At 35.8% G+C, this 144,179-nt stretch overlaps 8 protein-coding genes and 3 long non-coding RNA genes across 13 annotated transcripts in view; 4 read left to right on the forward strand and 7 right to left on the reverse strand.

Annotated features, from left to right (window-relative positions):
* Nucleotides 1-2,389: 2,389 nt before the first annotated feature.
* Nucleotides 2,390-33,756, reverse strand: LOC137940995 (uncharacterized). Of its 2 annotated transcripts, none has more exons than XM_068786191.1 (11): nt 33,674-33,756; nt 33,521-33,591; nt 33,388-33,439; nt 32,322-32,428; nt 32,074-32,119; nt 6,760-6,894; nt 6,114-6,203; nt 5,876-5,989; nt 5,706-5,789; nt 5,547-5,611; nt 2,390-3,383 (listed from the first exon to the last, which is right to left on the reverse strand). In XM_068786191.1, the coding sequence occupies exons 1-11, from the start codon at nt 33,728-33,730 to the stop codon at nt 3,197-3,199; spliced, it is 1,008 nt and encodes a 335-aa protein (XP_068642292.1). In that variant the 5' UTR covers nt 33,731-33,756; the 3' UTR covers nt 2,390-3,196. The 2 variants fall into 2 exon arrangements, with proteins under 2 accessions (XP_068642292.1, XP_068642284.1); XM_068786183.1 differs by having other exon boundaries at nt 33,388-33,442.
* A 2,522-nt stretch (nt 33,757-36,278) lies between these two features.
* LOC137942838 (uncharacterized) lies at nt 36,279-37,456 on the forward strand. The gene is made up of 5 exons (XM_068788571.1): nt 36,279-36,389; nt 36,656-36,832; nt 36,980-37,083; nt 37,146-37,216; nt 37,305-37,456. Exons 1-5 carry the CDS (start codon nt 36,279-36,281, stop codon nt 37,454-37,456), a joined length of 615 nt encoding a protein of 204 aa, XP_068644672.1.
* A 22,976-nt stretch (nt 37,457-60,432) lies between these two features.
* On the reverse strand, nt 60,433-64,009 carry LOC137942792 (uncharacterized). Of its 2 annotated transcripts, XR_011110599.1 has the most exons (4): nt 63,743-64,009; nt 61,169-61,314; nt 60,945-61,057; nt 60,433-60,746 (listed from the first exon to the last, which is right to left on the reverse strand). It is a non-coding gene; the product is annotated as an uncharacterized lncRNA (long non-coding RNA). The 2 variants fall into 2 exon arrangements; XR_011110598.1 differs by lacking the exon at nt 60,433-60,746 and having other exon boundaries at nt 60,831-61,057.
* Nucleotides 64,010-68,601: 4,592 nt separating this feature from the next.
* On the reverse strand, nt 68,602-72,108 carry LOC137942800 (uncharacterized). The gene is made up of 4 exons (XR_011110600.1): nt 71,832-72,108; nt 69,267-69,413; nt 69,043-69,155; nt 68,602-68,844 (listed from the first exon to the last, which is right to left on the reverse strand). It is a non-coding gene; the product is annotated as an uncharacterized lncRNA (long non-coding RNA).
* Nucleotides 72,109-77,716: 5,608 nt separating this feature from the next.
* Nucleotides 77,717-78,964, forward strand: LOC137941009 (metallothionein-like protein type 2). Its single transcript, XM_068786203.1, has 2 exons — nt 77,717-77,846; nt 78,552-78,964. The coding sequence occupies exons 1-2, from the start codon at nt 77,782-77,784 to the stop codon at nt 78,724-78,726; spliced, it is 240 nt and encodes a 79-aa protein (XP_068642304.1). The 5' UTR covers nt 77,717-77,781; the 3' UTR covers nt 78,727-78,964.
* Nucleotides 78,965-89,893: 10,929 nt separating this feature from the next.
* LOC137941021 (uncharacterized) lies at nt 89,894-91,645 on the forward strand. The gene is made up of 3 exons (XR_011110352.1): nt 89,894-90,117; nt 91,066-91,188; nt 91,357-91,645. It is a non-coding gene; the product is annotated as an uncharacterized lncRNA (long non-coding RNA).
* A 1,164-nt stretch (nt 91,646-92,809) lies between these two features.
* On the reverse strand, nt 92,810-96,565 carry LOC137941013 (kinesin-like protein KIN-10C). The gene is made up of 16 exons (XM_068786217.1): nt 96,245-96,565; nt 95,998-96,163; nt 95,692-95,892; nt 95,422-95,611; nt 95,109-95,314; nt 94,709-95,016; nt 94,594-94,636; nt 94,452-94,505; nt 94,239-94,367; nt 94,099-94,156; nt 93,732-94,024; nt 93,592-93,638; nt 93,468-93,489; nt 93,302-93,370; nt 93,176-93,214; nt 92,810-93,082 (listed from the first exon to the last, which is right to left on the reverse strand). The coding sequence occupies exons 1-16, from the start codon at nt 96,475-96,477 to the stop codon at nt 93,038-93,040; spliced, it is 2,103 nt and encodes a 700-aa protein (XP_068642318.1). The 5' UTR covers nt 96,478-96,565; the 3' UTR covers nt 92,810-93,037.
* Nucleotides 96,566-107,909: 11,344 nt separating this feature from the next.
* Nucleotides 107,910-110,817, reverse strand: LOC137941026 (outer envelope pore protein 16, chloroplastic). Its single transcript, XM_068786237.1, has 6 exons — nt 110,574-110,817; nt 110,365-110,416; nt 109,806-109,837; nt 108,950-108,983; nt 108,543-108,610; nt 107,910-108,257 (listed from the first exon to the last, which is right to left on the reverse strand). Exons 1-6 carry the CDS (start codon nt 110,685-110,687, stop codon nt 108,117-108,119), a joined length of 441 nt encoding a protein of 146 aa, XP_068642338.1. The 5' UTR covers nt 110,688-110,817; the 3' UTR covers nt 107,910-108,116.
* A 673-nt stretch (nt 110,818-111,490) lies between these two features.
* On the reverse strand, nt 111,491-123,708 carry LOC137941034 (protein TRIGALACTOSYLDIACYLGLYCEROL 2, chloroplastic). Its single transcript, XM_068786250.1, has 5 exons — nt 122,861-123,708; nt 112,709-113,038; nt 112,420-112,535; nt 112,115-112,205; nt 111,491-111,998 (listed from the first exon to the last, which is right to left on the reverse strand). The coding sequence occupies exons 1-5, from the start codon at nt 123,371-123,373 to the stop codon at nt 111,906-111,908; spliced, it is 1,143 nt and encodes a 380-aa protein (XP_068642351.1). The 5' UTR covers nt 123,374-123,708; the 3' UTR covers nt 111,491-111,905.
* A 12,431-nt stretch (nt 123,709-136,139) lies between these two features.
* Nucleotides 136,140-137,039, forward strand: LOC137942840 (uncharacterized). Its single transcript, XM_068788573.1, has 3 exons — nt 136,140-136,145; nt 136,394-136,702; nt 136,791-137,039. The coding sequence occupies exons 1-3, from the start codon at nt 136,140-136,142 to the stop codon at nt 137,037-137,039; spliced, it is 564 nt and encodes a 187-aa protein (XP_068644674.1).
* Nucleotides 137,040-141,285: 4,246 nt separating this feature from the next.
* Nucleotides 141,286-144,179, reverse strand: part of LOC137934631 (CAX-interacting protein 4) — a 3,225-nt gene continuing 331 nt past the window's right edge. Inside the window, exons 2-5 of the mRNA XM_068779084.1 lie at nt 143,777-143,910; nt 143,539-143,666; nt 142,683-143,199; nt 141,286-142,007 (exon numbers count right to left, since the gene is read on the reverse strand). Coding sequence (XP_068635185.1) covers nt 141,618-142,007; nt 142,683-143,198 — 906 coding nt within the window. The 5' untranslated portion in view covers nt 143,199; nt 143,539-143,666; nt 143,777-143,910 and the 3' untranslated portion in view covers nt 141,286-141,617. The remainder of the gene's footprint in view (nt 142,008-142,682; nt 143,200-143,538; nt 143,667-143,776; nt 143,911-144,179) is intronic.

Genomic DNA, 144,179 nt, shown 5'->3' on the forward strand with positions numbered 1-144,179 from the left:
TTGTAGGTTTAGAGTGTCGATCACAAAATGCATCCACCAATAACCTATAAAATACTATTTTTTTTAGATATTAACAAGAAAGCAGTTATTGGTAATGGCTTACATAAAATTTACACATTTGGATGGTATTCATCTATCGCTCTAATTAGCACTCTACTATCAACATTTTCATTTGTGCCTCGTATGATTTAATCTTGCTGATTGTATGAATTCATGTTGGTATATCCAATAATGTTGGCATTATAACATCTCATACTATTGCTATAAACTTAACACCCACTTCTAATTGCCAATTTATTTTATTAGATCTTAGGGTTTAAAACCAACCTACATAATGCAAATTGTGGGAGATCTATTTTTTCTAACGTTTATCTATTATATCATAGTACTTTTTGTACTTTTGAAAGAAGTTTGATTCAAGAGTTAGTTTAGTATGATGAATAACATCATGTACAAATCCCAAATGACGATATATTCTCATTATAAAAAAAAAAATAGGTACTTCTACTAAAGTTGACAATATCAAAATCACCTTCTCGACTTTTTTCAAAAACTCATCGTCGAATACTATATGCCCAACTTTTTTACCTTTCTTTGTTATAACCTTGTTTCCAAATTAGACAAATTCTTAATTTTGAAGCAAACAATGTTTTTAAATCAGATATGCATAAAAGGCATGCATATAAAGTTTCTTTAATATATATTACTTGAATATTAACTAAATTATTTAAAAATTATTATTGGCATATACTTTCAAGATGCAAGATTCTTAAGTATGATAAAATAAGTGGTGAATTTGATAATGCCAAGATAAATTATTTCTTTTCATTCTATTTGTTCTCGCATAATATCTAGAAATTATTCATGATTATAAATGATAGTAATAATTTTGCTACACTTTGCGATTGCCTTATGAGGACCTTTCAATTTGTAAATGTCTTTAATTACAATATTGATACAATGTGTGACACTTGATCTCAAGTATATGATCTGTCATTTCTCTTGCAACACTTGTCAGGCAATTTGTAATTTGATGCATTGTCTATAATTACATATATAATATTATCTTTATCGACTTCTACAACAACCTCATCCATCAATTGAAACAAGCATTTTGTTTCTTTCACTTTTCCTTGAGCATCGACCAATTTAATAAATAATGTTCCTTCGTTTGAATTGATGAGGAGGTTGATTAAACTTCTTCTAGTTGGACTAGTCCAACCATCACATATCAATGTGGATCCCCGCAACTAACCTCAATACCAAAATATCATGGCATGAAACAAATATAGTCAAAGCAATTGGGTTATAGCATTCTTCCTAACCTCAAACATTTCAAAGATATATTACTTAGAAGAAAATTCAAACATCAAATGAGGGGACAAATAATTTTTTGCATGTTTTTTACGTGATGTACAAATAAATAGCTATAGAAACACCATTAAGTTGCATTGTTGATGACACCTAATTCAATATAACTTCTACTAATTGGCGACTACTCTTTCCACCAAGCGACAACTCTTGCCACCTAAACAATGAAGTTGTGACTTAATTGCCACAATAGTTTCCCCTAGCTTCAACGAAGTCACTGTCTAGTAAAAATTGCAATGTAAGTTGACAACATGTTATAAATAGTTCATTTAAGAACTAATGATTTAATTAGTTATAATTTTTTTATTAATTTTTTAATATATAGCATGAGGATTGATCCAATAAGAAAAGTCATTTAGTGTGAAGCATACAACACACAATCTCAGACATTCGATCATAATCAACGATAATCTCAGCCGTCCGATCAACAGTTATCTCGGCCATTTCACATGTTTCTCACCAAATGGTTTTTGGTATTAAATCAACCACGTATATATCACTATCATATAATTTCATCTTACACAACTTCACACTACTGTTGTTAAAACCGAAATGGCTGCCAAACCGGATGGATAGCTGAATTGATCAAGTTCACCCAAAAAGAGGTGTCATTCAAAAAATAAAAAACAAAATGAATACCACCTTAAAGTTATGATTTATAAAACAATGTTTGATATTTTAAAACGATACACTGGTGTAGCTGATTAGTCAAGCATTTTCTTTATGTTTTGACAGGATCAACCTGGTCTGGCTGATTCTGACTTTTTTTTTTGTTTTTTTTGTTTTTTTTGTTTTTGTCAAGAACAGTTCTTGGTTATTTTAGAACCAGATAGGACTCCAGTTCCGGTTCAACCCAATTGAACTGGGCGGACTCCGGTTCCAACAGTGCATAACATGAATTAATTAACTCATGCAACTAAGTTCCCAGTTAGATAGCATATAGTACATATATAGAGCACTTCATTAACATTAAAACAACCATGTCGTTGTGAAGCAGAGATTCAAAGCCGAACCCGATTAGTAGGACCAGATCTGACTACATTACACGGATAAACAAAGAAGAGAATAAAGGAAACAGGGAGGGTTGCTTGTCGGTGTCAAAATGTAGTGGTTCCTAGTAAATTCTTGCCAATACAGCCACAAATAGAGAAGATACCAATCTTGTAGTCGAATAGGAAAATATAGGGGGATAGATGTTATTTTGGCAAAGAAAAGAGACTATGGAGGTAGAAAAGGCGTCTAAACACACTTCTTTCCCACTGCTTCCCAGCTGCAATAAACGACGAGAACACCAGTCCAAAAACATGCAGAAACACTTGATCTTCTACATCGGGGAAGAGGTTTGGCTGCAGAAGGTATCATCCCACCATGGGTTTGGGCCATTACACACATCAACCGGATCACATTGCTTTACTTTTTAAGAGGAGACAACCATATAATTTTCACTTCATTTAACCCAGTGATTATCATTAGATTAGACATCATGTTATAGACACTTGGTAAAATCATATTGTTCTGTGTCCTATGTTGAAATGAAATGTGGTAGCTACATGTCTTTGTGACTAAGATAAGACAACACAAATGGGTTCCTCGTACCTTTCTTCTCAGATACAAGTTCTGCAAGTGTTTACTCTGCTGTAAGTTGGACCTGATCTTCATAAATTAGCCTTCATGAGGACAACCACCCTGTTGACAAAGCAGGTTGGTTCTCCGGGTGATCATCGAAAACAATCTGTTCCTACTTTTTTCACTGCTGTATTTTTCCTTGCTGGAGGTAATGAAAGTGGATACTTTCTTACTATATATGAACATAAAACAAACCTACTCATGTATAAATTTTCCATAAACCTAATCCATATCCTAAACGAATAAGAACGAGCTCAAAAAGCATGTGCAAGATGCTAGTTAAACGCACTTTTGACCCAGGGATCTCAGACCAATTAACAGACACCTCAACCGTGGTGATATCAAGTTTTTTGCATAGATACACCAATTCAACATCGAAGCACCACCTGCGTAAAATTAACATGCTTGAGTTAAATTCAAAAGTGGCTCATCCAGCAAGATCAACCAGATAAGTTGGATATTAATTGTTAATAAAGCTGTCACCTAAAGATCAAGTAAATTAGTCTAATGAATATGAATAATTACTCCTATGAAATTTTGGGTGCATGACTCGATAACAAACAAATGACTTCAATGTGTAACCTTGCCTTACTAAAAAGAAATTAAACATGTATATACTCTTTAACTTCTTTTCAGCATTCAGAGAAGGCATCACTAAAGGTTCATACTTAAATATGATCACAGGATCACTGATGTTACAGGTGCCTCAGAATATCATTTGACAAATAGCTGAAATGAAATGACCAATGTCTTATCCCAGGCAAGATTTACCAGAATGGTACGAGGTACAGTATCAGCCAATATGGTCGATTAGCCCTTCTTTATGAGTTTGCAGCAGCCAATATGTGCAAAAATAAACCAAAATTTTAATTTCAGACAAGACTGGAATCCCCAGTATTAGAGAATGCAAGTTTGAACTTTGAAGATAGAGCCCATCACTTCTAAAATCTACAGTCCCCCTCTTAGATTCTTGGTTAATCTTTCTAGCAGTAGAAAAATGGCCCAAAATAATGTGTGATGAACGAAACAAAAGGGGTTGCCAACAGTCAGTAACCCTGTAAATTATGTGGAGACTGAAAAATATCTGCTAACCATGTCTTATTGCACTGTACATTCAGTTTCACTAATTGGGAGGGCAATTCTCAACAAGGTTCGGTTCAACACCAGTTCTCCACCTGTCTTCTAGATTCATCTAGCACTTACTGCATGGCCCTTGCAAGTGACTGGGGAGAGGAACTCTCTATTGAAGTTTGACGTAGATGCTGTTCCATCGTGTATGTGGATTGAATGTCACAAGCAAATTTCTCAACCAGTTTCAAGTTTAGTGGGAAGTGTCACTGAGTTAATTTTGTACAACATCCTCATGTGAACGGCTCAAATGCATGCCACCGCTTCCCACCTCAATTATGCATAAGCACCAGAGAACTGCCATTGCCTTAAAAGAACACCCTCCCTCAGTTTCCCCTTTAGATCTCACCCACTGAATGGTTGGCTGAACCTCAATTTCAGTGGTAAATCTTTTGCCAATCTGGATCCAGCTGGCGTATGAGGCATCATAAGAGACTATTTGGGCTCCATCCACCTCTCTTTCTCAAATCCAGCAGTTTTTTGTGGCTCCTTAAGAGGCATAGAGCTTTCTTGCCTCTTAACAAGAGTTAGTCTTCTTCACTCAAAAAAAATAAATACAAGTTTGTCTTCACCCCAAAATTTCTGTCTTTCAATAATTAAAGGAGATTCACAAAGTTTGCATGATTCCTCATGAAAATGGGGTAAAAGTTCCACAAAGTATTGTTACCAAAGTTAGACCATCATATGGAGACATCTTCGATCAGCAAATTCTTTTTTAGACCTGTTAACCGTAGATGATGCTTCTAGGCAACTTGTTGTTCAGGAATGTCTTCCCTTGTAACCTTAGGGCTGGGTTTCTCCTCCCTCCTTTGTATGCTTACTCATTAACTAGTGAAGCTCGTCTCTATTTTTTTTAAAAATGGCTCCACAAAAAGGTAGCCATGTAGATGAAACGCTGTGCATACTGGATTTTTAATCAAATAGAGAAAAACACAAAAAATAGTAACCAAAAAAAGAAGTAATATAAGAGCCTGCAATTCAGGCACTAGAAATTTCTGAAAATTGAGGGCGAAGCTGCATAGCCCAGTGGCATCTTCTCGCATCATGAAGACCCAAAAGGACCAAAAAAAAACCAGAGCCTTTCACATCCATTAAAATTTTCTTAATGAGAAAAAAATATACAATTTTGCAGCTAGTATAAATATGACAGAAGGATGAACTTTGAGGTGCGATATAAACTTGATTATGTTTAGAGATTTTCATGTGCTATTAAAAAAAATCATGGCAAGACATACCAATGGAAATAAGCTTTTTTTCTTTTCTTTTGAATGTCAAATAAGCATTATGTCATATCTTCATTCTACATTCAAATTAAGAATTTTCAAGCAATAAACTGGTTGAGTTGTCACAGGAATCCATAGCAAGAATGATAGCTGTAACGTTAGGAAGGTTAATGACAGTATTCATTTTATCATAAATACCTTTTCAAGCGAAGATTTGTGAAAAGCTTCTGAGCCGCAGCCCTAGTAAACATCTTAAAACCACACTGAAATGCACAGAACCAATCATGAGTGAGTGAGTGAGAGAGAGAGAGAGACAGAGACAGAGACAGAGACAGAGAGGCAACATACTAAAGTTACCTGAGTATCACGAATGCCTGGCCCTGCAGTCAAAAGAACTACAAGATGGAACCCCTTCATAAGTAAATTCCGGTACCATTTGCGCTGAAACATTGAATGCAAGACATTTTTTTAACAACAATAGTGAATCAGAAACATCTACAGGGGTAGATAAAACCAGTGTATCATACTGTTGCAAGTGCCTGCTTCTCAAGATGAGCACGAGAACCAAAAGCTACAATTGCAACATCAGATATAGTAGGTGTTGCAGCTGACACCTGAGGTTCCTTTCTGGCCATTCTAATCTGACAGAAACAAACACAGAAAATTGATTATTTGCTCCTTTGTGCAGAGAAGAAACAATAAACAAGGTCATATTAGCAACAACAAAAAAAAAAAAAAAAAAACTAAATCTCAAATGTGAGAGACCTGAGATTCAAGCTTCTCAAGATCTGTAACCTTTGTTGCTCCATCAGCATCCAGCATTAACAGTAGTTCACCACGTGAGCAGAGCATCCCCTGTTTTACAATGCTTTCACATAATTAAAGAGTATCAATCAGGGGCTGTCTATCATGAATTTGTTTTTGGATTAACATGATCTCCGGGCAATACTGTTTCAAAGTATCACAATATCATAATAAAGTCCAAATAACAGGGCAACCTTATAGTCCAGTAATGTGGAAGCTCCACCAGGGTTTAAAAATCAAGGATATGATATGCAAGCTCAACGCTTAGATCTCCAGATCAGTGTTTTTATGGTCACACAGTCCTGTTTGACATCCATTTAATTGTTTTATCTGTCGAAAAGGATACAACTAGACCTTTATACTGTCAATTTGATACTTGGATTGTATGATTGATCAACTTTTTAGACATAAATCAATTAAGATAGAACCCCTTCCATACAAATAAATGCTTCCTTCACACATTATGTTACCAGAAGTTGTCAGTAAGAATAAATAACAGTCTGAATGTCAGTCTTCCAATTAGATCCCAGCAGGATCCCAGATAACTGATTGGAAGCTGAAAATCAATGCAGCAGAGTAGACTTGTATCATGTTCAGAGCAACTTACTTTTCTAATAGCTTCTCCCTTTCCCTGATTTTTTCCAAGAAGAATAACCCTTACAACATCAATGGTGTGCTTCCTCACAAAGTCAAAAGCTATTTTTTGGGTCCCATCTGTGCTCCCATCATCAACAATCAGCACCTGTTCATTACTAACCAATTACTTGAGAAAAATCAAAGAATCAAAGAAGGGAATATTGAAGAACTGTGTACAAAATGCACTCAGTTTAAATGGAAAATTTTAACTACACTTAATGGCAGAAAATGGAAATATTACAAGAACTTATCATAGCCATCGAAATAGAACTCATCCCACAAAACTCAATGCTTAGAAAAATCTGTGGTTATTAGTAGGGAAAAAGGTTTTCTAACTTTAGCTAGTCATTTTTTTATTGATCAAGACCAACTTGAACCTAGCATCAGAACAAAGCGTTCATTCTAATCAGTCAAATTCATGGCCTACTACGTTTTCTGAAAAACTATCCGAAGTCAGGAATCTGAATCCGACCCGTCGAATAATGTTCAGATCTGAAAACTTGTTAGAAAGTGAAACTAAAAAATTAAGAAAACTGAGGAATCTCATACCAAGAAGAATCGAATGCCGAAACTAATAATAAAGCAAAATAAATTTGAATAAATTAAAAGCAAAAATAAAAATAAAAAAGAGAAGAAATTTCAAAGAAGATAGGGTGAAATCCTGAGAGTATAGAGAGGGAAACTGATGCAGATGGGTCCTTGTCTGTCCATCTAAACGTTATGCAAAGATCAAGAGATCAAAAACTGAGATATGAAACTGAGACCCATTTCCTTCTCCAGTCAATCTCTCTTTTCTTTTAAAAGGATGTTTTCATATCATCTGAATTAATCAATGAATTATAACAACATCAGATCTTTCTACAACATGCAATTCAATTCAAAAGACAAAGAGGAAACTTAAAAAGGGAAACATGACTTTACTTGGTTTGATGAAGATGAAAAACATTGACAAGCCAAAGATTTAGAAGAGCACTCAACCGATGATCACTGATAAATCAGGGAGAAAGAGAAGAAGAGATGCATGGCAACAAGAGAAAGCGAGAGAGGAAGAGGGATTCAAGAGATAAGAGTGAAGAGAGTGACGATGCACCAATGCAAATTCAGAACAGAAAACAAGAAAAGCAGATGCCTTAACCACCTAAATGATAGGGGAATAATAAATTTAAGTGGCCACAAGTATTTTACATACACCAATGGATACATCCAACAGTTAAGGCTTGAGATAAAGATTCGGATATTTATCGAATCTGGAGCACTTGACTCCAGTTCTGTCTGGAAACAAGTCGAATATCTTATCTGATATCTGATTAATTTCCGTCAGATCCCATTTTTTATTAATATCCGAACCTTCAAATGTGGACTCGGATCGGAATAGGATAATATCTGCATCCATTTACAGGCAAGAGAAGGGGTGGGCTAGCTGGGGGTGGCTATTGGATCCACCTAAATTAATGTCAAGAAAGATCTAGTGTATATTAGTTGGGTAAATCCTGACTTCGGCTCATCATTTTGAGATGGGCCTAGACCCACCAGCGTCAACAAACCCAACAATGTATATTTCTATTGGTGCAATAATTTCAAAAATTTCCCTTACTTCCATTATCCAATTGCACGCATGCAATTGAGTCCTCTCTTCAACAGTCAATTCCCCTTCCAATTCCAGTAAGTGAGGTCCTAAGTACAAGTACGGACATAGACAGAAAAACCATTATTCATTACAAGTTAATTAGTGAAGGGAAAAGAAGAGTTTGGTTCTCGAACATGATGGTCCTCCAGCATCATTTCCTTCAATTGGAGATCCTATTCTATTTGATCTTGACTCACCCATTGCACTTGCAATATGTTCTTCTACTCATCATCCTTTGACTAAATATTTTTGTTTTGATCTCTCTGTCTCTCTCATACAATCCTTGGCTTCTTCTCTATCTCAAATGAAAAAAGTAAGAAGAAAGAAGGTTGAAGAGAGAATGACAGGGAGAGATAGTGGAGAAGAGAAAAATGAGAAAGAAACTGAGATGGGGGGCCTTGATGTCCCTCAACTTCTATTTATAGGTTAGGGTTGAGAGGGTAAAGTACAATTTAAAACATTCCCCCTACTTTAAATGAAAACCCTAATTTTTATCTCCTATTATGCGTGTCCCCTTTACATGAAATTTAGTCCATATATTTTATCCACATTAGCTCACTGACAATGTGAGCTATTACTCAATATTCAGCTTCCACACTAGACCAAACAACAACATTCTGCTTTTTACTTTTCTAGCTAACTAGATTTCCTCCTAGAAATACACAGTATCCAATGGTTGATTTTCTGTCAAGCTTGGAGCTTACGTAGTCAGCATCAAAGAAAACTTCAATCCTCAAGTGATTATTATGTTTGAAAAGAAGACCTTTGGGTAAATCTTACATGGATGCTCCATGAACTGGCTCACTACTTTAACTGCAAATGAAATATCTGGTCTAGTAACTGTAGCATAGATGAGTTTGCCTACTAGCCTTTGATGCATTGTTTTATCTTTCAGTTCTAAACTTTGATCATCATGAGGATCCAAGTCCTACCTCTATAGGTTTATCCGTAGGTTTAGCCCCTAGAAGACCATAATCTTGAAGCATATTAGTAATATATTTCCTCTGAGTCAGTATTGCTCCTTCCTTGCTTCTCGCTACCTCAATACCTAGAAAATATTTCAACTGACCCAAATCCTTAGTCTAAAAGCGATTCACCAAATGGATTTAATTGTTTAAATACTTGACTTGTCACTCCTAAATAAGATGATATCATCGACATATACCAACAACATAATAATTCCAAATGGTCGTTTCAGAATAAATAATGAGTGATCACAATGGCTTCTAAGAAATATCATGGATTTAAACACTTGACTAAAATTTTCAAACCAAGCTCGCGGTCTCTATTTTAAGCCATAAAGAGCCTTCTTTAGTTGACATACCTCATGTGTCTACCCCTGAGCAACATACCTTGGAAGTTACTCCATATAGACTCCTTCCTTGAGGTCACCATATAAGAAGGCCTTTTTAATATCTAGTTGGAATAGAGACCAACTTTGATAGACTGCAACAGAAATAAGTATACAAACAGAGGACAGGCGAGCAATCGGAGAAAAAGTCTAAAAAATATCCACCCCAAATGTTTGCGTATACCCTTTGGCAAGATGAGCCTTATACCATTCAACATATTTAATAGTATAGACCCATCAACACTCAACTACAACAACACCTGGAGGTAAGTCACATAGATCCCAAGTCCCTTTATCAGTTAATGTTTCCATCTCAACATCCATGACATTCTTCCAATGAGGTTGCAACAAGGCCTCCTACACTGAAAAAGGAATGGTGCAAGTGGAGATGGACAAAGCAAACTTACGATAGTTATCAAACAAAGAATCAAAGGAGGCAAAATGAAATAAAGGATGACAAGTACCTTGACGAACACCTTTCCGAAGGGCAATAGGAAGGTGCAGATCACTTACCTCAGGATCACAAGATGATGATGAATCATGGTCGGATGTGAGGAGGGGGTTTGGATCAGAATGAGATGGTTGTTGTCGGCGTTGGTATACCTGTAGCGGTTTTCAGTAGGAGCATCTCATGAGGCTAGAGCACATTCATCAACTGGAAGAGGAATAACCGGACTAGGTACAGAGGGCTCAAGTGGAATTGACTTAGATTCAAAAGTTGAAAAAAAGAAACATCCTCAAAGAAGGTAGCATCAGCAGAAACAAATGTTTTTTTCATAAATGGATAGTAACATTTGTACCATTTCTGTGTTTGAGAATACCCCAAAAAGACACACTTGATAGATCGTGACGAACTTATCCTTTGACTGATCAAATACATGTGCAAAGTATACACACCCAAAGACCCGAGGTGACACTGGAAACAAAGATGTAGTAAGTAAAACAACCTGAATAGGAATCTTGCCATCAAGAGCAGAAGACAACATTCTATTTATCAGAAACCTATAGTAAGAACAACATCACCCCAATAAGTCTTATGTACATTCATGTGAATCAGTATAATGCAAGCTACCTCAAGCAAATGACAATTCTTGTGTTTAACAACTCCATTTTGTTGTGGAGTGAACACACGAGAAGTTTGATATGATTCCTTATGACTGACAGAAAGAGCCAAATTTATGATTCATAAACTCAAGATCATTGTCTGTACGCAAGATATGGATAGAAGTTGCAAACAGATTTTTTATTTCATTATAAAATAGCTGAAATACATCAAAAGCTTCAGATTTTTCTTGCGTGAGATAAATCCAAGTACATCTACTAAAACCATCAATAAAGGAAGTAAAATACCTATGACCAAACTAACTAGTTATAGGACAAGGACCCCAGACATCTGAGTGGACTAAAAAGTTTACTTGTCTTATGAGATAAAACAGGAAATGAGCACCGGTGATGATTGCTCAGTTAACATGACTTGCATTAAAAAGTAATACTAGAAGGAAGATTTGGAACTACTTCAATCAGTTTTGTTGGAGATGGATGATCAATTCTAAGATGCCATTGAATAGGTGAATCAGCTATGTGTAGTGCATGTAAATTACTGTTTAGGTTGTGGCTGTCCAAATAGTATAGTCCCCCCTCTCTCAAGAGCAGAACCAATCACCTTCCTCATCAGAGATCCTAAAAGACACACTGAGTAGGGTAAAAAATTAGAGAATAACTCATAGACTTAGCCACCTAACTGACAGACAACAGATTTAAAGGAAATTTGGGAACTAACAGTGCAGATTGAGGGGAAAGAAAAGGTGTAGGGGTAGCATTTCCCATTGCCTGTACTAGTGAAAGTAACCCATTAGCAAGATTAACGTACTTAATGAGAACAAACTCTTTTAAATCAGAAAATAGTTAGGACATACCTGACATGTATTTTGTGGTACCGGAATCAAGAACCCAAGATGGAAAATAAGACACTGAGAGTGTAGTCATACCTGTAGAAGGAATCATATGTGCCAAGGATGCAAAAGGAATAGATAGTCGTGACATACGTTGGAAAATCTGTTACTGATGCTGTGATATTTTTTGTTGTTGTTGGATCAATTTATGTAATTCATCTAGAGCACCAGGTGGGTTTGTAGTTTCAGACCCTAGTGTTGTACCTTCACATGTAATAGCATTTTCCCATTGTTATGGTCTTGGGTTAAGTACTTATGTCTTCCGCTCTTGACAGGCAGGTATTTTGGGTAGTATTGGCTAGGTGCTTAACATTTGGTATTAGAGTTAGCGCTACGCCGCGGGTTCGATTCCCGTGTGCTGCAAGCGGCGTGTGGAGGTGTAGCCATGGGCAGAGGGGACGACCAGAGTGTGTTCCCGTACCATGGGTCATTGCTATAAGCGGAAGGGGCGACCAGAGTGTGTTCCCGCACCATGGGTCATTGCTATAAGCAGAAGGGGCGACCTGAGTGTGTTCCCGCACCTTAGGGTCGTCGCTAGAGTGGGCCGTCTCCAGTGTAGGCAGCCGTGGGCGTCGGCCTCGTGACGGTTATGGTCCTGGGTCAAGTACCTATGTCTTCCGCTCCTGACAGGTCGGTCTTTTGGGTAGTATTGGCTAGGTGCTTAACACCCATGCATGCCAACATTTATCTGAGTAATGATTGGTGCGTCCATAGTGAATACACTTGCACTGCCTCGGCCTCGGCCAGAATTATCTCTACCTCTGCCTCTACCAGTCCATGTGCATCCCTTAGACGTATCAATAGAATCAGATATTGTAGCTGATGCATTAAGGGCAGTAGCTTCACCCACTTTAGTATTTTTTCCAGCTCTAGGCACAACAGTCTTTTTCAGCTCTCTATACCCTATTAAAGGTAGTAATAGGGGTGGCATCGAACCGAGCTGGTTCGCAAACAGCTCAAAAAATCCCGAACTTGAACTTGTTTGAGATGAGGTTAGGGCTCGTTTAAGTAAACGAGTCGAGCTCCAGCGAACCGCGGTTCGGTTCGGCGACTCGTTACTTAACGAGCAATTTCGGGCCAAGCCCTAAAATTTTTCGGCTTTTTGTCTTCCTGTCCTCTCTTCGACTTTGTTCTGTCTTCAGGCTTCGATTTCAGGGAGTAGCGAACCAGGGATTCGACATGTGTCTTCCCTCTTCGGCGTCTTCGTTCTTTGGCGTCTTTGTATTCCTCAGTGGAGGGGATGTAGTAGAAGCTGGGTTATGCGATGGACGGTGAACTGGTGGGAGACGAAGAGATTTGCGAAGGGCTGGGTTGGCGATGGTAAAAGATTTGTCAAGATTTTGGAAGCATGTCAGTCCGTTTGAGACATCAGCGTAGTGGAGATACCGTCCTCGGTTCAGGACTTCATAGTTGATGATGACTAATGGGCGTAACGAAGGAGCTTTGCTCGTGCGTTCTTGGCTCTACAGGTTTAAAATTTGTGGAGGAAATTTCTGTTTGCTGGGTGTGCCAACATCGATTACAACGGCGGCTGGCGCAGGGCTGGAGGTTGAAGACGATCTCTAGGGTTTGAACTGAATTGATTCGGGTTCGTCTGGTTGACTTGGAAATCCTAAGAAAAACAACATAAATTTTATTGTTAGTGTGTGGGATTTGAACCCACGACCTCAACTTAAAATTTAAGAAAATGACCTCTAATCCATCTCACCTTGAGTGATATCTTTGGATACATTTAATAAATATTTGAATAACTAGAAAATCAGTATACTTGTTTTTTATGCCATTTCTCATTTATTTCATATGAATTAAATAATTTTACATGCAAATATGAATTTATAAATGCATATTGATGAAAATTTTAATTTAGGCTTTTATGCATACTTAATTTTCTATACATATTTTTGGTTGACATAAATATAAGGAATTAATAATTGGCATAAATTTTAGTCAATTATCTTGATGTCATATTTTTGTTTACATTTGACTAATTGAGTAATAGCCATAACATTCTTAATTATGAAAATGTTTAGTGACATTAAACTTAGTCACAAAAATTTAATGACATAAAAAATTGTGATTAATTATGGAGATATAATTATTTAACCCCACAGTGTAAATGTTTAAGTGATTAATCAGGATGAGATAGAAATACTAAAAAAAAAAAAATTCTAGTTGCCCATAGGCCTAGAAAATTTCTTGATAAACAAATTTTGATCCCATCATAAAGTGATATAAATCGTTTATGTGTTATAATCTAAGCCCACATGAAAGATTATAATGACATATTGATTTATTTGTTTGAATTTATTTACATGGATAAATATTCAATATTTGACTTCATTGCATGTTTTAGTATGGTTCTTGTTTATTTTGCAGTTGTTCAAACTTTATTTGTTCTAAATTTTGATTCCTCCTATATTATTCCTCTGAATGAAGACAATTAAACTGATTGGAAGGAGAAAATTCTCCTGTCATTGAGGTGCATAGACAATTTTAAGCAGGGTTAATGTATAAAGGTTATGCCCAATTTTAGGTAAAGGTCATACCCAATTTTAGGTAGAAGTCATGCCCAATTTTAGGTAGAGGTCATGCCCAATTTTATGTAAAATGTATGCATAATTTTATATACGATTTATTTGACATGTATTTTATACAAAGTTTTAAATGTAGGTTTGAGCTTAAACTCAGCTCGAGCTCGAGCTCGGTTAAAATTATTGGGCTCAAGCTTGATTATAATTTTAGGCTCGAGGCTAGGCTCGGCTCGAGCTCGAGTTCGAAATATTTAAATCAAGTCTAGGTCAAACATAGGCAGGTTCGGGCTCGACTCGATTCAATGTCACCCCTAGGCAGTAGAGAGGTTAAGTATTTCATCAGAGGCCAAAATTTGGGCCTTTATTCTGTCAAATTCATAACCCAATCCATCTAGAAATTTTGCCACATGGAGTTGAGTCTGCTATTTTCGGAGTTCCCTTTCATCCGTAGTAAAAGGATGAAAGACTATAATTTCCTGCTAGATATTCAAAAAAGAACTGTAGTAGTCTGTCACAGTTCTATTACCCCTTTTCAAGCCAAAAAATTCTGTATATAATTCATAAAACCCTGGAAAGATTGCTCTCTTGTCCATAAAGAGCTTCTAAAGCAGCTACATAGCCTTGGCAGTTTCAATGTTCATAACTTGGCTCCTGATATTAGATTCTATGTTGTTGACAAGCCAAGTCATCAATTAATTGTCTCCATCCTCCCAATCATCATCCTGAGGAACACGAGGGTGAACTCTAATAAATTTTAACTTTTTCCTACCATTCAAGTACATTCTAATAGATTTGGACCAAGTAATATAATTATTACCATTCAATCTATCAAAGGTGATAGAGATAATACCTTTACCATCATGATTATATGGCTCCTTTGCTGAAGTGTAAACCTCACCAAAGTTAGCCATTTCAGATATAATAGATCAAATAAACCTTAGAAAAAATTCCAAATCAACTAGCTCAAGTGGGCTTGACAACGTAAAAACCACAATTAGGGGTAGATATAAGATGTGCACAGATCAAACAATCCAAAAAATCCAACAAGGGGATCAAATTCAGAAGATTAAGTGCACTGGAACTTGCATTGGGCTGAAGTTAGCAAGTGCGCAGATGACGTCAACAGCCATAGTTCTGGAATTGTAGCGCACACCTCTAGATCAGCATAAAAAAACCTCTTTTGGCAGTTTAGAACATCAGAATCAGTTCTTAAAACAGTATAACCAAGAACCCTAGGATTATGGTAGAGAGAAAAGGAGAAAAAATTGGATTTCTACTAACCAGTAGCCAAAAACAGGAAAAAGATACTTCCTTTATGTAGGCGTCTGATGAAAGAGGAGAAAAAACTCACAAAGATCCTTCCCAGATGTGATCTACTGCTCTGATACCATGAAAAAAGTAAGAGGTTGAAGAGAGAGAATGAGAGGGAGAGAAAGTGGATAAAAGAAAAATTGAGAAAGAAACTGAGATGGGGGGCTTGGACGTCCCCTAGCTTCTATTTATAGCTTAGTGTTGAGTGGATTTAGAACAATTTACAATATTGCCCATACTTTAAGGGGGGGGGGGGGGGGGGGGGGGGGGGGGGTTAGCGCACCTTTGGTTCAACTTCAACTTCAAATTCAAATTCAAATTCAAGTGAATAATCTAATTCAACTTCAAGTGAAAGTTGGGTGTTAATGTGGACGAGTTCAAGTGCACTAGAAAACAGGTTCTAGCGTTAGTACCCCAAAATGAAAAATATAACTAAAACAAGAGAACAAGTAACTTGTTATAATATACTTAAATAGAACATATATACCTACACAAAATTAACCAAAACAAACATGATTACTACACTAATAAGTAATTTAATGTAGAATTAAAATAAATTAATATACTAATTAATATTAATTAATGATTGCAGTTTATCGTACATTAATACAATAATTACATGTGACAATTAACTGTGCACTGATTAATTATAAAAAAAAAGTATAAAATAACAGAAACAAATATAATAAATAAATTAATTTATTTATTAATAACATAAGATATACTTTAACATAAAAAAGAATAATTAAACAAAAATAATTGATCAAATGCTAACTTTAACAATATTTTAATTACCACTCTTAAATCACTAATTTAATACAGTAATAAAAAATGAATATAATAAATATATTATTTTATCAATAACACAAGATATATTTTTACGTATTATTAATTAATAATATATTTCCAATAAATTTAAAACCATTGGTTTAATTAATTATAAAAATGGGATAATTGAATCAAAATAATTGATCAAATGTTTACTTTAACAATATTTTAATTACCACTATTAAATCAATAATTTAATACAGTAATTAAAATATGATTATAATGAATAATAAAAATATTATTTTATTAATAACACAAGATGGATTTTTTACGTAGTATTAATTAATAATATATTTCCACAAAATTAAAAATGATTAGTTTAATTAATTATAAAAATGGGATAATTATTTTGCTTTTGTAAGCAGCTGTCTTCCTCCTATCAGTCAAAGAAGAAAAAGAAACAGAAGGAAACTGATCGAGATATGGTTTCATTGTCTTTACATGTCCACCCAATAAATTCAAGATGAAACTGTCATCAAAGGGAGGATGGCCAATAAACGGTTAAGAATAAGAATGAAGCTTCAGCCATTACGAGTACAAGAATGTCTTAAACTAATTGACCAATTTTAACAGTGCAATAAAACAAGACAACTCCATAAAATAACAATATGCGAAGAATTTTCAGTAAATCAATATCGAAAGAGAAGTGTGAAGCTTCTGCTGATACCAGATCCGGATCTGCCCAAGAAGATCTACTAGTTTCTGCTGATACTATCCAGGAAAAAGGAATAAGGTTTTGCCTAGATGTACCCTCTCCTTTTGCAGAACTTTGTCAACAATACAAACAAGAAGAAAAAGTTTGTAAAACAAAGAAAAATCAAGGAAAGTGAGTCAATAATCATCTTCAAAGCTTACTCAATCAAATCACGGAAAAAGCATGCCACAGTGAGACCATAACGGAGGGTGGTGGGGAGATATCGCTCGATCCATTCCGTTCCCTTTGCCAGTCGAAAGTAGACGCAGAATCTCCCGCATGATTTGCAAAGAGAGGGAGAGAGAGACGAGAAGGGAGAAGGAGAAGCAGGAGAGGGAGAAGGGAGAGGGAGGCCGAGAGGGAGACGATGCCGAGAGGGAGAAGAGATCGGTAGAGAGGGAAAAAAATTTCAGGAGGAAGAGGTCGCGAGAAGCAGCGACCCGACGGCTTCAACCGGACAAATCAGGATTTTGGGCGGAATCCTGATTCAGCCGCTTAAGCCTTGGGCGATGTCAAGTGCATTACATGCTTCATTCACTTGGACCCGGCGGCTTCAACCGGACAAATCAGGATTTTGGGCGGAATCCTGATTCAGCCACTTAAGCCTTGGGCGATGTCAAGTGCATTACATGCTTCATTCACTTGGACCCAGCGGAGTGCACCACTAATGGGTTCAAGTCAATGAAGCATGTAATCACATGAACTTCAAGTTCATGATGACTAACCCCCCTTAAGTGAAAAACCTAATTCTCTATATCTCCTATTCTACGTGTCACCTTTACATGAAATTTGGTCCATAGTCATAGTTTGACATGTAGAATAAAATTATATCAAGAAATATAAATAACAATAAGGTAAAATAACCAAAATGCCCCTGTTATTGTTTTTCAACATCAAATATCTCTCCTATTCTATGTAGAAGACATTGAGGTGTCCAAAGAGGAAACAAGCAGGCAATGCAGGCATTAGTATCGAGACAAACATGGCAATTGTGCGATCCCCTTCTTGGCACAAACATTGTTGCACATAGATGTGTGTACAATGTTTAGCATAACCGAGGCAAAATAGTTGATGGTACAAGGCCCAAATGGTTTCCAAGAGATACACTCAAACATATAAGATTGAATATTTTGACACCTTTTCTCCTGTAGCTCAGTTAGCTTCACTTCAAATTCTTATCTTTGTTGCCATAAATTAAGAATGGCCCCACTTCTGCTTGATGCAAATAAAGCTTTCCTCTTTGGTAATCTTAATGAGGAGATTTATATGAAGCAACCTCCAAAATATGTTGCTCAAGAAGAGACTAGGAAAGTTTTAAAATAAAAAAAGACAATATATTTTCTTAAAAAAGGTCATATATGAACAAAGTCTGAGAGCATGGTTCGAGAAACTCAGTAAAGAGGTTATGGTTGTTATGTTCATGCATAGTCAGTCCGACCACTCAATTTTTGTCCTTAGGAGAGAGACGAGAGCAGTTGTTTTGATTGTCTACGCAGATGATATCGTTAGCATTAGAAAGTGATTTGCAAGGGGTTCATGAAGTTTAGAACCACATAAAGGTGGATTTTCAAACTGAAGGCTTTAGGGGTAGTTTCTAAACAATAGAAATAGCAAAAAAAAAAACATAAACTTAGACTTACTTTGTCCCAAAGGAAATACATCACTAATTTACTTCAAGAGAAGGGGTTACTTGGGTCTAAACCTGTTAAGACACCTTTGTAGAGCAATTTGGGTCGTCATAATGAAATAGTCCTTTTTTTGAGAGCATAGTCATGTGTAAAGTGAAGAAATCAGCATTGAAAGTTAATTGAAAATCTATCTATGATATAATGACAAGACCTAATATCTCTTATGTTGTTATTGTAGTCAGTCAGTTTATGAAAAAGTCAAAGAAGATACACATGGAGCTTGTGTACAGAATTTTGTGATACTTGAAAGGAGATCTGGGAAAGAATTTTAGAAAAAAACTCTATAGGAACCCTGAGATAATGCAGGATCCAAGTTAGAAAGTCCACCAATTGATGTTGCACATTTGCTAGGGTTACTTAGTTACGTGGAAGAGCAAAAAACAAAATTTAGTAGCTATTTGGATTGCAAAAGCTGAGTATAGGGCCATAGTTCACAATCCGTGCAAGTTCATGTGGGTGAAATCCCTTATGGTTGAGTTAAAGTTCATTGTTAAAGAGCCAATGAGCATGGGATGTGACAATCAGACAGCCATAGATTCATAGCTAGCAATCCAGTGCTCCATGAAAGAATCAAATACACAGGAGTGGATTATCATTTCATTCAAGAAGCAATAATGAGTGGTAAAATTATGACTCCATATATCAAGCGTAGGGATCAAATTGGAGGTTTCTTCACAAAGGCCTTTTGAAAGAAAGAGCTTCTTTTATCAAGCTATGCTATTTGATATGTACACTCTAGCTAGCGTATGGAATAGTATAAATCAAGGATATTATTGTCATTAAATTCATGAGTAGAATGGTCACCATCCTCTCTCACTCTCACATAAACTATTCAGAGTTTTATCATAAACTACAATTTATTTTGTTTCATGGAGAGAGGGGATTTATGTCTTATTGTTATAGAAAAAAAAAAATTGAGGGGTCAATCCTAAACCCTGATAGTCGGCCATTCTCTAGTGCGTCAAGTCTCTTTCTTCCAATGCTCTTCTTTTGCTTCTTCTTTCTCTCTCTTACCAGCCTAAATTTATAACGCTACAATCCAAACCCTCTAAAGAACATATAACCATCTTTAATTGCCTTGAAAGTACACTGGTTGTTACACAGCATGCCCTTCTAATCAAGGTTATTACACTAGTTGTTCTTTCCCTAGTAGGTCAAGCCACTAAAGTTCCTAGGTATAGCTTTGAGTAAAATCTCTTATAGCAAAGAATGCACCCTTAGGTACCTTAGTATGTCAAGTAATATCTCAGTCACTCAGCGCACTCGAGAGATGAGACAATGTTGGGAGGAGCGCATCGGCGCTTGAGGCTGGGGTCGCATCGCAGCTCTCCTTGTCTACAAGGGAGCTGGAGGGTGATCCTCAATGACATACCCAGCCCAGAACCTCAGCCGATGAGGAGAATACAGTTGCGGCGACTCAACAAAGGCATGACAACCTCGGCAAAATGGCAGTATGGGCTCTAGAGCATGGCAAGAGGAAGAAATACAAAGAGGAAAGAAAAACGACAAGCATGGGACTCATTGTGGGTTTGTGGCGACTCAGAGATTACACTAGAATTGAGTTCATGCATGGGACTCAGAGATTTCATCATGGCTCGTGTTTACCTACCAGATATTTTCGGTTTCTCTTCCTGTTGGAAAGTGTTGTGAGACGCTATCTTAACCATCAGAGAGAAATTTGCTGAGGTACCACCGTCAAAAACCTTAAAATCCCCTGTCCCCTCCAAAAACGACTTTCATCACTTCCTCTCCCCCCCCCCCCCCCCCCCCCTCGGTCCAAAAACCAGCCAAAAAAGTCTAAACCCTAAGCCACTAAATCAAACAAACTCCTTTGCCCCACCCCCCTAGAAAATCCCGCATCCCACTGCTCAGAACCCTACCATACACTTACCCTCTGACACTTTCTTGACGAGAAAGAAGACGCTGAACGCAGCCTTCATCATGGCCAAAAAATCCGACTATTGGAATAGTACAAATTTTGCACCATGGATCCACGATACTTTCCAACTTGATTACTTGCCCAAAATAGCTTGGCTGGAGTCTCAGAAATGGCTGGTTTTTTTCTCAAATCAAGGGAGGAGGTGGATGATGCCTTGGAAACAAGAAAATGGGTGCAAGAAGAAGAGATGTTTGTATCAAAGTGGGAGGAGACCCCATTGTGCCGACCTCTCGGACAATGGGTCTCGGTCAGAGCCTTGCCAATCGAGCTTTGGTCGGAGGAGGTGCTAAACAGTATTTTCAGCTCCTTCAGAATTCTGATACTGTGGGCGGAAACCACATTGGAGAGAACAAAGTTGGACGTAGCGATGGCTTTTGTCGCCCCAACCTCCCGTTGGACTGAACCTTTTTTCTTGGAATTAATCTTCAATGAAGAGTTTGTATGGATAGAGGTGTCTTTCGGGGAAATTTGTATCTTGAGGTCGTCAGAGTGTCGTCGGACTCGAAGGGGATGCTCCTCTCCTGAGTTCAAGACCTTACCTCCCCGCCGAATCAACACAAAATCCATTCAACACGATCCCTCTTGCTTAGGTGAGTCTACATCACTTCTGAGTTCTGATTCAAACTCAAATTCGAATTCGAATTTTCTGGAGAGCTTTTTGAGATCTGCCTCCTCTGGCATGGTCCCGGTTTACGAGGCTATCCCGTCAGCTTTTTCAAATTTAAATCCCGAATCCCAAAAAGGAAAAGCTAGATACATGTCAGATTCCCCATCCTTCCCTTCTTTCCCCATCTCCAACGCTGAATCACCTCGCCCATCAGCACCAAATTTTCAAATTTCGAATTTGAATTTTCTGGAGAGTTTTCTGAGATCTGCCTCCTCTGTCGCGGTCCCGGTTAACGAGGCTATCCCATCAGCTGTCTCAAATTTAAATCTCAAGTCCCAAAAAGAAGAAAAAGCTGGTTACACGTCAGATTCCATCCCTTATTCACTGATCTCCAACGCTGAATAATCTCGCACATTAGCACCAAATTTTCAAATTTCGTCAGGATTCTCTTCCAGCCCCTTGTCAAAAACACCTTCCCACCCTGCTTTCCCAAACCCTGAAAATGTGCATTCCCCTACGTTTGCTTCCCTTTTTCCAAATTTCCAAAAAATCCCCAAACCCGTCACAAATCTTTTGTCCAACCCTTTTTTTCCAGAAAAGCCCTTACACGAACAGTTGTACCTCCACCTTTTCCCCCTCGTCCCAAGAAACCCTTCCGCAAAGCTCAAGATCTTGGGATACTCAGTTGATGTACGTTGGACACAAGCGCATTGATTGCCTCGAGATGACAAATGACAGTCTTAATCTCGAGACAAGTTCCCCAACCACGCTTCAAAGAAGCCCAACCATTATCACAACAGCTAGCTCTCGTGGTTCGATACCTTGAGCACCGAGAATACCGGGAATCATCTTGTTGACGGAGTCCTCTTCCCCTCAAGCTCTATATCTTTCAGGGAATGGAATGTTCAACTTCCAGGAGATGCTCACGATGGTTCCTGCTTCCATCTTACTCCTGTTGAGCAAGATTCCCCCCATCTAAGAACAGAAAGGTCGTCGCCCCCTGCCTCACCTCCTCGCACAAACATGGAGCCCGGACATCTTGATCACCCAGACACAGAATCCACACCCAAAATCTCCCCTCCTCTACACCTAGCCTCCCCCCTGTCCTAGCTACATATCAAAGACGAAGACGGCGTCAGGAAAATGATATTCCTCAGGGTGAATCCAGTTTGGCTAATCTTCGATTCCCTGAGAGATATAACAGCACTCAACCTTCCCCTCCCCCAAAGGACATATCGACTCGTCTAGTGGAGGAACTCCAAGTTGAACGTCATAGATATGATGATGAGACATGGCAACAGATGATGAATTTGGCGTGCCTTATAGGCGTTGTCTATAGGGGTCAATTGCATGGAGACAACACTGCGTCAGGAGTCCAAAAACGAGGTAACAAATGATTTTGTTATCTTGGAATGTTAAGAGGAATTGGCATTGTACGGAAGCGTGACATGATATCTAGCTTCCTCTCTCAATTTAAGCCCTCCATAGTAATCTTTCAAGAGATAAAATGTCAGGAAATGACTGATGTCATAGCCAAGGAGCTCTGGTCGTGCCCTTTGATAAAGTGACTGGCGGTAAACGCCATTGGTCACTCAGGAGGTATCTTTGTAGCATGGGACTCAACGAATTTTGACTCTCTTAATGTTACTGAGGGTTGTTTCTCATTTGGTGTCCAACTCTGAGATCACTCCTCTAGCAGAATATGGTGTGTGGGTGGAGTATATGGTCCAACCAGATATTGGGAGCGAAACCTTTTTTGGGAAGAGCTCAGTGAGCTTCACCTGACATGGAGTTACCCCTTGCTATTTGCGGGTGATTTTAATGCTATCTAATACTGTAATAAGAAGAAGCCTCCGCCAACCCGCATATCTGCCTCAATACAAGGTTTCTTGGACTTCATTGGCGGATATGGGTTGGATGGGATATCTCTTTCCGGAAAGAACTATACCTAATCTAACAGCCAGCAGCAACCAATCCTCTCAAAATTGGACCATTTTCTGGCCTGTCCTGACTAGTTGCAACTTTTCGGGAACATCACTGGAAGAGTTCTCAATAAGGTTGGATCTGATCAGTGGCCTATCATGCTGACCACCGCTTTTGAAAAATGGGGGCCCTCTCCTTTTTCGTTTTGAAAACTCATGGTTGGTTGAGAAAAATTTTGAAGCTCTTATTGATGGATGGTGGATTGAGGGTCCAAGCTTTGGAAGAAGGGAGCGGACCTTCCCTCTAAAGTTGTGATTCATAAAAGGAAAAATAAAGGAATGGGCCGCAAGACGTCGTACCTCTTTGGGTGTCGAGAAGGCTTCTCTCCTTTCTCAGATCGCTGCCTTGGACCTGGTGGAGGAACAAAGATACTTAACTTCTGCTGAGTTCTCTTCCCGAGTTTCTCTAAATTCTAATCTCAATATCATCCTGCATCAAGAGAAGATCCATTGGAAGCAAAGAACCATATTTAAATGGTAGAAGGAGTGCGATGCAAATACTAAATTTTTTCATGCCGTTGCACTAGCAAAGCAGAGATCCAACCAAATTACCTCATTATGTATTAATAATGAGATAACGTCGTGTCAGACCTCGATCACTAATGTGTTGATTAAGTTTTTCACAAATTTATATTCGAAGGAGTGTCCAAACTGGCTGAAGTTTCAACACATCAGCTTCTCTCGTTTGTCTCCAACAACAGCCTCATTGTTAGAATCTTCCTTCTCTACTGGAGAAATTGAGTGTGTCGTTTTAGGCATGGAAAGTGATAGGGTCCCTGGCCCTGATGGCTTCAATGGAGATTTTTTTAAAAGATTTTGGTCCCGACTCAAGGAGGATATCATTGCAATGATCCATGGCTTCTTCAGGAATGGCATCACCTTCCACAGCATTGGCGCATCTTTTATCACTTTGGTTCCGAAGAAAGCTAGTGCTGAGAAACCAAAAGACTTCCGATCAATCAGTCTTGTTACGAGTGCCTACAAAATCATTGCTAGAATTTTGGCTCATGGTTTAAAAGTTTTGGCTCATGGCAGCACATGAGCTTATTGATCACTTCCGCCATAACAAGGACCCGAGAATCGCCCTAAAGCTTGATCTGGAAAAAACTTTCAACAAAGTAAATTGGATCCTGCTTGATGAGATAATGGAAAAAATGGGTTTCAGGAAAAAAAAGAGATTTTGGATCAGAAGTTGCTTGGGCTCGGCCTCCGACTCTCTCATCCTCAATGGCTTGGTCTCTAGGTATTTCAAAGGGACTAGGGGGATTAGACAAGGTGATCCGCTATCTCCGCCTTTACTCAACATGGTAACAAAATTCTTCTCCTCTATGTTTTATTCGGCTGTTAATCTTGGATTGCTCCCCCCTACTAGCCCCCAACAGGCTTTTAATATCCACATCCTTTAGTATGCGGATGATACCATCATATTTGGAATCGGTAATATAGAAGGAGCTAGAAGGATCAAAGCGGTATTGGGCCTTTTTGAATTAACCTCTGGGCAGAAAGTTAATTGGGGGAAAACATCACTCATGGGATTCAACGTCGGTCCTGAGCTCCTTGCGGAGATGGCAAATATATTTTGCTATACAACAACTAGCCTCCCAACAACTTACCGTGGCCTTCCCCTATTCAATGGCCGCATAACCCAAAGTTTATGGAATCCGGTGGTTGAAAAGATTGAGTCCAGTTAGCAATTTGGAAGGGGCATTTACTCAGCAAAGCTGGAAGGCTTATCCTTCTTAAGTCTAGCATTGCGGGCATCCCGAATTATGCACTATCCTTTATGCCTTGCCCCTCTTCCGTATGTAAAATCATGGATAAGTTAAAAAGAAGGTTTCTCTAGAGGGGATCAAGCGATGTTTTTAAATATCACCTGGTCAGATAGGATGAAATTTGTCTGCCAAAGAGCTTGGGAGGTCTGGGGATTCAAAAATCAAAGGAAATGAACCAAGCTCTGCTCCTAAAATGGATATGGAAGATCAACACAATATCTTCCAATCTTTGGAAGGAAATGGTTCTTGTCAAGCTCGGTTGGAATTCTCCATGGGGGATTTCAGGTGGTAATCGGAGAGGCTTATCCTCAATATAGAGTTCACTTTACTCACTTCTTCCAAAATTTTCCTCCGCCAGTAGATTCTTAGTTGGAAATGGTAGATTCCTCAAATTTTGGGATGATTGGTGGTCGGGGCAGGAACCGTTACGGATCTCGTTCAGGAATCTATTCCTCCTCTCTACACAAAGAGAGATATCAGTAGCTAATACTTTTGAGGGGGGTGGTTTGAGCCTACATCTCAGAAGGGGTCTCTCAGACACAGAGGCTTTGGAAGCAAGCCGCTTGATGGATTCTTTAAATTTTGTTAGATTTAGAGCTTCGGAGGAGAACAAGCTCATTTGGTGGCCTGACAAAAGTGGCACCTTCTCGGTATCATCTGCATACAAATACATTAATGGTTGGGATTCGACTCAAAGGGAGCATGAGATATACTTTGTATGGGGTTTCGATGCACCACCAAAGATAAAATTCTTCATATGGAGCACTTGCCAAAGTACGATTCTCACGGCAGACATGCTTAGAAGAAGGGGTCACCCATCTATCGACCCCCTCTGCCCGTTTTGCAACACAGAGGTTGAAACTACAAGTCACATCTTGCTACAGTGCTCCTTCATGTGGAATGTGTGGACTTCCATTCTCTACAAGTTGGGGCTGCAATTCTATATGTTAGCTGATCTAATCTCCTACAGCAACTCGCTCATGGGCTATCCCTTTCCTGGTCTCAGAAAAGTGATGATCTCCGCCCGTGCTAGTTTCGTTCTATGGGGGCTTTGGAATGAACGCAACCGAAGGCGTTTCGATGCAAAAAGTGAATCAGCGGTAAGAGTCGCGGACCGGGTGTCGGGCCAAATCTCCGCTTAGCTTCTGACCAAGAAGCACTTTTCTCCTTCATGGATACCTCTATTAGTGAAAACTTGAGCAATTTGGCAAAGATGCACATTGGGATCAAGGTCCAAGTCATGAAGGAATGGACTCCTCCTGAACCTGGTTACCTAAAGTTGAATTTTGATGGCTCCTCTCGATAATCCTGGGATTGCTAGTTTTGGGAGAGTTATTTCAGATCCATCCAACAATCAGTGTTTCTCATATGCCAGCCCATTAGGTATTTTTTATTCAACATCGGCTGAGCTCCATGGCCTCCTCAATGGGCTTCGCGTTTTCAGAGACAATTGAGTGGTCCCCTTCACATTGAAGGGGACTCGAAGGTGGTCATTGGTTGGTGTGAGTGTGCATCCCCTCCCCTGTGGTGCCATTGGGACATCTTTCGGGAGATTTTAGAAATTGTCTCACTATTCTCTTGTATTTGGTCTCACATCCCGAGATCTACAAATTCGGCAACAAATGTGTTTGCCAAGCAAGGAACGACCCTACAATCTCTTGTTATTAGAGATTTGCTCCCTCTTCCTTTGTAATTTTTCTCTTGTTAATATAAATACATCTTTTTTCAAAAAAAAAAAAAACTAAGAACACACCCCCCTCCCCCTACTTCTTTATATTTCCTTTGCCTTTGGATTCAATAAAATTGCTTCCCCGCTTCTCTCTATTTGCGTTGCCTTTGGGCTCAATAAAATCGCTTTCATGTATCATCCAAGATATTTTTCCAAACGGAATTTACAAATTATTTTATAGAAGAAGGAACTAGCTGTTATCCATCAGTTGTTGGCTTGTGTCATTCAGAACTCAAGAAGCCATTATCACTGTTTAGGATTATTTTAATGAATTATCCTCTATGGTTTCTCTTTTGAACTCAACCTAAAAGGCCCTTCTAGTCTCAATACAGTTCGCTGCTCTCTTGCTCACCTAGTTAGCACTTGCATCTACTTCCAAGTTTTTTCTTTTTAACAATCTTCTTGATTTTAGTGGACTCAAGCAACAAATGGCACTTCAAGTGCATCTGAATAGAAGAATTTTTCTGTCTCTTCCATAAGACAAAAGTATGGACCCCATTGAGTTGCTTCACTTCCAAAATCTCAACTAAGGAGAACATTTAAAACTCAAGGTCATGTTTTCTAAAGCCAACATGATATGAGGTCATTTTAAGATAACAATTTATATACAATAAAGTTGTGTTGGGATTTGCAATCACCTAAATAACCAACCCAGTAATGTTCACATGGAGATTTCTAAGGTGAGGTCTTGGTTCAAGTCTCATTAAGGGGTAAGAAAGGTGTGTGCGTGTGCAACATTCAAAAAAAAAAAAAAAACTGATGTTCACATGGGAGTTATTAAAGGTAGGTTTTATATCTGGCACAACCGCATGGTTCCTGATTACAGGTTTCAGTCCCACCATGATCACCAATTTATATCTACGTATTTTCTAAGAGATACCACTCATTTAGAGAGGAAATAAAACCCATGAAATGCAGGAGAAAAGGGGTTCATACTTGCCTATTCACAATGCAATGGATATCAAGTGATGGTTTTTTTATAAATTACTGCATGCTTTCAAGACTTATGAAAAATCATTGATCTAACGTCGACTTAACGACTTGTTGAAGAAGCCATATCTAAGAGTCTAAAGCAGTCTCATGTAGCGCATTTCTAGGAAGCTTCAGGAAGTTTGAGGTGAATCTCATGCAAGACAAGAGGATGTTTCCTACTTGGGTTTTGTCTCTTTTTGTTTAATTTAGCAAGTTATATTTGGGTGTAATTGGATGATTGAGAAAGTTAAGCTACATTGTAATTAGGTAACTTCTTTTTATCAATATAAGGTTGTCTAGAAGAGGAAGAACACACAACAGATGTTCTTTCTCTTTTCCTCTCATTGTGTCCAAACGTGCTCTATCTTCTCTCCTTTCTCTCTCACACACTTTCCTCTTCCTTAGGCATGCCCACGTAACGAAATTTAATATGGGATCAGAGTGGGTAAGGTTCTGACACGGAGAAGGAAAATAAGATGGAGAAGAAGAAGAAGGGGAAGAAAATGAAGAAAAAAGAGAAGCTTTCTGTTTTTCTTAAAGTTTTTTTTTCTTTTTGGAGAAGAAGAAGAGGAAGAAAAAAAAAAAAGAAGATGAAGAAAAAAAGTGAAGTTTTTTGCTTTTCCCTTTAGTTTTTTTCTTTCCTAGCACCTGTTTTTTCCTTGGAGTTTGCATAATCATACACTTTTCATATTGCAAATCATATATTGATTAGAAAAAATTTTGAGGCTATTTTCTAATGCAAAAAGAATTTTGGCAATTGAAGTTTCTACAAAAAATTGACATTTGAAGTAGCAAAGGTCAAGCGGCTACAAAAACTTCAATATGCAAAATTATTTATATCATAAAAAACGAGAATTTATAAAGAGAATTATATGTCAAAAGAAAACTTTGTAAGTCTATTTTCTAACCCAACAAACGGTTTTTCAATCTGATTTTTACAGAGAAAGATATTGACATCAGAAGAATCAAAGGTCATGCAGGAAGCCTATTGCATGCGAAAAATCCATATTTTATGTTCGATTTTTTTCTTCTTTTTTGAGTTGCTATACTTGTTTTTCCCTAGTCTCCTATTTGTTTTCAAACTCTAGTGCAAGTCTCTACTAACATGAGTCTTTTTTACAAGAGTTTCTTTTTCAAAGTTTCGTAATAATATTTGGAGTTTAAGTTGCTTTTGTTTCAAAAAATATTCTTGTTCTAATACTTGCAGCAAAATGCAAGCTACTTGTCTTTGAATACTGCTTGAATCTCAAGTTTCCTTCCTTGCACGTGAGTTTCCCTTTTCAAATGAATTTTCCTTTAAGAAAATCTCTCATATTCCAGATGCGCAAGTCTGAACTTTTTTGGAGTCCTTTACATGGATTTATCTACCACACGTTTTTTTTTTCTAATTGAACCACTTTCTAATTGTTGCAGCACCAAGTTGTTTCCTCCTTAGGACATCTCCCTACACATGTTAGAGTGTTGTTCTCATTAGTTCAATTATGTGTCGTACTCTGCTTTTGGGTTGGTTGTTGATCTGTTTTGCACATTATCATTTTTTATCTCTTATGTCTACGTTATACTTCTTGTTCAATCTTATGAAAATTCCCTACTTCCTAGTTAAGTTTAGTCAATTTTGTGTTTCACATGATCGTCCAATAACTGAACAATTGTGTAAGTTTTTTGCTCCCACTTAATGTTACTTTGGAAAAAAAAAAATCAAATGCCATGAAAGAAATTTGGCTCTTCTATATTCTTTATCCCTCATTTATGTCAAGATAAGTCATTTTCATTAATCTATTGATTTGATAAGCGCCTCCTTATTTTTATTTTTTTTGGAGAACCACTTTATTACTAAAATCTTTAGATTCAGAAACTTAGCTTGGAAGTATGAGAGTTGTTGTATTATGTTCCTCGTCATTTCAGAAATTTCTAAATTTAGATAGTTGGTGTAGAAGTATGAGTGCTGCTATTTTTTACTTGTATCTTCAATTTATCATTATTTTTATCACTTCAATGCAATGCCTATAGACCCACTACCTGCAAAGAATAGGAGTGCGTCCAACATCTAACTTTGAGTCAAGTATTTTTACTTTCACCCAAGTACTGATTTTTTTTAGCTAACCTTAAAAAATGAGTAGTCACTTTTTTATGCTTTAAAATTGAGTTTTTTTCCTCATTTGAAATTGAGTATGAGTTTTTTTTTTCAGACTTTGACCATTTTTTACTTGCATATGAGGATTTGTCATTTGGCTAGGAGTATTTTTTATTCACCCGTATTTGTTTTGTTCTACTTGGGTCGTTGTGTCTTTTACCATGACGAAGTTTTTATGGGACCAATAATGAAGAATTCCCAAGTTGTGGGAAAAAGTATCCTATCAAGGGAGAGTGTTGAAGATTGAAGAAGGAAGAATTGAAGATTAAAGACCAGATAAATTTACCAATATGCTAAAAATTGTTTATTTACAAGTTGAAGTTAAAACTCTAGTTTGAGGGAAAGTGTTGGAGAAGCCATATCAAAGAGTTCTCATGCATAACATTCCTCATAAACTTCAAAAAGTATAAGGTGAATCCATACTAGACAAGTCTCACAAGATAAGCAAGCTCAAAGGAAAAAGCTGATATAAAAGAGAATGTTTCCTTGTTTTTGTCTCTTTATGTTCAATTTAGCAAGTTATATTTGGGTATAAATGAGTTATTGAAAAAAGTTAAATTAGATTGTAATTAGGTAACTTCTTTTTATTAATATATGGCTGTCTAGAGAAGGAAGAACCTACAACATATTCTTTCTCTCCTCCTCTCATTGTATCCAAACATGCTCTTCTCTCACTTTTCTCTCTTTTTTTTTTTTTTTTTGAAAAAGATGTGTATATATATAGACAATAAAATACAGAAATTACAAAGAGGAAAGCATCTCATTGACAACCAGGGATTGTAGGGTAGCTCCGTTTTTAGCCAGTGCATCGGCTGCCGAATTTTCGGATCTCGGAATGTGAGACCAAATACAAGATAACAATGAGAAAATTTCAATAATCTCCCAAAAAATGTTCCAATGACGCCACGGGGGAGGGGAGCACACTCGCACCATCCAATGACCACCTTTGAGTCCCCTTCGATATGGAGGGGACCGGAGCACTTATCTCGGAAAACGTGGAGCCCATTGAGGAAACCGTGAAGCTCTGCCGACGTAGAGTCTGTGATTCCTAAAGGGCCGGCATATGAGTAAAGTTGGTTACCTAGGTGGTCCGAGATAACCCCGCCGAATCCTGAGAGTTCGGGGTTACCCAGAGAAGAACCATCAAAGTTCAACTTAAGGTAACCAAGATCAAGAGGGGTTCATTCCTGCATAGTCCGGGCATTTGTCTTCTAGTGCAACCTAGCCCAATTAAACCAGTTATCACGGATAGGAGTCCCCACAAATGAGGAGAAAGACTTCTTCGTCAGGAGCAAAGAGGAAATATGCCCTACCACTCGGTCCGCCACCTCTCTCTCACATTCTCCTCTCCTAAGCCCTTTTAATGAAATTTAAAATGACTAAACTAGTGCCGAGAGGAAGAAGGAAATTTGATGGTAAAGAGGCCTGTCTTTTCACTTTAGTTGCATGTTTATCTTCCAATGGTAGATCAACTAATCAGAATACATTGGAAATCCTAAAGATGGTAAAGAGGATGTTTATCAACTGCAAAAATTAAAAGGGCATAATTTATAACATTACTTGAGTGCAATTATGAATGAAATGATCAGCTGTCAACACAGGAAATTATAATTCGCATAGTAACTTAAATGGAGCTGACTCGTAGCCCAAGGCTTCAAAAGTCAGTAAAAATCTGCAACATCTAAGTAAAGTAGGTATTGAAGAAACAATATCTTAACAATATCTTTTTGGCCCTTTTCTTGGCATGGTAACTTAATGACCCTTCATTCAGATCTACTCTTTATTAGCAACTTCCAGTTCCAAGAAAAATGTCCACATCCATCTTTTGGAGATATGAAGACAAAAGTCTATATGAGACCATGTTCCATTCAAACAATGTCCATTCAACTTTAAATGGAATTAGTCAAAAAGAAGGAAGCACACAACCTTCCAAGCAAATTAAAAGAACAGAATTTTCAGTTTTGAAAAACAATATTAACAGAAGAGACTATAAAACAACTAATTAGAAACCACAAAAACTTCAGTCCATTTTCTCCATAAGAGACAGTTTCCGATGCAAAAGGCCTTGTTAAGTGAATCAAATGGCAAGTGGTAAGGCCACTAGTAAGCACTAATTATTTTTATCTTGGGCTTTGTTTTTGGATGAGGTAATTAAATTAGAAGTATACCTCGTAAGTAAAAGACTTGTCTGATGCTGCACGTTGCTGGAGATAGCTACACAGGAACAATCCAAAGTTACTAATAGAATAACAAGTCTATTATTTTTGTTCATTTTTTTTAATGGTGTAACTAGCCCATTGTTGACCATGCCAAAAATATTTGGGGCAAACCTCAGTTTGTCTCTTCTAAGAAACAGAACTTGTGCAGAAAAATTTAAGGAAGCAGTATTCACCATACCAATTGTGCAGCAACTTACTTCATAGCCTCTGCAAAAGCTCCAGGGAGCCGGTGTTCTTCATTGAATGCCGGAATTATCAAAGACATATACTTCTCTGAAGGATCATAGAGAGAAGTACAAGCAACCTGGCATAAATAATTGAAATGTTATCTGCACATTCTTGTACCTTTTCCCAGCAATCAAAATTTATCTATCAATATCAGTTCTGATGATGACTTTGGAATTAGTGGCTGAAATCATCTAGGAGAAATAATTCATGTTTCACCAGCATGTATATTTATATTTTCTCCAAACGACACATAATATATCATAGCCAGTATCAATGTTAACATGCTTTCACACCAAGAAATCATGAATGATCTACAATCCCAATACCATTTAAGGTTCTTTACTTAAGAAATGATAGTGGGCAAACAACTGATATGAAGTTTAAGGAATTAATAGGGCTCATGCAAATGGCCTTAAGTTGGTTATATTAAAGGATTAGATTTGACTAAGTTTTGCACTACTCTGCAAGTCAAACTAAACTATATCTAAATTTCATTTGAAGATACTTTTAACTCAGAAATCAATGCAAAGTAACCGACAGATCACCCATCTGACATAGTCAGTTAGCAAGAAAGAGATCTTAGGAGAAATTTTGTTAAAAAAAAGGGTAAGCAATAATCTATGTAAGCAATGCTCTAGGTCATAATAGGGGAATGTATGATTGCAATTCCAAAGGAAACCAGAAAATAAACCCATCCATCTGCATTTTGTCCTACCTACTAAAAGTTGATTTATAGCGACACCATGATGCTCCAAGAGATAAAAATATGTAGAAAGATCGCAGGCATCAGTGAGTCATTCTCAGAGGAATGTTTTAAGAGTTTGACCATCACAGTAAATTTGTTTAATTTATTTTAGTTATTATTTCTGAGTCTTAACGAACCCCTGTTCTGTCTTCCCATTCATCCAATGCTACCACAACCAAGTTCGATATCACCACAGTTATCTATAGCCCCTCATTTATATGGCCTTGGACCAACAACCAATAGGAATTAACAACAAACCAGTCAAATCTATAAACTGCAACAAAACTCACACGTTTCAACGAATTGGGATCTTCGAAGACTGCTCCGGTCCCCGCATTCGTACTGCTGCAAAACACAATATTAGATTTTCCATTAAAATAAAGAATATCATCGAAAACAACAGGTTACCAATGAGGTGATTACGAATGGTAGCGATCGGTTTTCCTGATAAACTCGATGAAGAAAACGGCGATGCCGAAGATCAAAACAAAGGCCTGAAAAAGGATGGAAAATGTGTGAGAGACAACAAGAGATGGTAGCGCTTCGCTAAAGTAAGACTTGGGAAAAAAGTAGCACCAGTGCCCATAGGACGGGCGGGAGAGGAAAATCGGCGAACGTCCATGGGGAGCCCATCCTCGAACCAGCTGTGAAACTCCGACGTCCAGGAGTCTTATTTATTTTCAATTCATGTGTCCTCAATAAGTTTATATGAAAACTCAATTGTTGCAACCAGCCCGTCTAGCTCGGTCTGAAGGGCAGAAGTCTCTTGACCTTGCGTTCGCGGGTTCGAAATCCGAAGTGGGCTTTAGGAGGGTGTTAGTGTGCGCACGGGTAATCCAAAGTGTAAGTGATTACAGTGTCACTAAGTCAAGTGGGTGAATCAAGATTCCCACGGAAATCCTGGTTCATCCACTTTACCTTGCGGCTCAGCTCCCACTTGCCCTCTCACTCTCTACATTCCCCTCTCTTGCCTCTAGTTTTCTATTTCCCCCTCTCTCGATTATTGCTATCTGTTTCTCCCTAAATCCTACTGATACTCCTCATTGGACTTTGATTTCCTTTGATTTCTACTATTCGGCTTCAATTCCCCCATTTGACTTCCGTTTTCCCAAAATTTTAGAATGTAACCCTAAATCCTAATCTTTTTTAGGTTTAATTTACTGTTGTATATTATTTTATTTTATTTCTGTGTGATTTATTCGTATTGATTGTTTAATTGCTATATAATTTTTGGATTTAGGGTTAGGTTTATGGTATTTAGGGTATAATTTCGGGTTTAGGGTTAATGGTTTATTAGGGTGTAATTTCTGGAATTAGGGTTAGGGTTAATAGAAATTATGGTTTAGCTATTTCAGGTTTGGGGTTTTCAAGGGGTTAGAGTTTAGGGTTTAGGGTTTAATTTCAGGTTTGGGGCTTTGAGTTTATAGGGTTTAGGGTTTAGGGTTTAAGGTTTAAGGTTTAGTGTTTAGGGTTTAGGGTTTAGGGTTTATGGTAAGATTTGTGGGTTTAGGGTTATTGAAAATAATTATTATGTGTTTAGGGCTTTTAAGGGTTTAATTTCATACCATGTTCATACTTGTGAAGTTTAGGGTTTTGATTATATATGGTTGGAGCTTAGAAGAAGACAGCATGTGCTATGGATGAAGCTTGTAGGCAGTCATATGACATTTGGTGCTTCGAAAAAAATAGCAAGATGTTCGATCTCTTGATTCAATATGGGTAACAAGTTGCCCAATGGTGTTTGAAAACACGAGTTTTTTTGAACTATGTCAATAAGTTCAATGAAGACGCAATCAATAAAAAACGTGTTAGTAGCTAAAAATTTGAACAAGAATGTGAAAGAAAACATATTAAACAGTAATGAGTTGTCTCACTGCTAGTAAGTTCGGTTGGGATGCAACCATACAGCGAGTTACTATAAGTTATTTTTTGCATTACTAAGCATTATTCCAAGACTTTAAAAGAGTTTTGTTTTCTAGTAGAAGCACAGAGACACTTACAAATATAGACATGAAGGATGTCCGTTGTACGACAAATTGTCTTTGGTTGTGGTAAACTCCATAGCCATGGGGATAGTAAGTCAAACATGTGTAGAGATGGGTGATGACCTCCTTCGTGGGTCAGAAATGACACTGATCAACAAAATCGACAATGTCGATGTAGTTAGGGAGATTATTTCGCCATTCCTTAGCAGTAATGAGTCAACACCTGAGCAGTCTCGAAGAGGTAACCTATCACCTTCAACTCGCCGTAGAAAGAGATCCCAAATGTTCATTAATGACACTGGCATATTCATTGATACTATGAATTGTATTTCTAAATCATTTATGGAGGTCTTCAAACCTAAGATGTTAATACCAAACTACCATGGTACAAAACCCTCCTGGAAATCTCGAACCTGTTGAGAGAGTTGAAATATCACGCTCCTCAATGGTTGGACATGCCAAATAAGACTTTGGATGAATATGGATGTGGTGAATATGGGTGTGAATGAATATGGTTGTGTAGGGTTGTGAATGAAGAGAGAATGTGTGAATGAATATGGTTGTGTGGATGAATATGGATGTGGATAAATATGGATGTGAATGAAGATACGACGTGTGAATGAATACAGTTGTGTAGATGAATATGGTTGTGTAGGATTGTGAATGAAGATCAGATGTGTGAATGAATATGGTTGTGTGGATGAATATGGATGTGGTGAATATGGATGTGGATGAATATGGTTGTTTAGGCTTGTGAATAAAGACAGGATGTGTGAATATGGATGCAAATGGATGTGGATGAGTATGTTTCATAGGGGTTAGGGAATTGATTGAAGATATGATGTGATTGAAGATAGGTTATAATTAAATATAGGTTGTAATTGAAGATAGTGGTGTGTTTGTGGTTGTGTAGAGGTGTGATTGAAGATAGGGGTGTGTTTGTGTTTTTGTCTTTTAGGTTGATATAGGTCATGGTTTTGTCGTTGTGATTGTGTTTGCAAGTATCCATGGATAATATTACAGACAAACAAAATATTGTTATTATGTTTGCATTCACCACAATTATGTTCATAATGACAAGATACTATTTATTCCATTGCAATAAACATGTACCACGTTCTACTGGGATTGGTGGTCCATTATATTTACAAAAGGCATTAGAAAAATCACCTGTTAAATTTTAGAAAATTTACAAGATGAATCAAATTGTTTTTCACAAATTGGTTGACATATCAAAGAGTAGAGGATTCTTATCAACCACAAAGACCATCTCAGTGGAAGAACAACTTGCATATTTTCTCCTCACTGTTGGTCAACAACAACCGTACAGTGTCACATCATAGATATTTGACAGATCAAATTGGACCATAAGTAAATACTTCAATAAGGTGTTGGATGTTGTTGTTGAACTTCACTCTAATTACATCAAACGGCCTTCGAAACTCACTCACTCGAAGATTTTAAACAATCCCATGTTTTATCCATACTTTAAGGTAGCATCGTTTGCCCTATGATAAATAATTTTAGATTCATATTAAATTTGTGTTTGTATTAATTAAAACGGTAACATTAGGATTGTATTGGGGCCATTGATGGAACTCATATCAAAGCGAACATCCCACTTGAGCAACAACGAAGATTTTGGAACAGAAAGGGTTTTCTCTCACAAAATGTGATGGCGACATGTACATTTGACATGCAATTCACTTATGTACTTGCTGGATGGGAGGGATCAGCAGCTGATTTACGTGTATTGAAGTCAGCATTGACTCGACAAGATAAACTCTAGGTACCTGAAGGTAAATCATTTATTTTTATGCAATATTTATTTTATCTATTATTATCTTCAATTAATTTATGTGAAATATATCTTCTATTGTAGGTAAATATTATTTAGTCGATGCTTTATGCAAATCTTCCAGGATTTTTGGCTCCATATCGAGGCACTCGTTATCATTTGCAAGAATTTGGAGATAATGTTCCTAGAAATGATAAAGAATTGTTCAACTGAATGCACTTATCTTTGAGGAATACTATTGAACGTACTTTTGGTGCTTTAAAAGCTCGATTTCAAATATTGAAAACGCTTCTCCATTTACTTTTGAGATCCAGACAAAAATTGTAATTGCTTATTGTATATTACATAATTATATACGTACAAAGGAATCATGGACATATTTGAAACGAAAGAGGATGATTCGGTTGATGAGCTTGGCGGATAGGCATAAATAATGATCAAGATAGCAATGATAGTGATGGTCTTGTGGAAGATGATAGCCAAATAAAAAATATTTGGAGGGAGCGTGCATTACAACCCGTAGGAGCATCACATTACCGAGATACCTTAGCTACTCATATGTGGAATGATTATTGATTGTTGTATCTTACTGCTTTTGAACATGTATGTTGTCTTTCACATGTACTAACTTGATGTTTTTTATATTAAAGGCACAAACATGTTGTTATCTAAATGTTTGCTTTTATATTACGAATTGTGGACTTTTACAAGTAATTCGGTTTATTATCAAGCAATTTTGTTTAATTATTTTATTCTTTTATAATTATTTAAACTAATGATTTTTATTTTTTGAAATATATTATTAATTTATACAACGTAAAAATCTATCTTATGTTATTAATAAAATAATATCTTTATTTATCTACTATACTAATTATTTTAATACTAAATTAATTCAGTGATTTAAGAGTGGTAATTAAAATATTGTTAAACTATGCATACAATCAAGTATTTTTGTTTAATTATTCAAAATTTAAATATTTAAACTAATATTTTTAATTTTGTAGAAATATATTATTAATTTATACTACATAAAAATCTATCTTAAGTTATTAATAGAATAATATATACATTATATTAATTATTTTTATTACTATATTAAATTAGTGGTTTAAGAGTGGTAATTAAAATATTTTTAAAGTAAGCATTTGATCAAGTATTTTTGTTTAATTATTATATTTTTATAATTAACTAAACTTACATTTTTTAATTTTGGCGAAATATATTATTAATTTTTTTTACAACATTAAATTTGTTATTTAAGAGTGGTAATTAAAATATTGTTAAACGAAACATTTGATCAAGTAATTTTATTTATTTTTCTATTTTTCAAATTATTTAAACTAATAATTTTTAATTTTTTGGAAAGATTTTTATTTTATACTATGTAAAAATCTATCTTATGTTATTAATAAAATAGTATATGTATTTATTTATTATATTAATTATTTTTATTACTATATTAAATTAGTTATTTCAGAGATGTATTTAAAATATTATTAAACGAAGCATTTGATCAAGTATTTTTGTTTAATTATTCTATTTTTCACATTATTTAAACTAATCGTTTTCATTTTTTGAATTTTTTATAATTTATAATATGCAAAAATCTTTCTTATGTTATTAATCAAATGATATATGTATTTATTTATTATATTAATTATTTTTATTACTATATTAAATTAGTGGTCTAAGAGTGGTAATTAAAATATTATGAAAGTAAGCATTTGATCATGTATTTTAGTTTAATTATTCTATTTTTTATAATTAATTAAACTTATGATTTTTAATTTTGTGGAAATCTATTATTAGTTTATACTACATCAAAATATATCTTATGCTATTAATAAAATAATATATTTATTTATTATTTTAATTTTTTATTACTTTATTAAGTTAGTTATTTAAGAATGGTAATTAAAAAATTGTTAAAAGAAACTTTTGATCAAGTATTTTTGTTTTATTATTCTATTTTTCAAATTATTTAAACTAATCATTTTTATTTTTTTGGAAATATTTTTAATTTATGCTATGTAAAAATCTATCTTATGTTATTAATAAAATAATATATGTATTTATTTTTTATTTAATTTTTTTATATTAAATTAGTTATTTTATAGTGGTAATTAAAATATTATTAAACGAAGCATTTGATCAAGTATTTTTGTTTAATTATTCTATTTTTAAATTATGTAAACTAATCATTTTCATTTTTTTGGAAATATTATTAATTTATACAATGTAAAAATCTATCTTATGTTATTAATCAAATGACATGTGTATTTATTTATTATATTAATTATTTTTATTACTATATTAAATTAGTGGTTTAAGAGTGGTAATTAAAATATTGTTAAAGTGAGCTTTTGATCTAGTATTTTTTTTAATTGTTATATTTTTTCAATTATGTAAACTTACATTTTTTATTTTTGTTGAAATATATTATTAATTTATACTACATAAAAATATATCTTATATTATTAATAAAATAATATTTTTATTTATTTTTTAATTTTTTATTAGTATATTATTTAAGTTATTTAATTGTGGTAATTAAAATATTATTAAATGAAGCATTTGATCAAGTATTTTTGTTTAATTATTCTATTTTTCAAATTATTTAAACTTTTCATTTTTTTTTGGAAATATTTTAAATTTATACTTTGTAAAAATCTATCTTATGTTATTAATAAAATAATATATGTACTTATTTATTATATTAAATAATTTTTTACTATATTAAATTAATTATTTTAAAGTGGTAATTAAAATATTATTAAACGAAGCATTTGATCAAGTATTTTTGTTTAATTATTCTATTTTTCAAATTATTTAAACTAATCATTTTATTTTTTTGAAATTATTATTAATTTATACAATGTAATAATTTATCTTATGTTATAAATAAAATGATATATGTTTTTATTTATTATATTAATTATTTTTATTACGATATTAAATTAGAGTTTTAAGAGTGGTAGTTAAAATATTATAAAAGTAAGCATTTGATCATGTATTTTTTTTGTATTATTCTATTTTTTATAATTAATTAAACTTATGATTTTTAATTTTTATTAAATATATTATTAATTTATACAATTTAAAAATACATCTTATGTTATTAATAAAAAATATATTTATTTATTATATTCTTTACTGTTATTTTTTTCTTTTTATTTATCTTTTTTAATAATTAATTAGGAAACCAATTAGTTTTTACATGTAATTATTGAATTAATTTTAGACTAAATTGTAATCTATCTTAAATTATTAATGAAATATCTTATCTAATTAATTAGTATATTAATATATTTTAATACTACATTAAATTACTTATTAGGGTAGTAACCATGTTTGTTTAAGTTAATTATCTATTTAGGTATATTATAAAAAGTAACTTATTCTCTTTAGTACACTACAACATTATTCATTTTGGGCACTGCCACATGAAAGTGTTTTCCAGTGCACTTTACATCTATGACACTAACACCAACAAATGATTCACTTTCACTTACACTAGGTAAGTGCACTAACCCCCCTTACTAAAATGTTCTTTTTTCTTCTTAGCATTGACACTTATCCATTAACTTGAGTTTTTTTTTTTCTTCAAGAGATTTATAGAGTACCCAATTGTTGGTAGATGGGCTCCAACCCACACGACCAAGGAAGGCCAACATATCTAGGAGTATTATAAGATGGGCCACACGACCAAGAAATGCCTACAAGATGGGCCCAAACAGATAAGAAGTAGGACCCACCATGAGCTGACATCATTATCACATAAGTTGGAAGATCAAGGACTCACAAAAGCATCTTTATCTTATGGTCACATCCTAGAAGAGTTCTACTTAGAGTTATGTTTGTCTTTTATCTATATCGAGTTATTTAATTATGTTAGGAATTATCTTTAAGTGTTAGAGTTTGAGTGTAATTGGGACAAAGGTAGTTTTATTGTAATTGGACTTTATTATATTCCTTTATTATAAATAGAGGTTCATGTCATTTGTTAATAATAAGTCAATGAAGTATTTATCTTTTCCATAAATTCAACATGGTATCAGAGCAGGTTCTGTGAGTTGACTTGGTCAACCCATAGAGATAATGAAATTTTTTTCTCTAAACCCTAAACCCTAAGTCTAGGTTTGTAGTTATTTTTTTCAGTCCCTACACTCGTGGTTTGCTTTGCATTTTTTACCTCTATACTAAGATTTTAATATTACAAATTATATATTGATGGAAAGATATTTGAGTCTATTTTCCAAGGAAAAATGATTTTTTCCAATCAAAGTTATCTACAGAGAGATATCGATATTTGAACGAGAAAAGTCAAATTACAAAAAGGTTCAAACAGCAGCAGAAAGCTTCAGATTCCGAGGTATTTTATGATATCAAGAACTAGAATTTATATGGAGAAAATATATATCAAAAAAAATATCTGTAAGTATATTCTTTTAACTATTCAACCAATTTTTTATCTGAGTTATCTACAAAGAGAAATCGATATTGGAAATAGCAAAGGTCAGATTGAAAAAAAAGGTTTTAGCAATAGCAGCAAACTTCAACTTCCGAGGTATTTTTTGCTATCAAGAAAGAAACTTTATGTGGAGAATTATATATCAAAAGAAATATATGTAAGCCTATTTTCTTACCTATTCAATCAATTCTCAGTATGATTTTTTTTATAAGGAGATATTTATCTTGGAATAGTCAATGGTCATTCTAGAAAAAAAGGGAGAAAGAGTACTTAGTTTGGCTAGATGATAGAGACCGAAATCTATCAGATTATTTATCTACTGATAATTATATTTTATGAAGAGATGTTACACTTGGATGAAGGTATTTAAGTCTAGTTTTAGAAGGAGAAAATTTCATATCAATCTGATCTATATTTAAAGATATATTCGCATTGCAAAAATCAAAGGTCATGCTGGTATTCTGTTGTATTGAAAAATCCGAATTTATGCCAATTATTTTGCATCACTTTTTGAGTTGATATATCAAGAAAATATCTCACTTCTACCTGGTTTGAGGCCTTATTTATACATCTCTGTTATTTGGGCTTATTTCTATGTCTATGATATTTGGTTCAAGTTGGGATCACTGCCATTACTTCCCGGCTTGAGGGGGAGAAGTAGAAAAAGTATAAGAAAAAAGTATTTTATTCCTTATATTGTGGATAAGTTTATGTGACCAAAACATTCAAGAAAGGGGGAGCACAAAAGATGAATCTTCTGCATCTAAGAAAATATATTTTTATTGGATTATGATTATTTCATGGGTCCTTCTACGAGGTTTATTATTTTGGTTCGTGTTATATGTGTTGGAAGCTGGTCATGTTACATTACAATTGCTTCTATTATATCTCTTTGAATGAGACATTATTATTGAAGAAGGGGTGGCCTCAGTACCTTTTCTCATACCATAGTTTATTTGACTCTAAAAAATATCATGGTTGGGACACCATGAGACTCGGTGCCCGGATTAGGACACCATGATAAATTTAACTCTAAAAAATATCATGGTTGGGATACCATGAGAGTCGGTGTTCGGATTGGGACACCATTATAAATAAACTCACTACCCCCCTATAATGACTTTTATTACTCCTACCACTTGAGAGTCGTTGTCCTGTGGAGGGACACGGTGGTGGACACTTCAGAGCAATGCCGATAGACACACTACCTACAGAAGACGAAGTGTACCATGTATTAGTATTAGGACTAGAGTATGAGCAATGTCTTATCGACTAGGAGTGATTTTTAATCTCACTTATATTATGCCAGCAGGGCCTCATGGAATGACGCAACAGCGTGAGGGGGAGTGTTGGAAGATGAAGGCATATTGGAAGATGTGCCATCTTATTCTAAAAATTATATATATCATTTGCAGCAAGCTAGGAGTTCATGATGTTCTCTCACCCCCAACTTGTGGGGGAGTGTTGGAAGATGAGCTTCAGCCCACACGACCAAGGAAGACCAACATATCTAAGAGTATTATAAGATGGGCCACAGGACCAAGAAATGCCCGCAAGATGGGCCCAAGCCCATAAGAAGTAGGACCCACCATGATTACCACGAGCTGAGATCCTTATCAAATAAGTTGGAAGATCAAGAAGGACTCACAAATGCATTTTTATCTTATGGTCATGTCCTAGAAGAGTTCTAGTTAGAGTTATGTTTGTCTTTTATCTATATTGAGTTATTGAATTATGTTAGGACTTATCTTTAAGTGTTAGAGTTTGGGTGTAATTGGGACAAAGGTAATTTTATTGTAATTGGACTCTACTATCTTCCTCTTTTATAAATAGAGGTTCATGTACTCTGATTATAATAAGTCAATGAAGTATTTCTCTTTTCCATAAGTTCAACACCAACTAAGATAACACGCATGGAGTATCAAAGTTATAAATCTTCCCATCCATTGAACTAGTAAGGGCACATGTGGGTAACTAAGTTTGACCATCAATAAACTGAGGATGTTGTCATAAATATTTTAAAAAAAAATAGGAGAGAAGAAGTAGATGAAATCATTTTACATTTAAAATTTTAAAAAAATAAAAAAATAGCTTCTTCTTCCCCGTTCAAAGCTGGATGGGAAGGATGGAGCCGCCCTATTGACATATAGTTCCTCCCTTGTGTGGCAAAGATGGAGGAGGGTGGAGCAAAGCCCCCATGCAACAAGCTTCCCCCATTTGCACAATCAAATGAGGAAAGGGAGAGCACTCCAAGTTAGATACGGTTTGTGCAATTTGCCAATCACCACACAAAACTGGTTTGGTTGGGATATTTTTTCCTCAGTTAGCGTCTGGAAGCAAGTTTGGTAATCTTGGAACCTATATCGAGACCACTTGCAATGATATTGAGATTTTAGAAATATAAGTTATGGGTCTTTTCCCCTTAGGTGATCTATAGGTTAATTCTTTATTCCTTTTTTTGTGTTCTCCTATAATTTACTATATATCAAGTTGTATTTGTCTTCTCAATGGCTTTTGATCGTCCTATCTTGAGAGTTTCTCCTTAGTTGGATATAATTTTCGTTGCTAACGGAGATAGCACCTTGTGTATAGTCTTCATAACATACAACACCTAGGCTAGTTATCACCTTGAGGACAATAGGATTCCACAACCTCTACCCTTTTTTTCCTTTTGTGTAGCCCACCTTTTGGAGTTCATACACTACCGAGTTTGCTTCTTTTTAGAAACACATACATAGGCATCACAACCTAAAAAAGTGAAAGGGGTGATATGCATATTTACCTTTTCAATCCTTCTCAAGAGTCTTCAAATAAAACAAATTGTAAGTAATCTATTAACCAGAAAAAGATGTAGTATTTACTACGTCCACCAAAAACTTTTCAATGGTACACAAATATTACCATGAATATATTCGAGGAAATTTTTACTTCTCCTCATTGATGAGGAGAAAAATAATGTTGATAGAGTATGGTCCTTTGAGGACTTGACCACCAACCATGGTCACATGAAAAAGATGTATCAACAAATGCAATAAATGACTTATGCCAACTTATGTTGGTAAAGTAAGTATGGGGATTATCGGTAAAAAACACCTAAGGAAGAGAACATTGAGCTAGTGATAGTCCTAAATCAAGGAGCAAAAAACTATAAATACCTTCTACTAGAGGACCACGAGAAAAACATTGTAGCAAGACCTTGAGAACTCTAGACTGAGTAACAAGTATCTAATTTTCACTTATTCATGAAAATCGGGGGTCAACACGGCCCCTCTGAATGACTCGGCTTGCTATTGAGTTCATAACATCACTCCCCCCTAGAGAAAGAGTTTGTCCTCAAGCTCAAAGGCAGGATAGGCTTGGCGCAATGTCTCCACATCTTCCCATGTTACAGACGCTGCATCTGTGTCAGTCCACCAGTCCACCGGATGAGAACCTCCCACCTGTTATGAAGTTGTCGAGCTTGAAAGGCTATGGGTGGACAGAGAATAACATGTCCCTCTTTCATTGGAGGTAAGAATGGAGGTGGAGGTGGTGTTGTACCCTTGAAGGGTTTGAGGAGTGACACATGAAAGACATTGTGCAGTTGAGAGTCAGGTGGAAGCTGAAGCTGGTAAGCCACCTGGCCAATGCGCTGGAGAACCGAGAAGGGCCAAAAAACATTGGGTGGTAGCTTGTGGCAGGGGCCAACAATAGACTATTGATGGTAGGATTGGAGGCGGAGCCACACATAGTCACCTGATGCCCCCTATCATAGTAATCTTTCATCCAAGCATGAGCTTTCTTGAGACGTTACGAAGCGTCTTGGAGTACCTGATCACGGTCCAGCAGTGTCTGGTCAAGCGCTTCAACTCTGGTGGAGCCAGCCATACATGAAACAACCTTGGAGGTCCCTGCCATAGGGGACCTTGAAAGGGGTAGCTTGCAAAGTTGTATGGAAAGATGTGTTGTAGCAATATTCTGCCCATGGAAGCCATTCTATCTACCGTTGAGGGCGGTCGCCCACAAAGCATCATAAGTACATTTCTACTGTGCGGTTAACAACCTCAGTTTGCCCATCGGATTGTGGATGATAAGAAGATGAAAAGTTGAGTTTGATACCGCATAATTGGAAAAGCTCTCTCCAAAAGTGGCTAGTAAAGACTGCATCACGATCGCTCACTATGGACTCGGAATGCCGTGCAAATGAATAATATTTTCTAAAAACACTTGAGCTACTCTTGAAGCCGTATACAGATGAGCCAAAGGAACAAAGTGAGAATACTTTGAAAATATGTCAACCACCACCAATACGACGGATTTGTTAGAAGTTTTGGTAAGTCTATCAATGAAACCCATGGAAAGATCAGTCCAAACCTGTGTGGGAAGGGTGAGTGGTTGAAGTACGCCAGCTATTGATAAATGTTCGACCTTGTTGCGTTGACATACAAGACACGAGGCTACGTACTCACCAATTGCGGACTTCATACCTTGCCAGTAAAAATTGGCCCTGTCCACGAGCTCAAGACAAGAAGCCCACACGTCAAAGGAGTGGCATATGTGTAAAATATAGTACTTTTCATAAAGATGACATAAAATTGTAAATATGTGTTCCTTTTATGTCTTTTGTTTTATCAAGTTGTCGCCCTAAGGGCATTGTAAAACTACAAATAAAGGCATTGGCTAAGAGGTAGGATTTTGAAACACTCTCCTCTCTTTCCACAAATTCGTTCAGCCCTCATTTTTTCTTTTTCATTTTTCTTTTTGCATTTCAAGAACACAAGACTGCTAAGCATGGCTTATATAAAAAGTGTGGAGGTGACCTCATGGCACTATCTACTCCTTAACAACGGACTCAATAAGTCAAGTTCATTTTCTACACTAAAAAAACTTTTATTTCCTTTTTCCAAAAGTAATGATTTGAGTTGAAGTAATCCATTCAAGGTTATTTAGGTCATCTACTTTCACAAAGATAATTTAGGTGGCTAGATGATTTTGACCCCAAGTTTTTGGAAGTCACTTCCGTAACAAAACTAGCTACTTTTGCCATTTCAATGGTCTTAGTATCAAATGTCATAAAACCATAAAAAACAATAACTTCAAATCTGAAAAAAGCAAAGTCCAATAACCACAATTATAATCAAAACCAATTTTAAAAAGCTAATTCAGCACATACTTACTAGTGCAAAAAATAACTTTATCACAAGTTTCACTAGCTCCTCCAGTCAAACAACCAAAAACAAATTAATAAGCTTCAATTTTTTACTTCTCTAACTCATATATCTAAATTATCTCTAAGCATTCGTGACAAAGCAACACATCCTAGAAACATGTAGTAAAAATAATATTGATATCATGTACTATGAGACAGATCCGATCTAAATTTGTGCCTACACCCAAACATAAGTTCCACATAAAGATATGTTACAATCTATATATCAGGGACCAAATAAACTTCAAAATCGAGGCCTTAAAAAACCATAAGGCATGCATGGCAAAATAAGAGAGAAAAACTTCCTCTTTACCTTCGTACAATCAACTTACGTAGTCAAATTTTCTATCAGTCTAGTTGTTGTCTTGATTTCTCAATAACAAAGGGGGGTATGAGAGAAAAATAAATAAATTCTTTAATCAACACTCTTCTTATCTACTACAGTTTTGATACCATATCATGATTTGGAGAATAGAGGAGAATATTATAATAAAGAAATTATAAAACAAGTAAGGAAAGAATAATAGATTTTTCACTCAAATTTAGATTGTGGTCTATCTATAGGTGTATGAGAGGTTCACTTTTATGCATTGTTTTATTCATATCCACCTACCTCGTTGCTACACCAGTCACAACTGCTACACATACATACTTTTAAGACACTTGTTCTCCTCTAATTACATGTATGCTTCACCTGTCACAACTGCTACACATGCATACTTTAATACTTTAATTCTCTTCTAATTACATGTATACTACACCTGTCAAAACTGCTACAACAAACTTATCCCAAATTATTCAACAATTTTGCAAGTAACTGCAAACCTCCAATTATGTACAAGGACAGAGTGATCAATTTGCTCAACACTTGCATCCTTTAAGCAAAACTACAGTAACTTATTCAGAAAAAAAATAAAAAATAAAAAGAGATAGAGAAGCCACACATCCATGAGCACTACATATTCTGATAATCTGTGAACGTTGACAAATGAGACTATATAATCCATAGACAACTGAATGTCAAGCATGAAGACATCATAAATGTTAAAAAAATAAAATGTCAAAGAGGAAAAAAATAAATTTAGCTTTCAATCTTAAATCAAATGGCTAAAATAGAAGAAAAATATGACCTATTTTCAGGAAAAAAAAAGACCATACATCCTCTTTCTAACACTCATCAATATATATTCAAGAAAATACAAGGATAGTCAAAACCTAGCTACACTGACTCTATTTAATCACCATTGACCAGTTCATTTTTGCATCTAAAGTCTTCAAATAAGATGACGTTTACCAAAAGACCTAGTTGTCCCATAGTTTACAGTCAAAACACTCTTAATAGCTCAAGCAGCTTAAACCATTGTTTTCAAAACTGAATAAATCAAGTTGGTTCCAATAGGCTTGTTCATTCAAACAAGCATCTGCACCCTTCTCAAAAATCTGAAACCATATGAGAGGCCATAACCAGACAATACACCCACTTCCAACGGTATGACCAAAGAAACCCCAAGTTGGCTGGCCCTTTAATTGCCTAGATTGTGTTTTAAACATATATCTGTTTGATACGGAAAATGTAGTAGTAAGCCTTTTTCACTTTTACTAATGGACATCTCCACGTTGGATCATATCTGGAAATTTTAACACATTTATGGTAAAAGAACCAGGGTTGTGTATCTGCTTCTCATGAAAGAGTACAAAGTTAAACTATTGATTACATAATTACATGGCCTTCCATCATTTTCATATGTGACCTTCTTGTGTTTACATTGACAGCATCATCATGAATAGCACAATCCATTGCTCATGGCATGGTTTTTCTCTCAAACAGCCAGCTCCTAATTTCCATATACGAATACCATCTATAGGATGGTGGTTTCCCTATTCCTAATACTTCATGTGCCCTTTAAGTCTATAGTGACAAGATTTCGTTTTCCCTGTTTATTGTGAAGCTTTTTATGGTGCAGTGGCCACAAAACATCACATATTTTACAGCATCCTAATGTTTAGTGCCCTCTCAGAGGCAGAAAAATTTGTCAGAACATATCATGCGCCATTGGAATGTGTGTTTGTTCTCATTTTAGCAAACTCAGTTTCATCTACTTAACCCAATCAAAATGCCCAGTAAAGTATGAGATAGATAACCAATTCAAATCGATGGAAGAATTAGGATGGCAATTTCCAACATAGTTTCTTATCCCATTTACAGTAGCCCTGCAACCAGATCGATGACCTATTCTTAACTTTCACAAGAAGAAGCGGGAAAATAAAAAAAATAAAAAATACAAAGAAATGTAAGCAAAAAGCAAAAACATATCTGTTTCATACAGAAATTGAAACAGAATCTCTGCAAATACTTTTTTCCATAAAGAACAAAGAATTAACCCTAGACAGCGATACGTGTGTATGTAAATCCTATAAGGGAAAACAGGCAAAAATCAATGAATGCATTGAATTTGAAACAAGGAATAACAGCCAATAAGATAGAAATGATCCAACCAGCGTTTTAATAAGAAAGTTTTTTACTGTGAAAAAATAAAAAGTGAAGTGATTGGGAAGATGACAATCAGTGACTGCGCTATTCAAGAAAGATGAAGATAATGTCTTCTTGAAACTTCACCTAACTGAAAAGAACGCCAAGAAATCGATAAGCTATATCAAACCAACTTACCCGTATCACAAAAGTCAAATCTTCTTGATGATCTTATCTTTGAGCAACATTATGGGCAAATGAGATGAAAGAGATGGCTGTTAGGAAATTAACATTTCCTATTCTAATTTGGGTAACATATTTATTATGTAATTATATTTTCTATTATTAATGGAATTGGCTGAAATTAAGTGATCTAATTTTGTTAAGCCCATTAAGGAATGGGCCAATTGAGTAGATACCATAGGAAATTATGGGAACCCTATATAAAGAGACACAACATGGTTATGGTCCCCAATATAATAAATCACACGGTTTTTCTTCTCTCCATCCAGAAGAGAGACGATGGTCCCATTGATGAATAAGGCGATTTAGTTGAGGAAGACCACAACATCAATATCCGTTCTTATCGTTCGTCACATAAATTCCTCATCAGAAGACGAAATTCACAGAATGGATTCAGGTATGTTTTCAATCCTAATATTCTAGCATGTTGTAAATTCTGGATTAGAATTTACTATTACGGAATCCAACAAGTGGTATCAGAGCAGTTTTGTTAGATTATTAGGATTTCTAGATTAATTCGTGGAGTGGAAAAAATTTGTTTCTCCATGGAATTCGTCTTGGGTTGTGAGTTCATCGATGTTGTCGTCGTTTTTTTGTCGTCGGAAGGAATCCGAACAGTGATCGGCGGGCCAGAGCCGTCGGGCGAACGGCAGCGCCGAAAACAGAGAGTATGGCGCTGCGGTGGCCGTTGGGCCATAGCAGTGTCCGTCGGGAGCGCTGTCGTGGCCCTAGGGTGACATCAACACCCATTCATTCCACTGGGCGCACTGCCATGCCCGTTGGGCAACTGCAGTGCCGGTTCACTGCAGTGGGCGTGTGTCTGTTGGGCAACTGTTGTGCCTGTTCAAAGCAACGGGCGCACTGCTATGTCCAATGGACAAACTGCAGTGTCACAATAATAATAAAAAAAGAAAAAGAAAAAAACCTCTGGTTTTGTTAGGAGGACTCAGGTGAGTCAACTCGAACCGGTTGCTGCAAATCAGGTCGACTTGGGCTAAGCTAGCTCGACCGAGCTGACTTTTGCGTTTGGCGTATATGCCCAATAAGGCTGCTCATATTTGTTTGTTGCATTTTACTAAATATTTTGTTTATATATATTACATTACAAAATATTTATTGCAGCTCCAAGGAAATAAAGGCCAACTCTACGGCGCCAATGGGGCGGCGCCACAGTGTTGGGCAACTGAATAAAAAAAATTAATTATTTTGTTTAGTTGTTCTAGTATTTTCAATCAAATTGTTTGAAGCTACATGTTGCCAAAGTAACCTCTGTAGTGTAGAATAGTTTGACTAGAAATACATAGATATTTGTACGGAGTTATTTATGCAAATTGTGCTCGGCCCAAAGGAAGACACAATTTGGCCAAATAAACAACGTACCTGTGATGATAAATGCGTGACAATTATAAAGATTTTTCATGTGAACAATAGTCGGTCCAAAGAAAGGCTATTGTTTGACAGAACTGATTGTCAGTATTTGATCATTGCACTGAGAGTACCACTTACAATTAATTTATCTGTCCAAAGACTAGGAATTAATGTTGTACGAGGTATCTTGAGATGGGTCCCCAATTTGGATTTTATTTTGTATTTGTCTATTTTTCTTTATATGACATGCTAGTTAATGTGAGTATGCTTGTTTATTTTGTTCTTTATACAGTTTCTATTGCTACTGCTTCAAATGTTACGGCTCAAATAAGCTGCATTCCAATGTTAAGTGGGACGAATTTTAAGGCCTGGAAAGATACCGTGAAAATTGTCCTCGGTTGTATGGATTTAGATCTTGCACTTCGGGCAGAGCCACCCATTTCTACTCCGGATAACCTCAATGAGGTTAAAATTGAGAAGTGGGAGCGCGCTAATCGAATATGCTTGATGATCATGAAACGCTCCATTCCGGAGGCGTTTCGGGGCTCTATGACAGAGAGCAAGAGCGTCAAGAAGTTCCTAGAAGAAACTGAACAATATTTTGCCAAGAATGAAAAATCGGAGGCGAGTAGCCTTTTGGCTAAACTCGTTTCAATGAAGTATAAAGGCAAAGGGAACATAAGAGAGTACATCATGGAAATGTCTCATCTCGCATCAAAACTCAAGTCACTTAAGTTAGAACAGTCTGAGGACTTGCTGGTGCACTTGGTTCTGATCTCTCTTCCTGCACACTTTGGCAAATTCAAAGTGAGTTATAACACTTAGAAGGACAAATGGTCCCTAAATGAGCTTATATCTCACTATGTGCAAGAGGAAGAGAGACATCAATGGGATAAGACTGAAAGTGATCACTTGGCCTCAACCTCTCAGTACAAGAAGAAGAAGAGAGGTAAGGATACTGTGGTAGGTTCTTCTCAGACTAAGAAACAGAAGAAGCAGGCTAAGGAGTTTACCTGCATCTTCTAAAAGAAGTCGGGACATACGAAGAAGGATTGTCCCAAGTACGCCACCTGGCGTGTAAAGAAGGGTATGCCTCTAACTTTAGTTTGTTTTGAAGTTAATTTAGCTTATGTACCTAAAGACACTTGGTGGGTGGATTCTGGTGCTACCACTCACATTAGTATGTCTTTGCAGGGTTGCCTGTGAAGCCGATCGCCAAGTGATGCTGAAAAATTCATCTTTGTGGGCGACGACAATAAAGTTGCAGTAGAAGCTATAGGAACTTTCAGATTACAATTAACCACTATATTTTATTTGGATTTATTTGAGACATTTGTTGCACCGTCTTTTAGGTGGAATTTAATTTCTATTTCCATTTTGGACAAATCAGGTTTCTCTTGTTCTTTTGGAAATAATAAAGTTAGTCTCTACCAAAATTCAAATTTTATTGGTTCGATCCCTTAATTGATAATCTATATATGCTTGATGTTATTAGTTCCTATAGAGAAATATTGCAAATTAGTTTACGTGGTATGAAGAGAAAATTAAGTGAGAATTCTGCCACATTATGGCACAAACGTTTAGGACATATCTCTAAACAGAGAATTCAAAGGCTTGTGTCGGATGAAATTCTTGAACCCCTAGATACTACAAACTTCCAAGTTTGTGTTGAGTGCATCAAGGAGAAACAAACAAATGTTAGAAAATTAGGTGCCGAAAGAGCTAAAGATGTCTTAGAACTTATACATACAGATATTTGTGGTCCATTCCCTACAACTTCATGGAATGGCCAACAGTACTTCATTACATTCATAGACGATTACTCTAGATTCGGTTACCTATATTTAATACATGAGAAGTCACAATCCCTGGACGTCTTCAAGTCTTTCAAAGCTGAAGTTGAACTTCAACTTGGAAAGAAAATCAAGGCTGTCAAATCCGACCGTGGTGGTGAATACTACGGACGGTATGATTGATTAGGAGAACAACGTCCAGGACCCTTCGCGATTTTCCTCAAAGTGTGTGGAATTGTTCCGCAATACACCATGCCTGGCAAACCCAGCATGAACGGTGTTGCAGAGCGATGAAACCGAACTCTTAAGGATATGGTAAGGAGTATGATCAGTCATTCCTCTTTGTCAGAGTCACTTTGGGGAGAAGCTCTCAAGACGGCAGTGTAAATCCTTAACAGGGTACCGAGCAAAGTAGTTGCCAAAACCCCCTATGAACTTTGGATAGGCAAGAAGCCTAGCATTAGGCACTTGCACATTTGGGGTTGTCCAGCTGAGGTGCGGCCTTATAGGCCATATGAAAGAAAACTGCATTCAAGGACGGTTAGCTGTTATTTTGTTGATTACGCTGAACGCTCTCAGGGTTATAAGTTTTACGATCCCACATCATGATCCTTCTTTGAAACGGGAAATGTGAGATTCTTTGAGGATATTGAGTTTGGAGGGGAAGAAAACATAAGGAAAGTTGTCTTTGAAGAAGAATCTGTTATTGATAGTGATCGGTTCTTCATACCTATTGCTGTTCAAGACACATTTCAGGCACTAGAGGATAATGTTCAGGCTCCTATTCCTAACATTGTTCCAGATCAAAACAACAATGAGATTTTTCCTTTTGCACTATCTTTAGTACAAACTCAACACCCTCAAGAAGTGCCATTAAGGAGATCCACTAGGGAGAGGAGAAATGCGATTCCAGATGATTATATCATATTTCTCCAGGAACATGAGGATGGCGTCGGATTGATAGAAGATGACCCGATTAACTTATGTCAAGCTTTGGGCAGTTCTAACTCTCAAAAATAGATTGATGCCATGAAGGATGAGATAAAGTCTACGAATGACAATGACGTTTGGGATCTCATCGAGTTGCCTAAAGGTGCAAAACCCATTGGTTGTAAATGGATAATTAAAACCAACAGGGATTCAAAGGGCAATGTCGAGAGATATAAGGCCCGTCTAGTCGCTAAAGGCTTTACTCAAAGGGACGACATAGACTATAAAGAGACTTTCTCTCCGGTATCTTCGAAAGATTCTTTTAGAACAATAACGGCACTAGTGGCTCATTTAGGTCTAGAGTTACATCAAATGGATGTCAAAACTGTGTTTCTCAATGGAGACATTGATGAGACGATTTATATGGTACAACCAGAAAACTTTGTATCTGGTGATCCAAAGTCTATAGTCTATAAATTGAAAAAATCCATCTATGGTCTCAAATAGGCTTCCCGTCAATGGTATCACAAGTTCCATCAAGTAATAACCTCGTACGGTTTTGAGGCGAATGTTGTTGATGACTGTGTATATCATAAGTTCAGTGGGAGTAAATACATCTTCCTGATATTATACGTCAATGATATTCTACTCGCTAGTAGCGATATAGGCTTTCTGCACTAAACCAAGAAATTTCTGACGAAGAAATTCGAGATGAAAGATCTTGGTGATGCCTCTTCTGTATTAGGTATACAGATACTTAGAGATCGTTCTCAAGGTATCCTTAGGTTGTCACAAAAGAGCTATATTGATAAGGTATTGATTAGATTCGACATGAAAGATAGTAAACCAGGAGACACACCCGTCGCTAAAGGAGACAAGTTTAGTCTCAAACAGTGCCCTAAAAATGATCTTGAAAGAACAGAGATACAGAAAATTCCTTATGCATCAGTAGTAGGGAGTTTAATGTAGGCTCAAGTTTGAACTCGTCCCAACATAGCATTTATAGTAGGAATTCTGGGCGGGTATTTGAGTAATCCAGGTATGCAACATTGGAAGGCAGCCAAACGCGTGATGCGTTATTTGAGGAGAACAAAAGACTACATGCTTACTTATCGGAGATCAGACAATTTAGAGATCATTGGGTTCTCTGACTCTGACTTTGCCGGATGCCAAGATAGCAAATGCTCCACATCAGGCTACATCTTTATGTTGGGTGAAGGAGCTATCTCATGGAAGTCTGCTAAGTAGAATCTCATAGCTTCTTCAACCATGGCTGCGGAGTTCATTGCTTGTTTTGAGGCATCCAACCACGGAATATGGTTACGAAACTTTGTCACTGGGCTGCGAGTGGTAGATAGCATTGACAGGCCATTAAAGATTTCCTGTGACAATAACTCGATGGTACTTTATTCCAACAACAACAGGAGCTTGACGAAGTCAAAGTTTATTGACATCAAGTTTCTAGTTGTTAAGGAGAGAGTTCAGAATAAGCAGATTTCTATAGAACATATAGGGACAGACTCTATGCTAACAGACCTATTAACCAAGAGTTTACCGCCTAAGGTCTTTCATGAGCACACTGCTCATATGGGTGTTATTTCTGAGGATACTTTGGTTTAGTGGGAGTCATTTTTTGTACTATATGTTTGCTTTAGACATTGAGTTATTTGTTTTTTTAATAAAATTGATTGCTTATTGTTTTATTTAAGAACTTGCTTGTGTTTTTCTATGTGCAATGTTCACAGTGCATTAAGGACTATGGACATATCTCACTAAAGACTAAAGAAGGACCAGTTGGAAATAGGCATGTTTGAGATCACATTGCATGTAATTTCCATGTTACTCATCCATATTTGATCTATGTCATTGAGTGTATTAGTATGGTGATCATCGTGGTTTAGTCACGAATATAATGTGATGAAAGTCGCGGTGGTTTCATTATTAATATATACGATGGTTCCATTATTAGTAGTATACAGATGCACGCCTAAAGAATTGTGAAATAATTGTTTCAGGAATGATATGTAACCCAAGTGGGAGATTATTAGGAAATTCACATTTCCTATTCTAATTTGGGTAACATATTTATTATGCAATTATATTTTCTATTATTAATGGAATGGGCTGAAATTAAGTGATCTAATTTTGTTAGGCCTATTAAGAAATGGGTCATGGATATGGGCCATGAATATGGGCCAATTGAATAGATACCATAGGGAATTATGGGAACCCTATATAAAGAGACACAACATGGTTATGGTCCCCAATATACTAAATCACACACATTTTTTCTTCTCCCCATCCGGAAGAGAGACGAATGTCCCATTCAGGAATAAGGCGATTTAGTTGAGGAAGACCACAACATCAATATCCGTTCTTATCGTTCGTCACATAAATTCCGCATCAGAAGACGAAATTCACGGAATGGATTTAAGTTTGTTTTCAATCCTAATATTCTAGCATGTTGTAAATTCTGGATTAGAATTTACTATTACGGAATCCAACAATGGCTTGAAAGGAAGAGGAGAAGAAGATGAACAAGAAGCAGCGGAAAGCGTCATCATGCCTGAGGCAGAGGCTGCATTGCAGAGAAATCTGGGAGCGTGAGGAAAGCGCCATCATGCTTGACGATTCGCCAAACCCTAAACGATAAACCCTATATCCCGCCTTCAGCAGTACGACGAGCGTCGAGGAGCTAAAAAAAAAAAAACAGGGGCCAAAAGCTGATAAACTTCTTAAACATAATAATTAAACAAATAACCAAATGTTTAAGATATTTACAAAAAAACCACCGGACAACTGCACTTGTCTAACGGCTAAGTAATTAAATTTTTTTTGATAGTTTTCAGAAAACTTTTTTGTGGGAACACATTTCATTTACTTTAATTTTTTAAAAGAAAATATAAAATTTAAATATTAGTTATTAAAAAACACCTCGAAACCTCGAAAAGTTCCCAAAAATATCTATAAAATCATATACAAAAGACCCTTCAAATAATCAAATGAAGGATATTGAAGAAAATGTGAAGGAAACAGGAACTCGAGAGCTAAATCTACACTTTCCTTCGCATCTTCTTCAGTATCCTTCATTTAATTACTTGAGGGGACTTTTGTTTATGATTTGCTAGATGCTTTTGGGAAATTCCGAGGTTTCATGTGGCAGACAATTGGGAATTGGAATCTAGAGGTGTATTTTTTAGGCTTTACAGAAAAAGATAACAGAGAGAATTTACTAAAATTTCAAATAACAATGAAAGTATTCCTAGTCAAGGTGAAATTTAGAAAATGCTGCTCCCAAGCTTATTTATTTTTTTAGCGTTTTTTATGTGAATCAATATGTATCACATTTAGATATATGCACATCTGCAAAATCGTGGACGTAAAGAAATGGACGAAATGAGTCTTATCATCTCTCCAAGTGTATTATTATATTATGTTACATAGTTTTAAATTAAATAAAAACTTTTCTATGGTTGGTTGACTGGAGTAATCAAATTAAACGTGTTAATTAAATTAAATTGAATTATTTTTCTAATTAAATAATAAAATTAAATTTTATTAGAACAATTATAAGGTAATAAAATGTGTATCGATAAATAAGATTTTTTAAAAATGAAATTTATTTTTAAAATATTTTAATGGTTGAAAATATATTAAATCGATAATGAAAGGTAGGAAATTGGTTAGAATATATTTTTTTATAGGTTAATATATATTTTATAATTTTTTAAAATAATAGAAGGTAATAAAATACATACCAACAAATAAGATTTTAAAAAACTCAAATAATTTTATCAAATATTTTTAAAATTTTAAAATATATTTTTCAATAAAAAATTAATTTCTAAGTACCTTAAATCGATAATCATAGGTGTTAATCATATTTGAAGATGTTTTTTAATAATTAATATTTACATTTTAAATTTATTTTAATAAATTAAGTTAATGCAATGGGTTCCAACAAAAAAATTTAAAACTATAAAACAATTTATTAATTATTTTTTAAATTATAAAATGTCTTAAATCGATTATAAAAGGTGTTAAATAGGTAAGATTTTTAATTAACTAATATATTTATTTTACATTTTATTATTATAAATATTATGTAATAAAAAGTGTAGTGATAAATTTTATTTCTAAACTCTACAATAATTTTTTGAATTATTTTTCAAATATATAAAAAAATAAATAGCTCAGTATTGAAGACGTTTTTTTAAAATTTTAAAATTATCCAAAAATAAATAAAATCAGGCTAAAACGTGGGCACTTTTGCAAGCAAATTAATTATAGGGGCACTTCCCCCTCCTATACCCTTTCTACTCCAAAGTGCCTTCAAATAAACTAGAAGGGACAGTACCCCTTCAAAAATATATTTATTTTAAAACTCCAAATTTTCATTAAAAACGTATCACAATATATCTGTTGAAGATCGACGAAGATAAAAACCTCAACTAATCAGGTTAGAAGGTTTGCATGATACATGTAATTAGAGGAGAACTAAAGTATGCTTGTATAGCAGTTGTGACAGGTGTCGCATACATGTAATTAGAAGAGAAGTAGAGTATTAAAGTATGCATGTGTTGCAGTTGTGACAAGTGTAGCATACATGTAATTAGAAGAGAACTAAAGTATTAAAGTATGCATTTGTAGCAGTTATGACAGGTGAAGCATACATGTAATTAGAGGAGAACAAGTGTCTTAAAAGTATGTATGTGTAGCAATTGTGACTGGTGTAGCGACGAGGTAGGTGGATATGAATAAAACGATACCTCTCATACATGATATGGTATCAAAACTGTAGTAGATAAGAAGAGTATAGACAGACCACAATCTAAATTTGAGTGGAAAATCTATTATTCTTTCCTTGTTTTATAATTTCTTCATTATAATATTCTTCTCTATTCTCCAAATCGTGATATGGTATTAAAACTGTAGTAGATAAGAAGAGTATCGATTAAAGAATTTATTTATTTTTCTCTCATATCTCCTTAGTTATTGAGAAATCAAGACAACAACTAGACTGATAGAAAATTTGACTACGTAGGTTGATTATACAAAGGCAAAGAGGAAGTTTGTCTCTCTTATTTTGCCATGCATGCCTTTGTGGTTTTTTAAGGCCTAGATTTTGAAGCTTATTTGGCCCCTAATATATAGATTATAACCTATCTTTATGCGGAACTTATGTTTGGGTGTTAGGCACAAATTTAGATCAGATCTTTCTCATAGTACATTATATCTATATTATTTTTGCTCTATGTTTCTAGGATGTGCTGCTCTGTCACGAATGCTTAGAGATAGTTTAGATATATGTGTTAGAGAATTAAGAAATTGAAGCTTATTCATTTGTTTTTGGTTGTTCGACTGGAGGAACTAGTGAAACTTGTGATAAAGTTATTTTTTGCACTAGTAAGTATGTGCTGAATTAGCGTTTTTAAAATTGGTTTTGATTATAATTGTGGTTATTGGACTTTGCTTTTTTCAGATTTGAAGTTATTGTTTTTTATGGTTTTATGACATTTGATACTAAGACCATTGAAATGGCAAAAATAGCTAGTTTTGTTATGGAAGTGACTTCTAAAAACTCGGGGTCAAAATCATCTAGCCACCTAAATTATCTTTGTGAAAGTAGATGACCTAAATAACCTTGAATGGATTACTTCAACTCAAATCATTACTTTCGGAAAAAAGAAATAAAATTTTTTTTAGTGTAGAAAATGAACTTGACTTATTGAGTCTGTTGTTTTATAAGTGGGATCAAGAAAATACTCAAGTTATGGCTTGGATTACATAGGAAGTATAGGTTTTTAGCTAGTATGAATTCAAGATTTAAAGGCCTCTACCCAAATTATCCACATGTAAAGCCACAAAAGAGGGCATACACGTGAGGGTGAGTATTAAACAATAGTCCCACATGGATTACTGAATACAAATATCTTCACTTTATTAGTTTGAAAAGAGGCTTCCTAAATTTGCTAGTCATTTTGGAGGCTTAAAAGTAAGCTTGTTACTCAAGAATAGTAACTCTTCCATGATAATTTTTCCACGATGTCACTTAGGCACCACAAAGAAAAACTTCCAGATGACGTTGTATGGAATCCATGGTACAAGAAGAAAAAGGCAATGGCTGATTTTTGTTATGATGTGTACAAGCACATGTTATGTGTGGAAGTTGCAAATGTGGAGAAGTCGATCACCCTGAAACCTGGCGAGGAATGGAAAGGAAGGTTGGAACTCTCTGCTCCTCCGTCTAATTACTGTAGTGGACAACTGGATCCTCATCTTTAAGGTGGTCAAGTGACATAATGGAAAAATAGGGAGAAGAGTTTCTATTCATGAGTAACAATGTTATTTTTAAACCTCCAAAATGATTAGCCAACTTAGGAAACCAATTTCCTAACTAATAAAATCAAGATCTTTGTACTCACTAATCCATGTGGGACTATTCCTTAACACTCCCCCTCACATGGAACCCTCTTTTGAGCTTCTACATGTGAATAATTTGGGTTAAAGACCACATATAAATACTTGCTCTGATACCATGTATAATTGGGTCCAAGACCCAGATACCACGTGAAGTTGGGTACAAATCAAAATCTCAAAATGATTAGCCAACTTAGGAAACCTTTTGCCCAACTAATAAACTTAAAATCTTTATGCTCACTAATCCATATCGAACTATTCTCATAACACAATTAATATTGAAAGAGTTAAAACTTGCATCTAAAGACCCTATGGTACTTGACTTCGATAAACAAATAGCCATCTTTATTATAAATATTTTTTTTTCATGAAAAAACAACCCATATAACAACACTCTATGAGGGATGCAATGCTAAGTGGCAAAGTGATTATCCCATACATCTAAACAACAAAACAGATTGGTAACATGTTTACAAAACCTCTTGGAAAGCAATACTTTAATAAGTTTTGTGCCGAACTAGATTGCTTAACATATATGTTTCATCTTGAAGGGGAAGTATTTTAAAAATTTCTAATGTGGGTAAGCCTGTAAATTGGTACACAAAAGGGTCTAGATTAGTATCTATATAGTGGTGAGGTTATTATGTAGATTTTGGGAATTTATTTTTCTTATTTAATGAAGAACTAGACAAATAAAACCTTTTGTTTCTCATGTCCTCTCTCTCTCTCACTCACTCACTCTTAACACACATACACACAACACCAGCAACTAAAATTTTGGGACCACAAACACAAAAACAACAACAACAATTACAACAACAACAACAATAATAATAATAACAACACCAATGATAATAAGATGTCCCAGTAACTTGAAATGAGAAGAAGAACTTGCATGACCCATTAATATAACTTTGCCTTGAAGAGAATGAGAAAACAGACATTGGCTACCCCGCTTGCATGATCCATTAACAAAGAATCTGCAAAGAATGTGTTTATCCATGACTTCAGAAACAGAGGCATCTGAGATCTTATTATAATAGTCTTTAGCAACATCTCCTATTTCACGTACTATCATTTGTGCATAGAATTAAGGGAACCAATATCACCAATGATATAATATTGAAAGATATAATGAAAGGTCACAAATCCTTACAACATGTTGGCCCAATGATTACCGTAATATGGAAGGTCTTTCATGCTTAGTAAAACTATTGTAAAATGATATAGTAACCAATCGATAGATCTAACCATCACAAGTTCTTCATGTTCGCCCTTTCCGCTGCTCGGTCTACAAACATCCATTAGAAAAGGATATCTGATGAGTATACTTTATATGGAAAGACCCCAAAAATAAAATAAAAACACAAAATACACACAACTTTGCTACATCATACAGTACCTGAGACTTTGACACCCAAACAAGTTCCGCTATCTCCTTTTTCTGTCAAGATCCTAGATGACTCGTAAAGAGCAACAAGAATCAATGACAAAGGCAACTTCAAGTATAGTGACTGACGACTCTGCAATGTTGGTAGCCAATATCACCTATATTTCCACATAAACTTTTATGAAACAAATGCAAAAAGAAAAACTTAAAAAAATTAAATGAATAATCCACAAGAAGAAAGTATTTATCATCAAAGACCAAATCAATGCCTACAAACCCTGATCCACTGCCATAAAATAAGCTCAGTTAACTCTAACTTTACCTTCACAAAAATCCTTAATAAAAATAAATTTATCTCTTTTACATATGTGCATATGAGCAATTCATGAACTCACATAAGCAACATGGGACCAAATAAATGAACCTACATCTGGGTCACACCACTTTTTCAGAGCGTACATTTCGCCGATTTCATTTTACTAGCGTATGCCCACATTAAACAATTCATAAAATCACATAATAGATAAGGTATAGGATGGTTCGTGTATGCATACAACGTCAAGTTAAAGATAAGTAACCTAATTTAATTGCAAGCGTATATTGACAACTTTGGTGCTATCATAAGGATATGTAAGCACCAAGGATATACAGATAATTATGTGATATTTCAAGGATAAGTAGGCAATTAACTATTTTATACTTTCTCAACAAAACTATCCCAAATTATTCAACAAGTTTGCAAGTACCCGCAAACCTCACAAGGAAAGGGTGATCAATTTGTTCAACACTTGCATCCTTTAAGCAAAACTACAGTAACTTATTCAAAAAAAAAAAAAAAACAATAAAAAGAGAAAGAGAAACCACACATCCATGAGCACTACATATTATGATAATCTGAGAACATTGGCAAAAGAGACTATATAATCCATAGACAATTGAATGTCAAGCATGAAGACATCATAAATGTAAAAAAAATAAAATGTCAAAGAGGAAAAAAATAAATTCAGCTTTCAATCTTAAATCAAATGGCTAAAATAGAAGAAAAATATGACCTATTTTCAAGGAAAAAAATGACCACACATCCTCTTTCTAACACTCATCAATATATATTCAAGAAAATACAAGGACGGTCAAAACCTGGCTACACTGACTCTATTTAATCACCATTGACCAGTTCGTTTTTGCATCTAAAGTCTTCAAATAAGATGAAGTTTACCAAAAGACATAGTTGTCCCATAGTTTATGGCCAAAACACTCTTAATAGCTCAAGCATCTTAAACCATTGTTTTCAAAACTGAATAAATCAAGTTGGTTCCAATAGGTTTGTTCATTACCCTTCTCAAAAATCTGAAACCATATGAGAGGCCATAACCAGACAATACACCCACTTCCAACGGTATGACCAAAGAAACCCCAAGTTGGCTGGCCCCTCAATTGCCTAGATTGTTGTTTTAAACATATATCTGTTTGATACGGAAAATGTAGTAGTAAGCCTTTTTTACTTTTACTAATGGGAACATCTCCACGTTGGATCATATCTGGAAATTTTAACACATTTATGGTACAAGAACCAGGGTTTTGTATCTGCTCCTCCTCATGAAAGAGTACAAAGTTAAACTATTGCTTACATAATTACATGGCCTTCCAGCATTTTCATATGTGACCTTCTCATGTATACTTTGACAGCAACATCATGAATAGCACTGTCCATTGCTCAGGCATGGTTTTTCTCCCAAACAGCCAGCTTCTAATTTCCGTATACGGATACCATCTATAGGATGGCGGTTTCCCTATTCCAGATACTTCATGTGCCCTTTAAGTCTATAGTGACAGGATTTCGTTTTCCCTGTTTATTGTGAAGCTTTTTATGGTGCAGTGGCCACAAAACATCACATATTTTACAGCATCCTAATGTTTAGTGCCCTCTCTGAGGCTGAAAAATTTGTCAAAACATATCATGCGCCATTGGAATGTGTGTTTGTTCTCATTTTAGCAAACTCAGTTTCATCTACTTAACCCAATCAAAATGCCCAGTAAAGTATGAGATAGATAACCAATTCAACTCGATTGAAGAATTAGGATGGCAATTTCCAACATAGTTTCTTATCCCATTTACAGTAGCCCTGCAACCAGATTGATGACCTATTCATAACTTTTACAAGAAGAAGCAGGAAATTTAAAAAAAAAAAAAAAAAAAAAAAAAAAGAAATGTAAGCGAAAAGCAAAAACATATCTGTTTCATACAGAAATTGAAACAGAATCTCTGCAAATACTTTTCTCCATAAAGAACAAAGAATTAACCCTAGACAGTGATACGTGTGTATGTAAATCCTATAAGGGAAAAACAGGCAAAAATCAATGAATGCACTGAATTTGAAACAAGGAATAACAGCCAATAAGACAGAAATGATCCAACCAGCGCTTTAATAAGAAAGTTTTTTATTGTGAAAAAATAAAAAGTGAAGTGACCGGGAAGACGACAATCAGTGACTGCGTTATTCAAGAAAGATGAAGACAATGTCTTCTTGAACTTCACGAACTGAAAAGAACGTCAAGAAATCCATAAGCTATATCAAACCAACTTACCCGTATCACCAAAGTCAAATCTTCTCGACGATCTTATCTTTGAGCAACATTATGGGCAAATGAGATGAAAGAGATGGCTTGAAAGGAGGAGGAGAAGAAGAGGAACAAGAAGAAGCGGAAAGCGTCATCATGCCTGAGGCAGAGGCTGCGTTGCAGAGAAAGCTGGGAGCGTGAGCAAAGCGCCATCATGCTTGACGTTTCGCCAAACCCTAAACGATAAACCCTATATCCCGCCTCCCGCAGTACGACGAGCGTCGAGGAGCAAAAAAAAAACAGAGGCCGGAAGCTGATAAACTTCTTAAACATAATAATTAGACAAATAACCAAATGTTTAACATATTTAAAAATATACCACCGGACAAGTGCACTTGTCTACCGGTTAAATAATTAGAATTTTTTTGATAGTTTTCAGAAAACTTTTTCGTGGGAACACGTTTCATTTACTTTAATTTCTTAAAAGAAAATATAAAATTTAAATATGAGTTATTAAAAAACACCTAGAAACCTGGAAAAGTTCCCAAAAATATCTATAAAATCATAAGCAAAAGACCCTTCAAATAATCAAATGAAGGATACTGAAGAAAATGCGAAGGAAACGGGAACTCGAGAGATAGACGTACACATTCCTTCGCATCTTCTTCAGTATCATTCGTTTAATTACTTGAGGGGACTTTTGTTTATGATTTGCTAGATGCTTTTGGGTAATTCCGTGGTTTCATGTGGCAGACGATTAAGAATTGGAATCTAGAGGTGTATTTTTTAGGCTTTACAGAAAAGGATAACAGAGAGAATTTTCATTTATGGTTTAATATTACTAAAATTTGAAACAACAATGAAAGTATTCCTAGTCAAGGTGAAATTTAGAAAATGCTGCATCGAAATGGACGAAATGAGTCTTATCATCTCTCCAAGTGTATTATTATATTATGTTACATAGTTTTAAATTAAACAAAAACTTTTCTATGGTTGGTTGACTAGAGTAATCAAATTAAACGTGTTAATTAAATTAAATTGAATTATTTTTCTAATTAAATTATAAAATTAAATTTCTTTGAATAATTATAAGGTAATAAAATGTCTATCGATAAATAAGATTTTTAAAATGAAATTGAGTTTTTAAATATTTTAAAGGTTGAAAATATATTAAATCGATAATGAAAGGTATGAAATTGGTTAAAATATAATTTTTTTTAGGTTAATATATATTTTGTAATTTATTAAAATAATAGAAGGAAATAAAATACATACCTACAAATAAGATTTTAAAAAACTCAAATAATTTTTTCAAATATTTTTAAACTTTTAAAATATATTTTTTAATATTTAACGATATATTTTTTATTAGTTAATATATAAAATTTAAATTTATTAAAATAAATAGAAGGTAATCGAAAAATAAGATTGTTAAAAACTAAAATAAATTTTTAATAAAAATTAAATTTTAAAGTATCTTAAATCGATAATCATAGGAGTTAATCATATTTGAAGATGTTTTTTAATAATTAATATTAATATTTTAAATTTTATTTTAATAAATTAAGTTAATGCAATGTGTTCCAGCAAAAAAAATAAAAACTATAAAACAATTTATTAATTATTTTTTAAATTATAAAATGTCTTAAATCGATAATAAAAGGTGTTAAATAGGTAAGATTTTTAATTAATTAATATATTTATTTTACATTTTATTATTATAAATATTATGTAATAAAAATTGTAGTGATAAATTTTATTTCTAAACTCTACAATAATTTTTTGAAATATTTTTCAAATATATAAAAAATAAATATATCAGTTTTGAAGACTTTTTAAAAATTTTCGAAATTATCCAAAAATAAATAAAATCAAGCTAAAACGTGGGCCCTTTTGCAAGCAAATTAATTATGGGGGCACTACCCCCTCCTATACCCTTTCTACTCCAAAATGCCTTAAAATAAACTAGAAGGCACAGTACCCCTTCAAAAATATATTTATTTTAAAACTTCAAATTTTCATTAAAAACGTATAACAATATATCTGTTGAAGATCGACGAAGATAACAACCTCAACTAATCAGGTTAGAAGGGTTGCATAATACATGTAATTAGAGAAGAACTAGAGTATTAAAGTATGCTTGTGTAGCAGTTGTGACAGATGTCGCATACATGTAATTAGAAGAGAAGTAGAGTAATAAAGTATGCATGTGTTGCAGTTATGATAGGTGTAGCATACATGTAATTAGAAGAGAACTAAAGTATTAAAGTATGCATGTGTAGTAGTTATTGACAAAACAAGATCAAGGGACTGACGGAACAGTCCAAACATCCACAAGAGATAGCGTAGCTCTCTGGTTTCATGGCGAAACGAAACACACGAAGATCAATTCAAAATTGTTTCTGTTGGGGATTTCCCCCCTTTTATTAAGTATTTATCCTTTAGGTTTTCTTGTTACAAAATGACCCATGGGCCCAAGACAATACCCCCTCATCCCATTAAGCCTAATCAAATAACCCTATATACAAATCCCAAATTATACAACAATTATGAATATAAATTATATTTAATATACATTTTTACATATCGTAACAGTTATGACAGGTGAAGCATACATGTAATTAGAGGAGAACAAGTGTCTTAAAAAATATGTATGTGTAGCAGTTGTGACTGGTGTAGCAACGAGGTAGGTGGATATGAATAAAACGATACCTCTCATACACCTATAGACGGACCACAATCTAAATTTGAGTGAAAAATCTATTATTCTTTCCTTGCTTGTTTCATAATTTCTTCATTATAATATTCTTCTCTATTCTCCAAATCATGATATGGTATCAAAATTGTAATAGATAAGAAGAGTATCGATTAAATAATTTATTTATTTTTCTCTCATATCTCCTTAGTTATTGAGAAATCAAGACAACAACTAGACTGATAGAAAATTTGACTACGTAGGTTGATTGTACGAAGGCAAAGAGGAAATTTGTCTCTCTTATTTTGCCATGCATGCCTTCGTGGTTATTAAGGCCTAAATTTTGAAGTTTATTTGGCCCCTAATATATTAGATTGTAACCTATCTTTATGCGGAACTTATGTTTGGGTGTTAGGCACAAATTTAGATAAGATCTTTCTCATAGTACATTATATCTATATTATTTTTGCTATATGTTTCTAGGATGTGTTGCTCTGTCACGAATGCTTAGAGATAGTTTAGATATATGTGTTAGAGAATTAAGAAATTAAAGCTTATTAATTTGTTTTTGGTTGTTTGACTGGAGGAGCTATTGAAACTTCTAATAAAGTTGTTTTTTGCACTAGTAAGTATGTGTTGAATTAGCGTTTTTAAAATTGGTTTTGATTATAATTGTGGTTATTGGACTTTGCTTTTTTCAGATTTGAAGTTATTATTTTTTATGGTTTTATGACATTTGATACTAAGACCATTGAAATGGCAAAAGTAGCTAGTTTTGTTATGGAAGTGACTTCTAAAAACTGGGGGTCAAAATCATCTAGCCACCTAAATATCTTTGGAAAAGTAGATGACCTAAATAACCTTGAATGGATTACTTCAACTCGAATCATTACTTTTGGAAAAAGAAAATAAAAATTTTTGTAGTTAGAAAATGAACTTGACTTATTGAGTCCGTTGTTTGATAAGTGGGATCAAGAAAATACTCTTAAGTTATGGCTTGGATTACATAGGAATCAAACCGAATATAAGTTTTTAGCTAGTATGAATTCAAGATTTGAAGGCATGTACCCAAATTATCCTCATGTAAAGCAACAAAAGAGGGCCTACACGTGAGGGTGAGTGTTAAATAATAGTCCCACATGGATTACTGAATACAAATATTTTGACTTTATTAGTTAGAAAAGAGGTTTCCTAAATTTGTTAGTCATTTTGGAGGCTTAAAAGTAAGCTTGTTACTCAAGAATAGTAACTCGTCCATGATAATTTTTCCACAATGTCACTTGGGCACCACAAAGAAAAACTTCCAGATGACGTTGTTTGGAATCCATGGTACAGGAAGAAAAAGGCAATGGCTGATTTTGGTTATGATGCGTACAAGCACATGTTGTGTGTGGAAGCTGTAGATGTGGAGAAGTAGATCACCCTGAAACCTGGCAAGGAATGGAAAGGAAGGTTGAAACTCTCTGCTCCTCCGTCTAATTATTGTAGTGGACAACTGGATCCTCATCTTTAAGGTGGTCAAGTGACATGATGGAAAAATAGGGAGAAGAGTTTCTATTCATGAGTAACAATGTTACTTTTAAACTTCCAAAGTGATTAGCCAACTTAGGAAACCAATTTCCTAACTAATAAAATCATGATTTTTGTACTCACTAATCCATGTAAGACTATTCCTTAACACTCCCCCTCATGTGGAACCCTCTTTTGAACTATTCTCTTAACACAATTAATATTGAAAGAGTTAAAACTTGCATCTAAAGACCCTATGATACTTAAATGTGATAAACAAATAGCCATCTTTATTATAAATATATTTTTTTTTATGAAAAAACAACGCATATAACTACACTCTATGAGGGATGTAGTGCAAAGTGGCAAAGTGATTACCCCATACATCAAGATTACAAAAGAGATCAGTAACATGTTTACAAAACCTCTTGGAAAGCAACACTTTAATAAGTTTTGTGCCAAACTGGATTACTTAACATATATGTTCCATCTTGAAGGGGAGTGTTAAAAACCAAAAGTATTTTAAAAATTTCTAATGTGGGTAAGCCTGTAAATTGGTACACAAAAGGGTCTAGATTAGTATCTATATAGTGGTGAGGTTATTATGTAGATTTTGGGAATTTATTTTTCTTATTTAATGAAGAACTAGACAAATAAAACCTTTTGTTTCTCATGTCCTCTCTCTCTCTCTCTCTCACTCACTCTTAACACACATACACACAACACCAACAACTAAAATTTTGGGACCACAAACACAAAAACAACAACAACAATAATAATAATAACAACACCAATGATAATAAGATGTCCCAGTAACTTGAAATGAGAAGAAAAACTTGCATAACCCATTAATAGAGCTTTGCCTTGAAGAGAATGAGAAAACAGACATTGGCTACCCCGCTTGCATGATCCATTAACAAAGAATCTGCAAAGAATGTGTTTATCCATGACTTCAGAAACAGAGGCATCTGAGATCTTATTATAATAGTCTTTAGCAACATCTCCTATTTCACGTACTATCATTTGTTCATAGAATTAAGGGAACCAATATCACCAATGATATAATATTGAAAGATATAATGAAAAGTCACAAATCCTTACAACATGTTGGCCCAATGATTACCGTAATATGGAAGGTCTTTCATGCTTAGTAAAACTATTGTAATATGATCTAGTAACCAATCGATAGATCTAACCATCACAAGTTCTTCATGTTCGCCCTTTCCGCTGCTCGGTCTACAAACATCCATTAGAAAAGGATATCTGATGAGTATACTATATATGGAAAGACCTCAAAAATAAAATAAAAACACAAAATACAAGCAACTTTGCTACATCATACAATACCTGAGACTTTGACACCCAAACAAGTTCCGCAATCTCCTTTTTTTTGTCAAGATCCTAGATGACTCGTAAAGAGCAACAAGAATCAATGACAAAGGCAACTTCAAGTATAGTGATTGACGACTATGCAATGTTGGTAGCCAATATCACCTATATTTGCACATAAACTTTTATGAAACAAATGCAAAAAGAAAAGCTTAAAAAAATTAAATGAATAATCCACAAGAAGAAAATTTTTATCATCAAAGACCAAATCAATGCCTACATACCCTGATCCCTTGCCATAAAATAAGCTCAGTTAACTCTTAACTTTACCTTCATAAAAATCCTTAATAAAAATAAATTTATCTCTTTTACATACGTGCATATGAGCAATTCATGAACTCACATAAGCAACATGGGACCTAATAAATGAACCTACATCTGGGTCACACCACTTTTTCATAGCGTACATTACGCCGATTTCATTTTACTAGCGTACGCCCACATTAAACAATTCATAAAATCACATAATCTATAAGGTATAGGATGGTTCGTGTATGCATACAACGTCAAGTTAAAGATAAGTAACCTAATTTAATTGCAGGCGTATATTGACAATTTTGGTGCTATCATAAGGATATGTAAGCACCAAGGATATAGAGATAATAATGTGATATTTCAAGGATACGTAAGCAATTAAATATTTTATACTTTCTCAACAAAATTATCCCAAATTATTCAACAAGTTTGCAAGTACCCGCAAACCTCCAGTTATGTACAAGAAAGAGTGATCAATTTGCTCAACACTTGCATCCTTTAAGCAAAACTACTGTAACTTATTCAGAAAAAATAAAAAATAAAAAGAGAAAGAGAAACCACACATCCATGAGCACTACATATTATGATAATCTGAGAACATTGACAAACGAGACTATATAATCCATAGACAACTGAATGTCAAGCATGAAGACATCATAAATGTAAAAAAAAATAAAAAGACAAAGAGGAAAATAAATAAATTTAGCTTTCAATCTTAAATCAAATGGCAAAAATAGAAGAAAAAACAGGAAAAAAAATGACCTCACATCCTCTTTCTAACACTCATCAATATATATTGAAGAAAATACAAGGATGGTCAAAACCTAGCTACACTGACTCTATTTAATCACCATTGACCAGTTCGTTTTTGCATCTAAAGTCTTCAAATAAGATGAAGTTAACCAAAAGACCTAGTTGTCCCATAGTTAACACTCAAAACACTCTTAATAGCTCAAGCAGCTTAAACCATTGTTTTCAAAACTGAATAAATCAAGTTGGTTCCAATAGGTTTGTTCATTCAAACAAGCATCTGCACCCTTCTCAAAAATCTGAAACCATATGAGAGGTCATAACCAGACAATACACCCACTTCCAACGGTATGACCAAAGAAATCCCAAGTTGGCCGGCCCTTCAATTGCCTAGATTGTTGTTTTAAACATATATCTGTTTGATACGGAAAATGTAGTAGTAAGCCTTTTTCACTTTTACTAATGGACATCTCCACGTTGGATCATATCTGGAAATTTTAACACATTTATGGTACAAGAACCAGGGTTTTGTATCTCCTCTTCCTCATGAAAGAGTACAAAGTGAAACTATTGATTACATAATTACATGGCCTTCCAGCATTTTCATATGTGACCTTCTCATATATACATTGACAGCAACATCATGAATAGCACTGTCCATTGCTCATGGCATGGTTTTTCTCCCAAACAGCAAGCTCCTAATTTCCATATACGGATACCATCTATAGGACGGCGGTTTCCCTATTCCTAATACTTCATGTGCCCTTTAAGTCTATAGTGACAGGATTTCGTTTTCCCTGTTTATTGTGAAGCTTTTTATGGTGCAGTGGCCACAAAACATCACATATTTTACAACATCCTAATGTTTAGTGCCCTCTCAGAGGCAGAAAAATTTGTCAGCCATTGGAATGTGTGTTTGTCCTCAATTTAGCAAACTCAGTTTCATCTACTTAACCCAACCAAAATGCCCAGTAAAGTATGCGATAACCAATTCAACTCGATTGAAGAATAAGGATGGCAATTTCCAACATAGTTCCTTATACCATTTACAGTAGCCCTGCAACCAGATCGATGACCTATTCTTAACTTTCACAAGAATAAGCAGGAAATTTAAAAAAAAAAAAAAAAAAAACAAAGAAATGTAAGCGAAAAGCAAAAACATATCTGTTTCATACAGAAATTGAAACAGAATCTCTGCAAATACTTTTCTCCATAAAGAACAAAGAATTAACTCTAGACAGTGATACGTGTGTATGTAAATCCTATAAGGGAAAAACAGGCAAAAATCAATGAATGCACTGAATTTGAAACAAGGAATAACAGCCAATAAGATAGAAATGATCCAACCAGCGCTTTAATAAGAAAGTTTTTTATTGTGAAAAAATAAAAAGTGAAGTGACTGGGAAGATGACAATCAGTGACTGCGTTATTCAAGAAAGATGAAGACAATGTCTTCTTGAAACTTCACCAACTGAAAAGAACGCCAAGAAATCGATAAGCTATATCAAACCAACTTACCCGTATCACCAAAGTCAAATCTTCTCGACGATCTTATCTTTGAGCAACATTATGGGTAAATGAGATGAAAGAGATGGCTTGAAAGAAGGAGGAGAAGAAGAGGAACAAGAAGAAGCGGAAAGCGTCATCAAGCCTGAGGCAGAGGCTTCGTTTCAGAGAAAGCTGGGAGCGTGAGGTTGCTTGCAGAGAAAGCTGGGAGCGTGAGGAAAGCGCCATCATGCTTGACGATTCGCCAAACCCTAAATGATAAACCCTATATCCCGCCTTCCGCAGTACGACGAACGTGGTGCACAAAAAAAAAAAAAACAGAGGCCAGAAGCTGATAAACTTCTTAAACAAGAATAATTAGACAAATAACCAAATGTTTAATATATTTACAAAAATACCACCGGACAGCTGCACTTGTCTACCGGCTAAATAATTAAAAACAATTTGATAGTTTTCAGAAAACTTTTTTGTGGGAACACATTTCATTAACTTTAATTTTTTTAAAAATATATAAAATTTTAATATTAGTTATTAAAAAACACCTCGAAACCTCGAAAAGTTCCCAAAAATATCTATAAAATCGTAAACAAAAGACCCTTCAAATAATCAAATGAAGGATACTGAAGAAAATGCGAAGGAAACGGAAACTCGAGAGCTAGATCTACACTTTCCTTCACATCTTCTTCAGTATCCTTCATTTGATTACTTGAGGGGACTTTTGTTTATAATTTGCTAGATGCTTTTAGGAAATTCCGAGGTTTCATGTGGCAGACGATTGGGAATTGGAATCTAGAGGTGTATTTTTTAGGCTTTAGAGAAAAAGATAAAAGAGAGAATTTTCATTTATGGTTTAGTATTACTAAAATTTGAAAGTGTTTTTTATGTGATTTCAATATGTTTCACGTTTATCAACATACACATCTGCAAAATCGTGGACGTAAAGAAATGGACGAAATGAGTCTTATCATCTCTCCAAGTGTATTATTATATTATGTTACATAGTTTTAAATTAAACAAAAAGTTTTCTATGGTTGGTTGACAGGAGTAATCAAATTAAACGTGTTAATTAAATTAAATTGAATTATTTTTCTAATTAAATTATAAAATTAAATTTCATTAGAATAATTATAAGGTAATAAAATGTGTATCGATAAATAAGATGTTTTAAAATGAAATTGAGTTTTTAAATATTTTAATGGTTGAAAATATATTAAATCGATAATGAAAGGTATGAAATTGGTTAGAATATAATTTTTTTATAGGTTTGATAAGTGGGATCACGAAAATACTAAAGTTATGGCTTGGATTACATAGGAATCAAACATAGTATAGGTTTTTAGCTAGTATGAATTCAAGATTTGAGGGTTTCTACCCAAATTATCCACACCATCTTGAGATTGCCAAGAGTAAACTTTTGAGTGCTTCTGTTGTCCCCAAGTTTGATGATGTATGAGCAACACTACTTCGTATTCGAGACACTTCTTCATCCACTACTAAAGTATCATCCGCTATATATTCCGATCATAGATGCTCATCATCTGACAACGGCCAAGGTAGAGGTTATAGAGGAGGTAGAGGAAGAGGTGGATGGATTGGTACTGGCAGAGTAGATGGGAAAGAATGTACTCATTGTAAAAATTTTGGCCACACTATAGATCATTGCTATTACAAGGGGCCTGCACTTACTGTGGACAATATGGCCATTATAAAAAAATATGTTATAAAGTCAATGGATAGTCATAATTGACAAGGACTAATCAGGCTATTATGTCTACCATATGCAGCAAGTTGGGTATTTATGATATCTTGTCTCCCCCAGCTTGAAGGGGAGTGTTAAAATGTGGGACCCACCATGGTGCTCGAGCTGGTGGGACCAACCATGAGGATGTGGGACACCAAGAAGAGTCCTCACCCAAGCTGAAATGAGATAAAAGACTTGAAGAACAAGTGGGACCCACAAATATCTCACGAGCTGAAACCTTATCAAGATGAGTTGGAAGATAATGAGGGACCCACAAGGATAAGGCCACGAGCTGTCCTCCTCCCTTATATTCATGTGAATGAAGAAAGAGTTCTAGTTCAACTCATATTAGTCTTCTAGTAGATTGGTTAGAATAGACTTATCTTAGAGAATTATAGTTGGAATGTAATTAGGATTGAAAGGTTAATTATATAAGGACTCTACCTCTTTCTCTACTATAAATAGAGTGTTGTAATTCAGAATTAATCAAGTAACAAATCTCATTCTCTCTCTCTCTCTCTCTCTCTCTCTCTCTCTCTCTCTCTCTCTTTGCTTGGCGTCACCTCTCTTTTCTCTTTTATTTTTTCTTCTCTCTATCCGAGAGCTCTTCTTCCCTTTTCTTCTTTTTTTCTTTCTTCTTTCTCTTGCTCAGAATTATGGAAAAGTGATCCTAAATTCAACAATTCTTACTTCTACAAAAAAACAAAATTACAAATTAAAAACATAAAGAAAAGAAAGCAATCCCAGCAACAAAAATCCTACACATAATTTAAGGTACTTATCAGCAGTAAGGAGAACAATGCTTACGAAGATTAACAATTCTAGGGGGAACACTTTAATGACATTGACAGGAAAAGACAAAGCAAGATTATCAAAACTGTTGAAGTAGGAACTTGTATGTACCTCCTTAGGGAGGTCTCTACATTAACTATAACTTCATAACACAATATCCTAAAATAAAATTACCCAAATACCCCTAACCTTTAACATTCTTATATCTCTAAAAAATATATGAGGTAGTCATTATTCTGTTATTTCTGGATGATTTATTTTTCAATGACTATTTTTCTCTATGTCTATGTCTTTGTCTCTCATCCCTCTTCTCCTTTCCCTCTTCTTTCTTCTCAATCTCACTTTTTCTCTTAGTCTTCTCTTCTCAGAAAGAGTAATTTGTCTCTCTCTCTCTCTGTCTCTTCCTCTCTCTTTCACACGCACATACTTCTCCTTTCCCTCTTCTTTCTTCTCAATCTCACTTTTTCTCTTAGTCTTCTCTTCTTAGAAAGAGTAATGGGATTTCAAGGTGTTAATGTAGAAGTCAAATGAAATACGCACAGTGTCGAAACATTAATACAAAACACTTAATCGAAGATAAATAATGGAATACATAAGATAAAAATGAAAAAAAATCAACATTTCACTTACAAAAACAGAAAGAGTGTTCGGGGATATTTTCAAAAGCCTTTCAAGTACAAGAATGAAGGAGCACTGCTGCACTTCCACGAGATGGGAAAGGGATCATGAGGAAATAGAGAAATTCAAGCTTTTGCCGGTTCAAACTGCTCCATTCCACGCCGTACTATGCTCAAGCAAATGGGCCTGATTAATAAAGCGAAGCGAGAGCTAGAGCTTTTGTAGGTTAGGACGGCGACAAAAAAAAAAAAACAGAAGATTAAATAAAACATCTTACCTCCTTCCATCGGACCGTCACTTTCGTCGATGAGGAAGAACTTCAGAAGAAGAAATCGAAAAGGAAGAAGATAAAAGATGAAGAAATCGAAGATGACTGAGTTCTAGACAGAGAGTGAGGAATCGAAGAAGGAGAGGGAGAACGAGGGATATGAAGACCAAAATCCCCCATTTTCGAAGAATCGTTGTTCGTCATCACCGCCTGACGAACTACGATTATGATCTCTAATCCAATCCACGATTTCCGCAAGAAAATTGTGCTGCCATGCTAGAGGAGAAGGAATGGAAGAGTTTCTCCTGCAGTCCCGCGATGCGACACTCTTCTCCTGACTCCCCCAAATCCCGGGCCGCTCGTTAAATTAACGGGCCGCTCGTTAAATTAACGAGCCAGCTTGCTAGCTTTCGAACCGAACCTTGGTTCGGTCGAGCTCCGAGCTGATCTTGGATCTCAAACTCGGTTTCAGATCTATGTATATCGAATCAAACCAAACTGGGACCGAGCCAAGCTCGAGCTGCTCGCGAACTGGCTCCGTTCGATGCCACCCCTATCTACTGCGTTCCCGAAAACTCTCTATGAGAATCGATCCCTTCGTAACGGTAAAGCACATAAGCTCATGTGCATGAACAGTGTTAAGTATAGAAAAGTAGAAAAAGACAAAGAAGACGCTCTTCGTGGCTCTTTTTGGATGTTTTCGTCTGCAGTGGTGGGACTAGGACGTTTCTTCTCATCCTGTTGTGGTCTCTCATAAAGATACTTTTGAATGAGAAGGCAAAAAATGCTATCAAAAGAAAAGGTGTCGAAATCCTGGCCCATAGTATGAGTGACAGAGAGAGACTGAAACAACCAAAGAAATCTCAGTTGGAGGACAGCAACCTGGATATTTATTTCCTAGGCTCAGATATGTCTTTTATCTTCGATCGGTGAGATGAATACAGGTTTACTGGATTTTCGTTGCCCAAGTAAGTTGGAGCTGGCGATTTTAAAACACAACTTCGTCTTCATTCTTTTGGCAAATCTTTTAGTTTCAAGCTCTGGTTGGAGTGGGTAGCAGACGTCTGTGAAAGTCGGCAGTCCTGTGCGTGTACGCATAGTCATTCTTTGTTCTTTAATCGTATGAAAGCTTATCTAATGATTCTTATATGAAATCGACGACACTGTAAACTCAATATTTTTTGTTAAAGCTAAAACCCAAATTAGTCGTAATCGCAATGTCCTAGTGCTGTTTTAGTAGATTTCTACCTTCTTTATTAAAGTAGCTTCGTAAGAAGAAGAGACACAACTGTTCAAACTTTCCTATGATCATCACTGCACATGCACATGATCGACACTAGTTGTGGAGCCAAAAGCAGCAACATTTGCAAAACGGGAGCAAATTGGATTTGTCCAAACTGATCGATCCCTACTTTGCTTCTTGACAAATATAGTTTCTTGGGCGATCGCCTAGGTTTGTAAAAGTATACAGAAAGAGAATTCATTATGAAACCACCTAGCTATTTAGAATTTCCGGAGTGCATTCGCTTCTGATGGTGGACAATCGTAGATAAATCAACTTAAATCTCACACCCTAGCTTTTCAGGAAAAAGGATAGATGCCTGTCAAAAGACTCCAATATCATTTGTTTCTTTTGTTTTGTTCTTGGGGTAAAGGGAGATTCCTAAGTCAATGAGATCTCAGCCTGCCGCTCAATTTCTGCCGATCAAACGCAGCAATCATTGTTCATGTTTCGAAAAGAATAAAGATGTCAATGCCAAGGTTTGAGAGAGAAACCACTGCTCCAAATTGAACAAGTCGGTTTCTTACGTTTTTGGTTTATTGTCTGACTAGTTGAAGCAATTATAATATTGATCTGTAGTTTTTATGGTGAAGTCGGGTACAAGTTATTTCAGAATAATTAACTACTGAAAGGTGGGATGTGATAAAAAACGATTAAATTGATGGGTTGAAGAACTTGAAGAGCCATTGACACGCACTGTGCCAAGCAAGATCGTAATGGGAACAGGATCCCAAAGCATTAAAAAACACGATAACACCTCCTGCTTGACTTCTTCCGCGTTTTGGTTTTCTTTGGGATCACCGAGGAAATTTTGGAATGGAAAACGATATTTAGTACTTGTTAATGTTTCTCTGTTCATAAAATATAAATATATTGCAACTCTTCCGCGTTTTGGTTTTCTTTGGGATCACCGAGGAAATTTTGGAATGGAAAACGATATTTAGTACTTGTTAATGTTTCTCTGTTCATAAAATATAAATATATTGCAACTCGACCGATGCTTGGTGCGAGAGACGACCGGTTGAGTGATAAGATCGAGGACACGGATAGAGGTGTTCTAAAGGAGGATGGAGACGTGTCGGGGGAACCTATTGGCAAGGGAATTCAGCGGTCATTGATTTTGAAACGTGGACGGTGGATCTACGCCTTCTCTCTCTTCCTTATCTCTATAAATTGGAATCCCGTTTCCGGGTCTTACTCGTTCAAGTCAGTGTTGAGATAAGAGACGTCTCTGTGTCTTCGTTTCTGAAAGAAAGGGAAAATGTCTTGCTGTGGTGGAAACTGCGGATGTGGATCTGGCTGCACCTGCGGCAGCGGATGCGGAGGGTATGCCTTCTTTCGTATTCATGAGCTTTTCCCTGTGATCACTGGTCCCGAGTTTTTCTCTTTTCTGTCTGGCTTTCGTTTTCGTGGCTTTGGATTACTCCGGTAGAGATGATATCTTTGTGTGGGGATAGGAACTCGATGGATGTCCTGTCAATATTATTCATCCTGCATGCGTGGTTTTTCTGCGGTTTCTTTGTTTTCAGATGTTTATTGGAGTGAAAGACTCGCTTGATCGGTTATTGAGGTCGATGGTTGGTTTCCGTTTGGATTCTCGTTTAGTCTGCTTGCGGTTTTACCTAATTCTGGTTTTGGGGATCTCAGATTGCTGGTTCAGAATGGCTTCTACTCTTTAGGTCTTGCTGTTTGATCGTCTCTTATTATCACTTGTTGCGTTTATATGCTATTAGCATTCGTCTGTGGCTAGTCGGAGATCGCCGGAGTCGCCGGAGACAGTAATTTCTTTTTGTTTCTTGATCCTGCGTTTATGCCTTTAGAGTTTTACTACAGCTGCTTTTATTTCTGCGGTGGGTGGAGAATTTTTTTTTTCCTATCATGAGTCATGACTTTTAAGTCTGCAGTTGAATAATCTCATAAAAGAGGGTTTGGCGAGGACCGTGTATAAGCTTTTCTCTTCTTCTTCTTCTGCTTCTTCTTTTTCTTCTTCTTCTACACTGTTAATAGTTTCGAAATATTTATTTGTCGCAGGTGCAAGATGTACCCAGGGCTCGCTGAAAGCGCCACCACCACCACCGAAACCCTGATCATGGGGGTTGCACCTCAGAAGCTCCACTTTGCCGAGGGTTCGGAGATGGGCGTTGCCTCTGAGAACGGGTGCAAGTGCGGGGACAACTGCACCTGCGACCCATGTAACTGCAAGTGAGGCGTTGGCCTAGTCATAAATAAGGCTGTCCTGTCGACTGTAGGTTGTTGTTGTTACCTGTTAGTGTAAAAGTGGCATGAGAGTCATCTTTTGTAATAAGTTGGCCATGGACCGAGTGGTGAACAAGTCTGGGTGGTCTAGTGAACATGTGTTAGTGTGATGATGATGTATTAACTGAGTCTAAATGTGGTTGCGTTCTGAGATAATGAAAAATGACTCTTCCATAGTGTGTCTCAAACTCTCTGGTTTCGGTCTTTTTTCTCTTCCTTGATGCTTCACTCTCGGATTTGTTGGCTATCCCCTTTCAATTCTTTTCCGTTACTTAAATAAATGTTTTTTTTATCCAAAAACCATTTCCAACTTATCGGAAACAGGGACATGCGTGTGATCAGACTTCCCATACACCATATTTTCTACCGAAGAAATCTTTTCATGTCTAGATTGAAGGATATATCTCAATTGATAGGTTATAGAGAAAAGAGATACGTTTTAGGGAAGATAATCCCTTATCAATCTTTATCTCTATCATGCCTCCGAAACATGGATCTCCGAGAGGAAAATTCAATATTTGTCTTTAAGAAGAGGAAGCGTAGTCACATATAGGAATGTTCAATCTAAGCGGTTGGCTGAAAGCATCAGCCAGATCAGTAGATGAGACATGAGTAACTCGAAGAGTTTAACTATAAACTTGTTCATGAATGAAGTCGTAATCTTAAGCAACATGTTTCATGTTAAAATACTGAATTGGAGCATAGGTTTATAACACCTACATTATCACAATAAAACACGGGTTGTTATGGAAGAAAACACCAAGTTCGGTGAGAAGAGAGCAAATACCAATGATTGCAACAAAGCGATATTCCACCTTAGTGGAGGAGTGAGTTTAACTATAAACTTGTTCGTGAACGAAGTTGTAATCTTAAGCAACATGTTTCATGTTAAAATACTGAATTGGAGCATAGGTTTATAACACCTACATTATCACAATAAAACACGGGTTGTTATGGAAGAAAACACCAAGTTCGGTGAGAAGAGAGCAAATACCAATGATTGCAACAAAGCGATATTCCACCTTAGTGGAGGAGTGAGCTACAGTCCGTTGCTTTGTAAAAATCCAAGAGAAAGGATTACGACTTAAGCAACATAGCGATATTCCACCTTAGTGGAGGAGTGAGCTACAGCCCGTTGCTTTGTAGAACTCCAAGAGAAAGGATTATGACTTAAGTAAACAAGATAAACACATGAGGAAGTGAAAACATCCTTGTTCCTACTCAATTAGCATTAGAAAATGCATGAAGAGACAAAGAAGATTGCTGATGTAGGACAATTCTATGATCTAAAGTTTTACAAAGATAGCGCAACAATCGCTTAACAGGATCCCAATGGTCAGTAGTAAGGCAATTCATAAACTAACACAATTTATTACCGCATAGGCAATGTTAGGGCGCCTAAGAGACAAGTATTGGAGATTACCAACAATATTCTGATATCTCATGGATCAAAGAGTGTTGTGCCAGAATGAAGTGTGATTGTAGATGTCGTGGCAAGAGGCGTAGTTACAGGCTTTGCATTTGTCATACGTGTGTGAGCAACTACATAAAAAATATAACGGCTTTGAGACAAAAGTAAGCCTTAAGAATGAGGAACAACTTCAATGTCAAGAAAGTAAGTCAAGGGGCTAAGATCCTTGAGTGAAAATCACTAAGCAAGAAGGTAGATAAATGTTTCAATAGTTTGATCATTGTCTCTTGTAATAATAATGTCATCCACATAAACCAAAATATATATCACAACAATACCTATGTGAAAGATAAATAGAGAGGAGTCTGCATGAGAGTTGGTGAAGCTAGAGGTGATAAGAAATTGGTGCAACTCATGATACCAAACACGTGGAGCTTGCTTGAAACCATAAATAGCTTTACGAAATTTGTAGACATGGTGGAGATGATCACAATCAATTAAACCCGTTGGTTGTGCCATAAAAATATCCTTAGATATGGCACTTTGGAGAAATGCATTATTTTGATCAAGTTGCTGAAGTGACCAACCACAACTTACATCAAGGCTAAAAATAATGCGAATAGTGGTAAGCTTGACAACGAGACTAAAGATGTCATGATAATCAATCCTAAGGCGCCGAAGAAACCCCTTGGCAACTCAAGAGCCTTGTACATATCTATAGAGCCATCGGATAAGTATTTAGTACAGAAAATCTATTTGCAACCAACTAGATTCTGCGAGTGATCCAAGGGAACAAGTTCCCATGTCCCATTCCAAACAAGAACATCATACTCATCTGACATAGCCTGATGCCATTTGTGATCAGTGAAAATTTGAGTCACAGTTGTGAGTTCACAGTCAGCAGATGTAGGAAGCTAGAATGTGAGGTTTAATTTTTGAATGGGCTTGTGAATGATGTTCTTGGATCTGGTGACAATAACAAGAGGAGGGGAGGAAACGGGTAGGGATGATGGGTATGGGTCGGCCGATGAGGGAGGTGTTGGGGTAGGGTTTTGTGTTAGAGTGGGGTTAGGTGCAAGGTCTTGAATGGAGCTTGCAGAGGGTGTAAGGACCGAGACTGTGGTGGTGCATGATTGGTCATGTATCGAGTTTGAAAATTTTTAAAATCAAGGGTTTTGATTTAGATTTGGGTTATTTAAGTTTCAAAGATTTTGTACTGTTCAATTTATGCATGATAGTGTACTCAATATGGATTTCTAGAATTGGGTAGTTGGTTTTTTTTTTAATTCATTTGATTTTTGAAATTTGATACCTCTACTCGATTTTGGTATAATTAATGGAGTAAGGTGTGTGAAGCATTGAAATTGAGGGCCTAGGATAGATCTATGTGGTTTTTAATTGCTGTAATTTCACATTTTGTGATCAATTCAAGTATAGCTAGTTGAGTGGTGAGTATGGATTTGGGGAAGTAGAGGTCTTAGTTTGATTCTTAATTCATTTGATTTCTGAAATTTGGTATCTCTATTCGATTTTGATATAATTATTCGAGTATAGAGTATGAAGCTATGAAATTAGAAATCTATGATAGATGGGTGTGGATTTAATTGCTGAAATTCCATTTTTTTTTAGCAATTTAAGCATAGTTAGTTGAACATTGAGTATAGATTTCTTGAATTGAAGGTCTGGGTTGGATATTTAATTGATTTAATTTCTGAAATTTGATATCTTAACTTGATTTTGGCACAGTTAATTGAGTAAGGAGTAAGAAGCATAAGAAATGAAAATATAGGATAGATGGGTGTGGATTTAATTGCTAAAATTTTATATTTTTGAGCAGTGTAAGCATAGTTAGTTGAATGTTAACTATAGATTTCTGGAATTGAAGATCTCAGTTGGATATTTAATTGGTTTGATTTTTCTCTGCTTTATTTTGGCATAGTTAATTAAGGAGTAAGAAGCATAAGGATATATGGGTAGGGATTTAATTGCTGAAATTTCACATTTTTGTTCAATTTAAGCATATTTAGTTGAATGTTGAGTATGGATTCCTGGGATTGACCTCATTACTCTTTTGATAATTATATATCGCCTTTCAAGTTTTTGTGCTACTTTTCTTGTCTCCTTTTCCTATTTTTTCTTTTAGGAAACTATGTGAATGAACTTCTTGTATTATCATTATTTATTATAGCTACTTCAATGCATCACATTATACACAAATGGTTTAGAAAAATACAAGTAGGATTTGTTATCACCACCTCTTTGACTTAATAAAGAAACCCTTCTTGTCAGAGGACCTGCCATCAAAGAGAAATCTTATAAAGGGAATTAGTGAAAAATTTATAAATTTATGAAATTTGGAATTAGGCACAATTGCATTCTCCAAGCTTTTGAAGGTAAAAAAACACTAGTTTTGAAGTACTAACTTGGTAAATTAGCATCTCAAATAAGAAAATGTATATTTCCTTCAATTGACAAACTACTTGGCATAGTGGGAGATTGGTCAACTTAGAAGAAGCAAATTTTAAGTTTACTAGTGAACAAGTCACTATGATTAAGAATTTTGAAGATTAAGATTGAAGAATGGAAGGAGACTAGAGTCCTTGGTTTTTATTTTCTAGAACTCACAAACTCAAGCATATGTAGAGAGTAATTGTTCAATCTTCTAAAAACTTAAAGTGATGGAGCTCAAGACATGTGAGGCACTCACTTTGGCCCTATTGATGCCTTTTCCATGAAAACATTTCTTGGTAGAAATACATTTCTAAGGATCATTTGTCCCCCCTATATCTACCTGGAAAATTGAATGATTTTCTAGGCATGGTAGACCGGAAATTCATTTAATTGCAAAATCTTCTTGCTGGAAATTCTTACCTAGAAAATTGAATGATTTTTGCATGGTAGACCGGAAATTCATTTAATTGCAAAATCTTCCTGCTTTTCAAAATTCACTTTGGCCCTATTAGTCACTTTTGCACGAAAAAATACTTCCTAGTAGAAATACATTTCTAAGGATCATTAGTTCCCCTATATTTGCCTGGAAATTCTAGCCTGGAAAATTCAATGAATGCCTAGTTGCAACTCTTTGATTTGTCGCCTCTTCTCATTTCCTCTTATCACATATTCTTGCTACCTAAAAAGATCTTCTAAGAGAGATGGATGAGAGCAGAAATCCTTCCACATAAAATCTTACTTTTTCTCCATTTCGTTCATTTCTCTAGTAATCTTCTCAATGATCTCAACCCTATCAAGAGTAGAGACTTGATAGCTTCTGAATCACTTTCTCATCGTCAAGGTTCCAATTACCTTTGATGATCTCAGTTTTAGGATCTTCAACTACAAATTCAGGATTGGAAGTGAGTTCCAATATGAGATGTTGATGGAGGATTTGAACTTCTAAAACTCTTCTATTTCTTTCAGTGATTTTGAGTTGTAGATGGAGTATATGAACATCTAAGTAGTTCTTAATGTTTCTTCCATTGATCTTTAGTTCCTAGTTAGTTAGAAATTGAAAATTTTAGATTGGTGCAAGCAATTCGAAGGGCTAAAAGGAGTCTATTGGATCTTAATTATGGCTAGTTGAATTTGTTAAAATTGGGGTAAAAGGTAGAACCCGGATCAAATTGGCTGAATGAACTGATTTTAATTTGAATAGGCCCTTAGCTTGGTTAATAATGACTAATGGAGGAAGTGTGAGGCTGACCCCCTCCTTCCCCTTCTCTCTTTAGAAAAAGGGTAAGATCGCTAGATAAGTCAAAATTTATCGGATATGTATGGTAATATACGAGACTAATTATTAATTTCTATTTATTTCCCTAAATATAGTTATTGTTGTCTCTTGGGGAAAGATTTGAGAAACTTTTGTAATTTGGAATTACACTAGTTTGGGGCCAAAAAGACTTTGATAATCCTTTTGTTATTTGTTTGAGTAGCCAATTATAACATTTTTTTACCAAGAGTTCTTGGGTGGTGATTACCACTAGGGAACATTGAAAATAAAAAAAGTATCTTTATATGTTTCTTATTTGTTTCCTTTGTGTTACTTCATATTATCCCTATATTTATCATTAATTTTTATAATTCTTTTTATCGTTTCACATTTTTATCAATTTTCTCACATTTCTCTCATTTCTCTCTTTCCAATTAACCATGTGAAGGACCATGCATTATCATTGCTCTTACAATTATGTGAGTGCATCACATTATATCAAAACGGTATTCATTTTTTGAGTTATTAAAAACCCTTTAGGTTGCAACCTTTCTCCATTTGAACCTCTTTTTTCCTTCAAAATGTTGTTAGAGGTTAGATTTAACTATAATATGGAATAAAATAATGCTAGCATCCACTAGTTAAAAATCCCATAATTGTTGCAATGTTTAAGGTTGTGGCTTACTAGTCAGCCATTGTTTGACCTTTTCTAGGTTGGTAGTTATAACATGCCTCAACCATTCCTTGAGCATTGGCTTAAAACAGATGAGCCCCATGAATTGGCCAATCACGACTCGACTCGTTAAATTTGATGTGGCATCTATGTGGACGATGGAAGTGGAAATCTTTCATTCCCATTCCTTGATTTTAGAGTTTTGGTCTCCAATGGTTCTTCCTGCCAATGGCTCGTTTTAAAATCCCTATTCTACTACAACCTTTGGTATATCACTCTAGTGTGTATTGTGTATTGTGTTGCTCCTCTTCCAACCCTTTGAATTCAAGAATCAAGACTTTGTAATGAATTTTGGTAGCTTTTTGCTCTATAAGCTCCAAAAAAGAATTAAATATTCGACTTGCCCAGGTCCAAATGAGTCAGTCTTTAATGGATTTACTTGGCCAAGCTTGAATACAAAAAAAAAAAAGTGAAAAAGAAACTGTGATAGCTAAGTCAAACATGGCCATCAAGACAAGTATAGACTAAAGAGTATTAAAAGATAAAGAAGTTTTATATATAAAATATATAAAATAATGATGTAGAGTTTTTGTTACCAAAATGTATTATAAGAGTACTTAACTGATATTATGAATTTTAAAAAGTACAATCCCACATTTTACAAATTGATAAATATAGACAAGGGTCAAAATATGTTGGATAGCCAAATGGGTACTCGTTAAGACCTTAAAATATGAAGTCGTTTAATGAGCCTCCCTCTTGAGTGAATAACTGATCATGACTAAAAGACTATGACAATGATAAAACCGTTAGCATGAAAAGTCTCCTTAAGTTAATTTTGATTATAAACAACTATAAAACATTAATTTTGATATATTCAAATGAACATATGGACAACAAAAGCAGTAGCAAATATTGTGTAGAAGATGCTATCTTGATAGAAAGATATTATTGGGATAAAAAATTCAAAAATAATTCAGCTACTCAATTTGGCCAACACATATCACAATAACTTGTGAGTGATTTATCGTTGACTTTAGTAGCTCAAACTATAGATTTACAATAATTTTCATGATTTTTAAGATTGATTTGTCTGACTTTTTCAAAATGATGAAGTTTCATTTTTAGGTTAAATGACACTCAAACATTCAATTTTTTATTGTTTTAATTGAGGCAATTTAATTTATTTAATGCCTTGCAGGGTTTGAGAAAGCTAGTATAGTCAATTTTAGAACTCCCCAATCATAACGTTGCTTCAAGAATTTTAAAAGTGTCCTAGAATAGAGATACTTTGAAAAAGTTAAGTTCCTAAGCTTGCAAACAAAATGATAGTCTATGCCCATATGTTTATTACGAGAGTAAAAAATAGGGTTGTGAGCCAAGTAAGTAGCACTTAAATTGTCACATAGAAAAGATGGAGGTCGAGTTGAGTATATGTGCAAATCTTTTAGAAGATACTAAAGTCAAGTGATTTTAGCACATGTGGAAGCCATGGCTCTGTATTTGGCTTCAGTAGTGGAGCAAGATACTTTGGGTCCTAAGTAAACTGCATAAACAGTGGTAGATCACCTTGTTAGTGGGTAACCACCCCAATCTGCATCAGAAAAGGGCAAGGATATCTAGTGATAAGGGTTTTGAAATGACTAAGCAACAGTCTATGGTACCTTTAAGATATCGAAGAAATCTTATAACTAGTGAAAGTGAAAAGTAGTGGGGGAGTGCATATATTGGTCTACAAGATTGATGGAGTAAGATATATCAAGTCATGTTAATGTTAAGTATTGAAGGGCTCCTATAAGACTTCTATAAAGAGTAGGGTTAGAATAAGGGGAACTTTGAAAATCAAGTTTTGTGTTGATGGCAAGAGTTGTCATAGGTGTATAGGATTCATTCCCTACTTGAGTTAATATATTTCTTAGGTATTGATTTTGATAAAGAAAAAAATTGGTAGGAATTATATGTACTTGAATGCCTAAGAAAATATCTAGAGGGCCTAAACTTTTTTCAAAGAAAGTATCACGTAATGTTGTTTCAAAAGTTTGAAGAAGTGAGGGCTTATTCCCAATGAGAATAATGACATCCACATAGAGAAGCAGGTATATATGGTTAGATGAAGAATGATAACAAAATAGTGAAGAATCGGCTTTACTGATTTGAAAACCAAAGTGAAGTAGGAAGTTGCTAAATTTAGCATACTAGGTACGAGGGGCTTGTTTGAGGCCAGAGAGTTTTTTTTTTGGCCTACGTACATGGTTTGGAATGGTGGAACTTTCAAAACCTAGTGGTTATCTCATAACTTCCTAATTGAGAGAGCCATGAAGAAATACATTATTAACATCGAATTGAAGCAAAATCTAGTTATAGTAAAGGGTTAGGGTGAATACTAAAATTGTTTGAGAAAACAAAGATTGAATGTTTGATCATAGTCAATCCATGAAGTTGACGATGTCCTTGAGCAACAAGACGAGTTTTGTATTTTTGGACGGATCCATCAATATTGAACTTGGTTCTAAAACCTCATTGAAACCCTATGATATGCATATTAGAATTCTTAGGGACAAGTTCCGAAGTATTGTTTCGTTGAAGAGCATTGTACTCATCTTGCATAGCATCATGCCATTGAGGAAGTGTAAAAGTTACCTCATAGGACATAGGCTCAGATATATGTATGACCATATGAGATTGAAGTGTTAAGGAGCTACCTTACTCTTTGCTCTAGTCATCATGGGATGGGTATTAATGCGAGAAGGATGAGTAGGTGGAAAAATTCCAATTTGACCATTATCTAAGGAAGATTGTGAGGAAGTAGAGGACAAAGTTGGAGGTGTTGTGGTAGAGTCAGAGGATAAGTTGGAGGTGTTATGGTAAAGTCAAAGGATACGTTGGAGGATATTGAACATAAATATCATCAGAGGAGAGGAGGTAATGTGGTCAGTGGTTTTTGTAATTTGTCAAAAAATTTGTATACTAAGAGTAACTGGAGGCACAATTTTAATTTTTTCTGATGATGATTAAGGGAAACATGACTCATAAAAAACAACATGCCTACTGATAAAGACTTTGTTTATAGATGGACAAAAACATTGATAACCTTTATAACAATCAAGAAATCCAAGAAAAACACGTGGTTCAAAGTTGGTTTATTATAAAGTCGTAAACAAGGAAAACATAAATATCCAAAAACATAAATATGATTTTTAAGTAGGAGAGGCATTAAGCAGTAAAGAGTATGGAGCTTTACCTTGTAAGGGAGAAGTAGGAAGTTGATTAATCAAAATATATTGCAGAAAAGCTTCAACCCAAAAACTCGTTGGAACATACTTTCATATAACGACGCTAATCGAGTTTCAACTGTCTATGTTTTCTTTCAATTATTCCATTTTTTCTCTAGAATATAAGGACAAGATAAGTGATGAAAATTTCATATTGAATCAAATAATCTTAAAAAGAGAGTTTATGTACTAACCTCCTCCATTTGAATGAAATACCTTGATCTTACAAGAAAATTGATTTTCCATCATATTTCAAAATTTAACAAAAGTTCCAAAAGCTTCATTCTTAGCCTTTAGAGGATACATCCACACAAATCTAATGTAATCATCAATAAAATAATATAATATTTGAATCCAAATTTAGAAATTAATGGTGAAGGTCCCCTCAAATCAGAATGAACTACTTGAAGTGGCTTAGTAGCTTTATGTTTAATACGATCAAAAGGCAATTGAGTTTATTTTGCCATTCGACAACTAACACAAGTGTTTTAAAAGGAACTTAAATTTGTGAGTAGGTTTTGTTTAACTAAGGATGAAATCAAACTTGAAGATGAATGACCTAGTGGCCTTGAAGATTTCGACTCTCTTTATGTTACTTGTAACTCAATACACGTTTTTTACAATGCCAATCTCCCCAAAAGATTGCTGCTAGATTCTAACTCTAGCTAGGCATTTCAATCTAAATTATATAGGTTCTAGATGAACATTTCACAAAATCAAATAAAAGAAAGGTAAAAAAACACTCTTACTTAAAGAGACGGTTCTCCTTGAGAGATTCAAGTTTCTTTTTCCTTTGTAGCACGATGTGAAATGACGAATAAGCTTTGACTATGCAAATGTAAGGATCGATGAAAGAGAAGTGAGTTTTTTCAAGGCGTGGGACTCTCTTTTTCACTCTAAAACACTTTCAAATGAATTTTGTAAGATAGAGAATAATGGCTAGAGTATTTTTCAACAAATGCTCATTAACTTCTCTATACACGGTAGCTTCCCCAACTCAAACTAGCCATTATTTGCCCGTTTACAAAAACCAGTACTTTGATGGATCGATCAATCGATCATAACGACTACTTTTTTGTTTGTTGGAAGATGGGCCTATGCCCACACGTCCAAGTGTGTGGAAGATAAACTCAAACCCACAAGACTAAGGAAGACCCACACATCTAAGAGGTAAAAGATGGGCTCAAGTCTACAGACCAAGGAGAAGGCCCACAAGCCCAGACAATGGTGGCATGATGGTAAATAAAGAGTCATCTCATAAAGATGACATTGATATAATTAGTTTAAGTTTTAAAGATATTATTATAATTTTGTAATCTTATTCATATATAAATTGAGTTTCACAGGGATGGTCAGGACACAAATCCGTAACTTCTTTCTTCCTCCTGTTTTCTCATAGGTCTTAAAAAATCAACATATTAGAGTATTGATTTTCATGCAAATCTATGGTTTTCAGGATGCAAAAATACCTATTATTTTTTCATTTGCTCGTATTGTTGCTTAGTTTTTCATCAAATTGTTGTTATTTTTTTCTCTTATGCTCGTACACCTTCTCCCGCAGATTACTCGGCGGCAGCCGGCTAGCGTCATTCCCCTACAGCCAGACCGGGTGGTCCAAGGAAGAACTCAGCCCCCTGCCCAAGGAACAACTCATATTGTTCCTGAATAGCCTAGTCGTGCCCTGTGATATTCCTCAACCTCTACTCCAAGTGCTACAAAGATTTCCACCTAAAAGAAGAACAAGCCTCCTCTACGAAGTTTGCCGTTGAAAACTCCCTCATTGGAGTGTTTCCTTCCCTGACGTCTCCGTCTGCTGACGGCGTACGCAACCCGGTGTTTCTGATCTACTCTCCCCATTGATTTCTGCAGCGGAATTACCCATTCGGAGGAATAGAGCAGTCAATATATGGAATAGCCCTTCTCTCTCCAAGGATGGAGAAATTCGTTTATCAAGAGGGCACTGCGGAGATGTTTGGGGGCGGAATGACAGCGCATCGCTCTTCTCTGGTGGAGGATTTATCGGCACGCAACTCAGACTACTGATTCATTCTAGCTTTCCTCTGGCCAAAAATCGGGAGAACCAGGCCTTGTTGACGCTAAGCAAATCAGCGAAGCCCATCAAACGAGCGATCTCTGGTGGTGATAGATATTCTAACGAGTTGGAAGCAAACAACAATCAATATCTTGTACGGGTCGGGTCGTCTTCACTGAATCTATCTCCGTTGCAGAGTCGGAGCCGTTGTTGTTGCCAAAGAAGACGACTCCGCTATTTAATCTAGGTAATCTTTGGGACGTCGTAACCTTCGTTGCTTGACTCCGTTTGCTGGCTATCTTCGGAAATAATACGGTATTAATTATGGGAAGTTCCAATTCCAATATGGAATGACATCAAGTTTATTTTTGGAATGTTACTCGATCCTAATCTCTGAGTTCAGCTGTTGTTTCCTTTTCGGAAAGTCTCTGGCTATCTCTTCGCTAGCCTTTCTCTGGAATTTTATCTTCAGTTGTTGATTAATCTCAAAATGCTGATTTCTTGTCTTCATCGCTGCTGTGTTTCCGTTTCTGGACGACGAATCAGCCTCCCGCTCTGTTCGGAAGCGAACGTCGTGGGGAAGACGAAGTTGAGATTATTTAATCCGCCAAGTTAGGTAGGTTGATTTAATCCAGCGTCTATCTGCCGAGATCGGATTCCGTCTGAGTCAACGCATTGAACCAGGCTGCCCGTCTCGCTGCGGTCCAGCCACACCAGACTCTGTCGAGTCAACTCGGTCCCGCCAACCTGACTTGGCTCTCTTGTTTATTCCTCCGGGTCCGGGTCCGGGTCCGAGTTCTACACCAATTTTTCCTGTGACTCGGCTAGATTGGTCTAATACATGACTTAGCTAGACTCGGTCGCTTGCCTCAATTTGACTCGGTCCCTTGTCTCTGGTTGGATTATTATCTTGGATTTTTTGGCTGCTTATTACGTGTATTCTTATTCAAAGTTGGACTCTCTAAGGATTATTTCATATGTCCTTTTTAAAGACTTTCATTATTTGGTACATATTATTTGGGCCCAGGCTCATTTCAAATGTTGCTATTATGTCTCTCTAATTGAGACAATATTATTGAAGGACTTTTCAATTGTTGACTAATGTCAGTAATCATTATTCTAATGAAGAAGAAAGTACATGGTGACCCTAAAATAATATCTTCTAGTGATTACCTTTTACCCCTTTATTTGGCAGTTTTACACCTACCATTCGAGAGTCCGTGCCTTGAGTTGGACATCGTGATGGAGGACACACTACCTACAAAGGATAGGAGTACCTAACATCTAGCATGAGTCAAGTCTATCATTCACCCAAGAGGTATTTTTTAGCTACCCTGAAAAGTGGGGAGACTATGTGCCCCATTGTAGGGCTATTTTTTCATCTGTGAAATTGAGCGAAAAAATATTTTTGACTATGACCATTTGACTGGAGTATGAAGTTTTGTCCTACTGCTAGGAATGATTTTACTTTCTTATATTATGCCAGTTGGGTATCTTGGTAAAGAACAAAGACACCACCAGTTTGAGAGGGAGAGTCGGAAGATAAGATGGATTGTCATTTTATATGGGAAGATCCTATACACTATTTGCAGCAAATTAGGCGTTTATAATGGGCTCAAATCCACAAAACCAAGGAAGGTTCATACATCTAAGAGAGGTAGAAGACGAGCTTGAGCCCATAGACAAAAGAGAAGGCCCATAGGCCCACATAGTGGTCGCATGATGGTAAATAAAGAGTCATTTCATAAAGATGACATTGATGTAATTAGTTTAAGTTTTAGTGGTATTATCGTAATATTGTAATTTTATTCATTTATAAATTGAGCTTTAGGGGAAGTGTTAGAACACAAGTCCATAACCTCTTTTTTCCTCCTATTTTCTCCCAATATGATGTCTCTTTTTTTACATGAGCTAAATCCATAGAATCATGAAAAATCAACATTGTCTAACAATGACTTATTGATTGATAGACTAATTGATCAGTGTGTTACCATTGGTCTGGAAACGTTAAGTTGATCGATCATTGACAAGGGGATGATCGATCAAACAGAATTCCCTCTAGTTATGCAATACAAGTATGATCAATCATGTTTTATATCCCTTATTGGAAATGTTTTATCTGATCGATCAATCAAGTGGGATGATGGATCATTCCATGTGAAATTTGTTTGCATTGGTAGAAATGATCTATCAATCCAAATGAGACGATCAATCATGCTTTATAACATAAAATGACCATATTCTGGATGATCGACTAATTGACTATAATTGATCGATCATCCTTTATATTACTTACCTATACAGTTCTAGATGACCAATCATTACTAGTGGTTGATCGATCATTCCGATGCCAATTCAACAATTTAGACCTTTAAAGCATGAGAATATTTTTTTTCTAAGTGTTCTAGCATGTTTTAAATTATGTTTATGATATTGCTAAACATGTCTAAATGCAAATTATGACTATTGGAAGACACCTTAAGTGGCATTAAGGTAATAACCTTACCCACAACAAGGAGGTGGCATAAAGAGTAATTAAGTGTTCTTCTCCTAAGGATAGCACAATGGTGTAATTATGTAGGACGACATATGTCTACTTATGTCTTATCATTTTCATAGCTTGTAACCCTAAAAGGCATTGTAATCATTATAACTTTCCTTCATAAACTATAAATAATGGCTCAAGGAAAGAGGTAGAACATAAAGTTTCCCCTTTTCTCTCAAATTCGTCCTTGGCAAAGTCATATCACCACTATAAGGCTGAAAAATAAACACGACCACCATGTTGGGATTTATTTATGCTGAAAGAAGACCCTATTAGCCGGTTTTTCTTAAAGGATGATATGATATAAAAACACATCTTCTTGATGTTGTTAACCCTATTAATGAAGCATTTTTGTCATTAACAAAATCTAATACATTCACCAAGGGAGATAAGAGAAGTATAATTTTACCAACGTTTTTGGAAATTCATCATCAAAGACCATTTGCTCGGCCTCTTAAACTTTGGTAGTTAGACTCTCAATCATTCAACATGAATAGAATATTTAAATTATGCTTCCATAATGAAAGATATCTTTTGATGATGAATACAAGAGTGCCACTAGAGAGTGGCTGCAAACTAAATCCATGAGCTTAAATGAACTGTCAAATCCATGTCTATGATGTTAGGAGAAGATTTCTCTGGCTGCTTTTCTGAATATATCCTGCACCTGAAAGAAAAAGAACAAAACAAGGAAAACAAAAATTCTAAGCACTTACAGCAATTTGCATAAACCCCATTGCAGACATATCTAAGCACTCACCTGCTTGGAAGAAAGCCCAATCTTCTCCAAATCAGATAACTGCAAGACCCAAATAAGTCTTAGTCAAGGTCGATCGCTAAGTTCATCCAATAGCATTTCTCTTACTAGTGAGAAATATGTTCTTACTGATTTTATTGGGTAAGGAGAACTCTCTCTCAGTTCTATAATATAATCTGCTCTTTTCTGCCCAATCCCCTGTTCGTTCACAAAAGAAACAATAAAGCATAGAGCACACATAAGAATGTCACAGTTTTCTGCCAATATAATTTCTTCCATGAGAGTAGCATATTACCTTTAGGCGTAACAAATCCTCTCTGCATCAGACATGACAGACATAATTATCAGTAAATTTGCACAAATGGAGTAAAAATAAATAAATAAATTTCCTGTTGGTAGTATTCACTAACGCAACTTACTTGCTGGCAGTGTTCAAGAATGAAAGATACTCTTGAAGAAGAGAACTCTGTAAACGGCCAAAAGAACATGAAATGAATAATTGTCAATATACGAGAAGTATTAACTGAAGGTGCTTTTGTTAAAAAGCTAGTGGACAAACCTTCAGGTCAGATGCGCATGATTTGAATCTATCGAGAGGGGTAGTAGTCGCAGTCACCAGAGAATCCTTATCACCAGTAAGAATTAATGGTGTTTTTGGAGTTCTCTGCTTGAACATTACTACACAGAACTGGTCATCTGATAGACATTCTCCTGGTGGTGTGTTTATGTTGGAATCAATGGGTGAAAACACTTTTCTTATAGAATTTTTTAGTGCCTTAATCCTTTCGCTAATTGATGGCAAACCCACAATTTCCTGTGTTGGTGTCTGGTTCTCCTTGTCCCAAACCATCTCTGCACAATAATTAGACAGATTAACAACCCAAAGTTTCCTACTGGATCTAAAGCTCTATGATTTATCGCAGTACCAGGTAGAAATGCTGCTGACGCTGACATGTTTACTTTTTCATCTGTCTCTTGATCAACCTGCAGAATCACAAAAATCTTCAAGGCTGGCGTAGGTGTTATCTTTCGCTGAAGAAATTTGAAAACTGCAGCCAAGACTTACATTGGGTTGGCTTAATTTCAAGGCCTTTCCTTGATTTTCACAACTTTCACTCGTGGAGATGCATGAAACACTATCATTTGTCAAAGCTGGGAGATCTTTAGAATCTTCATCTTCCGGAGGAAGTGATTCCTGTCGAGGAAAATTACAGCTGGCTCAGAATGAAAATTCGCTGTAAGAATATTTGAGCTTGATAGTCTTCTTGCCCTCAAGTACCTTATATGAATGAGAAATAGTTCCTGTAGTCACAACATTTAACGAGTAGCTTTCCTGTAAAGAGATCAAATAGAGGCAAAATCATGTTAAATAGAGTGGTGATTATGTATGCTATTAAGACAGATTTTCATGCTGGACTGACCTCTTCTGCTGAGGTAATTAAACGACTAGAAGTCAATTGTTTCCTGTAGAAGTGGAGGAAGTCTCAGAAATACTGTTTCGGAAGAGAATACAAAAGTTTTCCCAAGGAGACTGACCTCTCTCTGGTACAAGAGACCACATGCTTTGGGATTTTCTCTTTGACAGAAGAATTGTTCAAAATTGGCTTCTGTAGAGAGCTCTGAGGGGTATTTGCTCTGCCCAGATATGGAGAACACGATAACCCATTTTTCCGAATACTCTTTGTTTTCCCTTTAGATTCAAGCCATGCTCGTAGCTTCGCTTCCATGTCAACTTTCTCTTTTGGAGTCTCTTGTTTCTGGGCAGAGGAGACAAAATTAACAATCTGGCGAGACCGAGCAGCTAAGCTGACGGTGTGGACTGCTTCTTGGTATGATACAGGGTTCTACAAAGAAAATTTCGGAGAACATTAGTATCAAGAAATTACTTACAAAATGCGTTCTTTAACAATCAAGTTTATCCATCTCAAGATCTTACTAAACAAGCTATCATAAGTGAACGACTAGTTCCACCAAGAGAGTCCTGCAGTATCCGGGTTAATTTGCTGTCACGATATGGCACATAGGATTTGTTATTGTTGAGGGCATAAATCACATTAGACAAGGCAAACAAGGATTGGTTAATGGTGGCGCTTTCTTGCAGACGAACTCCTTCATTGCAAGTTCTTCTGTTGTCTTCATTACCTGACAGAGTTAAAAGGAGCAAGACGAGAATGAAAATTTCCACCTTCTGTATTAACTCTATATTTGAGTAGGTACGAAAAGATCAATAGCTAGGAGGGAAAGAAAACCTGCCAAATCTATGAGATTGAGCTTCCCTGTAATAATGCTCTCAGAGCCTTCTTCATGGCTGGAAACAGCTATCATAAGAACCCCATGGCTTCTGCTCGAGACATCATTGAGACCAGTATATGCCACCTTTCGCCTTTGTATACCAGAAGAGAATATCTCATAAAACTCGGACATTGACCGTACGGGAACCTGGATTTCACTCCGAATTCTAAAGGCTCTTCTCCTTTCGTAAAAAAAAGACAGAAACAAAAATCTAGACATTTCTTTACCTGAGAAAGGCCTTTTAGCTGGATGTATCCTTCCTTAGCATCAAACACGGAGATTTCCTTGCCTTTGGGTTCTAAGAGGTCATAGCACCGGTCCATGTAAATTTCGAAGTATGAGACCTCTGCCGAGCTTCCCATACTTTCGCACAGGGACAAAACGGTATTCATTGCGAGTGGCATTAACCCAGGCTGCTCATTTGTGCCCTGAATCATAGCATCAAAGTTTCCATTTTGTCTGAGACCTAATTCCTTCACACACACAAAACAAAAAAACAAAAAAGCAGTGCCAGACAAAAGTTTCAGCACTACCTGCATAGTGAAAGTTTTCCCACTTCCGGTAGCCCCATAAGCAAACACTGTAGCATTACAACCCTGAAAAACCCCTGGAATGACCGGGAAAACTTCTGCTTGAAAAATCTGATTGAGATTACTCTCTTGCCCGTAGAAGGAATCCAATTTGTAACACTCACTGCGACTGCAACCACAGCATTAGCCGTCAGAAAAATTTGAGACCACTTCAGCGAATGACCTGGTCAGAATCTAAACCCTTTTTTACCTGGTCTCTTGATCTTTGATATGAACAGCAACTTCATCATGGGGTCCACCTTCCGTAGCAACAAGACTGGTACATGGGGCTGGTAGCTCTTCCTTGCCTGCTCTCTCGGACGCAAGAAAGGGACGAATTCTTACCACTACCCGGACTTTAGTTGCTTGATCCGAACGCATGTGTTTGGAGGAAGCTGCGCAGTTAGCGGATTTTGGAGTTCTGAGTCCAACGGAGGTCGACATTGGATGGAATGACGAAATAAAGCGAGAATCTGGGAATTTGAATGGAGCAGAGAAGAACCAGGGTGATTCAAAAATCAGGGTCTTGTAGTTTTGAACGTTGGCAAGCGGTGAGTCGTAGTAAAAGCTCGCAATTTGAAATTTTGAACAAGAAAGGAGAACGTGGCAATGTGAGGTCAATCTGGTTATTATAAGAACAAAAAAAGTGAGGGTGTGGGGACACGAATCAGGTTGTTAGGTTGTTTATTCAATGGGACAGAATTCATTCCGAGTCCCCTCCAAATTTAGGGGTGGCATCGAGCCCAGCCGAGCCCCAACTTACCTATGTTCAAGCTAAACTTGATGTAAATATTTTGAATTCTAGCCCTAAAATTGTTATCGAGCTCGAGCTTGAGCCCAATAATTTTAATTGAGTTCGAGCCAAGCTCGAGCTTCCACATTTATTTAAAACTTTTCAAAAAATACATGTCTCGAGTTCGAGCTCCAATATACATTTAAAACATTTCAAAAAGTACATGTCAAATAAATTGTATATAAAATTATACATACATTTTACATAAAATTGGGCATGACCTCTACATAAAATTGGGCATGACCTCTACTTAAAATTGAGCATAAGGGTGGCATCAAATCGAAATGAGCTCGAACTTTCCAATGTTCGAGCCGAGTTTGATTTCAATATTTCAAACTTGAGCTCGAACTGACCCTAGCCTCGAGCCTAATAATTTTAACCGAGTTTGAGCTTCAACCTACATTTAATATTCTGCATAACATATATGTCAAATAAATTATATATAAAATTATGCATACATTTAAAAAAATGATAGGTAAGGTTAGAGATTGAATCTCGATAATGGATTACAACGCACCAATATTAATCTTTTTTACCCCAAATGTTGTCTAACTTATTTTGTAATTTCTGAATCTGGTTATAAGTTTACTATGACCTCCTTAGGGCCCCTGGTTGAAAATTTATATTTTAGGAAAAACATTTTGTATACATATTTTCAAAAAAAAATATTTAAATAAAATCCTATTACTATTAGTGACTTACTAGAAAATTACAAGAAATATTTTCAATTTTCTTAGGAAAGTTAAATGGACCTCTTATTACCTCTTCCAGGGAAATAAATAAAAATTAATAATCAATCTAATATATTACTATACTTATCGATAATTTTTTAATCAAATAAAATATCAAACACAAAATTGTTATGAAAATTGCCTAATGCTAAAAGTATAACAACATTAACTGTCAAATACTTATTCAAAAATTTTCTATACGGTTTTCTAGCCCATCTTAGTAGGAAAATCTTAGTTAAAAAATTATATGATTTTTTTAATAAGAATTTCTAATTAGAAAATGTTTCCAAAAAAATGAGGGACTAATAATCCCTAGAAATGTATTTCTACTAAAAATGTCTTTTCAACATTTCTTGAAAAACCACTAATAGTCCATAGAAATGTATTTTTACTAAAATGTATTTTCAATTTTTTCAAGAGTCATGAGGAAGGGACAACCAGAGTTCAAGAAAGAGTTTTTTTTCACTTGCTTATGATCTCGCACGAGCGAAAGTCTCACTTGAAAAATCACACAATGTCTTCGGGCAGGGGAGGGGGGAGTTATTACCCCCTTAACTTAGGTCTCTGGTTTTCCTCCGAGACGATTCGGAGGGAAGGGGTCTAATGGAGTCGGCGAGGACCTGTTGTCGGGGCTAACGGCTACGATGGAAGCGGCAATGAAAAAAATGGTAGCGACGAAAGCGACGATGGAAGTAGCGGCGAAGGCAGACGAGGGGAGGAAGAAATCGAATCGAGCAGCAGCGAAGGCGGCCAATGAGCAGTTGTCGACGGCGAAAGAGGCGGCCACAACAACCGACGGGAGGGGCTTGGCGATGACGAGGGGAGGAAGAATTTTCCCTCCCTCATTCACGTTCCCGCTCGCGGTCCCGACTCTTGAGCCCGTTAACGAACCAGATCGCGAGCTTTCGAACCAAGCCGGAATTGAGCCGAGCTAGAGTCGCTCACGAACCGGCTCGGTTTGATGCCACCCCTACCTCATTACTCTTCTCTTGTATTCCATTTAACAAAGACTCCAGGTACTGTTCTCTTCTATTCCATTTTTTTTCTTTCTTCTTCATAGAAGAGCCAACTTTTTTTTTCTCTCTTATACAAATAACAAACTCAATTTTCAATTTTAAGTTTGTTCCCTTCTTTTGGATTTGTTTTTTTAGGAAAAAAAATCATTTGGAGTTTCTTCTTTGGTTTCCTCATTACAAATCGACAATAGTATTATTAAGTCGAACTAGGTTCGTCAAAATGTATAATACAAACTGATTTGAAGTTTGAGAAAAAAATTATTGAGTAGGCTCATTCAACAGGTATATGTAATTCCATTATTGTAACTTTACCAATTATACAAAGTACATGCCCTCTCTAATTTTGACATCCATCTTTCTCTATGAACTAATGACAAGATTAGTGTTAATGTTAGCAATTTGAGGTAGTGTATGTGCAAAAGAAGTGATTTGAGGAAGAAAGGGAAGAAAGGAGAGAGAAGTGATTTGAGGAAGAAAGGAGTTAGAAAAAAGAGGAGAGAAAGAAGGAACTTTGGCTGCATTGGAGTTTGTGCTAGAAAAATATGAACTCCTCTTTTTTTCTTAGGGGTTTAAGTGAATAATTATATAAAGGATAGAAATGCCCTTAGCCACGAAAACTTATACACCCCTATTTTAAATAAAATTTGAAACATAAGAATATGAGAACATTATCTCGCTAACATATATAAGTTAAGATAAAATATAATATAAGAAATAACCAAAATACCCCTATAGTGGATTTTAACTCTCCCCCTCAAACTGGAAAGTAGATTTCACAGTTTGTCATATAAAAACACATGTCTTCCCGACAAGTTGTTCTGAAGATTTCGCATATGAGTTACCACTTTCTCTTGCACAACTACATCTTTGATAAAATAACAATCAACTTCTATATGTTTAGTCCTCGTGTGGAATATAAGAGTACTTGCAATGAAGATAACAACCCAAATGTGATACTTCATAACCATGGGTTCTAGTATATAGAAACCAAACTCAAGAAGAACATATTTAATCCACATAACTAACAATGTGAGTCATTGCTCTATAATCAACTTTTGGACTTGAACTAACCACAACTGTTTTTTCTTACTTTTCCAGCTTACCAAGTTGCATCCAACAAAGCAACAATAGTCTTATGCAGAACGACTATCCATCTTACACCCAACATAATCTGAATCAAAATATCCAACCACAATTTTAGCATTCTAACTATATAACAGACCTTTTCTAGGGTATTTTTCATATACTTTAAAATCCTTTGGGTAACTTATAGATGCACTTTTTGAGGATTTTCTATGAACTGACTCACAACCCCCACAACAAAGGATATATCATGCTTAGTAATTGTAGCCTAAATCAATTTATCTACCAAGCGTCTGTACTGAGTTTTGTCCTTAAGACTAGGACTATGTGTCATGTAGATTATGGTTAATTTCCATAGGAGTGCCTATAGTTTTAACACCCAAGAGACTATATTCATGCAACATATTTGATACATACTTTCTTTGAGGGAGAACTATAACTCGTTTACTGCAAGTAACTTCAACACAGAGGAAGTATTTTAGAGGTCCCAAATCTTTTGTTGAAAGTGTGTGGCCAAGTGCCTTTTAACTTCTACAATCTCTTCAAGATCATCCCCAAACAATACAATATCATCCACATAGACCACCAAGATAACCATACCACTCTTCCTCTTGAGTAGGAACATAGAATGGTTGCAATGGCTTCTGTAGAAACTAAATTGCATCACTATTATTCTAAACTTCTCAAACCAAGCTTGTGGACTTTGTTCAAGTCCATAATTAACCTTTTTTAAGTTACATATCTTCCTTGTCCCCACGCCCAAGCCAACATACCCATAAGGTTTCTCCATATATATTTCCTCATGTAAATTACCATACAAGAAGATATTTTTCACATTAAGTTGAGAGAGAGACCATCCTTTGTTAACTTCCACAGAGACCAATATACATACAGATGTAAGTTGGCCACAACTAAAAGTCTCGAAAACATCAACACCAAAGGTCTGCGTATACCCCTTTAACACCAGTCTTGCTTTGTGTCATTCCATAAAGGCGTCAACTTTAGATTTTATGGTATAAACCCAACAACACCAGACAATAGTTACTCCTATTGACGGATCACATAGATGTCATATTCTTGTAGACATTAAAGCACTCATCTCATCATCCATAGCCTTTTTTCACTCAAGAGAACACAAAACATTTTACACTGGACGAGGAATAGAAAAAGTAGACAAAGACATGGCAAAAAAATTGAAGGATGGGGACAAAGAATCAAAAGACACATATTTTGAAATGGGATGAGAAGTACAAGTTTGTTTACCTTTCCACAGACTGGTAGGTAAGTCCAAATCTAATGGAATGGGACCGGTAGGCAAAGATGAAGACGATTGGTCAAGATGAGAGGGCTCAGAAGTTGGAGCTGCTGAACCACGAGGGAATCTACCATAGACTTGAAGAGGTGGAGAAGAACATAATGTGTTGGCTGCATCCAAAACATCTATACGAACATGATTCTCCACAATGGAACTAGACGATGTAGGAAACTCAACAGATGATACAAAGGATGGAATATGTTCAAATAAGGTGACATCGGCTGCAACATATGTCTTCCATCAAATAGGGTCATAACATTTGTACCCCTTTTGTAGAAGATAATATCCCAAAAAGACATATTCGACAGATCAAGGTAAAAACTTATCAATTGAATTGCCTAATAAATGAACAAAAATATGCAGCCAAAGATACAAGTAACAACCTCAAATAATCTACAATGAGGTTTCAAATTTTGTATAGGAACAGAATTATGCAAAACAGATGAAGGCATGAGATTAATTAAGAAACAAGAGGTCAAAACAACATCTTCCAAAAAGGCTTACAAACATTCATATGCAAAATAGTAATGTCCTCGTAACCTCAAGTACTTGCTTATTTTTACGTTCTACTGCCCCATTTTGTTGAGGAGTGTAGGAGCAAGATCTTTGATGAATAATACCATGTGAGGTACAAAATGATGAAAACTTATGATTCATAGACTCCAAACTATTATTAGTACAAAAAACATGAACACATGCACCAAATTGATTATTTATTTCATTAAAAAAAACTTTGGAATACATCAAATGTTTTGGATTTATCCTGTAGGAGATACACCCAAGTTGCCCGAATAAAATCATTATGAATGAAAATAATACTTAAAACCAAGTGTGACTAGGAATCTTTCATGGACCTCATACATCAGAATCAACCAATTCAAACAATTTGGTGCTATGACTACAACTCACTAGGAAACTTGTTCTATGATGTTTTCCTAGTTGACAAGACTTGCAATCAAAGAAAATATTTGTTGGCAAAGAAGGAATTGACTGACGCAACTTAACTGGTGATGGATGTCACAAGCTGGATGCCACAAGTAGGAGTAAGAAGTAGTACGTGTGTCATAGCTCTAGGAATAGAAATACCATCTAGTAGGTTGAGCCCTCTCCCGTCTCATTCCAAGAATCGATCATTCGCTTCATCTGCCAATCCCAAATAACATAAGAAGTTGGAGAGAATGTTACAGAACAATTTAAAGACTTAATGATATGACTTACATACAATAGATTGATTGGAAATTTTGGGACAAAGATAACTAAATCTAAGGATATCTAAAGAGTGGTAGTATAGTATCCTCCCTTTGAATAAGAGAGGTGGACCCATCGGCTAAAGTAACTCAATGATGCAAAGGAGATGGACTAATAGACTGAAATAAGGAGGACATACTTGATATATGGGTAGAGGCTTCTAAATCGATGATTTAGGAAGAAGAGTGGGACACATTCAGTGCATTTACACCTATACTAGCCGTTGTGGTACTTGTTGAGGATGAAGGATGAGACTCAATGGTAGAAGAAGTAGTAAATATTGTAGTCAACTAGGCTGGTCGGTTTACTAATTGTTGAATCTCTTCATATGAACCAATATGAGAAGTGGCATCTCTGTCTATGTTTATAGAATTGGCCCAAGTTGGTTTACTAAATTTCTTACAACATTTATAAAAAGAATTGTTAGACCTACTACAATGAATGCATTTTCAATCCCTTCTATCATTTTGACCACATCCTCGAGTAAAAAAAGGAATGACCTCTACCTCAGTTACTATCACCATGAAATTGACCCTCGGGCTTACAAATAGATGATTGGAGGTTAAGGGCAGCAACATGTGATAGGCTTGCATCTTTTTCATTTTTATTCAGTATTGCACTTTTAGCCTGAAGGACTATTAAAGGCATGCTCCAGGGTAGTCACGTCCTCATTGGCAATAAATTGAGCTCGAATGGTGTCATATTTAGAACCCAAATCCTTTAGAAATGTGGTAACTTGAATCTAATTCTCTTTCTTTCAAATGTCCTCAACATTTGTAATAAAGGGGTGAAAGGTGATGATTTCTTGTAACACTCCGATCAATTTAGTGAAATAATTTGTCACTGATCTATCTCCTCACTTCATGTTGAAGTACTTAACATGTAGTTCATAGATCCGAGATAAATTACTTTCTTGAGACAAAATAGATTCCAAGGTAATCCACATTGCCTTTTCTATACAACAATTTAAAATCTGGTCACTCAATCGTGACTCCATAGTGTTCACCAACCAAGTCATAACTTGATTGTCCTTTGGTTCCCAATCTTCAACAACGGGCATAGGGGGATAATTTCGAATATATTTGGCCATCCTTCTAGCCTTTAGAAACTTCCTAACAGACCTTGACCAATTCACATAATTAGAGTCATTCAATCGAATAGTAGTAATCTGAATAGGTTAAAAGTGTTTTTATTTGAGCTCTTAGTTGTCCTTTGGACAACAACTTGTGTGTTGGATCCAATCAACCAATTTCTCAAAACAAACCAAACTTTAACCCAATAATGCATCGAGACATAGAAGGGATCACTTTCCCCAATTTAATTTTCCTACATAGACAAGTGGACCACATAACCAAAACAATTAGGGCAAAATTTCATGCACTATAACCCGTTAAGGATTTAAGTGAATAATTACATAAAGGATAAAAATGCCCTTAGATACAAAAATTTACATAACTCCTAGAAAACACCTCTATTTTGAATAAAATTTGAAACATAAGAATATGAAAACATTATCTATCTAACAGACATAAGCTATGAAAACTATAAGATAAAAATAACCAAAATACCCCTAAAATGGTATTTTAACAATATTATCTTAATGTTAGTCTATTGAGTCTATCTTAATGTTTTTGTTTGTTTGCTTTTTTTGTTATGTTTATATTGTTAGATGACACATGTTTGTTAATTTGAGTAGGCCAATATTTTTTAGAATCATTTCTATTTTTTATAGGTATCGTGTATTTCTAGGAGGAAACCTAATCAGTTGGAAGAGTAAAAAGCAAAATGCGGTTGCTCGGTCTAATGCATAAGTTGAATAAAGAACAATGTACTACACCATCAGTGAGCTGATGTGGATGAGACCTACTATCCATGAGTTGGGGCTCTATCAAAAGGATCCTATGATTATGTAGCAATCTTCATTGCAAGTAATTCGGTGTTTCATGAGAGAACAAAACATATAGAGGTAGATTGTTATTTCATCCAAGATGTAGTGATGAAGAAGGAGGTGACAACCCCTTATGTTCAGTTTGGTGATGAACTCGACGATTTATTTACTAAGGAGTTGGAAAACGTGAATTTCTAAACTTCTGTGACAAGCTAAGACTTTTTGACATGTACGCTTGTTGGAAGATGAGTGCCATTGATGTAATTAATTTTTTTTTTTTGTCTCTTCTTCACTCTTACTACGGTGAAGGGTATAATTGTAATATTGGTACCTTTATCATTTACAAATAGAGCTTTAAGGGGAGGGTTTGGACTAAGTCCATTACCCTATTCTTCCTCCTCTTTTCTCTAAAATTTTCTCTCTTCCTCTACTCCTCGTAAACCCTTCTCTCCATAACTCTTCTTCTTCTTCTCACCCCTTAATCCTCTTCTATTGTGATTATACATCATGGAATCCTAAGTTTCAATATGGTATTAGAGTGGGCAAAGCTATGAGATGTAAAAGGAGAAGAAGATGGAGAGGAAAGGGAGAGAGAATAAGAAGAAGGAAAAGAAAAAGTAAAAAGAGGAGTTGCTCATTTTTCCTCAAGTCTTTCTTCCCAGTTCTTATTTTTCATTAGACGTTTTAAATCTCTTACAATAATTTTAATATAGAAAATTATATTCCTTTATAAAGATATTTGAGTCTAGTTTCCAAAACAAAAAGAATCATTGAAATCATATTTTAGAGAAATAGACAATTGGAGTAGCAAAGGTCAAGTAGAAGAAAAGTTTCATGCAACAACAAAAAGCTTCAAATTTCGAGCCATTTTATACCATCAAGAACGAAACTTTATATGGAGAATTATATATTAAAAAAAATATCTATAACTCTATTTTCTTACTTATTCAACTAATTCTTAGTCTGAGTTTTTTAAGTGGAGATATCGATTTTGGAAGAGTCAATGGTCATGCTGGCCAAAGAAAAAAGAGCACTCAATTGGGCCAGATTACATAGTCTAAAATTTATCAGTTTATTTATTTCAAAAGAGGTATATTTTATGAAGAGAAGTTATACTTGGATGAAATTTATTTAAGTCAAATTTTAAAAGGAGAAAATTTTATGTCAATCTAATCAATATTTATGGAAATGTTCGCATTGGAAGAATCAAAGGTCATACTGGTACCCTATTGCATTCGAAGATCCGAATTTAAGCCGAATTTTTTGCTTCATTTTTTGAATTTTTGTTATTGATCAAAAATATCAGGAGAATATCTCATTAACTACCCTTGGAAAGTTTTTGTTTGTTAACTAATAATATTTGGAAAGAATCTTTAGACGATCATCTTATTTTTAGAAACTTTCTTTGATTTATTTGTCAAAGAGAAGAAGTGTTCCTATTCTGAATTATGGCAACTTTAAAAAAAAAGTAGTTACTTGATTTAATGCTGCAAATTACAAAAGTGTCTATGTAAAAGAGATTATGATCTAGGATCAGATTCAAAACATGTGTTTCTTCTCTGGCTATGAGAAATCCTTGCAGCATATTAACAACATGCTAGAGCAGCACTCATTGTACTTATCCCCTTATGAAGTGAACAACCTTGCTTAGCGTATCACTCGGTGAAATCCTTTCAAGCTATAATTGGTCTTGCCTGAACCTCTGCCTTTGGTTTTTTATCTTGCCTACCAAAATCGGTTTCATTTTGTAATTACATCTCTAAGTGTGGACTACATTCAAAAATAGGACACTTTTTCTTATGTCACTGGCTACTAATTAGTTGGTTTAATATAGCTAGCTCTTAGTTTGGTGTCTAAATTAATCAGTGATGCAGTGGGCATGGAAGCAACATCCATTACTATTTTATTCACTCTTCTCTGTTTTTTAGAAGACCTCGAAGCTGCTCTCAAAACCAGCAACACTCAGTTTAGTTATTCTTTTTTAGAATATTAACAACACTTAGTTCAACTTATTACTCGGTTCTAGCTTATTATTTGGTGCACATCTTTCTTATTCAAGAATGAACTTGCTGCAAATTATCTCATGTGTCCTTATTACTCTTAAATTTTTACTATTTACTGAGTATTCGTTGCTATATAACAACATATTTGGTATATGTTATTTGGGCATTGGCTCATTACCACAACTGCTATTGTCTCTTTGATTGATACATTATTATTGAAGAAGAATTCCTCGATTGCTTGCCTTGGGTTCATTATTTGCTGACTGTTGTCGACATTGGTATATATGATGAAAATTTTGAATTACTTCAGAAAATAAAGCACATGATGACCCCAACTTCTTCATCTTATCTTCCTTTTGATTTCCCATTACCCTTTTATTATTTGGCAGCCTTTCATCTACCATCCTTTATTTGACTCTAGTTTACCTCCTTTGGGCAACCCTTTTTGGTGTGTTGCTATAGTTGGTCCTTCTTATATCTAGGTTTTTTTAAGTCCATTAAGACTTTTTATTAATACCCTTGGGTTTTTTATCGTCGTCTTGTAAATGACAGACATTACGCACTCTAGTGATTATTATCACTATATTTATTCGAAATCATTTGAAGTTGGTTTTGACTTATGTTTTATCACCCATTTCTACCCTTTGAGAGTTTGTGCCTGATTTCATACTTATCTTTGGGACACCATTATGGAGGAGATTCTTACTGCATCTATGTTATTTATTTCAAGCTGGGATCACTGTCATTACCTCCCACCTTGAGGGGAGTGTTGGAAGATATGAATATGTTGGAGTGTCATTGATGTAATTAGTTTATCTTTTTTGTCTCTTCTTCGCTCTTATTAGGGTGAAGGGTATAATTGTAATGTTGGTACTTTAATCATTTATAAATAGAGTTTAAGGGGGAGGGTTTGGACCAAGTCTATTCGTCACTCTTCCTATTATCTTCCTAAAACCTTATCTCCACTACTCTTCTTCTTCTTCTCACCCTTTAATCCTCTTTTACTGTGATTATACATCATGAAATCCTAAGTTTCAATAACGCTCCAACTGGAGGGAGAATATTGAAAAAAAGTGCAAGGGTGGTCTTTTCACTTTATCTTTATTTGTGTCTTGATGTAATCTTGTTTTGTATGTCAAACTATATTCATAGTCCAAGTTTGATGTAAAGAGGGGATGTGGAAAGGGAAATAAGAAAAAAATTAAGGTTTTACTTAAAGTAAGGGTATAATTATAAATTGTATTATCCAACATTATAAATAGAGGTTGGGGGATATGCATGTTCCCCGGTACAACTCTCTCTTGAAGTTTTCTCTTCTCCACCTTCTCTCCCTCTCATTCTCTCTCTTCAACCCTCCCCCCTTAATTTTTTCATATTTTTAATAAGTTAATGGTTTGATTTACTCATAGAACAGTAAGTTTTTGTTGCTTACAGTAGTTTAATATACTATTAGGCTCTTATTTTCTTAGTAGTAGTGAAACTTATCTGCCAGGTGATATAGAGCCATAGAGGTAGTATATCTTTGACCTTTGATTAGAATTCACATATATTTCTTTACTTCATAATAGAACAATCTACATTTCTTATTTTGTTTGGTCTATACAATTGATCTCTATTTATTAATTTTGCCCGAATCTGGTAAAGATTCGAGGGAAAGATGGATTCATTTTTTGGGATAATAGAGGCCAGTCTTCTCTCTTATTTTGTAAAGAAAATAAAAACTCATGTGATAGAAGTCATGGGAAAGCTAAAAGTCATGGAAAAGCAAGGTGATCTTTTTTCTGGTAAGAGGAAAAAGCTACTAAAACTGCTCCTTTATTTCCATAACCCATTCCATGCACATCTGTCTTGCTACCTGATGAGAGTCTCTCTCGAGTTCTTAAGAGTGAGAAAAGGAGCTACACAACATTATAAAAAAAAAAAAACTAAAAACCAAAAGGCAAGCATACAATGCCAGTTATTTATTAGAACAAAGACAAAATATGCAAGGGAGGCTTCTGAGTATTTTAAGTGAGGTAGTTGAGGAACTCGGCCGCTGTAGCTATGGCACCTCCTGTAATAGCATCCACTACTACCTTGTCTCTGTTCTTGTTCGTAGCTGCAGATATCAGAGCTCCAGTTATAGCACCTCCAATCATTGCATTTTTCTGCAACCAGACACCCATCAGAAGATTAATGGTAAGTGTACTAAACAAACGCTTTCTTTATCAAGTAAAAAGCCGTATCTATCGGAATCTATAAATTCAATTTGATAGCCTGCTATAAGCTCCCGTCTGATCAAACAGGAAGCAGGATTGTGCTAACAAACTGGATGTGATTCTGATTGATGAAATCAGGCTTCTTGAGTTTTTAAACTTGTTCTAATAATAAGCAACTAGTCAACAAATGTGTAAAGATCTAGAATGCCTCAGTACAGGGATAAAAAACTTTACCCAGTCACTAGTTCCACGGATCCTTTCCATCCCATACTCCATGCCCACATAAACTCCAGCTACAGTTCCTGCATGTGTTATGACAGAGGAGATGCTCAAAAACGCAGAATAAGTTGATTTTTTGTGAGAAAGATTGAACTTTATTGAGGCCAAATCCAACGAAATATGAACAAGCTAAGAAGGGAAGCCATTTTACAATGAGAGGCTCACCCCCTATTTAGCTAATGAATCAGCATTAAAATTTGCAGAGCAAAGAGTATTATTCTAAAACATAATTTAGAGCTAAATTTGGATTTAATGGAAGATGCTCAAAAAGCAGAATAAGGTAGAAGCCGGAGATCCTAGTGCAGCATTTCATTTTTTCTAATGAATCCCTCAAACATACAGACCCAGTGGAAATTTCTTACCCCAATAAGCGCCTTCCTTGCACATATTCTTTAACTGCAAATGGTGCAAAAACAACCAGGAGAATTAGAAGGCTACTTTTTCCTGTTTGTCAGTTCCCCAAATAGTTAAATTCATTCAAAATATCTTGTCACAATAAGTTAGTTTGTAACTGAGACCAAGCATGTTGTATGATTTTTCTTATCTTGTGCTACAGCATGACCAGAAGACTTTTTTTTTTTTTTTTTTTTTTTCTGAAATGGGGCAAAGCTTATTTAAAAATATCACAGGAAGACATATCATTAACTGGATGTCAAATATTATTATTCATGAAATATTAGTGAAAGACTGACAAGGCAGAATCAAGTAGAAGCTATAGGCAAGAGGAAGTCAGCTGGCTGGCAGCTTGATGTACTCTTAAGGCAGTGAAAATTTTAAAGCAAGCTCCATATGCATCACTGGTGCTTCTTCTTTTTTTTTTTATAAAAAAGGTAATTACAGTTCACTTGCAAAGTTAAATTTCTTGCTGCCACCACAGATTCAGAACATTGATACTCGAAGAACAACAAATAGTAGTAAAGAAGTTGAAAAAATATTACTTATTAAAATGAAACACAATCTGGAACTGTCAACCACATGTACATGACAAATAATGGAACAATAGTGAAAGAACCCTAATTGGCAACATGATAGCTAATTGAATCCGGCTTTGCCAGGTATGATTATTCAATGATGCTTGAAGGGTGTACCAAGATTATGCTCCTTACAAGATGAGAAAATAATGTGAACATATTAAAACAAGTAGGTAAACAAATGCTGGGATTTCTTTTAATACATGAATTTGGTCTGTACTGGTACACAAAATAAGTTCGTACTTACCGTTTGTTCAAGTTTGTGCTTCGATAGACTCCCTGCAGCAGAAAATAAATTGGTAAACTAATATAAAAGGAAAGATGCTCAATTCAAGGTCATATAATTGCAAGCAGCATGATTCACAGATTACGTAAGCTTACAGTAAGACAGAAAGAGAAGGATTAGATAAATTTCAGATACATCACTAAAATGAAAATCCTTTAGAGGAGCACGAAGCATTCTTCTGAAAAGTCTTCTTCCAAGTTGCTTGACTGCATTTTACATGTAACTGTGAATGTTGTGAAACCCAGATTGTGTTTCATATGATTGTGTATCCAACAATTTCATATATGAGACAAAACTGCAGATGTATACTAATGCTCTCTTACATAAGTAGATGCTATTCTATATTAGAACAAAAATAAGGAAGGTGAGAGTAGATAGTATGGACCAAGCAACCAGTGCAGATAACAGACGATCAACCAAAATTAAACAAATGTCACCATAAAAAAAAAAAAAAAAAAGCACGAGATACAAGGATCAAACGTAAAACGGCAGTTTATTAAAAAAAAGGACATTCCAGAACCTCTGCTGATCGAGTGATACGTCTCCTCAGCAGCTACTTTGGAAGCTCCAACCTGGGAGTACAATAAAAGAATTTTACAAAATAAAAAGAAGAAGAAGAAGAAGAAGAAGAAGAAGAAAACGAGGAAGGGTTCGATATATTGGAGAAAAGAAGCAAGATCCTCAGAAATTGTCTAAAAAAGAGGGATCAAATGAAGACAGGGAATTTACAGCTCCGATCTTTAAAAAACCATCAACAGTTCGATTGAGGAAAGCATTCCCCATATCGACAAAGACGTCGACCTTTGGAGAAGTGAGAGGGCCCGAAAATCTGGCGCTCGGCATCGTGATTCCCTCTGGAAAGCTCGACAAGGCACCCTGCTCTTCTGTCTGCTTCCACCTCGTTCTAGGAGATGAAGTGATGAACTCTCGTTTGTCTCACTCGACCATACGGAAACATTTCTTTACCGGATGTACCAATCTACCCATATAAAGAAAACATTTCACATTTCTTTATACGCTATATAAAGAAACGTTATAGGAAGCACATCTTGTCCTAGCTTTTCAGTTACTGTAGAGTTCTCAAAAAAAACAAAAAAAAAAATCCAGGCTCGGATTGAGAGTTTCCACTCCTGGTCTTCAACCGAATTATTTAACTCACCGAGTCTCAAATGGAATCGATTGCAGTGGCCAGTAGTTGATGTGCTATCTGGTTACTTGGGAAAGTTCAATACTCGCGTTGAATGCGAGCATGAAGCGTCCTTGTTACAGGAATAATTATAAGTTTCCATTTAAGATGAAGCACGTAGAGATAGCATGCTTAAATTTGAAGGTTGTCCACCCTTTGGCAATCAAATGGTCTTAACGTCACTCGATCCAAATTTGTTTATTAGATAGATGCACCTCGGTAGCGGTACAAAACGTGAATAGTACTATTCACCTTGCAATGGTTATTAATGAGCAACCGACTTCCTTGTCCAGTTGCTAGCATGCTCATAAAATATAAAATTACAACTTCTATAATAACAACTAGGGAAGTTCTGCTCAATCATGGGGGTAAATGATGCACAAAGAACAGTATAAAACTCAAATATTAGGTCATGAAAACAAGCCTAATAACTCTTTCCAGTCACAGATCAAGAGAGAAGGACAGAAACCAAGGAAATTGAATTCAAAAGAAAACCCAAGATAAGTAGAAAAGCTTCCCAGTGTTCAGCCACCAGTTCCAGCTCACTCTCAAGTATATATCAATGGGTGCAAAGCCACGCCAGTTTGTGCATTGGATAGAACAATTTGATTTATAAATAACACAAATTCAATTACCAAATTAGAGAGACTGATGCTACAAAACAAGATGCCTTGTGACCTCAAATCAAGCTAGACTAAGAAGTGGATGGATACGCTCATCCCAAGATTGCCAAAGCAAAACCTCCGTTAAGAGTGTTAAATCTTCCCCTTTACCTATGGAGGTGCATTTCAGTCACATTTGATGTTCTTCTCTCATCAGTATCAACCCTCTTCTTCATCCTACAGACAGTATCCTCTTTTTTTGAAAGGTGATCTCTACAACAACCGGCTAAGAGACTTAATAAGCAGCTTCATATTGCGCCTTGTGGCTTCATCACCAGTGAAGCCTGAGATATCTGAACTTATACTCTGAAATGAAAACAGAATACAAAAGAAAAAAAAAATTATATATAGATATCGTTTTGGTAGAAGAGTTACATGCCTAATGCAGTAGTACAGTATAAAACATAACTACTATAAATTACCTCAATGTTCTTCAGAGTGACTATAAGGGTGAAAATGGATTGCCGAATGAGCTCTGTGTTCTCAGGGGTCAGAATAGATGCATGAACCCTTCTGGAGGATGTAGAGAAAATCAAACAAAGAAAGGAAACGTAAGATCACAACCAATAAAAAAAAAAAAAAGTAAATTTTGGATCTGATGATGAAAATGATATTGATGGTGGAACCAAATCAGCAAAATTTATAGGTAGAAACACCACAGGACCCAGAACTCCCAACATCCACACCTATATCCAATAAGTTACATCCAACAGGTGAACTATTTTACCTCACGTCTTCAGATGCTTCTGTTACACTTTTGGTTAAAGACTCAACCCCTTTGACTAAACCACTATCACGAACCTGAGCAAGTAAAGGTTGAATATCTTCAGTCATTGCTTCAATCTGTGATGTCACAACATCAAAAGACACATTCTACATGAGCACATGCCTGCAAAATGATGAGCAAGCAGGGAATAAACAACAATCAAACTCCACAAAGCATTACCACAGCCAATATACTGAAAAGTCTCTTCCAAATGAAAATAACATGAAAACAATGCAAAATAATTGTGCACCTTTGCCAGAAGTGGCTTCACTTCTTGTATAACTGATGCAACTTTTTCAACCATCGTGTAGCTTTTGGAGACGCCAATTTCTTCCATCTCCCTTCCAAGACGAGTGAATATTCCAACCAAAGCATCCAAACTTACTCCTGTCTGACCTGCAATCTTCTGTTTGTCACATACAATGACACCTTCATTTATGCAGTCAGTATCAAGGGGACCAACAGAAGGTACAGGAAGCGGATCTTTTGGTGTAATGTCAATCATAGTCTCCATAAGAAGGCCAGACTGGTTCACCTCAATCAAAGAATTCCGAGGAATAACTACTTTATCATCTTCAATCTGCAATAAGGCAGCATACACTAAATCAGCATATGTTATTGTTGAGTTTAGTCTGGTTCCATTCCAAAATGACTTGCTACTTAAAAGAGTCCTATTACTAAACCGCATAACCCATTAACTTTTCTTCTCATTCTCAATGTGAGACTTTTTCTCACTCAACAGTTATGTCCAACAAAATGGCAAAGTAAGACCTTGTTGGAAGATATGATGTAATTAGTTACAGTTATGCCCAACAAAATGGCAAGGTAAGACTTATGTTGGAAGATATGATGTAATTAGTTTATGTTTCTTGTCTTTTCTTCACTCTTACTAGGGTGAAAGGGCAATTGTAATTGTAAAATTGTATTGTTATCATCTATAAATGTAGCTTAAGGGGGAGGGTTTGGAATAAGTCCAAAACCCCATTCTTCCTCCTCTTTTCTCCCCAACGTGTGTTCTCTCCTTTACCCAAGATGTAATCCATGGAGTCCTGAAAATCAACATTTATCAGCGCAGTGATTGATTTTCAGGACTCTTGGCTATGATTTTTTAGAATTTCAGGACTCCTTTCTCTCAAGCAGCTGCTGGCGTTGCACACGACCGGTTTAACCCATACCCACACTGCAACGCCTCCATTAAGATTCTTATCATAAACTTGCCTTTGCTGATCATCTTCAGCCACTGAGAAGACCATTATTTTTCTGGAATCAGAACTATTAGGGGGCATCCTCTGGTGCAGTATTGATCTCGTCAGCTTTTCTGGCTCACACCAAATGCCATGTAAGTATCTGAGAGCTTTTGGAGGTCGTCAATGGAAACAAACCTGCCCACGATTTATCACTACAGAACTTGCCGTGTGGTTTTGATTGCGGTTATCTTATAATTATTCCGTCTGATGGTGCTTCTGTGACGAGTGTTGATGGTATAACTATCAACTCCCTACTTGATACTTTCTACATTTCGACTTGAATTTCTCTGCTGGCGTTTCCGGCTGCCTCTCTGTGTTGAGATTAGTGACCTCGTTTTTTAAGTGAAGTGGATCACCAGGAAGGATTGTGATCAATATTTGTAGTTCTTCAGTTTCCTTTCGCGTGTCTCGGTTGGTGATATGAATTAGGAGGCGGAATTGTTCGAGACAACTCGGCCTGATGGTATTTTTTAGTGATTATGCACTCTGTTACTACTAAGCTCTCAGTCTTCTCACGCAGCTCTGTCTTGCAACTTTGACTTTTGATTCACAGCACGATTCACAACAAACTCTATTATTGTTGGCATCTCTCCCTTCCAGAATTGGTCTTTTCTTCCCTCAATCACAGACTCTCCTATGTATCTTTGTATTTGTCTCGCCATCCCGAGCTAGGATTCTGTTGTTTGGACGTTTTTGCACATCATTGATTTGGTATTATTCTGCTGGACCTCGCTGATTGATCTCTGGACAATCCGTCATTCCTCTGGGCTTGAACTTGACTCTGATCGGATTCATTAGTAATCTTGGTGCTGTAATCTCGACCCCATTCCTTGCTGCTGCAAACTCGGAGGTGTAATTAGACAACTTGTAGCGTCGTCATTCCTTGCTCTATTTGCTCTGCTTGATCCAGCTTGTCCATTCTCTACTCAATCAAGGAACGCTACTATTTTTAACGTTCTCTGCCAGATCATATTTCGCTACAAGTTGGTAAGTTACTACTATTACTAGTCATCTGGTATTCTCGTCAATCTGGAATTCGACTGGAAAGTCGCCGTCCAAAGTTGTCGTCAATCTCGTCCAGCCTGATTACAAAAATTATAAGCTGGATCGTTGCTCTCAATCGGTGAGAAATTATCTTTTCGGAACAGAATTTCAATAAGACGTTCCAATTGATACAAAGTTATGAATGGAGAGGTATGTTGAATAACAAGTTCTCTTAATTCATTATTTTGAGTCAAAGTGCAGATATCTCGTATAAGACGATCTTTATCTATACTTTGCTGATTTTTTGCGGAAGCTATTATACAAATGACTTCCTGTAATTCTTTTCTAATTGGTTTGTTATTAACCATTTTAGTTTTCATCTCTCAGATAGGTGCTAATATCCTAGAGTGATCTATTTCTTGATCTACAAAACTTTGTAGGTCTGTAAGGAGTTTTACTGTAGATTGAGTATATCCTATTTTTAGTTACCTCAAGATGGGCATTTATTTCTCTCTTGAGTGTTTGTAATTGTTCATTAACATCGCTTTCTATTCCTAGGCATAGGAAAGCAACATATTATGCAGTGTATTTCTCACAGCAACTTTTCATAAAGAAACTGTAAAGTATATCACCAACTAAATCCATTATATTGTTTAATATTAGATTATTTTTGTCATGCCATCCATGTGGATAGCTTATTATTGGACAAAAGTTGGTTTGTCCAGTTTTTAACACTGTGTCGTATAAATGACCATTAAGTTCCTTCTAACCGACCAACTGAGGTCTTTGATACATTTGTAGATTACAAATGTTATTTGGGATGTGACCGGTTTTGGGTCGTAACTGTTTTGGGAGTATGTAAACCTAAACAGAAAGAACCAAATCTAATCCTTGGCTCTGATACTATTTTAACGACAGACCTTACAACTTACTGATTTAGTGAGAACCTGTTACGTGTCAGGTCTTTGTAGCTATCTCGTCTATCCCGAGCAAATCTCTCTGGTAATCTCTGAATTCCAGAATTGCTCTGTTACATTGAAGGAAGTTTACCTTGGACGATCCATCTCCTTGTTGGAAGTTTATTTCCGGAATTGCTGAACTGGTTCATCGTTATTGTGTTGCTGTCCATTCCATCCCGAACATTGCTGCATGTGTTTGTTGCTGTTTCTGGCTATTTTTTGCTGGTTGAAAACAGAGTCAATCTCGCTGGTCATCTGGTATCACGGGAAAAAATTCCCCCTTCGCTGGCCTTTCCATTACATACCGAGACACACATCCTGATTATCTGCTGATTATTACTGTTGTCTATCCTCACTCTATCGATTGATTTATTTCTGAAAGTGCTGAGCTACTGCAGATTTCGTATCCTCTATCTCCATGATTATTACTGTTTGCTAATTCAGAGACTCGGCAACTCAGCGGTCTCTGGCTCTAAAGACCAGCGCCTCTTCAATCTGACTCGGTCTTGACTCAAATGGAATTTCCTGACCTGATATTGGAAATTCATGCGATTCTGTAGAATTACATTCTTACTGCTGTTAATCCGAGATTATCTCGAAATTACTGCTGATCTAACTGACTCGGGTCAACTTGAACTCACGAGTCAGCCTGACCCGGTCAACTTGCTCTCTGCCTCTGGCATGCCGGTTCCGACCCCGAGTTGGTAAGCTGGTTTATCCCTAGTTGTCTTGTCATACATACTGGTTTGATAATTGCATTTTTGTATTGACTCGGTTAAATTGGTCTAACACTGACTCAGCTCTTGACTCGGCGTGACTCGGATTATTACCTTGGTTAACCCTCAGCTTATTACTTGGTGTACAACTTCCTTATTTAAGGATAGACTCGTTGCAGAGTATTTCATGTGTCCGTATTACTCTTAAGAAATTTCATTATCCACTAGTTATCCGCTGCTATATAGTTGCATATTTGGTACATGCCGCAACTGCTATTGTGTCTCTTTGATTGAGACATTATTATTGAAGATGAACTCATCAGTTGTTTGCCTTGGGTTGATTATTTGCCGACTGTTGTCAGTATTGGTTCATCTGATGAAGAATTTGAACTACTTAGGAAAATAAAGCACATGATGACCTCGACTTCTTTATTTGACTCTCACTTACCCCTTTGACCAACCCTTTTTGGAGCGTTGCTTTGGTTGGTCTCTTTAATATATATGGGCCTAAGTCCATTGAAACTTTTTATTGGCACCCTTGGCTTTTTATCAATGTCTTGTGAATAAGAGGCATTACCCACTTTAGTGATAATTATCACTATATTTGTTCCAAATCATTTGAGGTTGGTTTCCACTTATGTTTTATCACCCATTTCTACCCTTTGAGAGTTTGTACCTGATTTCGTACTTATCCTTGGAAAACCATGAAGGAAGAGATTATTACTAAATCTATGTTATTTGTTTCAAATTGGGATCACTACCATTACCTCCTAGCTTGAGGGGGAGTGTTGGAAAATATGATGTAATTAGAGTGTCATTGATGTGATTAGTTTATGTTTCTTGTCACTTTTTCACTCTTACTAGGGTGAAGGGTATAATTGTAATATTATACTTTTATCATCTATAAATATAGCTCTAAGGGGGGGGGGGGGGGGGGGGGGGGGGGGGGGGGTTGAAATAAGTTCAGAATCCCATTCTTCCTCTTCTTTTCTCCCCAATATGTGTTCTCTTCTTTACCCAAGATGTAATCCATGGAATCCTGAAAATCAACAGACTTGAACAAGGCAACCTAAAAATCAAGGTAGAAAATGCAAGATTGAAGGAAGAAAAAGGATTTGTGAGGTTGAGTCCAACATATTTCTGTCAAGGCCCTAAAAGGAGATAGAAAATGTAATAGGGATGTGATTATCCAGAACGTAAATTGAAAAACATCACTTTCCTCGAGAATTACCTTATAGCAGAGCATGACAGCCTTTTCAGTGCTCCCAAGCCCCTGGTGGTAGCTGGATGGCAAACCCACCCACCCACCCCCCGCCCCTTCAAATTGTCTTAAATTAAAATTTGAGAGATCCTCTTTAGGCAACCAAGCCCCGCTAAGATGGGAGGGGGTATTGGAGGGAGATTGTTCCAAGTTTTGAGGGTCCACAAGTGATAGAAGGTGATTCAACTTTGGTTATTGGTTGGGGTTGCAAGAAGGGGGTGCAAGAAGGGCCCCATCCTAGAGGCTTAAGAAGGTGATTGACAAAGTTTTTTATCTCTCTTCAAAATGATATATCGCTTGGAGCAAAGTGCCTAGATTAACCAATTCAACGGATGATCGGCTAGCTAAAGTTGGTGAATCTAAAGCTTCTATATCTTCTGGGACTTCCCTTGATCTCTAGGGGTTTTTTAACCCAGAATTGTATCTTATGTTGTACTCTATGTTGTACTTTAAGCTGCAAATACTTTTTCAATAAAAGTTGCTTGCAATTTTCAAAAAATAAAACAGGCAAATTTTAAAATTAGTCAAGTACACCAGCTCATAAAAAAGGTTCAACTTGTAAGAGTAGTACTTGGCCTCTAATGGGTCAACTACCACTGGTAGGACTGGGAATACATTACCAGTGGTAATACAATTTTCTTATGTCTAGACAATGCACCTTTTCTTTAATGTTAACCCTTACCCTGGCCAGACTAGAATCCACCTCACATTAGAAACCCTCCCGTGTGACCATTGAGCCAAAAGTCCCAATCTTATTTTTTCTGCTCTTTTCTTTAGTACTTTTGTATCTCTTTTATTCTTTATTCTTTTGATGTGAAATTCAACCATGATTTCCAATTTCCATACGTGTCTACGGATAAGGACCGGATTGTATCTGTATCATTTTCAGTGAAAAACTGACCCTTTTCTTTGTTTCCATAGGAAACAGCCAATATGCATCCATGAATATCTATGAGCTCATTCAACCCAAATCTGACATTAATTTTCACCTTCTCATCTTTGATGATACTTTACATTACCAATAGGACTTTACAATTGATGTTGAAATATATTAAGACAAATAATTTTGAATTATAAAGCTATAGATTTTCAAGACTCCATAGATTACATCTTGGGTAAAGAAGAGAAGGAAGAATAGGGTTATGGACACAATCCAAACCCTCTCCCTTGAGCTCTATTTATAAATGCTAAACTAGTAAGAGAGAAGAAGACACAAAAATCGTAAACTAATTACATCAATAACACTCTAATTATATCAATGACACCCCAACATATTCATATCTTCCAACACTCCCCCTCAATCTAGGAGGTAATGCCAATGATGCCAACTTGAAACAAATAACATAAATGTAGTAATAATCTCCTCCATCACGGTGTCAAAGGGATAAGTATGAAACCGGGTGCAAACTCTCAAAGGGTAGAAATGGGTGGTAAAACATAAGTCAAAATCAACCTAAAATGGTTTCGAACAAATATAGTGATAATAATAACTAAAACAGGTAATGTTGGTCATTCACAAGACGGCAATAAAAAAACCCAAGGGTATTAATAAAAAATCTCAATGGACTTAAAAACCACCCACATATATATATATATATAAAGGACCAACCATAGCAACGCACCAAAAAGGGTTGGCCAAAGGAGGTAAACGAAAGTCAAATAAAGGATGGTAGGAGAAAGGTTGCCAAATAATAAAAGGGTAATGGGTAATGAGGAAGATAAGATGAAGAAGTTAGGGTCTTTATGTACTTTATTTTCCTAAGTAATTCCAATTCTTCATCATATGAACCAATGTCGACAACAATCAGCAAATAATGAACCCAAGGCAAGCAACTGAGGAGTTCTTCTTCAATAATAATGTCTCAATCAAAGAGACACAATAGCTGTTGGGGAAATGGGTCAATGCCCAAATAACTCATACCAAATATGCAACTTTATAGCAGCAGATAACTGATAAATAATAAAAGTCCTTAAGAGTAATAAGGACACATGAAATAATTTGCAGCGAGTTCATCCTTGAATAAGAAAGTTGTGCACCAAGTAATAAGCTGAGGATAGTCCAAGGTAATAATCAAGCTGGAACCAAGCCAGTAGCAAGTGGCAGATAGCAGCCATGACAGTGAATGAATGAGACATGCCGAGTTAATTACCGTAGGATCCTGAGTTAAAGAGACCGAGTCAAGCTGAATCGTGAGTCCAAGTTGACCTGGTCCGAGTTAACCTGAGCAGGCTGATATGTAATAACAAAGTGAGGATAAATCAATCCAAATCTATAAGCCTTAAACTTATATTCGGATTATCAAAGATACCCAATATGCAGCAACTTAAACACTCCAAACAATCCATATACGAGTGTTGGTTTCAGATACCAAAACAAATCAGCAGATGAGTGCTGGTTTCAGACCAATGTAGCAGAGTCAAGCCGAGACTTCGTCCTCCAGAAACAGCAACGAAGCAACAAGACAGCTACGAGACATCTACAAGATTGTGATCAGCAATGCTCGGGAAGGAAATTGGACAGCAATGCAGCAGCAATGACATGAATCTGCAGCAGTAGATACCGAAGAAGCAGCAGTGAAACACAGCAACAAACCAGTAATCTGCGCTGGCTCGGATGAGAGTAGATAGAGCCAGGCAGGATGAAAACAATACGGCGTCCGTCCAAAATAACAGCAATCTTCCAGCGTATGACTTCCAGCGCCAGTCGTAATGCCATTAGCTTTCCAGGATAATCTCAACTTGCCATCAAAATGACGAGCCAGCAAAATAAATGATGGACAAAATTGCAATCAGAGAACCAGACAAAGCTGTCCACCAGAAGATACGCCAAGATCATATAATGAGTGAGACAGCTACCAAGGTGATCTGAGGGACAGCTAACCAGATTGTTGTCAACGATCAGCAACTTCCAAAAATAAGATAGATGCCAACAAAGCTGGCTGTTGATTTCTGGAAATCTGATTGTTGTGCTGGATTGAAGACGAGCCAGTGAAGGTAAGGAAACTTTACAAGATAACACGAGGCAATCAACAGATTACGGGCAAGATTTTGGGCCAAGATTGCAAGCCAACCAAACGAACCAATAACTTTCCAATAATCACGATGCCAGCAAAATACCAGCCCAAACCAAAACTTTCAGCTCGAAATGGCGACACAGCAGTTGCTGGAATGACGCCAACATTGAGAATACTGCTGGAAAGATAACCGTGTTGTAAACCGATGAACAAAGATCATCAAGATCAGAGTTGCACAACAGAGCTCAATTCTGCAGCTTTGAGAAAATTCGGTAGTCGGACAAAATCAAATCGACCACCCGATCAACAAAGATGACTGTATTGACGCAAGGTGACAGGCCTTAAAGAGAAAGAAGAGTTTGACGATTTGGCACTAGTCGGCATTTGACAACCAGATGCCGGATGCACTAATGTAAGATGGGCCCTCATTCAAACAAGACAACCGCAAAGCTCCAGCCGATGTCGCACCAAAGGCAGACGAGTTTCTTCATTTGATTGGACCAAAGGCCGATGAGTTTCTCTAATTCAATTAGCAAGAAGGCAATGCTTTCAAAAGAAGCATTCAAGATCAATCTTAGGAAACGAAGCAACATTTAGAAATGGGTGAGCACTTCGTTTGTACAACATATTGTCATTATGTAGGTGATGCCTCACAAGCACAATTTGGGTGATCAGGCTTGGAACAGAGTTGATAGAGTTGACAGAGTTTAATCCAAGAAGTAGCAGATTAGCGCTCTTGCAATCCTCAATGACTAACCAGGGTTCTCGCCTTAAACCAGAAACATAAGTATCAGCAAATCGATCACCCACCGAGCAATAGCAAGTTTGGAATTCTAAAAAATCATAGCTAGGAGTCTTGAAAATCAAAGCTCTGATACCATGTTGATTTTCAGGACTCCATAGATTACATCTTGGGTAAAGAAGAGAAGGAAGAATAAGGTTATGGACATAGTCTACACCCTCCCCCTTAACCTCTATTTATAAATGCTAAAAGTACCAATATTACAATTATACCCTTCACCTAATAAGAGTGAAGAAGAGATAAAAATCATAAACTAATTACATCAATGACACTCCAACATATTCATATCTTCCAACTAAAACTTTAGAATAACTTTAGAATAAGATATGTTCCTATCATAAACTATACATAAAGCAACCGACACAGGTATATTATATAAAAGCTAATTAAATAATCAACTTTCATTTGATAGGGCTATTTATGGTAATGATTATGAATGTTATTTGCTTGCTTATATTCTTTTTGAATTATATTTAACTTATAAGTAAACTGTTTGAATATGTTCGCACCATCCTACTATAGTTTCAGCCAGGAATAATGAGACATGCTTTTCTTTTTAAGATACTTTATATGCACAAAAATGTTTCTTGATCATCCGATTTAAGATGATTGAGCATTGCCTAATTCTTTATGCACAGATTTGATATTAATTTAATTTTAGCATATTTCTAATAATTTTTTCCACAATTTATTTGTATTTTGTTATAATAAAAATAAAATTATTGTGCAATCAATACTCAATATTCTTTTGTGTAGAACAAAAAATTGTGAAGCAATTCAGAAAAAAATTATAAAGTATTTTGACAGAATTTCTTATAATTTAAAGAGCTTTCATAGTTTTCCACTCTTTCCTAATGTTTTCATGCATATACATGCTATTAACAGCCAAAAAGACTGATACTCTGATTTTCCCCAATATTCTAAACACAAGTTTCACATCACACAAGTGAAATACTTTTCATTTGAATGCACAAGTGGCCTTAGCAATGATACATATTTCACATGCTGCTTGGGATCGTACCTCCTCCAATCTTAACCTTCCCACCCAGAAGAGAGCAACCAATGGCCTAAAAAGATCTCTACAGCCAAAAGTCTAAAGTAGAACATTGCATGCAAAAATGTACAAAGAAGCTCTTTTCAAGTTGAATAAAAATACTTCTATGCAGAAAGATTTGCCAATAATGAACTAAAAACTCATACTAATTCAAGGCCATCCTCTTGTTGAATTTACTACTTGCATATAACAACCACGGCAGTATCTGTCACAGATTAAAGAGGCGAAACCAGTATGACCAAGTGTAAGTAATACTGAAACTAGGCTTATTATTCACAGGAAGCAAAGAGTGATTTCCAGAAATGTCTTACACCAGTCCAAGCAACAACATGAAAAGCAAACAAAGAAATGAAGTAAACACCTACCTCCGCGACTGCTTCAATGCTTCTCAGTGATGGGACAATACCAACGACGCTTCCAACAGTCACCCCTCTGATCCTAACTGGTGTCCCCATGCTAATCCCACATGCTTGAGAGAACTCGAAGACAGTTTGATATTTTCTATGCCGGGATCTCAAGTAGAATCCTCTCAGCCAAGCCACAGTAAGAGCAAAAAGAAGTGCACCAGAAATAACAAATAGCCCAACCCCACCCTCCCATATACTCTTTCTACCAAATCCAAAGTCACTCAGCGGCTGTAAAGTCTGTTTCCATGCATTTCTGGGAATCTCCAGAATTACTCTGAGGGGGTTCTTTCTCTTTGAAGATGGCAGCGGACCTTGATCAGCATTTGTAGAACTTGCTTGGACGATGAATTTTTTTGAAGATATCTTGGCAAGTAATAGAGAAGAGTTACGGTACTTATCATTGGGGATTACGAAGGGTGTAGATAACAAGGTTTTGCAAGAAGAAACGTAAGCTAACGGCATTCCAATCATTTTACCCAAACCTAATACCGAAGAAATTTGGAAGCAAAATTAAGAGACTAGAATGGGTTAGCCCTAAAATTATTTACCAGAGAGCGTTTACAGAACACAGAGAGCTTGAAGCAGAGATCAAGTGAAGCGTCTTTCAGTCGACAGAAATCTCAGTCGATTTACTATTTCTGGATGGTTTCCTTTTCTGTAGACTGAAACCCCTTCACCCGTATGCATCCCTCGACACATGAAATCAGGGACTACTGTTAATCGAATTGTTTCTGCAGTTGTGCCCTTGTTTTTAGTTTCCAAAGTTTTCAACTGGGTTTGCTTGCTCAGTTCTACTTTGTCATAAGTTGGAGTCGAACGGAGAGCATCCTCCTCAATGTCCGTAGAACCAAAGTGGATATACTTTGGTAAATAGGTTGCTGATCACTCATTTAAACCTGTTTAATGTTTACCAGATTATTTTTTATTAAATAAATAAAAATAAAACTATAATTCTACCTGGTATTTAAGTATTTTACTTTATTACCTGATTAAATTTTATTAAATGAACAAAAGTGAATAAGAGTTATTTTGTCTGAATTATTTTGTTTGATTACATAAAAAGGTAATTTATTAAATCTATATAAAAGTATAAAAATAGTATCTAACCTAGGGGAAGGCACTGGGTTGGATTTCGAGGAGAACCTAACCCGACCCGAATTGAAAATTTGGGGGTAGATTTTAATTTCATCCCCATGAGTCGTGATTACGTTTGAAAAAAAAATACCTCATCGTATTTCGAGTTAGAGATTGATTTCCCTGAACCTAACTCATATGAATTTATACTTATAAAAGCCTCTTAGAAATTAAAAATGTTATATATATATTACTAAAAATATAACATAATTTTATAAATTTACTCGAGATATTTAAGAAAATAAAGTTTTACTTGGACAATAATACAATATTATTTAAAAATTAAAACTCAAAATTGCTTCTTAATTGTTAAAGAATAGTCTCACATAAATTAGTGAGTACAAAAATATTGTATTTATTAGTTGGGAAGGACGCTTTATAACTTGGCTAGTTATTTTAGGGTGTGCCTTGGACCCAATTTTACATGGTATCAAAGCAAGTACTTATACATGGGCTTCCACGAGAGTATTAAAAAGTAGTCCCACATGGATTAGTGAGTAAAATAATATTGGGTTTATTAGTTAGGAAAGAGGTTTCCTAACTTGGCTAGTCATTTTGGGAATGGCCTTGGACCCAACTTTGTATGGTATCAGAGCAAGTACTCATACATGAGCCTCCACAGAATGTTAAAAAGTAGTCCCACATCGATTGGTGAGTAAAAAAATCTTGGGTTTATTAGTTGAGAATGAAGCTTCCTAACTTGGCTAGTCATTTTAAGATGGGTGTTGGACCCAACTTCACATGGTATAAAGAATGGTGCTAAAGAATAATCTCACATGACTTAGTAAGTACAAAAGTCTTAGGTTTATTAATTGGGAAATAGGCTTCGTAACTTAGCTACACATTTTTTGGATAGGCCTTGGACCAAATTTCACATTTCTCACAAAGAATTAAAATTTTATTTTAGGGCATTTATGGAAGAAAAAATAGAATTCCTTGAGAAAGCCTGATTTTTTTCTTACCCACAACAAAATCTCCCTTTCCCATTGCCCTTTCTTTTCTTACCTATTTTTCGACTTGCAATGTCGATGCATGGTTGTCGTCATCGTTGTCATCTTGCCAAATCACCGCTAGCCCATCGATTGCCATAGAAATAGTAAGACTTTTTTATTTTTCCTTCTCCATTCATTCCTCCAATTGCTGCCACCAATTTGGACTTGAACCAGTTAATAAACCACCTCATTTATTTGATCTTCACCTATGAATCCCACCTATGAAGAGGTTAGTAAGCAATCCATTAAAAATTTTCTTTAATTATAAATGTTCAATTTTTGTAATAATTTTTTTCATGCTTCTGTTATTTATATTTCTATGCATATAAATTTAATTTAAACAAGTTATTTGTTATTCTAGATATATATGGTGTATGATGAATAGGTTATTTTAATTTTTAATTTGTTTTTCAAGGTTATTCTAGTTATATATATGGTGTATGATGAATAGGTTGTCTTGGGGTAGAGCATCAGGTCTCTCTCCCATTCTCTCAATTCGTCCCTAAGCTCTCTCTCTCTCTCCCCCCCCCCTTGGTCAAGCTCCTCTCTTGCTTTCTTTCTTCTCTTTCCTTCTTCTCCTTTCTCTTTCAGAGTATTGGATTTAGGATCTCCATGTCAAGATGATGTTGTAAAGTTTTTATGATCAAAACTACTCATGAAAGGCTCTTTGTGAAGCAAGGTTGAAGTTTATTGAGATAAATTATTTGCTCTTGTTATTATTACCTATTAATGATATCGTGCTCCCTTTTTTCTACCTTTGAAGGATGATTTAGAGATGTTTCTCTTTATCTAATGGGAGTATTGAGATTTACATCCCTTGGTTTGGAAGAAGTCTTTTAAAAAAAAACTGTTATTTTTTGTCGGTTTGAAAGATAGACTGAAATCAGTTATGTTGAGATTTTTGCATGGAAAATTCACTGTTTGTGCATGCAATATTTTTTTAATGAAGAACAATCCTCTCGAGTGTTTCATGTTTAAGATTGATAATCCATCATATTTTTTGAGAAGTTGATTACATTGGTTATTATGCTACTCCTTTGCTAGCCTATTCTTTGATGTTTGAGAAGTTTGAACTCGACTTGGCATAAGTTTTTTGAAGGAGATTCTTTTCATGCTCTCAGATTTCTTAGGAGTTTATGATGATATTGATGAGCTCATGCATAAGTGATTTAAAATGCTAAGATTTATCAGTTTTTTTTATAAGTGGTTAAGTTGAAAGAAGAAGTTTCTTTGAACTTGTGGAAGAGCTGTTTTTGAAGAGCCGAGACTCTTTATTATTTTATTCAAAGCCACAAGAGCATTTTCTTCTTCTTGCGTAGATTCCCACATGACACTAAGGTTTGGAGATCTGTTTACAAAAGAAGAAGCAAAGAAAAATGAATCAAAGGTGATGTCTTGGAAAGACCAAGGTGGCACCAATTTTTTTAATAAAAGTTTCTCCTTTTCTAAGATCTCAAGCAACCTTGAGATCTCCTTGATTAGGCTTGATTTATTTATCTTAATTTAATTTCATCTTGCCTAAAATATTAAGGAAATAATCAAGACTGAAATTTGTGAGTTGGTGTCCAAATTTTATTTTGGAAAGATGTTGGAAGATCATGATATCTCAAGGAAGATTAAAGTGGCCGATTCTTGCATGATTTGGTGCTTGATTGAATATTTCCTCTTAATAAAAAAAGTGAAGATAAGAGGATTGAATATCTCCTTGAAATTCACCAAGGCTTGGAAATTACTTTCTTACTTCTTTCACCAAGGTTTGGAAATTACTTTCTTACTTTACAAGTAAGGCTTCTTATTCTTCTTTTGTCATCATTTTTTTAGGAGATTATAATAAGTTTTTAATTCCCAATGGCTTAAGAAAATATGGGAAGTAAGCACGATATTCTCAAGATTATGACTACACCCTTGAAAGGGTTATCTAACTACTTGAGCTGGTCAAAATTGGTTAGAAGATTCCTTATTACCCGAGACCTATTAGGTCACCTGACCAAGCAAGGACCATTTATTGATGAAGAAGATATGAGTTACAATAAGTAGTTGAAAAATTATACTTTGGTGATTAGTTGGATTATACACAGCATAAAGGAGCAAGTAGTTAATAATTTAATCCATCTAAAGACAGCTAGACAAATATGGGATACATGTCTCAAGCTATACTCAAACACTGATAGTCCCCCAAAGTTATATGATGTCTTACAAAACATGTTCAATACCAAACAAGGAGACAACTTACATAAGTGTTTGGCAAGATTCAGATGCTTCATTCTATAGTGGAAGCTAGCTCAACCTTACTCCATTGATGTCTTTATCCAAGAAAAGCATAGGGAGACCTTAGCAACCTCTATTTGTCTAGCAAACATCAAGCCTTACCTTGAGGTTGCCAAAACTCAACTCCTTAGCTCCTTTGTTATTCCAACATTTGATGATGTATGTGTTACCTTACTCAGAATTCCAGATTCTTCTTCCACCTCTAATAATGAAGTGTCATCACTCATGTACTTCGATAATAAGGGCACATCTTCTACAAATCGAGGTTGTGGTAGAAGTTATAGAGGAGGCCAAGGAGGAGGTAGAAGGACTGGTCCATCCAGAACAGACAACTAGGGATGCACTCACTGTAGGAGGTCCAACCATACAATAGAAAAATGTTCAAAACACCATGGAAAACCAAAGTGGTCCATGCCTAATTAGGCCTTAATCAACATTAAAAAGGAGCACAAGTCTGAACCATAGTTAGACAAAAAGACCCTCACTGATGATGAGTATGAACTCTTCCAAAGAACAAAAACTTTGATGGTATTTCTTCCTACATCTTCCACTACTACTTGTTATAATGTGGGACCTACCATGGTGCACGAGTTGGTAGGACCCACCATGAGGACGTGGGATGCCAAGAAGAGTCCTCACCCAAGCTAGCATGAGTTAAGAAGATAAGAAGCACAAGCTAAAATGAGTTAGAAGACTTGGAGCTCAAGTGGGACCCACAAAGATACCACAAGTTGGAATCTTATCAATATGAGCTGGAAGATCACGTGGGACCCACAAGGATAAGGCGCAAGATCACCTCCTCCCTTATTTCCACGTTATTGAAGAAGAGTTATAGTCCAATTTATATTAGAACTCTATTAGATTGTGTTATCCTTTCAAGATAGACTTATCTTAGAGAGTTAGAGTTGAAATGTAATTAGGAGATTTAAAGACTAATTGTATAAGGACTCTATCACTTCCTCTACTATAAATAGAGGTGTTGTATTTTAGAATTAATCAAGTTCTATAATTCTCTCTTGAGTAAATCTCTCTCTCTCTCTCTTTGCTTGGCACACTCCTTGTTCCTCTTCTCTTCTTCTCTCTACTCGAGAGCTTTCTTCCCCTTTTCTCTTTTTTCTCTCTCCTCCCTTGCTCGGAATATTGAAAAATAGATCCTAAATTCAATATGGTATTAGAGTATTAAATTTAGGATCCCTACATCAAAAGGAATGTTCTATGAAGATATGATCAACACCAGTCATAGAAGGCTCCTTGTGAAAGAAGATCAAAAAGTGTGAAATAAGTTCCTTTTTTTTTATTACTTCATGTTACTGGTTTCCAGATTTAGAAGACAATTTAAAAATGATTATGTGAATATTTTTCATTTTATGAGATTGTGGATATGAATGCCTCTCGATCTAGAAGGAGTTATCAAGCAGTTTTGTCGTTTTGGAATTTCTGTTAACCGAGACCAATCTATGATCAGATTGTTAAAAAAAAAAATTCGTGGGAATAAGATTCCCTGATATAGAAGATTGATATTGAGTCTATTACGAGTGGTTATTTACTAAAAAAAATCAGAATAATGATTGTTTAGCATCAATGCTAAATTTCTTCATGCACCAAGTTGTTGAATAATACTACTTGGATATTTTTATTAGAATTTTTTTGGAGAATTATTTTCATTGAAGTGACTATTATGGATAAATAAAATGTGAGTAACAAGCGTGGTATACTTAGAATTACCACAATACCCTTACGAAGGGTATCAAATTGTATGAGTTGGTCCACATCGGTTCGGAGGTTCCTTATAACGAAGGACCTACTTGGTCATCTCACCAACCGTGGACCACCTATTGATCAAGAAGACATTTTTTATAAAAAATGATTAAAAATGATACCTTTGTGTTTAGTTGGCTAATCAAAAGCATGGAAAAATTGTAGAAAGAATGCACTCATTGTGGGAGATATAGCCACACTATCGATACATGCTATTACAAGGAAAGGAGTTACTGTGAAAAAAATGGTCACTATGGAGAAATATGTTATAATGCCAATGACAACTCAGATTTGACAAAGGCTAATCAAGTCTTGGTAGGTGATACAAAGGAGGATCAACCCACAAAATCAACTGAAAAGAAAATTTTTATTGATGAAGAATATGAGTTATTTCAGAAAATGATGGGTTCTTCTCCAAGTTCCTCATTACATACCGTTGCCACCACTGCTTCAAGTATGCTATCTGCATCATCTTCTTCCTAGATAATTGACTCAGGAGCCTCTGAGCATCTTATAGGTAACAAATATTTATTACATTTTGTATCTCCGTGTCTTTCACATAAGTTTGTTACCATAGTTGACGGTTCTCAAACCAAGGTTCAAGGGAAAGGATCCACTTCCGTTACACCATCACTTCCGCTCACTGATATTCTATTTGTTTCTACCTTCCCATTGAATCTATCACCTTCTCACCCACTTCGTGTATATTTCAGGATCTTATAACGAAGCAAGTGATTGGTGGAGGCTGTGAACAAGGGGGGTTATACTACCTGGATGTGCTAAAAATAAATATTGTTTCCATCATTGAAAATGAGACAAGACTATGGCACAACTGGATGTGACATCCATCTTCACAATCTCTTCATTATGTGTTTCCTACTCTAAAAGTTAGGTCTAAGTTTAATTATGAAGTTTGTCAACTGAGTAAACATCAAAGGAGTACATACTCACCTCGTCCAGAAGTCAAAAGTATTACTCCATTTTCATTAATTCATACCGATCTATGGGGACCCTTGAGCGTCTCAAATATTTCTCAAGTCAGGTATTTTATAATATATATTAATGACTTCACTCGTACCACTTGGTTGTTTCTATTTAAGGAGTGTTCTGAGATACCATTGATTTTAAGTCTTTTCATACTATGGTACTCACTCAGTTTGGTCAAAACATAAAAATACTTCGGTCTGATAATGCCAAAGAATACATTTCCAAAGAACTTGACTCTTTTTGTCAAGAAAATGACATTATCCATCAAACATCATGTGCCTACACTCCTCAACAAAATGGTGTAGTCGAACAAAAAAATTGTCATATTCTTGAGGTAGCTCGAGGTTTATTATATACCATGAAAGTTTCATACTTTTATTGACCTCATGCAGTCCTTACCACATGCTTTCTTATAAATCGTCTGCCATCTTTCGTTCTTGGTAATAAATCTCATTACTCTATTTGTTACCAAATGATGATATGTTTTCATTGCCCTTGAAAATCTTTGAGTGTCAATGTTTTGTCCATGTTTCCTCCCCAAAACACAGTAAATTTAATCCTAAATCTATAAAGTGTATCTTTTTAGGATACTCTCGTACACAAAAGGGTTATGTTTGTTATAATCTCACTCTTCAGTGTTTCCTTTTGTCCAGGGATGTCACATTTTTTTAAGACACTATACTATTCTGATAATGCACCTCCAGGTTTATCTTCAGTACCAGGTTCTCCTCGATCGGTTGATCCCCGTGCTATAGAAACTTCTCAGCCCCCAGAAACACTGGTTAACACCACACCTACTAAGTTTACAGATCCCACCGTGGTAAGTCCATCTTCTCCAATTGTTTTTGGCCCACAATATGATACTCGTCTCATCGTAAAAAGAAAAGAACCCAAATCATGCACCATACCCTCTACGTTTCATCCTATATCAAATTTTGTGTCTCATCATCGTTTGTCCCCCACATGTTGTTAATTTCTCTCTGCTATTTCTTCCATATCTTTACCATAGTCCTATCAGGAGGCTCTCAAACATCCAAGGTGGAAGGCAGCAATAGATGAAGAAATGCAGACACTTTATGAAAATTAGACATGGGCTTTAGTCCCACTTCCATCAGATAAGAAACTCGTCGGTTGCAAATGGGTGTTTATTGTGAAACACAATCCAAATGGGTATGTGGCTCGGCTGAAGGCTCGCCTTGTGGCTAAGGGCTATACACAATGTTATGGAATTGATTATGAGGAAACCTTCTCTCTAGTGGCAAAAATGAACTCGGTACGTGTGTTATTATCTCTGGCAGCTAACTCTTCCTGGCAGGTATATCAACTTGATGTGAAAAATGTCTTTCTGAATGGGGACATCAAAGAAGAAATTTATATGCAACAACCACCTGGGTATGTGGTTGAGGAGGAGTCAGTATGTCAACTAAAAAAATCTATGTATGGTCTAAACAGTCCCCTCGTGCATGGTTTGAGAAATTTAGTCAAACCCTCATATGGGCAAGATTTTACAAATGCTCTGGAGATCACTCAATTTTTATTAAAAACACACCTAGAGGCAAGGTGATTCTGGAAGTATATGTTGTTGATATCATTTTAACTAGTAGTGATTCCTAGGGCATCCGGGAAACAAAAGAAAAAATATGTGCTGAATTCAAGATAAAGGATCTTGGACTACTCAAATATTTTCTGGGTATTGAAGTATTATAATCCAGACATGGGATTGTGCTATCCCAAAGGAAGTATGCCCTTGATCTACTAGAGGATACATGAATGTTGGGATGCAAACCAGTAGACACTCCTATGGACTCAAATACAAAATTATGTGCAGGTATTGGAGAAGATGTAGATATCGGGAAATATCAGAGATTAGTGGGAAAACTTATTTACCTGTGAGATATATCATATGTAGTAAGTGTGGTGAGTCAACACATGCACAAACCACAACTTAGTCATTAGCAAACACTTGTAAGGATATTACGATATTTGAAAAGAGCTCCAGGAAGAGGGCTTCTCTATAAAAATCATGGTCACTTCAACATCGAAGGATTCTCAGATGCAGATTGGGCCGGATCCCCAGATGATAGGAAATCTACTTCGGGATTTTGTACAATGGTTGAAGGAATTTGGTTACATGGAGAAACAAGAAGCAAAATGTAGTAGCACGGTCCAGTGTAGAATATAGAGCCATGGCACACACTGTTAGTGAGCTCCTTTGGATAAGATCTCTTCCCACTGAATTGGGATTCTACAAAGAAGCTCCGATGGATCTATATTGTGATAATCAAGCAACTATAAACATTACATTGAATTCAGTCTTCCATGAAAGAACAAAGCAAATTGAAGTGGACTGCCATTTTATACTAGAAAAGTTCTAATCAGGTCTTTTATCTCTAAAGCATATATCATCACAAAGTCAAGTTGCAGATATTCTCACCAAGCGTGTCACTCACAAGATTATGTCTACCATTTGCAACAAGCTGGGGATCTACTATGTTTTCTCACCCCCAGCTTGAGGGGGAGTGTTACAATGTGGAACCCACCATGGTGCACAAGCTGGTAAGACGCACCATGAGGACGTGGGATGCCAAGAAGAGTCCTTACCCAAGCTAGCATGAGTTAAGAAGATAAGAAGCACAAACCGAAATGAGTTAGAAGACTTGAAGATCAAGTGGGACCCACAAAGATACCATGAGCTGGAAGATCACGTGGGACCCACAAGGATAAGGCCACAAGCTCACCTCCTCCCTTATTTCCACGTTATTGAAGAAGAGTTATAGTCCAACTTATATTAGAACTCTATTGGATTGTGTTATCCTTTTACGATAGACTTATCTTATAGAGTTAAAGTTGGAATGTAATTAGGAGATTTAAAGGTTAACTGTATAAGGACTCTATCACTCCCTCTACTATAAATAGAGGTGTTGTAATTCAGAATTAATCAATTTCTACAATTCTCTCGTGAGTAAATCTCTCTGTCTCTCTTTGTTTGGCACACACCTTGTTCCTCTTCTCTTCTTCTCTCTACCCGAGAGCCTTCTTCCCCATTTTTCTTTTTTCTTTCTCTCCTCCCTTGCTCGGAATATTTGAGAAGGGATCCTAAATTCAACATTGCTCATGCCACCACCGCTCCAAGTATGCTTTATGTCACTACCTCCTATTCATTCTAGATTATAGACACAGAGGCCTTAGAGCATCCCACATGTAGCAAAGGTTTACTACATTGTTTATCTTCATGCCTCTCAAATAAATTTGGTACCATAGCTGATGGATCCCAACCAAGGTTCTCAAGAAAGGATCCACCACTATTACACCATCATTACCACTCAAAGATATCCTATTTGTTCTAACTTTTTTATTGAACATATTGTCTATCAATCAACTTATTAAACACTTTAATCGCTCCATCACCTTCTCACCCTAATCTTATGTTTTTAAGGATCTAATGATGAAGCGGGTGAATGGTGGAGGCCATGAACAAGGGGGGTTTACGACATGGACTTGCCTCAAATAAATGCAGCCTGAACCAAGAAAACCAAGGCAAGATTATGACATAATCGGTTGGGACACCCCTCTGCATCATCTCTTCAACAACTCTTTCTGTTTAAACATTTGTCAGTTTTAAATTGTGAAGTGTATCAACTTAGCAAACAGTAGAGGACCACATACTCTCCTCGGACTGAACTTAAAGGTGTTGCTAATTTTTCCTTGATCCACACTGATGTAAGGGGACCCTTGAGTGTCTCAAATATTTCCAGAATTAAATACTTTATCACTTTTGTTGATGATTTTACTCGAGTCACATGGATATTCCTCTTTAAAGAGAGATCTGAAATTTTATCCATATTTAAGTCCTTTCATGCTATGGTGGCCACTCAATTTGGCAAGTGTTGAATTTATGGAAAAGAGAAAAACTTCATTGACTTGATGTAATCTAAGTACATGAACCCCTATTTATAATAGAGGAAAGTGGTAGAGTCCAATTACAATTCCATTATCCTTATCCCAATTACATCCAAACTCTAACACTTAGAGATAAGTCCAAGCATAATTAAATAACTCAACATAAATAGAAGACTACCATAACTAAAACACGTTTAAAATGAAACTCTTCTATGAGACCTCCTTCCATAATAATTTTGGCTCTGTAAGACTTCTTATTGTGAGAGTCATGTAAGACTCTTCCATATTTGTTCTTCAACACTCCTCCTAGAGCTGAAGTTTATAACTTCAACTTACAATGAAAAAGGATTCTTGGTCTTCAATTTTATTTTGCTGAAAAAAAGATTCTTCACAAATACAATTCTTTATAGATGCAAAAACTTCATCTTTTTTGCTCCCCCTTTCTTGAATATTTTGGTCACATAAAAATTACTACAACATATGGAATAAAATACCTCTTTGTTGTACTTCTTCTTCTACTTCTCCCCCTCAAGCTGGGAGGTAATGGCAGTGATCTCAGCTTGAAACAAATAATATAGATGTAGTACTAATCTCCTCCATCACGGTGTCCCAAAGACAAGTACGAAACTGGGCACAAATTCTCAAAAGGTAAAAATGGGTGATAAAACATAAGTCGAAACCAACATCAAAGGATTTCAAACAACAATAATGACAATAATTACTAAAGTGGGTAATGCCTGTCACTCACAAGACATCAATACAAAACCAAGGGTACCAATAAAAAGTCTCAATGGACTTAAAAACACCCATATATATAAAAAGGTAAACCAACCGAAGCAACACACAAGAGGTTGGCCCAAAGGGGTAAGTGAGAGTCAAAAAAAGGTGGTAAGAGAAAGGTAACAAAAAAGGGATAAGTGAGATATTTTCCTAATATTTTTTATCAATAATAACAACTCAAAAAGTGACGAAAAAAATCGGCTTAAATTCGGATTTTTCAATGCAACAGGATATCAACATGACCTTTGATTCTTCCAATGCAAATATATCCCTAAATATAGATCATATTTATATGAAAATTTTTCCTTCTGAAACTAGACTTAAATACCTTTCATCAAAGTATAACTTACCTTCATAAAATATACTTCTTTTGAGATAAATAATCTAATAGATTTCGGTCTATGTAATCTGGCCGAAATAAGTACTCTTTCTCCTTTTGCTAGCATGACTGTTTACTCTTCCAATATCAGTATCTCCATGTAAAAACCTTAGATCAAGAATTGGTTGAGTAGGAAAAAAAGATACTTATATATTTATTTTTATATATAATTCTCCATATAAAGTCTCGTTCTTGATGGCATAAAATAACTCAAAAGTTGAAGCTTTCTGCTCGAACCTCTCTTGCAGTTTGACTTTTGATGCTTCAAATATCGATTTCTCTTTGTAGATAACTCTGATTTCCAAAATTCATTTTGTGTTGGAAAGTAGAGTCGAATATCTTTCCGTAAATATATAATATGAAATATAAAAATGTCATTATAGAAGTAGAAATGTAAAGCAAATAACCGGTATAGGGAGTGAAAAAAGAAAAAAAAAAAAGATAAATACGAACCTAAATTTCTAAAGATAATAGATTAGAAAAGGATCACATTATCTTTGTAGGTTGATCGAGTCAACTCACAAAACCTGCTCTTATACCATGTTGAATTTATGGAAAAGAGAAAAACTTTATTGACTTGATATAATATGAGTACATGAACCCCTATTTATAGTAGATGAAAGTAGTAAAATCCAATTACAATTCAACTACCTTTGTCTCAACTACATCCAAACTCTAATACTTAAAGATAAGTCCTAGCATAATTAAATAACTCAACATAAATAGAAGACTAACATAACTAAAACACCTTTAAATTGAAACTCTTCTATGAAACCTCCTTCCATAATAATTTTGGCTCTGTAAGACTTCTTATTGTGAGAGTCATGTACGACTTTTCCATATTACTCTTCAACAATAAGAAAATAAAAGTACTTCACTCTGCTAATTACAAAGAGTATCTCTCTAGTGACCTTGACCCATTTTGTTAAGAAAATGATATTATCCATCAGACATCTTATGTCTATACCCCTCAATAGAATGGTGTAACAGAACGGAAGAACAAATATCTGCTAAAGGTAGCTCACACTTATTATACTCCATGAAGGTACCATATTTCTATTGACCACATGCCATACTTACTGCTTGCTTTGTTATTAATAGGTTACACTCATCCGTACTTAGTCATAAATCCCCATACTCTTTGTTATTCCCAAACGATGAACCATTTTCACTTCCCTTAAAAATTTTGGTTGCACATGTTTTGTTCATGTTACATCACCTCAGAAAAATATAACTCTTGGGATACTACCACACAAAAAGGATTATGTTTGTTATAATCCTCTTCTCTGAAAGTTACTTGTGGCTAGGGATGCGACCTTCTTTGAAGAGACTTCATACTACTCCTCTAAAAATGCTCTTCTAGGTCTCTCATTTGTACAAGCCTCTACTCGATCGGTTGTGCCCTGTGCTGCGGATATTCTTCAACCCCTTGAAGCATTGGCTGATACCACACATGCCGAGTTTATGGATCTCACTGAAGTAATTTCATCTCCTCCTACTCTTGTTCAATTTGGACCACAATATGATACTTGGATTATAACCTTAAGCAAAGAACCCATGAGTTGTACTAGGCCTTCTACTTCTCTCCCAATATCCAATTTTGTATCTCACCTCTCACCATCATTTCTCTTCTTCATGTGGCCAATTTCTTGCATCTATTTCTTCCATCTTTGTACCACAATCCTATCAGGAGGCTCTAAGGCATCCGGGATGGAAGGCGGCAATGAAAGAAGAAATGTATGCACTATATGAGAATCAGACATGGACTCCAGTTCATCTTCCTTTAGGCAAGAAACCCATTGGTTGTAATTGGTTTTATACCGTTAAATATTATCTGGATAGATTGGTTGTTCTCCTTAAGCATGCCTCGTTGGCAAAAGCTATACTCAATGCTATAGAATCAATTATGAAGAAACATTCTCTTTGGTGGCCAAATTGAACTTAGTACGTATATTGTTATCCCTTGTTGCTAATTCCTCATGGCTAGTATATCAGTTTGATGTAAAAAATGCTTTCTTGAATGGAGATATTAAAGAAATATATATATGCAATAACCACTTGGATTTGTGGTTGAGGGGGAGTTGGTATGCAGATTGAGGAAATCTTTATATGGTCTGAAACAATCTCCTCGTGTGTGGTTTGATAAGTTTAGCCAAACACTGACATGGGTTGGATTTCATAGATGTGCATTCGATAATTTCGTATTTATTAAAGATACCTCAAATGGAAAGTACTTCTGGCAGTCTATGTAGATTATATTGTCTTAACCGGTAGTGATTCATATGGCATTCAAGAGGCCAAAAAGAAGATATTTGAAGACTTCAAAACAAAAGACCTCAGACTACTTAAATACTTTCTAGGTATTGAGGTGTTATAGTCCAAGCATGAGATCATACTATTTCAAAGAAAATATATCCTTGATATACTTGAGGAGACAAGAGTGATGGGGAGTAGACTAACAAATACCTCTATGGATTCAAATACCAAGCTATCGATAGACTTTGGAGAAGATGTGGATATCAAAAAATATCAAAACTTGTGGGGAAACTTATTTACTTCACCATAACAAGACTAGATATATCATATGCAGTAAGTGTGGTAAGTCAATACATGCACAAACCACAACTTACTCATTGGCATGCTATGGAAAGACTATTACTATATTTGAAAGGAGCTTCAGGAAAAAGGCTTCTCTATAAAAACCATGGTCATTTTAACATAGAAGGGTTCTCGAATGCAGACTGGGTCGGATGATAGAAAGTCTAGTTTTGGGTACTTTACATAGGTTTGAGGAAATTTAGTTATGTGGAGAAGCCAAAAGCAGAATGTTGTTGTAACATCCAGTACAGAAGCAAAATACAAAGTTATGACACACACGGTCAGTGAGCATCTGTGGATCAGATCCCTTCTTACTAAATTGGGATTCCTATAAAAGAGCTTCTATGGACCTATATTGTGATAATCGCGCGGTTATGCATACCACTTCGAATCTGGTCTTCCATGAAAAAACAAAATATATTGAGGTGGACAACCACTTTATACGAAAAAAATTCTAAACCGACTTATTATCTCTCAGACATATCTCGTCAAAAGGACAAGTCACAGCTATCCTCACAAAACCAATCACCCACAAGATTCTATCTACCATTTGCAGCAAGCTGGGCATTTATGATATTTTTTTACTCTCATCTTGAGGGGGAGTATTAGAAGATGGGCTCAAGCCCACACGTCCAAGGAGAAGGCCCACACATCCAAGAGAGGTAGCTTCATGATATATAAGAAGACTTCTCATAAAGATGGCACAAGGATGTAATTAGTCAAGGAGAAACATGTCTACTTATGTCTTTTCTTATGTAAAACTTGTAGCCCTAAGGGCTCTATAGACACAGTAACATCCTCTCAAAAACTATAAATAGAGGCATTTGGCTTGGGATAAAATATCAAATCTCTCCCCTTCTCTCAATTGGCCCCTAAGCTCTCTCTCCCTTTGGCCGAGCTCCTCTCTTGCTCTTTTCTCTTTTTTTCTCTTCTCTTTTTTTCTCTTCTCTTCTTCTCCTCTCTCTTTCTTCTTCTCTTTCCCTCTCACCACCTTGTTTGAGGTTCTAATCATGGGTCCTAAATTCAACAACATGCAAAGGAGGATTTCCAAACTTTTTCTAGCTTCCATAAGTCTTGAAATTTTATGAGTGACCTATCTATCTATGTGTTCAACAGGTGAAGAAGAAATTGTGTAAGTATTTTATAGAACATTTAATCTACTTTTCATCAAGTTTTGAAAAAAGTTGTCCATTTCACATCTTAATGGTTTAATTTTTGAATGTTTAGATCTCCTCTATCTAAGTTATTTTCACACAAAGCAAGTTGATGATTGATCGCCACAGTGCCTATGACAACTCTCAACCTCTCGTCGACTTTGAAACCAATTTGTGGAGGTTGAATTAGATTTCTAAATGGCCTAGTCCCATATTTTCGAACAGAGCTACGTACACATTGCATTTATTTTAAATCCATGTTTATTTAGCTTTATTTTTTTACTAAAGTTTACTTTAAAATCATTTCATACATTTTAGCAACAATTATTTGAATTGGCATTTTCATATTAATTGGCATTTTGGCCTGTATTTCTAAAAAACAAGTATATATGAGGTTGTACTTTAAAATTCATTGAATGAGCTTGGTTCTATATGGCTGACTTTGACTTTTTGATAATTTCAAATTGATCATTATATTCAGTCAATCACCCAATTATGTGCTTTAATTTTTAAACTCGACCAATCTTGAGATGCTTTGAAAAAATCTCTTTGATAACTAAGCTAATCCTGAGTTTGCAAATGAGTTTTATATTTTAATATCAGATTATTAAAGACTAGATTTAGTAGTTCATCACATTGATTTGATATATAGGATTGGTTGTGCTCTTACCTTTTTCTTTTTATTGTAAAATCAATTTATTTGAAGAGGTTTTGTATGAGCTAGAATTGTAAACAAATAACCCTTGCATTGCATAAGGTCAAGCCTTATATACGCTTAAACCAAATCCTCAATTCAATTATTTGGGAAGGCCTTTATGATTGTAGTTGAATTGCTGAAAATCACTTTGTTGTTTAAGCTTGTATAAACAAGCTAGTTGTTGTAAAGTTCTTTTGTAGTTTAGGTTTGTGTAGCTTAGTTAAAACTATTGTAACTACCTTAGAGGACATTGTTGTTATAGGCCTTTGTGGTCTTTGATTACAAGTGTCTTTGAGGGATGAAAAACATAATATATTAGAAACACGAAACTAATAAGATATTTTAAAAAATAAGAAGACCCTTAGTATTCGAATTTGAATCGAACCAATATGAGTGATGGGGTGTTTTCTTCCATCTCGAATAATAACAATACCAAGACCTCAAGAAGGAAGTAAGTATGTTGTGGCCTTGTTAGGTGCTTCAATAATTTGTAGATTGTGTAAATTTGTTGTTAGGGTTGGACTTCAACTTGCATATCCCTCTCTCCTTCAATCAACTTCTATAATGTTCAACAAATTTGGGCCAAATCATGATTCAACTTGAAACGGAACTCACATTGCACACCTTGTTCACTTTGATCTTCTAACTTTGTCTACCAACCATGTTGCATTTTCTTCATCATCCACACCTATTACCAGATCTACGACGTCTAAAGTAAATTTTTAGCCATAGAAGAGCATAGATTTTAATATCTGAAATGCATACTTAAAACTATCATACGAAAAAGTTATACTCATTTTTTAACCATTGTAATTAATACATTTGTAACTTTATCTCGGGAAGAAATATATTCGCCAACAAAAGCCATCTTAAAACACAATTCTCTAACTTGATTATATGATTTTATAACCGATGTGTCCCCTTTCTTGACATTGTCTAATTCATTCTTGAGGTGAAAAATCTTGGCATTTTTTTCTGAATAGAAAAAGAATTATGCATCTTACCCACAACTCTTATGTATTTAGAACTTGTTGTAATTGAGTTAAAATTTCAAGAAATAATGAGGCTTTAATCCAAGTAACCATTTTCATGTCCCTAATTTGCCCATATTTATTGGCTGAATTGGGTTCTTGTCAACTTCCTTCTGAAAATCATTAGTAACACAAGAGAATCATCCTGGGCAAAATGAGATGCTAGCAAAGGTGCATCTTTGCATTGGATTGTATTGAATTGTTTAAGCAGAACAATATAGTCCCTTTTGGACATCCTCACTTTATAGAGAAGATAACAACAAATTCTTTCAGAGCGTATACTTGCCCTAATCCAATTTCATTGTGACAAAATTACTAATTTTAGAGCTCATGTGAAGGAAAATTAAAGACAAGACTCTTGCTTGAATGTGCTGGAAAGGGTGGAGTCGACCTAAGGGTTTGGGCAAAGCTTTACAACTAAACTTCAACTCAAGTGGACTCCAAGAAGGTCAATTGACTCGAAACATCATTTTCCTCTTTCAACCATGCTTTAGGGCTTCTGTTTTCAACTAAGAGGACCCCCTTCAGCAGAATAGCAGTAGAAATGAATAGACACAAATATCTAAAAAGATCTGACAGCAAACCACGAAAAGGAACTTCGACGCCTGGTTAGCTACCTTCATTAACTCTAAACTTGAACACCGAATTACCCACTAAAATGCAGTATGTTCAACCATTATGCATCATCATATGTGAAGGAAGACCTTTTCTTAAGTTCATAACCAAACACATTAACCATACTGCTGCGTTTGTAATCTGTTCACCTGTGGCAGCTCTCAGTACTTGTGTTTCACAAATCCGATTCCATTCCATCTTTATGAAGAATGAAACAGGTGGCAATAAACAGAATGAACACAATCCTGATCTACACATCAGCTTACAGAAGGTGAAACAAGGGCTTGTTCTGGAGTTTACTGGTTTGACAATACCAACATATTAGAGCACATTTTCAATTTATGAAAAAAAGCATAATACTAGAACAAATATATGAGTATCACACAGTCCTCATGCTACCAGGAATCCGTAACTTAAGCTGCTCACTCCTTTCCCCGCTCACGGTGCCTCCTTTTCCTCTCAGACCTCTTTGTGTCCCTTCCACTCCTTGAATCATCTGAACCACTACTGTCAGAATCAGATGGTGGATGGTGCCGCCTTTCCTTTCTCTTACGATGACCATCAGATTCTTCAGACTCATCAGAATCATCTGAATGTCGATGACTCCTCCTCTTCTTTTCCTTTCGACTTTTACGGTGATCTGAGTGTCTTTTCTTTCTCTTCCTTTTTTCCTTCCTACTTTTGTGATCACTGTCATCTTCATCATCTGTATCCTTCCTTCTTCTCCTGGTTGTTGATCGACCCCTCTTCCGACGCTGCCCAGAGTCTGAGTCATCACTATCAGATGCCACTTTTCTACTTGATGACTTAACCTGTTAAAAAGAAAAATACACAGTTAGCAGATGAACTTTCTATAAGTTTGCTACTTCCGGATGGCCAAAAGACAAATATGATGATGTTACTTGTTCCATTTCCTACCAATTACTGAGAGAGGGGAATTTAATTGTTAAAACTGTAGATTTAGGCCATGAAGATGAAAATTGTTGTCTACCAGTTGTCACATGTGCAGAATTAAATATTAGAACTCTAGGTATATGCCAAAATAAAACTAGCATAGGACTTGAAGCCCCACACTAAATAATTCTAGATACATGAATCAAAGAGTAACAACAAATCAAATTCTTGAAAAGCCTGAAAGGCCTTCCATCCTGTTCAAAACAGGTCAATATTTCCCTAAGCCCAACAGGTTCAACCATTTTCAAAACTAAAAAACAGCACTAAAGTTCATAGCCAGCACATGGTAGTCATTTCTCCTCCGGATTAGCTACATCATTAGAAACAAAAATAAACTGTTGAGACTCGAACCAAGTCTACAGTTAAGAGAGACAGACTCATTCAGTCAGAACAACAATCAAATCGATGAATTAGAATAAGAAAGTAGTAATGGTTAAACTGTTTAAATTGATTAGTTCAAACTTGACAGAATCACATAGAAAAACCTAATGAGGATTGAAAAAAATGAACAAATGGAAATAAGGAGAACTTACCTTACTAATCCCATCCTTCCCAGCTCGAGCAGCAATAATTCTTTCAATCTCCGGGTCTACATCTGAATCAGAACTCTCACTCTCCTCCTCTGAGCTTTCATCTGAATTCTCCTTCCCCTCAGATGCTCGACCAGGCAGCAGCCTATCCAAAGTCTGAAGTGCAACTGAAGGATCTTTCTCTCTGTCTTTGTCCTTGTCATCCCCTTTAAGAGAAAGAAAATTGCGACACTGATATGTCAGATGACCTACACGACCACATTTCTTGCAGGCCCCACGAGCCTCATCTGCATTAGACCCAGTTATACGAGCCAGAGCCAGAAGACCTTGGAAGCTGGCATAGGCATTTTCAGCATCAGGTTCGTTGGAGGCATTTGTCCGGCTAGAGTTGTCATCCTTATTGGGAGCATAAGGATCGTATCCAATTGCACTTTGCCATATCCCATGAGTTTGAAGAGCCGCACTACTATGTACGCGGTTGTTTGCAGGCATACGAACACGCCCTGCGGTGGCCGGCATCCTGGAAATCAAGGAGCATTTACAGTTAGGGTCCTCATTAGATTCTCTTGCAAGTATTATAACAAATTTCTGCATAACCTATTAAAAAAAATCCTTATCGCATTGAGGAACAAACTTAAATGCAATTTTCTATAATAGAGAGAAAATTTTAAAGGTGTACTAAACTTGTTCATATGTACTGTAGAGAAACCTCTATTTGTCTTAGGGATGTTTCATCTTCTGACGGGCTTCCATTCACGGAATCAAGAAATGCCACCGCTTTTTGTTTCATCATTTAGTATTTACCGCTATGAGTAATCATCCCGAAAATAAGCATTCACCATAGGAAAATATCTCTTACCTTTTAAAATCTGGTTAGAACAGGGATTTCTGAAAGATCAGAGAGAGGATGAAGTGTAGAAACCAGTAAAGCTTGTTGCCAATTTGGAGGACGCGCGGAAAGCCAAAGCGAGAATGACCTGCAGAACTCTGGAGAAGAGAGGAAAATCGGAGGTTTGCGAATCCAGGCAGGAGATGACGGGAAGTTCCAAACCAAGAGAAAACAGGGTTTCACAAGAAGTTCCAAACCACCGACTTACTCAAAGACGCGCACGAGAGTCTCTCTATGAGCCGGAAGTTTCCTAAGTCAATTACTTGCAAAAGAAAAAAGGCAAACTCGCCCAAAGTTTCCTAAATCAGCTGCGAAAATCCCTGATTGTGAGCATGTGTTAGCCTGCGAGATAGCAGTTGGATCAATTAGAACCTGCCATCATTTTTAAGAGGGATGGAAGAAAGCAGCAAAGATTTAAGAAAAATAGAATGTAGTTCACAAATTCAAAGCTTAAGGTCAACTGAAAAATTCAAATTACATATTCTGAATAAAAAAGTTATAGACAGTGATTGATTTCCAAAAAGAAAGTAAACAAAATATTTCAAAAGATTGCAGTCAGTTATTATTTATTTTTTTGAAAAACACAAACCTGAATAAACACCATAACGGAC

This window comes from Aristolochia californica, unplaced genomic scaffold (assembly GCF_029961685.1).
Source record: "Aristolochia californica isolate CCGP_79_NKW_82.1479 unplaced genomic scaffold, dmAriCali1.0.hap1 SCAF_10, whole genome shotgun sequence".
Lineage (NCBI taxonomy): Eukaryota > Viridiplantae > Streptophyta > Magnoliopsida > Piperales > Aristolochiaceae > Aristolochia > Aristolochia californica.

Bases quoted from the DNA above. Each gene is read 5' to 3' on its own strand.
- LOC137940995 (XM_068786183.1), bottom strand. From the start codon at position 33,730: ATGGGCTCCCCATGGACGTTCGCCGATTTTCCTCTCCCGCCCGTCCTA. The intron at 33,592-33,673 runs GTGCTACTTTTT...ATCCTTTTTCAG, and splicing joins CGCCCGTCCTATGGGCACTG to GCCTTTGTTTTGATCTTCGG. The intron at 6,204-6,759 runs GTAAGTTGCTCT...ATTGTAAAACAG, and splicing joins AGGGAGAAGCTATTAGAAAA to GGGATGCTCTGCTCACGTGG.
- LOC137941013 (XM_068786217.1), bottom strand. From the start codon at position 96,477: ATGTCGACCTCCGTTGGACTCAGAACTCCAAAATCCGCTAACTGCGCA. The intron at 93,639-93,731 runs GTTTGTCCACTA...GGCCGTTTACAG, and splicing joins CATGCGCATCTGACCTGAAG to AGTTCTCTTCTTCAAGAGTA. The intron at 93,371-93,467 runs GTAATATGCTAC...GTGAACGAACAG, and splicing joins AGGATTTGTTACGCCTAAAG to GGGATTGGGCAGAAAAGAGC.
- LOC137942840 (XM_068788573.1), top strand. The intron at 136,703-136,790 runs GTATCTCACCTC...CAATCCTATCAG, and splicing joins CTCTCCCAATATCCAATTTT to GAGGCTCTAAGGCATCCGGG.
- LOC137941034 (XM_068786250.1), bottom strand. From the start codon at position 123,373: ATGATTGGAATGCCGTTAGCTTACGTTTCTTCTTGCAAAACCTTGTTA. The intron at 113,039-122,860 runs GTAGGTGTTTAC...GCCTTATTGCAG, and splicing joins GCATTGAAGCAGTCGCGGAG to ATTGAAGATGATAAAGTAGT. The intron at 112,536-112,708 runs GTGCACAATTAT...GTGACATCACAG, and splicing joins TGAAGCCACTTCTGGCAAAG to ATTGAAGCAATGACTGAAGA.
- LOC137941009 (XM_068786203.1), top strand. From the start codon at position 77,782: ATGTCTTGCTGTGGTGGAAACTGCGGATGTGGATCTGGCTGCACCTGC. The intron at 77,847-78,551 runs GTATGCCTTCTT...TATTTGTCGCAG, and splicing joins TGCGGCAGCGGATGCGGAGG to GTGCAAGATGTACCCAGGGC.
- LOC137942838 (XM_068788571.1), top strand. From the start codon at position 36,279: ATGAATCAAATTGTTTTTCACAAATTGGTTGACATATCAAAGAGTAGA. The intron at 36,390-36,655 runs GTTGGTCAACAA...CGGTAACATTAG, and splicing joins TTGCATATTTTCTCCTCACT to GATTGTATTGGGGCCATTGA. The intron at 36,833-36,979 runs GTATTGAAGTCA...AATATTATTTAG, and splicing joins GATCAGCAGCTGATTTACGT to TCGATGCTTTATGCAAATCT.
- LOC137941026 (XM_068786237.1), bottom strand. From the start codon at position 110,687: ATGCCGAGCGCCAGATTTTCGGGCCCTCTCACTTCTCCAAAGGTCGAC. The intron at 109,838-110,364 runs GTTCTGGAATGT...TTTCTGCTGCAG, and splicing joins GTATCACTCGATCAGCAGAG to GGAGTCTATCGAAGCACAAA. The intron at 108,258-108,542 runs GTAAAGTTTTTT...GTCTGGTTGCAG, and splicing joins TCCGTGGAACTAGTGACTGG to AAAAATGCAATGATTGGAGG.